The sequence below is a fragment of the Pyrus communis genome, chromosome 14 (genome assembly GCF_041283825.1).
Source record: "Pyrus communis isolate YQ-2024b chromosome 14, ASM4128382v1, whole genome shotgun sequence".
NCBI lineage: Eukaryota > Viridiplantae > Streptophyta > Magnoliopsida > Rosales > Rosaceae > Pyrus > Pyrus communis.
The window spans coordinates 13,464,740-13,608,918 of NC_142578.1; the positions used below are offsets into that span (position 1 = coordinate 13,464,740).

The window sequence follows — 144,179 nt, forward strand, 5'->3', positions numbered from 1 at the left end:
TCTAATATGACATCGATAATTGGATATCTTTTTATTAAGACTAAAAACATAAGTGGATGGAAACACTAAAAGTAATTACTGTAGTGTGTTCTATCATAAATGCAAAATATATCACCCTATAGAAGCTTACAACAATGTTGTTCGAATGGAAAAGTTAATTTATGAACTCTTAATTTGGTTCCAACTAGAAAGTGTCACCAGTGCACACCACTATGACACTAATAGGGTGATAGTTCAAGCCAAGGAATCAAGGTCTCATCAAGAATCGAACACATTTAAGAGACTTAACCACATGATTAATAATCCTATATAATGGTGACATCATTAATCTCAAGGTTGCTTCTGTGGATTACATATAGATATGATAAATGTTCCTGATCATAGGATTGCCAATTAGGCATTGACAATCTGTTAAAATTAGTACATGCTTTGCCTTCTCTCGGAGAAAATAACTAGTCCCAAGTCATCGATGTGATTGACACTAAGACAAGTATTTAGCTGCTCAATAGAGAATGAATCCAATGAATGCAATCAATGAGAAGTTCTCATACTCATGTCACATGAGAACTCATAGTTGGGATAATACAATGTAATGACCCATACCCAGTTATCATGATTTTTATAATTTTAAAACATGAATTTATGAAAATGCCTTTCGAGGCAAAAACGTTGACTTTTATTGACCACCTTTTCATTTCATGTAAGATTTGTTTTCTTAGCATATCCTTATAGTGCTCGTCGCTACGAACATATGGGTGCAAGCAAAATTGGATTTGGAGTTACGATGAACGTTTTACGGAACTACGAAGTCGAGGGGCAAAATAGTCATTCCACAATTCTAGATATTAGGGTTTAGATATTTTATTATTTAATTAATTTCTGTCACATGGGACCCCATACCCCACTTCTCCTTCTACCACGTGTCCCCTCTCCTTAATCTTTTGGAACTCTCTCCCGTGATTCTCCCTCTTTCTCACCGTTCTCTCATTCTCTCCGAACGCCCCACCACCCACCCTCGTCATCCTCTCCAACGAGCACCAAAAAACACCAACCTTATCTCTCTGTTCTCCCCTATCCCTCTTGGACTCTCTCGCATTTCTCGTTCTCCTTCTCCCTCTGCAAATGCAAAGGTCGAGACCACCACCACCATTACACTTTGTCAACAAATCTGGCGAGTTCCACCATCTCCGATTAGGTAAGCCTAGTCACTCTTCTTTGTCTTAATGTGATGTGCAAGTTTGATTACTCAGTGGTTGATTCGTTGTTGTGAAGGATTAACACGAAATCGGCTCGGGAAGAATTTTCCAGTTTTTGGCGAGCCATTCGTGAGCTATAGATGTGTTTCCGACCATTTCCGGCCACTACTTGATCCATTATTGGTATGGCTCAAATCCTTAGTTCCTCAGCTTTAAGTTGGTTTTTATTTGGCGAGTTTTAGTGTAGATTTGACCCCAAATCAGAGCCGGGGAAGTTTCCCGACCAAAATCTCTAAATTTCGGTTTTCTCCTTCATTAGGTTCGGTCACTCGCAAGCCTAATTGGGTCGACCCAACCCATGGCCTAATTAAAAAAGCAAGCCCAATCCAAATCAGGCCCAACCCCAGTTTGGTAACCTAGCCTAAAACCATTGGCCCAATAACTCTAACCCAATCCAACCTAACTGAACTAAGCCCAAGCCCATATCCGAATCAAATCCGACTCGACCCAAGCCTGAAATCCAAATCCCATGGTCAGCGCGTGGACGCACGTGGAGGGCTGTCCAAGCGCTGACCCACGCGTGTGAGCCCACAGCCATCTACGCAATCCTATGCACCGACCATAGGATTTAGGTTTCAGGCTTAGGTCAGGTCAAATCCGATTCGGGAGAGAAAAAAGAGGGAGAAAGTTCCAAAAGATTAGGGAAAGGGGACACATGGCAAAAGGAGAAGTGGGGTGTGGGGGCCCACGTGATAGATATTAATTAAATAATAAAATATCTAACCCCTAATATCATGAATAGTGGAATGACTATTTTGCCCCTAACTTCGTAGTTCCATAAAATGTTCAACGTAACTCGAAATCCAATTCCATTTGCGCCCACATGCTCATAACAACGAGTACTACAAGTATATGCTAAGAAAACTGATCTTATGTGACACGACAAGGCGGTCAGCAAAAGTCAACGTTTTTTCCTCGAAAAGCATTTTCGTAAATTCATGTTTTAAAATTATAAAAACCATGATAACTGGGGACGGGTCATTACAATCTACCCCCCTTTAAGAAAATTTCGTCCCCGAAACTTGAAATAACTTGTTATAAGTAAAATACTCAAAAATAGTGAGAAAATATGTATATATATACAAGGAAGAAATCAAGTTAGAACCGTATACTTTCTTCCTTCCTCAATAATATATTATTGTATAATACTCGTATAAAACTATAAAGTTGAAAATACATATAATTATGTAATAACATAAGGTCATAAGGTCAAAAATATATGTGTCTGATATGATAACATCAAAAATAGATATATATATATAAACGTACAATTCAAATACTTGTACTGAGTTTAAAATCAAAACTGAAAATAACTCACCCAAATTTTGAAATAGGAAAAATACATATATAAATAAAATAATGTAGTTTAAAAAATATTTGCACTAAAAATTAGAACCGAAAATGAAAATGGACCTTGCCCAAACATCAGTCATGTCACGTACTCTTGAGAATTAGGGTGTCTTGAGTCGAGTCCAAATCATAGCTCATTGATAACTCATGCGGTGGACGGGCCGACTTGCCCACTTTCTTAGCAAACCCAACAATCAAGCCATCAATACTATAGTCTGCAGCTTGTAATGTCGATAACTCATCACTGTCTCGGTAAGCAAATGAAGAGTTCCCGAGGGTGCCACAATTACCATTTTGCTCCTCAGTGAGAAGGTGCATGAATCGTCTGATTTACGCCTTAATCGTCGTCCCGCACTACTCCTAAGTGTACCAATCAGAGCTGCTAGAAGTGCTTTGGCATCCACGTACACACGAACCATGAGTCCTGGAGTGAAATAGTCCAAAAATACGTAGAGGCGAACAGATGTCGTAAAGCATTTCTTTCGTGACTCACCACTATCGTCGTTCTCCTAATCAAGGGGTACACAATTCAAAATCTATAATAGATGAACTATCACTCGGACCACATCCTTCGAATAACGGTTGCCACTTCAACCATTCACAGAAACCAGTCATATGATCACCATACTCAGAACCTGCTGTTCTACCTTCACCAATTCTTTACTAAAAGACAGCTCAATCCTCAAGACTACTTAGAATTCTTCCTGTTAAGTCTGATAAGATTGTGAAAAGGTTATGCTCCTAATGTCCCGGTTAGAATTGATATGAAACTGAGTGCACATTTCAACCAAGCCGATCCATCATGAATTCTTTACGGATTAACCGAGAAATCATGTCGAGAAGGCTAAAAGAACACTCAAGAATTTGAGAGTCAAAACAAGTCCATTAAATCTAGAATACAAGATATATGGATTAAATGTGCAACTTTGCTGCTTGAATGCATGCAAATACTTAGCAACCATGTTTGCACTATCAGGGTGGTACGCGATGGTGCAGTCGTAGACATTGATTTACTTTATTAATCACTACCACCAAAGAACTTAGCTCATTTCAAGTGAAAATATAACCAAGAAGTTTGCGAGGTTGAACAATCATTTAGTGAAAACTGATGAACGAAAATTTAGCTTTTTCCATAGCTCAAAAATGCACACAATTCTTTACAATTGTAGCTTTAAGAATATTAAATCACCAATAGTGTAGATTCGCTCAATAGAATGATGAGTGGTCCTCCTAGATAGTCTGTCTACTTCAGAAGTGATACGAAGAGTAATAGGGCAACCTGAGATTAACTAAGATATCTTTTAGTACCAGGAGGTGAAACTGAGATGGGAACAGCTTGATCCTTTCTTGATGCCATTTGTGATTTTTTTTTTTTTTTTTTTTTTTTTTTTTTTGCTGATAGAGATGAGAGGTAGAGATGGTCTCACTGGGCGTGCCAAATTTGTAAACACGGATATTCCTGCGATGAATGAGACAAGAACACGTGTACAAAATAATATTTTGTATTAATTTTGGGGTTACAAACTCTTTTATAGTTTGATCCTCTGATTCTATCTTTGTAAGGTGTAGATTTGTGGATGGGCTATTGATCCAAAAGGTCGTCGAGGCTTGATCTTAGGATGAACAGATCTTCAAGGGCCTTCAGGGCTTGATCTTGATGAATAGTTATGTGGATTTCTTTAAGGGCCGCTGGGCTTGATCTTGATGAACGAGGATGAACAGATCTTCAAGGGCCTTTAGGGCTTGATCTTGATGAACGATGAACGGAAGGGCGATCTTTATGAACGATGAACGGTTCTTCAAGGGCCCTAAATCTTCAAGGGCCTTTGGGGCTTGATCTTGATGAACGATGAACGGAAGGGCGATCTTGATGAACGATGAACGGATCTTCAAGTGCCTTTGGGGCTTGATCTTGATGAATGATGAACGGAGTTTGAAGGGCATTCAAGGTTTGATTTTGATGAATAGTTGTGTGGGTTTCTTCAAGGATTTGACGAAGAATGAAGAAACCTTTCTTGATCCTTCGGGATTCTTGGGAATTTGGGCGATTGGAAATGAATGGAGGTTGTAATTTTAATGCATTGGTCAACATTTATTTTATCGAAACTTCGATGTCTACACCTTTTTGTAGCTTTGCAATTTGTAATTGCAATATGTATTTATGCGTCTAATTTTGGTGTCATATTGACATGGACAGTTTTATTTAGGAGCTATTTTATTCTAACCAGCCCTATGAAGTTAATTGACAAAAATACCCTCTCAAGTGACATGCTTCAATGTCAAGATGGATGGAAAGTAAAGGTAGGTGGTAGATTCCAACAACCAAGAGAGTTCAGGTGGTAAAATACTACAATTAAAAGTTTAGGTGGTATTGGCGCACATGCTTTTAAGTTCAGATGGTACTTGCACAAAATTCCCTAAAGAAAAAGAAATCAAACAAGCAAACTCCTAGTAAATTTTCAGACATTACAATATACCATCAAACTGAAATGACAAAATTGTGCCATGACTCGACATCCTATTGGCATCTCAAAGAGACGCATAGCTTTGTAGTGGCGGACACTATCTAATAGCTTCCATGCCCTTGGAGCTTCAAACACCGAATCGAAAGTGACAAATAGAGCGAGAACCAATGTTGGCTGTGTATTGACCAAAACAGGATTTATTTGGTCCCTTATAAAGAGAGACTTTTACCTATTTTGATTGAATATTTTTTGTGACTTTCTTATTACGTGAAAATACGTGTAAGAAAAAATGTCAAAAGAATATACATTCAGTTACAAGATAAACTTCTTTTTAATAAACCACCGTTAGACTATATTATTTGACAAATTAAAAGATAATATTGGAAATTTGGCAATTGTATTATGTTTTGGTACTATTTATTTAGATTGCCACATTGCCACTATCCTGAAAATCCTCACATAGCGCTAGGCGACTCACCACCGCCCCGATTAATCCCTAGGCATTTGAAAATTACAAAAGGGCGTCTATGACACACCTCGACTCGGAATGTCCACTAGAACTCCGAATCGAGCTGTGCTCCGATTTATATGCTAGCATTGATTGATGAGATATAGATAAGTCGTATAGGTCACTATAGGTGACTCCAACTTATGTGCTAGCATTGGTTGATGAGATATGGGTGCAGTCGTACAGGTCACCATAGGTGATTCCAGCTTGAGTGCTAGTATGGGTTATTAAGCACATGATTATTTATATTGCTAATGAGATGTTGAGTAGTGGTATACTTCTGGATTTACTGTTAGTATACATTTGATTTCATACTCCTATGTAATATGATTTTTTGGAAACTATATAGGTTTTACGGCGAGGGGTTACTACATTTGATAATTGAAATGATTTTGAAAATCTTTGTTTGCCCACTCACACTTTCTATTTGCACCCCTCCAGGTTCTAGTATCAAAGTTCCGTATCGACAAGGACTTGTGGCACTCCCAGTTCAGGTGGCTCCTTATGTTGGTATAATCATTATCTTACCTCACTGTACTTTTCTTATGCTATGTATCACGTGTGAAATGGGTCCATACCCGCTCACCGCGCACTTGTGTCTATAGGCATTTTTAGTTTTAAATTTATTCACATTTTACACATTATCACATTCTACGGCTTCGTCACCTTTCCGGTGTCGGCAGCATAGCTCGATTCGGAGTTCTAGTGGACATTCCGGGTCGGGGTGTGTCAGTCTAAACCCGGCTAACCTGCCTAAGTACTCGCCTAGGTCGCAACTTCCACTTAAACAAAAAACAAATTTTTATCTTTCATTTTATTTTTACAATAAATTGTAAGAGACTTGTTGAATACTTAAATGAACACTCATTATATGTTTGGTACTTATGTTTTCAATATGTTATAATAGTTTATAATTTATATGTCATTTTATTTTACAATTTATATATCTCAATACAATTATATATTCTTTGAAGATAAATAGACACTTATTTATATGTTATATAATAAATTTAATTAAAATTAAAAATCCGCCTAAACTCCTACTAGACTGTCTAAACGCCGCTTAAGCGCTAAACTCCTTCCGTTTCTACTACCACCTAGCACCTTTTAAAAGTTGCACAAGACAAGCATATTCACTAAGCAACTTCAGCGTTGGAGCCCTGCCCCCAGGCTATTCACTATTCAATCCACCTGGTGAACAGTAACTGCCCTTAATGAACGGTAATCGCATTTTGCATCTCCACCATTATACTTCAATAGCCCTGGCAATAGGCAATAAAATATTAGTATTTTTTTTATTTATAAAATAATTTTAATTGTAATTTCGGATAAGATTTTTAATCATTCTCGTTTCACCACGTGTCATTATCCGAAGTATTATTAAATAATACAAAATAATTTTATTTGTAATTTCGGATAATATTTTTAATCGTTCTCGTTGCGCCACTTGTCATAAAATCCAAAAAGACAATTATTGGGGATGGATTTCCGATAAGATTTTTAATCGTACTCGTTGCGCCACGTGTCATTATCCGAAAATACAATTATTAGTGATGAATTTCTGATAAGATTATTAACTAATCACGTCACGTCACGTGTCATAATCTGTTTACAATCTTTGAGGATAGATTTCCATTAGATTTTTAACGAATGACGGCATGCCATATGTCATTATCCGAAAATACAATTATTGGTGATGGATTTCTGATAAGATTAGTAACCAATCACGTCGTGTCACGTGTCATAATCTGTTTACAATCTTTGAGGATAGATTTCCATCAGATTTTTAACGAATGACGGCATGCCACGTGGCATTATCTACAACCTAATCCTTTCTGAATCCTCCATATAATCCACCATCCATCCTCACAAATCTCACACCAATTTTCTCAAGATTTCTATCATTATTCATAGCTTCTGCTACCTTCTTCACAAAAATTTGTATCATTATACATAGTTTTTGCTTTTTTCTTACAATGTCTTCTTCTTCCTCAAGGATGATGTGGGAACTCGATCAGGAAGTGGAAGAATTGTTTAACTAATCAGAAGAAATGTTCAATCTCCAGGTGGCAAAAAATAAGAGGGAAGAGGATGAGTAGCGTAGAAGGAAAGATGACGAAGTAAGAATGGGCAGAGTCTCACATTCCCGTCGAGTCATCCAAGTTGTGGCTTAGATATGCAGGCCCAGCCGTTCCGGAAACCTTGATAGAAGCAGGCAACGACGAAGTATGGAACTCTTGGACGATTATTTTGTCCATAATAGTGCATTCTCTGATATGTACTTTAGACGTCGTTTTAGAATAGAACGACATTTGTTCAACAAAAGCATGATTGCTGTTTGCAACCATGATTCTTACTTTGTGCAAAAGAATGATGCTTTTGGTGCTATGGGTCTCCTTCCTTAGCAAAAAATTACTGCTGCTTTACGGATGCTTGCATATGGAGCATCTGCAGACCAAGTGGATGAGATAACGAGGATGGGGAAATCAACCATTTTTGAGTCCCTGATGAGGTTTTGCAGAGCAATCAAATCTATCTACACCATATAATACCTCCAAAAACCTACAAACATGGACTTGGAACGGCTTCTGAAGAAGGCTAAGATGCATGGTTTTCCTGGGATGATTGGAAGCATTGATTGTATGCACTGGACATGGAAAAACTGTCTAAGTGCATGGCAAGACGCTTATGGGGACAGAAAATGAGCAAAAAGTATCATTTTAGAGGCGGTGGCATCTTTTGATTCATGGATTTGGCACGCCTTTTTCGGGGTTCTGGGAGCTCAAAATGACATCGTCCTTGTCCAATCCCCAGTGTTCAACGATGTCCTGCAAGGAAAGGCACCAAAAGTCACGTATGAGGTCAACGGACGTATGTACGACGGGCTATACTACCTAGCTGACGGCATTTACCAAAGGTGGTCAACATTTGTCAAAACAGTGCCACGTCCGCGAAGTGCAAAGGAAAAACATTTTTCAAGCTATCAAGAGAGGTGCAGGAAGGATGTGGAACGTTGTTTCAGTATCCTCCAAGCTCGCTGGGTGATCGTCAGGGGTGCTGCCAGATTGTTTGATGTAGAGTTGCTTCGATCCATCATGATGACGTGCATCATTCTTCACAACATGATTGTGGAAGATGAGTACGATTATGAAGTCGTTAATAAATATGAGCCAGACAGGATGAACAATTCAAGAACACGTATATATTGTGCCCGTGAAGCCACCAATGAGCCCGTGCAACATGAGCCATTACAAAGGGATGGACGTTACAATGAAAGGCTCATTGAACGATATATTGCATTTCAAATGCCAGACATGCACAATGCCCGGCAAATTGACTTAATAGAGCACCAGTGGGCATTGAAACAAGCTGAAGATAATTAAGTTCATTTAGTGTGTTTTTTTTAATTTGGTATGTTTATGTTATTTTATTTGGTGTGTTTTATTATTTGGTATGGTTATGTAATTTTATTTGGTGTTTTTTATTATTTGGTATGTTTATGTAATTTTTTTAGTTCAGCTTTAGTGAGTTTTTTTATTATTCGGTATGCTTATGTAATTTTATTTGGTGTGTTTTTGTCATTTGAATAAATATTCTCTTAGTATAAATAACTTACCAAATTCATTTGAATAAATATTCAATAAATTGAAAACAACATAAAGTACTATATGATAGGAGCATATTTAGGCGACTTACTTAGCTTGTTTTCGTGCATCTATGTTGTTAATTCATAGTTGTTTTAGTAGTTTAAGCCATTTTCGTGTGTTTTTAGGTTCATATGGCTAAGGAAGCAAAAAGATGCATTTTGGAGCATTTTGGAGCAAAATTGGGCTTGGAATGGATAGCATATGCTTGGAGCCAAAGTGTTGGACGAATTTGAAAGCCTTGTATGCATTTTGGACATAAAAAAAAGGGCCTAGCCCAATCAAACAATCCTTTGAGCCATGCAAAACCTCTAGCCCAATCAACAACCCTTAGCCACATGCATTTCCACCTTCCTACTTCATCATTTCATCATTGCATCACCATTCACACACACATGCACTTACTCTTTCATCATTGCACCACCATTCACACACACATGCACTTACTCTTTCATCATTGCATCACAAATTCAACACATGCATTCACACACCAACAACCTAGCTCTTTTTCCATCATTATTTCATCCACATGCACTCTCAATCATAACAACCACATTCACTCTTAAACAATCACCCACATATTCTCCCATTCCCCCTATAAAAACCCATGCATTCATACACAAAAATCACATCTCATTTTTCATACACAAGACACCACAAACACATCCAATCTTCCCCTTTGCCGCAAGCTCCCATTCCATTTCTACACAATCTCTTCTCGGCTTCATTCCATTCCATACACTCTCCCATTTGCAGAAACCATTCAACCTTAGCCGCTCCACCTTCATTTACAACACACTTGGAGCACCAACACCGAAGGCAACTCTTAAGGGATTTCAACATCAGTTTTGCTTCAAGGGTTCTTTCTTCTTAATCCTATGTTCACTCATGTTATATATTTTTATGTCAAACCTTTTGTAAACATGAAGTGTAACTAATCTCTCTCTAGGGATTCGATGTAGCCTTGCAAGATTGCCATGTAGTTCATTCAGAATTCTCATTTAATTTATCTATTTCTTGTTTCATTCTCCGATTTAATTGTGACTTAGTGTGTTGATTTTAATGCTTGATCATCATTTGAATTAACCACAGGTTGTTTAGCCAAGATTAAAGCACACATCATGCATAATCTTGGTGGATATGTGAATGAATGAAGGGAATGTTTTGCAAACATCCTGCTGAGTGTTCCCTTTGGTTTTGTGAAAGTTTCTTGTGCACTACATATTCTTGATTAGGAACCAAAGTTGCACATCACAATTAGGCTCATGATTAGAGACATTTGATCAAATCCACACATCATATGGTTGATCATATCTAAGTGAAACAAACTCAAGAAATAGGTAGATGACTGAGTATAAACTGATTTAACAAACATGGCCTTGGGTTAGCAATGGTAAAATCGAATCCCTAGCTTCATCTCCATTGGTACTATCTCATTTTATTAGTTGTTGATTCATTTATTTGTGTTTACTTCATTTCCTTATGCTTTCAAGTTACAACAACAAATCTGCCTACATTGATTAGTTTTATTTCTCTAGTAAAAAGTTCTTGCAAAACAAGTGATTATATAGGTCCAATTAGTCCCTGTGGATTCGACACCCTTACTTGTGCCATTATACTAAACATATTCTAGCACGAAGAAGGAAAACCTCAATTAAAATGGCGCCGTTGCCGGGGACTGATTTCAATCCCTTATAATTGCTTGTTTTGATATTAAACCTTGTTCTTTTCATTTTAAGTAGATTTCTGATTTTTATTCAAACTTGTTTTATCTTGTTTCAGGTAGTATATGTCAAATAGACTTGCTGAATTAGGCCAAAGAATTGAACGGTTAAAGGGCAACACTTTGGAAAGCTTTGTGCCAACAAGTTCCTCCATTGTCCGTGAAAAAGAGGAAGGGAAACCGTCTAGTCCAACAAGTGAAGGATCGGAGCACTTTAATTGAGAAAGAGAAGAAGAGATGGCGGGCGACCAAGATGATCTTCGAGCTTTGGAGGATTTTGCTCAACCAATCATACCAAATTCACCTTCATGCATCTTGCTGCCCACAGAAGCTAGAAACTATGATCTTAAATCTTCACATTTCCATATGTTTCCTTCTTTTTATGGCTTACCTAATGAAGATCCTTTAGCTCATATTAAAGAATTTTACAATGTTGTGAGTGGTTTACCTTTACAGGGAGTAAGTGAAGCAAATCTGAGGATGAGAGTGTTCCCTTACACCTTGAAAGATAGGGCCAAGGGTTGGTTAATGACTCTAGTACCTGGTTCACTCACCACATGGGATGCCGTGGCTAAGAAGTTTTTGGAAAAGTTCTTTTCCACTCAAAAGACAGCCACATTAAGGGGACAAATCTTCAACTTCAAACAAGATGATGGAGAACCTTTCAATGAGTGTTGGGAGCGCTTTAAAGGCCTTTTGTTGCAATGTCCACACCATGGGTTACCTCTTCACTTACAAATGCAAATTTTCTATGATGGACTAACCCAAACATGTCAATCAACTGTTGATAATGCAGCAGGTGGAGCTTTGAAGAAAAAGAATGCTCAAGAGTCATATAACATTTATGAGATGTTGGGATCTAATGCTCAACACAAAGATGTAAGGGGTAAGAGAGTTGGAGTATATGAAACAAGCTCTAATCATGATCTTTCTTTGCAGGTAGCTAACCTAGAAAAGAAGCTTGAATCCGTGCTCAACATGGTGCCAAAAGCAAGTGAAGTGTGTGCCATTTGCAACATACCAAGCCACCTTACTCATCAATGTCCATCTAGGGAGGCTTACCCCGAGTATGTCCAAGAGCAAGTGAACCTCATGAATTCTTACAATCAAAGGCCAAGGAATGATGTGTATTCCAATACATATAACCCAAGTTGGAGAGATCATCCCAATCTTTCGTGGAAGAACAACAATCAATTCCAAAACTTCCAACCAAAACCTACTCTTGAGGATACGGTTAAATTGTTAGCCCAAAATACCTTGCAATTCCAACAAACCACCAATAGCACTCTCCAACAACATTCGGCGGCTCTAACCAAAATGGAGACACAATTGGGGCAGATTGCAGATGCCTTGAGCCAAAGAGAGGTTGGAAAGTTTCCAAGCCAACCCGTGATACTCCAAAGGAACCAACAGCAAGCCAAAGCAATCACTACACTTAAAAGTGGTAAGGTTATCAATAATAGAGTTGGCAATGAAGTTACTAATGAATCTGATCATGTGAATGCAGGGGTTACTCAAGGAGAAAATGAGAAACCAAATGAGGAACCAAGCCATGCTACTCCCTCGTTTGAAGCACCAAATCTTCACAAGGCCGAGAAACCTTACACTCCACCAATACCATTCCCTGGAAGACTTGCCAAGAGCAAGCAGGATAAGTCATTTAAAGAGATTTTTGATATTCTAAGTAAGGTGAATGTTAACTTACCTTTGCTTGATGTCATTAGGAACATGCCAGCTTATGGGAAGTTCTTCAAAGAGTTAAACAACTACAAAAGGAAGTATGGACCACATGAGAAGGTAGTGGTGTCCGAGAATGTAAGTGCCGTGTTGCAAAGAAAACTTCCACCAAAGCTCAAGGATCCAGGAAGTTTTTCTATCAACATCACCATAGGAGACAAGAAGGTAGAGAAGGCGATGCTTGACTTAGGTGCTAGCATCAACTTAATGCCTTATTCCGTATACCTTCAACTAGGTTTGGGGGAATTGAAAGCCACCACCATCTCATTACAACTTGCGGACAGATCCGTGAAATATCCAAGAGGTATAGTAGAGGATATTCTAGTTCAAATTGATAAACTAATCTTGCCTGCGGATTTTGTAGTGTTGGACATGGAAGAAGCTCCTATACATGACCGAGAATTGCCTATTTTGCTTGGGAGACCGTTTATGGCCACGGCCAAGACCATCATTGATGTGCAAAATGGACTCCTCACTATGACAGTGCTAGGAGAGACCGTTCAATTCAAAGTGTTTGAGTCTCTTTCACATCCTTCTTCATCTCTTGATTGTTATGCCATTGATGTGCTTGATTCGCTTGTTTTCTCTAAGTTCTTGCAGGCACAATCTAATGAACCATTACAAACTGTTTTGAGTCAATCTCAAGATGAGTTTGATGAAGAAGATGCACTCATGGAAGAGGTAGCTGCCTTGGAAGCATTGGCACCGTATCCTTTGAATATTTTACCTCTTTTAGAGCCTTTAGAACCATCGAGGTCACATTTAACCCCTTCCACTGTTAAGGCACCAAAACTTGAACTTAAACCACTTCCACCACATCTAAAGTATGCATATCTAGCTGAATTTGAAACTCTTCCAGTTATCATAACTTCTGACCTCACCCCAAATGAAGAAGATAAACTAATTAGGGTGTTAAAAGAGTTCAAATCAGTTATTGGTTGGTCTATTGCAGATATCAAAGGAATAAGCCCTACCATGTGCATGCATAGGATTCTTTTGGAAGAAGGAGCAAAGTCAACCCGTGAACCACAAAGGAGGCTCAATCCACACATGAAGGAAGTTGTGAGGAATGAAGTGTTGAAGTTGTTAGATGTGGGGATCATATATCCCATTTCTGATAGCAAATGGGTGAGTGCTATTCAGGTGGTACCTAAGAAGGTGGGAATCACGGTGATGAAGAATGAAAACAAAGAGCTTGTGCCCATAAAACCCACGGCTAGTTGGTGTGTTTGCACCGATTACAGGAAGTTGAATTCTAGCACTAGAAAAGATTACTTTCCTATGCCTTTCATAGATCAAATGCTTGAGAGATTGGCAGGTTACTCACACTATTGTTTTCTTGGTGGTTACTCAGGTTACAATCAAATTGCAATTGCTCCGGAGGATCAAGAGAAAACTACCTTTACTTGCCCGTTTGGCACATTTGCATATAGAAGAATGCCTTCTGGACTTTGCAATGCTCCAGCAACATTCCAAAGATGCATGTTGGCAATCTTTTCTGACATGGTAGAAAGATTCATTGAGGTATTTATGGATGACTTTTCAGTGTTTGGTTCCTCTTTTGATTGAATGTCTTAACCATCTCTCTTTAGTACTTCAAAGATGTCAGGAAACAAATTTGGTTCTTAATTGGGAAAAGTGCCAATTTATGGTGAAACAAGGAATTGTGTTGGGGCATGTAATCTCTAGCCAAGGAATGGAGGTGGACAAAGCCAAAATTGACATCATCACCAATATGGCAGCTCCCACAACCGTGAAGGGAGTAAGAAGTTTTTTGGGACATGCGGGTTTTTATCGTCGTTTCATTAAGAACTTTTCAATGATCACTCGTCCATTATGCAATCTGTTAGCTAAAGATGTTGTATTTCATTTTGATAAAGCTTGTATGGATGCATTCAATACTTTGAAACATGAATTAACCTCGGCCCCTATTATTATGGCACCAGATTGGTCTTTACCTTTTGAACTAATGTGTGATGCCTCTGACTATGCTATTGGTGCAGTTTTAGGGCAAAGGGTGAACAAGCTCCCACACGTGATCTACTATGCAAGCCGGACTCTAAATGATGCTCAACTTAACTATTCCACAACTGAAAAGGAGTTGCTTGCTATTGTTTTTGCCTTAGAGAAGTTTCGGTCAAGTCTTGTTGGATCTAAAGTTATTGTGTTTTCTGATCATGCAGCCCTTAGGTACTTGATGACAAAAAAGGATGCTAAGCCACGCTTAATTAGATGGATACTCTTACTACAAGAGTTTGACTTGGAAATTCGAGATAAGAAGGGAAGTGATAATGTTGTGGCTGACCATTTGTCACGGCTCAATGAAAACCATGGAGTTGGACAACCTTTGCCTCTAAATGAATCATTTCCAGATGAACAACTCCTTGTTATTCAAGAAAAAGAACCATGGTATGCTGATTTTGTTAATTATCTTGTTTGTGGTATAATTAGAAATGACCTTTCTTCTCAGGAAAGAAAGAAGTTCCTTGCCATGGTAAAGCACTACGTTTGGGACGAACCATATTTGTTTAAATATTGCCCTGACCAAATCATTAGGAGGTGTGTCCCAGAGAGTGAGCAACAAAGCATTCTAATGTTCAGCCATACATTGGCATGTGGAGGACATTTTGGTGCCAAAAAGACATCTCTAAAGGTTTTACAATCTGGTTTCTTTTGGCCTACTTTATTCAAAGATGCTTTTGATTTTTGTTCTAAGTGTGATAGGTGCCAGAAAATGGGGAACATTAGCCGAAGAAATGAGATGCCATTGAACAACATTTTGGTGGTGGAGCCCTTTGATGTTTGGGGAATCGATTTCATGGGACCATTTCCATCCTCTTTTGGTTACTTATACATATTAGTGGCAGTAGATTATGTATCCAAATGGGTTGAAGCCATTGCTACAATAACTAATGATCATAAGGTTGTTTTGAATTTTCTTAAAGATGTGATTTTTTGTAGGTTTGGAACCCCAAGAGCTATTATTAGTGATGGTGGCAGCCATTTCTGCAACAAACCCTTTGAATCCTTGATGAAGAAGTACAACATCAACCACAAAGTGGCAACCCCGTACCATCCTCAAACCTCAGGACAAGTGGAGATTAGCAATAGGGAGATCAAGAACATTTTGATGAAGACCGTAAGCCCTACAAGGAAGGATTGGTCACTGAGGTTGAATGATGCACTATGGGCATATAGAACAGCATATAAGACCCTCATTGGCATGAGTCCTTATCGCCTTGTGTTTGGGAAAGCTTGTCATTTGCCAATGGAGCTTGAACACCGTGCATATTGGGCCATCAAGAAGTTCAACTTTGATTACAAGGATGCTGGAATAGCAAGGAAGCTCCAACTTAATGAGTTGGAAGAACTCAGAAATGAAGCATATGAGAATGCCAAAATCTACAAGGAACGGACTAAGCTCTATCATGACAAGGCCATCCTACGGAAGGAGTTTCACCAAGGTATGAAAGTACTGTTGTATGACTCACGTTTGAGACTTTTTCCAGGTAAATTGAAGTCTAGGTGGGTGGGACCATTTAAGGTGCTGCAAACATTTCCCCACGGAGCTGTGGAGATAGAGAACATGAAGAATGGCACCTCTTTTAAAGTCAATGGGCAGCGATTGAAACCATATTTGGAGAAAGTGGAGGAAGAGCAAGTTTATCAAGTTGTAGATTTTCTTGAGTTTACAACACCGTGAACAAGCTACCATGTCTTGCCTAGACATTAAATAAAGCGCTTACTAGGAGGCAACCTAGTGTGGTTTGTGTTCTTTCCTCATTTTGTGTTTATGTTGTCACCATTCCATATTCTTTGCCTACTTGCCTTGTGTTAGTTGTGGTTAAGTGTGTTTTTGCTTACACGAATGTATCTGAGGGCTATGTTTGTAGACAAACTATTGGGTTGCTTTGAAAAAGGGTTTTATGACACGGGACATGTCATAACTTTCGAGGGAGTGTTTATTTGTAAGTTCATGTCGGAGCACAAAGGTAAGCCGCCTCCCCGAATTTCAATTTTCTTTTATACTAATATGTTGTTAATGATTCAGGCATCCACTCTAGAATTTAAACCATTACCAGATCATTTCAAGTATCACCCTCCATTCAAAGATCAATTCCATGCCGTTTGATTTGATTAAAAAAAAAAAAAAAAAAAAAAAAAAAAAGAATAAAAATAAACATGGAGAAAGATGGAGCTTCACAAAGGTTGTTTACGTGAAGCCCCACTACGAGGCGTCGGAGCGGAAGGCATAGAAGCGGGAGGCATAGAAGCGGGAGGCATCGGAGCGGAAGCCATCGGAGCGGAAGGCATCGGAGCTAGAGCATTCCAGGCCTCAATACTTGGCCAAGCGCTGGATGACCCAGGAAAAAGGTGCCTCTGGAGATAAGCCGCAAGCCTTTGATGGTCACTGTGAATTCGACCCTCAGATTCTTGCAGCTCATCAAGCTTCCTTTTCATGCCCGACGAATAGTTATTTGCAAGCACATGCAAACTTCTATTTTCGTACTTAAGCTGCTGGATCTCTTGTTTAAGACTTTCCACCTCTGCCATCAATGATTCCACCTGACGGGAGCGGGCAAGCAGGCGTTGGCCCATGTTGGACACAGAACTCGCACACTGAACACTAAGTGCGAGGGACTCTTGAACGGCCAACTCATCGGACCGTCCTGACAGCAGCCTACTATCTTTTGGAGTGAGGAGGTTCCTAGCTACTATTGTAGCTGTTGTGGCGTCCTGCATCACGGAGTCTTCACCTGTAAGAAGACCGTTAGAAGATAAGAAAGAAGGGCGTCATACGTTACCTTGACGCGGCGCGCCCGTATCACTGCTAAGGCTCAATTCCAAGCTAAGGTTCGATGGGTTTGCCATTTTTCAAAAGTGTTCAAAGAGAAGGGATGGAGTTAAATTTCAAAGGGCCGGAGTCGATTTTCAAGAATGGGAAATCTTCAGTGTGTGTTTGTTGGCGGTGATCGATACCTCTATAAAAAGCCAAGGCGACGCGTCCACCGATTCAAAAAGCCGGAATTTCCGGCGTAATTTTGGCGACGTTTTCTCGGCTTTTCAGAAGACGTGTTCAACTTTGTCAAAAGATTTCTTCTTTTCAGAAAACACGTGGAGGCCATCATCACAACTACACATCTTTAGCCGACAGGCGCAAAGTCCGGCGACGCTTTCTCTGCTTTTCAGAAGACGCGTGCAGCTTTGTCAAAAGGAGCCGCATCTGCACTACCACGTGTCATTCAGAAAGCGAAGGGGCGTCGTTCAGAAATCGAAGGGGCGCCTGCTCAGAAATCGAAGAGGCGCCAATATTTCAAAAAGCCGGATTTGCGGGATCAAAACGTCTGTCGACAAGGGTAAAAGAATGGTACCACCACTTGTTATTATCTCTATATATGTCGACCTTCATCTTTTATGGCAAGGAAAACCTGAAGAAAATGCCCAACTCTCCTTCACCTCTGAGGGCGCACTCCCAGCAAAGCCTTTCGAAATACTCAATTCTTTCTTCTTCCCCAAAGATGATACCGGATGCCTGGAGTACAGATGACCCAGGAGGAAACGGCGGATTGAAGTGTGCTGATTCATTCACCGCTTCTTCAAAAGCAAAGGTATCTCATATCATCAAGGTCAAAAGAAAAAGTATCTCATATCATGCTCTTTCCCTGTCTTTTTCTTTGTCCTTGTTCTTACTCACATAGCAAAGTGAAAGAAGCAATCAGCCAGCACTTGGAGTCAGTCTTCTGTTCTGGAGCCAACTGCCTGGAATCTATTCCTGATTGCTTACCTAGCATTGCTCTCGAGTAGTCATCTTCAACGGTTGATACACTTCCAGAGAAGGGACCACTCCTGCAAAGATTGAACAAAGAAACAGATAAAAGGGGTAAGCTCAGACCTTCGGGGAAGACCAAAAGAATCCTGCTGCCCAGTTCAAGATTATGTAGCACAAAGGAAAATCAACGATGGGCGGAAACCAGTTCAAGAGAAAGCCTGTGGAATCACCAAGATCAATGCCTCAATGTAATCACCAAAGAGAAGAGGGAATTTACACTCCATAACCAGATTTGCGTCCCTAAACTCTTCTCTTTGTTAATTACATTTTGCCATGTTTAGTATGTTTAAGTGCTTTTTGTGTGTTTACTTATGTTTTGTGTGAATCTATGCTTAAAACATTGAGGACAATGTTTGATTTAAGTGTGGGGGGGTAACTAATGTTGTTAATGCAAATTCGTGGGATTTTATCACCCATAACTTCAAATGTTGTTCCTTGCTGTTTTAAGGTGTTTTTAAATTGTTTTAGAGTGTTTTAGTGTGTTTTGTTTTATAACTCCGAAAATCACATAAAAATTTGAAAAAAAATGTTTTGAAAAGCCTAAAAAGAGTGTTTTGAGTCGTTTTTGTGTGTTTGTGTCTTAGGGTACCTTCCAACACAATGATAAGGATTTGGTTTGTAATTGCATGACGGTTAAAAAGAGTTATAAACATGGATGAAAGTTTGATTTACTCTTGGTATATGCTTGGTTATGGTTATAATGTATGACTTCACATGCAATCATAAAAGAAAAATTCGTTTTTGTAACATGCTTGAAGGAAGGAACTCAAACAAACGCTACAACCTTGTGAGACTTGAGCCTAAACATTCTTTGGAGAGTTATTTTCTGTGATTCTTTGTTTTCTAAAGTTGTTGCATGATCTCATTATTCCTTGCTTGGTTGCTACTTAGAATGCAATTGTATCATGCTAGAACTAAATGCTAGAACTTATATCCATTTCATTCAAAGCATTGAATTGCATAACATATATCAAGATAAAGTTGTGTAGTTGCCACCATAGCCAAATAGCCTTACTTCCCATATTTCGTATTTGTTGTAAGTTTTAACCCCTTTGAGCCTTATTTAGCCTATGTTCTTTGTTAACCCATGTTATCCTTACCTAGCCTAGAATAGGACCATCCATGCCTTTGTTCTTAAAGCATAGTAAGCATGACAGAAAATGAATTCCTTTTTGATTAATATGTTGCAGAAAATAAGTATGGGGGAAGGATTATTGATGAGAGTTGTTGTGCCATAGGCACGGCTAAAAAAAAACAAAAAAACAAAAAAAAAAAATGAAAAAAAAAATGAAAAAGAAAAGAAAAATAAGAGTTGTTTGAATTTCCCCTATTAGTCTAAAAGTTGTTTTCCGCGCTCTAAAGGGAATTCTAAGTGCCTAATTCAATACTTTGCTCACTATTGCTTTAAGAATGTTTGTTTATCCTTCACCTTTCATTGTTAACCAATACCCTAGCCCCGTTACACCCCTTTGACTTCTATCTTGATCGTTATGTGTTCAATAATGTGGAGTTTGGATTTGATATGAGCTTATGGAATCACTGGTTCTCATTCTAAGTAGTAGCATTCCATTCATGAGATCATATTCATGTCATTATTGTAAATCCAGAAAATGCTTTCTTTGTTATAACATATGTGAGATACTAGTCTTTCATGTTTACATCAATCTCTCACATATAACTAGTGTAGGGTGTGTAGTCAGAAAATCTGTGTGAAAATAGAGTGCATTCTAGTAAGGAATTGAGTAAATTCTCTAAAGCATGTTACTACATTTGAAATGTGTTTTAATTGCTTAAATGTGAACTAGTATGTGGTGACTATGATTAAGAATGTACTTAAGTGTAAAGATGGCTAAAATCTGTGAGAATAATGATTTTTAACTTGTCATGTGCATTGGAAATCCCTAAGACGGTTGTTGGAAGGTTTAGGTTGTGTTTTACTTGTTTAGTGTCGTTTTGTTTATTTGTTATTATTTTGTTTTGCTCGAGGACTAGCAAAAGCTAAGTATGGGGGAATTTGATAGGAGCATATTTAGGCGACTTACTTAGCTTGTTTTCGTGCATCTATGTTGTTAATTCATAGTTGTTTTAGTAGTTTAAGCCATTTTCATGTGTTTTTAGGTTCATATGGCTAAGGAAGCAAAAAGATGCATTTTGGAGCATTTTGGAGCAAAATTGGGCTTGGAATGGATAGCATATGCTTGGAGCCAAAGTGTTGGACGAATTTGAAAGCCTTGTATGCACTTTGGACATAAAACAAAGGGCCTAGCCCAATCAAACAATCCTTTGAGCCATGCAAAACCTCTAGCCCAATCAACAACCCTTAGCCACATGCATTTCCACCTTCCTACTTCATCATTTCATCATTGCATCACCATTCACACACACATGCACTTACTCTTTCATCATTGCACCACCATTCACACACACATGCACTTACTCTTTCATCATTGCACCACAAATTCAACACATGCATTCACACACCAACAACCTAGCTCTTTTTCCATCATTATTTCATCCACATGCACTCTCAATCATAACAACCACATTCACTCTTAAACAATCACCCACATATTCTCCCATTCCCCCTATAAAAACCCATGCATTCATACACAAAAATCACATCTCATTTTTCATACACAAGACACCACAAACACATCCAATCTTCCCCTTTGCCGCAAGCTCCCATTCCATTTCTACACAATCTCTTCTCGGCTTCATTCCATTCCATACACTCTCCCATTTGCAGAAACCATTCAACCTTAGCCGCTCCACCTTCATTTACAACACACTTAAAGCACCAACACCGAAGGCAACTCCTAAGGGATTTCAACATCAGTTTTGCTTCAAGGGTTCTTTCTTCTTAATCCTATGTTCACTCATGTTATATATTTTTATGTCAAACCTTTTGAAAACATGAAGTGTAACTAATCTCTCTCTAGGGATTCGATGTAGCCTTGCAAGATTGCCATGTAGTTAATTCAGAATTCTCATTTAATTTATCTATTTCTTGTTTCATTCTCCGATTTAATTGTGACTTAGTGTGTTGATTTTAATGCTTAATCATCATTTGAATTAACCACAGGTTGTTTAGCCAAGTGATAGGAGCATATTCATGCGACTTAAATGGCTTGTTCTCGTGCATTTACGTTATGTTTCTCTAGTTATTTTAGTCCTTTATGCTTCTTTTGTGTGTTTTCAGGTTCTAAGGGCAAGGTATGCAAAAGGATGCCTTTTGGAGCCTTTTGGAGCAAATTAGAGATTGGAATGGATATCATATGCTTGGAGCCAAGAGGATGGACGAAATTAAAGACTTGAAGTAGGAAAGTTAAATCCTAAAAGACCTCATGTTTAAGCATCATTGAAGACTCCTACGCATTTTAGAACACAAAAACAACATTCCTTGCAACCTTAGGACATTGTCGTGTGTTTCCTTGTGTCTCCCTTCCTTGCCATGCAAGGAAGGGCTTTGTTCCCTATTTTAAACACTTAAAGCATTCACTTATCATATCATTCACTTATCAAACCAATCACTTATCACTTCCATTCACTTATCACTCACCACATATCATTCATTTATCACTTAACATATCATTCATTTATCACTTATCACAACAACAACCTAAAACACATGCACATGCACCACTAATCCCTTCACTTTCATGCCATCATTTCTCACCCCCCCTTTGCCGTGCAATACACATCCAACACATTCCAGCTTTTCTCCTTTTCTTTGCAGCCACAAGTCACATGCATTCACACATAATCATTCACCCTATCCATCTTATATTCCACAAACAATGTCACATGCAAAACAACAATCATTCACACACAAAACAGCACCATCCCCCCTTGCCGTGGCCTTCACTCACATTTCCAGCTTTCCACCTTGCATTTCCACATGCATTCACTTCATCATTACACACCACTCATTCTCTAATTCCACATGCACATTCAATCATTCACTCAAGCACCCTTGTGCCATGTTTCCCCCTTTGTTCCCACCCATCACATGCATTATCATCAAACAAACAACCCTAACCCGTGGCATTCACTCCCATTTCCAGCATGCATTCACATGCATTTTCAGATTATTCCTTCATCATTCCAGCATTCCACCTAATTCACATGCCTTCATTCATTCTTTATTCCACTGACACTCATCATCACACACCTTGGCAATCAACACATGCAATCACATGCATCACAACCACAAAGAACCATCCCTTAAACACTTTGCCGTGGGCACCATTCCACATTCCAGCTTTCCACCATGTTTTTCCATCATTCCTCCACACAAATGCTTAAACAAACAGCCATATGTTCCCTCCACTACCCCTATAAATACCCTAGCATTCATTCACTCCCCATTGAATGGATATCTCATTTCATACACTTCACACAACACAAACACAACCCTTGTGCCGCAAATCCCCTTCCATTTCTGTGCAGTTTTTCTCCTCCATTGCAGCCACTATCCAACCACTTCCCATCCCTCCAAAACACTTCACATAATCCCCAAAGCTCACTTAGACCTTGTGCTACAACAACGAGGAAGAAAAGAGTGCCTAAAAGTTCATACAATTCAAGTTTGAGTTGTTGGAATTTTTAGGTGTTTCTTTGATTTCAAAGTTTAAATTTAATTCTCTTTGTTTTGTACTTATGAGAATGGAAGAGAAGAGTGCCTAAACGTTCATACAATTCAAGTTTGAGTTGTTGGAATGTTTAGGGGTTTCTTTGATTTCAAAGTTATGAGGAACTAAACCCCCTTTAGCTAGGGGGTGATTCGAAACTATGTTTATATTTGCAATTTGAATTGATTACGTTTGGTTGGAATTTCATAAGTTGTGGATTCAATTCGTTTAACTGTTTGATTGATAACTTATTTATGTATGTTCATTGAGATTGCAAGCTTAATTTTCATGCATAAATATGACGCTAGAATATAAGTGAATTTCACCTAATCGTTATGAACTTATATTCACTAGTAGTGGAGGTTGCTTATAAACAATCGCGTTAAACGAATTCTTGGCATAAGTTTCATGCGTATTCCATAGTAACGAATGCCTCGTCGATGTTTATGATTTCCGTTGAACTTAATGATCTTTGTCGAATGTCTCTATCATGCGTATTCCATAGTTAGGGACTTTGATTAAGAATAATTTGGTTGTAATGCGTATTCCATTCAATCCAACGAATCTAGGGAAATCTGAAAGTTAATTTGCGGACCTAATTAACTTGGAGCATTGAGTTTCATAATTTATCGAAAGACCAACTGAGAATCAATTTTGTATGCAAGTGTAACATGTGTGGAGAAGAACCCCTTAGCTATTCCATCATCCATATTTTCATCACATTCATATTTACGTTTTGCCTTTAATTACAATTTGACCATTTAATTTAATCTCGTCCAACCACAATCACCCCCCTTATTTGGTTAAGTCTTATTCATTTGATTTGTCTTATTTTATGTTTTTTAGTATTTGGAGTCTTTTAAACTTGTTTTGATTCTTTTAGTTTGTCTTAGTGTTTTAAAAGTTAGTTTTTATGTTTTTAAGTCAATTTAGAAGGTTTTAGCAAGCCCTCCTAATCCCCGGTCTAGAACGATCCCTCACTTATCCATTCTACTACAATTGTCAAACGAGGGTTTAATTTGAGTGTCAAGTAAATCTCGCACCAAATTTTGGCGCCGTTGCCGGGGATTAGAAAATTTGCTAATCCCTTGGATTGTTTGTTTCTGTATTGTCTTTTAGATTTAGTTTTTTTTATTTGTGTTTTGTTTGTTAAGAACAAGATGGCACTTGATAATGCTTCTCTTTTGTCACAACTCATGGAAAGGTCCCAAATGCAAAGAGTTGATATATTTAATCTTCAATCAAGGAATAACGTGTTTTCCAATACTTACAATTCGGATTGGAGTGATCATTCAAACTCTATGTGGTGGGAACCTCAAAATGCTCAACAAGGAGGATATTGGCAGCCACCACAACCTCATATTCAATATGCCCAACCAAATTTAAGTTCGTCAATAAATTATAATCAAAAGCTTGATGAATTAATTTGTTTGGTGCAGGGCTTACAAAATCAAGACAATGAGGCTCAACAAGAAGGATATTGGCAGCCGTATGAGGAGTTCTATTCAACGCCTATGCAGCCACCACAACCTGCCCAAAGTAATGTAGGTAATTCAAATGATAATGATACGATTTTTCAATTACTTACTACTCTGGAAAAGCAAATTGGGCAGATAGCGGAGTTCGAAGGACAATTTTGCGACCAAGGCGAACTCCCTAGTTCAACCATTGCAAATCAGAAGGGAGAATTTGAAACCACCAATGCTATCATGTTGAGAAGTGACAAGGAGGTTGGAACAGACCCTCAACCATCAAAATCACCCTCAACCACGGAAAGGGTGGAAACACCTTTACCGGAGGCACCTATTGCTCCTAGGCCATCTTATACAGGTATGGTTGTTCCAAATTTCATTATTTTTAACCCCGTTCCATCAAATATCCCTATTCCTTGCAGATTCATGACTTCCAAGGAAGAAGAAGGTGAAAAAGACATCTTGGAAGCCCTTCCAAAGGTGACAAGTAGGGAATGTCATGAATTCATCAAAGAGGACGTTCTTGAAACCACAAAATCCAAAGAAGTTAAATTTGATGACATTGGACAAGTAATAACCATCACTTGCAATCTAGCCAAGTCCAATATCCCTGAAACTTTCAAAGAAGTGGTATTTGTCATTGAGTTCTTGTCGGACAAAACAAGTAAGTATTTTTTTCCAAATTCCATTAGATTTTATACTAACTTGCTATTTTTTTTGAATCAGGCACCTACACTAGAATTCAAACCAATGCCGGTTCACTTCAAGTATCACCTTCCATTCAAGGACCAATTCCATGCCGTTTGATTTTATTTATGTTAATAAAAAAAAAAAAAAGATACTAAACATGGAGAAAGGTGGAGCTTCACCAAGGTTGTTTACGTGAAGCCCCACTACGAAGCGCAGAAGCGGAAGGCGCAGAAGCGGGAGGCATAGAAGCGGGAGGCATCGGAGCAGAAGGCATCGGAGCGGGAGGCATCGAAGATAGAGCATTCCAGGCCTCAATACTTGGCCAAGCGCTGGATGAGCCAGGAAAAAGGTGCCTCTGGAGGAAAGACGAAAACCTTTGACGGTCACTGTGAATCCGACCTTCAGACTCTTGCAGCTCATCAAGCTTCCTCTTCATGCCCGTCGAATAGTTGTTTGCAAGCACGTGCAAACTTCTATTCTCATACTTCAGCTGCTGGATCTCCTGCTTGAGACTTTCCACCTCTGCCATCAATGATTCCACCTGACGGGAGCGGGCAAGCAGGCGTTGGCCCATGTTGGACACAGAACTCGCACACTGAACACTAAGTGCGAGGGACTCTTGAACGGCCAACTCATCGGACCGTCCTGACAGCAGCCTACTATCTTTCGGAGTGAGGAGGTTCCTAGCTACTATTGTAGCTGTTGTGGCGTCCTGCATCACGGAGTCTTCACCTGTGAGAGGACCGTTAGAAGAAAAGAAAGAAGGGCGCCATACGTTACCTTGACGCGGCGCGCCCGCATCACTGCTAAGGCTCAATTCCAAGCTAAGGTTCGATGAGTTTGCCATTTTTCAAAAGTGTTCAAGGAGAAGGGATGGAGTTAAATTTCAAAGGGCCGGAGTCGATTTTCAAGAATGGGAAATCTTCAGAGTGTGTTTGTTGTGGTGATTGATAGCTCTATAAAAAGCCAAGGCGACGCGTCCCCCGATTCAAAGAGCCAGATTTTCCGGCGTAATTTAGGCGACGTTTTCTCGGCTTTTCAGAAACACGTGGAGACCATCATCGCAACTACACCTCTTTAGCCGACAAGCGCAAAGTTCGGCGACGCTTTCTCTGCTTTTCAGAAAACGCGTGCAGCTTTGTCAAAAGGAGCCGCATCCGCACTACTACGTGTCGTTCAGAAAGCAAAGGGGCATCGTTCAGAAATCGAAGGGGTGCCTGCTTAGAAATCGAAGAGGCGTCGTTCAGATATCGAAGAGACATTTGTCGACAAGGGTAAAAACACAGTACCACCACTTGATATTTTCTCTATATATGTCGACCTTCGTCTTTTATGGCAAGGCAAACCTGAAGAGAATGCCCAACTCTCCCTCACCTCTGAGGGTGCACTCCCAGCAAAGCCTTTCGAAATACTCAATTCTTTCTTCTTCCCCAAAGATGATACCAGATGCCTGGAGTACATATGACCCAGGAGGAAACAGCACAACAAATACATGTGTTGATTCATTCACCGCTTCTTCAAAAGCAAAGGTATCTCATATCATCAAGGTCAAAAGCAAAAGTATCTCATATCATGCTCTTTCCCTGTCTTTTTCTTTGTCCTTGTTCTTACTCGCATGGCAAAGTAAAAGAAGCAATCAGCCGGCACTTGGAGTCAGTCTTCCGATCTGGAGCCAACTGCCTGGGATCTATTCCTGATTGCTTACCTAGCGTTGCTCTCGAGTAGTCATCTTCAACGGTTGATACACTTCCGGAGAAGAGACCACTTCTGCAAAGGGGAGCGAGTAAGGCAAGTGAAAATGATACATTGAAGCATGTGGAGACAAACATAGGCTGAGTTATCCTCCAACCCTTTTCAATACGAATTGGAAAGATTGAACAAAGAAACAGATAAAAGGGATAAGCTCAGACCTTCGGGGGAGACCAAAAGAACCATCCTGCTGCCCAGTTCAAGAAGTAGCACAAAGGAAAATCAACGATGGGTGGAAACCAGTTCGAGAGTAAGCCTGTGGAATCATCAAGATCAAGCCTCAATGCAATCAACAAAGAGAAGAGGGAATTTACACTCCATAACCAGATTTGCGTCCCTAAACTCTTCTCTTTGTTAATTACATTCTGCCATGTTTAGTATGTTTAGTTGTTGTTTGTGTGTTTACTTATGTTTTGTGTGAAGCTATGCTTAAAACATTGAGGACAATGTTTGATTTAAGTGTGGGGGGGGTAACTAATGTTGTTAATGCAAATTCGTGGGATTTTATCACCCATAACTTCAAATGTTGTTCCTTGCTGTTTTAAGGTGTTTTTAAGTTGTTTTAGAGTGTTTTAGTATGTTTTGTTTTTATAACTCCGAAAAGCACATAAAAATTTGAAAAATTGTTTTGAAAAACCTAAAAAGAGTGTTTTGAGTCGTTTTTGTGAGTTTGTGTCTTAGGGTACCTTCCAACACAATGATAAGGATTTGGTTTATAATTGCATGACGGTTAGAAAGAGTTATAACATAGAGAAAAGTTTGATTTACTCTTGGTATATGCTTGGTTATGGTTATAATGTATGACTTCACATGCAATCATAAAAGAAAAAATTTCGTTTTTGTAACATGCTTGAAGGAAGGAACTCAAACAAACGCTACAACCCTGAGAGACTTGAGCCTATAACGTTCTTTGGAGAGTATAATCTGTGATTTCTTGTTTTCTAAAGTCGTTGCATGATCTCATTATTCTTTGCTTGGTTACTACTTAGAAGGCGTTTCATCATATAGTTCCAAATGCTAGAACTCATGCCCATTTCATTCAAAGCATGTTATTGATTTGCATAACACATATTCAAGAAGAAGTTGTGTAGTGACCACCACCATAGCCAAATAGCCTTACTTCCCATACTTCGTATATGTTGTAAGTTTTAACCCCGTTGAGCCTTGTTTAGCCTTTATTCTTTGTTTACCCACATTTTCCTCACCTAGCCTAGTTTAGGACAATCCCCACCCTTGTTCTTAAAAGATAGTGAGCATGACTTAATTGAATTCCTTTTGAGTTACATTATGAAAGAAAATAAGTGTGGGGGAGAGAATGTTTAAGTGTTTATGTTTTGAGATTCAAAAAAAAAAAAAAAAAAAAAAAATGAAAGAATAAGTGATTGAAGAAAGGTTCCAAAACACCAATTCTGGGCGTAAATTGTCTAAATTCTCCCTTTTTGTTCAAAAGTTGAGTTTTCATTCAAAAGTGAATTCTAAGTCGATTCAAATGCTTTGCTCACTATTTCTTTAAGAACCCTTGTTTTCCATATCCCTTCTTTGTTATCCACATACCCCAAGCCCCGTTACAACCCTTGCCTTCTATCTTGAGTGTTTTGTATTTCAATTTGTGGAGTTTGAACTTGGTATGAGCTTATGGTGTCACTGGTTCTCGCATCTAAGTAGTAGCATTCCATTCATGAGATCATATCTAAACATGCTTATTAACTCCAGAAATTGCTTCCTTTGAAATACATATATGTGAGTGTTCGTTTTTATGTTTACATCAATCTTCTCACATATAACTAGTTTAGGGTGTGTAGTCAGAAAATCTGAGTGAAAACCGAGTGCATATCTTGTAAGGATTTGAGCAAATTCTCTATGGCATGTTACTACATTCAAAACATGGTTTTAAATGCTTAATTGTGAACTAGTATATGGTGACTATGATTAAGAATGTACTTAAGTGTGAAGGTGACTAAAATCTGTGGGAATGATGATTTTTAACGTGTCATGTGCATTGGAAATCCCTAAGACGGTTGTTGGAAGGTTTAGGTTGTGTTTTACTTGTTTTGTTTCGTTTTGTTTTGTTTTGTTTTTCTTTCTGTTTTGCTCGAGGACTAGCAAAAGATAAGTGTGGGGGTATTTGATAGGAGCATATTCATGCGACTTAAATGGCTTGTTCTCGTGCATTTACGTTATGTTTCTCTAGTTATTTTAGTCCTTTATGCTTCTTTTTTGTGTTTTCAGGTTCTAAGGGCAAGGTATGCAAAAGGATGCCTTTTGGAGCCTTTTGGAGCAAATTAGAGATTGGAATGGATATCATATGCTTGGAGCCAAGAGGATGGACGAAATTAAAGACTTGAAGTAGGAAAGTTAAATCCTAAAAGACCTCATGTTTAAGCATCATTGAAGACTCCTACGCATTTTAGAACACAAAAACAACATTCCTTGCAACCTTAGGACATTGTCGTGTGTTTCCTTGTGTCTCCCTTCCTTGCCATGCAAGGAAGGGCTTTGTTCCCTATTTTAAACACTTAAAGCATTCACTTATCATATCATTCACTTATCAAACCAATCACTTATCACTTCCATTCACTTATCACTCACCACATATCATTCATTTATCACTTAACATATCATTCATTTATCACTTAACATATCATTCATTTATCACTTATCACAACAACAACCTAAAACACATGCACATGCACCACTAATCCCTTCACTTTCATGCCATCATTTATCACCCCCCCCTTTGCCGTGCAATACACATCCAACACATTCCAGCTTTTCTCCTTCTCTTTGCAGCCACAAGTCACATGCATTCACACATAATCATTCACCCTATCCATCTTACATTCCACAAACAATGTCACATGCAAAACAACAATCATTCACACACAAAACAGCACAATCCCCCCTTGCCGTGGCCTTCACTCACATTTCCAGCTTTCCACCTTGCATTTCCACATGCATTCACTTCATCATTACACACCACTCATTCTCTAATTCCACATGCACATTCAATCATTCACTCAAGCACCCTTGTGCCATGTTTCCCCCTTTGTTCCCACCCATCACATGCATTATCATCAAACAAACAACCCTAACCCGTGGCATTCACTCCCATTTCCAGCATGCATTCACATGCATTTTCAGATTATTCCTTCATCATTCCAGCATTCCACCTAATTCACATGCCTTCATTCATTCTTTATTCCACTCACACTCATCATCACACACCTTAGCAATCAACACATGCAATCACATGCATCACAACCACAAAGAACCATCCCTTAAACACTTTGTCGTGGGCACCATTCCACATTCCAGCTTTCCACCATGTTTTTCCATCATTCCTCCACACAAATGCTTAAACAAACAGCCATATGTTCCCTCCACTACCTCTATAAATACCCTAGCATTCATTCACTCCCCATTGAATGGATATCTCATTTCATACACTTCACACAACACAAACACAACCCTTGTGCCGCAAATCCCCTTCCATTTCTGTGCAGTTTTTCTCCTCCATTGCAGCCACTATCCAACCACTTCCCATCCCTCCAAAACACTTCACATAATCCCCAAAGCTCACTTAGACCTTGTGCTACAACAACGAGGAAGAAAAGAGTGCCTAAAAGTTCATACAATTCAAGTTTGAGTTGTTGGAATTTTTAGGTGTTTCTTTGATTTCAAAGTTTAAATTTAATTCTCTTTGTTTTGTACGTATGAGAATGGAAGAGAAGAGTGCCTAAACGTTCATACAATTCAAGTTTGAGTTGTTGGAATGTTTAGGGGTTTCTTTGATTTCAAAGTTATGAGGAACTAAACCCCCTTTAGCTAGGGGGTGATTCGAAACTATGTTTATATTTGCAATTTGAATTGATTACGTTTGGTTGGAATTTCATAAGTTGTGGATTCAATTCGTTTAACTGTTTGATTGATAACTTATTTATGTATGTTCATTGAGATTGCAAGCTTAATTTTCATGCATAAATATGACGCTAGAATATAAGTGAATTTCACCTAATCGTTATGAACTTATATTCACTAGTAGTGGAGGTTACTTATAAACAATCGCGTTAAACGAATTCTTGGCATAAGTTTCATGCGTATTCCATAGTAACGAATGCCTCGTCGATGTTTATGATTTCCGTTGAACTTAATGATCTTTGTCGAATGTCTCTATCATGCGTATTCCATAGTTAGGGACTTTGATTAAGAATAATTTGGTTGTAATGCGTATTCCATTCAATCCAACGAATCTAGGGAAATCTGAAAGTTAATTTGCGGACCTAATTAACTTGGAGCATTGAGTTTCATAATTTATCAAAAGACCAACTGAGAATCAATTTTGTATGCAAGTGTAACATGTGTGGAGAAGAACCCCTTAGCTATTCCATCATCCATATTTTCATCACATTCATATTTACGTTTTGCCTTTAATTACAATTTGACCATTTAATTTAATCTCGTCCAACCACAATCACCCCCCTTATTTTGTTAAGTCTTATTCATTTGATTTGTCTTATTTTATGTTTTTTAGTATTTGGAGTCTTTTAAACTTGTTTTGATTCTTTTAGTTTGTCTTAGTGTTTTAAAAGTTAGTTTTTATGTTTTTAAGTCAATTTAGAAGGTTTTAGCAAGCCCTCCTAATCCCCGGTCTAGAACGATCCGTCACTTATCCATTCTACTACAATTGTCAAACGAGGGTTTAATTTGAGTGTCAAGTAAATCTCGCACCACCAAGATTAAAGCACACATCATGCATAATCTTGGTGGATAGATATGTGAATGAATGAAGGGAATGTTTTGCAAACATCCTGCTGAGTGTTCCCTTTAGTTTTGTGAAGGTTTCTTGTGCACTACATATTCTTGATTAGGAACCAAAGTTGCACATCACAATTAGGCTCATGATTAGAGACATTTGATCAAATCCACACATCATATGGTTGATCATATCTAAGTGAAACAAACTCAAGAAATAGGTAGATGACTGAGTATAAACTGATTTAACAAACATGGCCTTGGGTTAGCAATGGTAAAATCGAATCCCTAGCTTCATCTCCATTGGTACTATCTCATTTTATTAGTTGTTGATTCATTTATTTGTGTTTACTTCATTTCCTTATGCTTTCAAGTTACAACAACAAATCTGCCTACATTGATTAGTTTTATTTCTCTAGTAAAAAGTTCTTGCAAAACAAGTGATTATATAGGTCCAATTATTCCCTGTGGATTCGACACCCTTACTTGTGCCATTATACTAAACATATTCTAGCACGAAGAAGGAAAACCTCAATTACTATATTCAATAAATAATAAATTACAACCCAAAGTGATTGGAAAATTATGGGCTTCGATTACAAAAACTACTCTATTCATCATCACTTAACCAATTTGTGGTGCTAGGATGATCTTCTCTTATGGTGCTAGGACCATCTTGGCTTGCTCTCGCTTCTCTTGCATGCCTCATTCGCACCACGTCCGCTTTCTCTAACTTCCAAAAAAATTTAGAATTTGGAGACTTCCCTTCTAAAGGCGCGTTCATAATCTCACGATCTCGTTGAGCCTGTCTTTCTTCTCTAACATGTTCCCTTTCTTGCCTAAGTAGCTCTCTTTCTCTCTCGTTAGCCTGAAATTCTCTCTCAATAGCTACAGCTTTTACGTCCTCTCTAGCCTTATCAACCTCATATTTCGCCATTTCCCTCGCCAAAGTCAATTCACCTTCGCGAGTAAGTTCTTCCATGAACTTTGCATAATCATTCTTGGAAGCACTCCTTTTTCTCTTTGAAGCCTTCTTACCTTGAGCCCTAATTGGATAACGGGTCGAACCCGACGCTTGTTCAGGGAGGGGCGTTTCGGGCACTTTTTCTACATCATCTTCATGAACATGCGAGACATGATCGGGTGTAGAGTGTAGAGGGGTGCTGTTCATGAAAACTTCTGGACCGACAGGCACAACTCTAAATTTAGGACAATCTTTGACAATATTCCAACATTCCCACCGGTTGAATGATTTATTTTTGCTTTTGGTTTTGGCACCGTACCAAGCTTGTGCTTGAAGTTCCTACACAATGCGGGAGAAGAAATAATTATAATGAAAATAGGTAACAAATAAATAATACAAACAAATAATTATAATGTAAGTAGGTAACAAATAAATAATACAAACAAATAATTATAATGTAAGTAGGTTACAAATAAATAATACAAACAAATAATTATAATGTAAATTTGGGTATAGTACAAACAAATAAATAATATATTGTTACCTGATCCGAGTAATTTTCCCCATTTCGAATATTACTACTAACTTGTGCCAAGGCGTCTCTCCACGTACTAAACGATTGGCTAAGTAATTTTCAACGACTGGACATCGATTCTTTGGTTCTTTTTCCACCAATTTTCTCAAGATAATTGGTATGAATAAGACTCCACATTTCTCGCAACTGCATCTCATTACCTGTAAGCGAACTATGAGTAACTTCAACCCAGCTAGTACACAACACAACATCTTCAAGAAGCGACCAATTCGTACCTGCATCAGTAGTCATTTTGTTGAAAAAAATGGATTGAAACTTTGAGAGAAAGAAAGGAAAGTGATTGAAAGTAGTTGAGAAAGTATAAAATTGTGGTGTAAAATAGATGATAATAAGAAGGTATTTATAGAAAAGTAAAAACAATTTTCTTTAAAAAAAATTCAGATTTTTTTTCGAATTTTTTACAATTTTTTTAAAATTTTATTCAACTAATTAATTTCTGTCGTTGGATATAAAAAAATTTGAATTCCAACACTCCAGATTGTGCCACGTGTCACAACGGTAACTTTTCTTAATTTTAAAACTATTTTTTCTTTTATTTATTTATTTATAAAGAATATTAATATCGACCGTTGATCTCAGATCGAACAGTGGATATTAAATAAGACTTTTTTTATTTTTTTTACCGTTGAGATCGAACGGTCCAAGTTAAAGAGCCGTTGAGATCGAACGGACCATGGGAAGCCACGTGGCTTCCCAACGGTAACTTTTGAATCTGAAAAGGGAGTAGATTTTTCTGAAACTGTGTCGACAACGCGCCCCCACGCGCGACTAGGGTGTACGCGCCTGACAGAAAAAAAATAAAAAAAGGTCTGATATCACATCCACTCGGGCTCTCGAGCTGGCAATTTTTCAGAAGCCCGAAGCTTGGGCCTCCACCTCCACTCGGGCTCCTTCACATTGGAGCCGGTCCACAGGGTCTCGGGCCCTTTTCTCTGACCTGTCCCCTGAGCATCCACCTACGGTGGAGTTGCTCTAACTAGGATATTAATTTATTGCGACATCAAAATAAAGTAAAATACCAACCGAATGTACGTGGCATGCCCATATCAAATTAACCCATACATAGCACAAACGTAATTCACTCACTCTCTCTATCTCTCTCCGGTCTTTAATAAGATTGATAAAAGAAAAGAAACCTGTGGGTTTTCCATTCCAAAGCAGAGGCAGGCAAAACCATGGGCAGTTTTCTGCTGTCTTCCGCACATACAAAACCTGCCAAACTAAAACCGGCTGCTCCGCTCTCTGTATATAGCTCATACCGCTTCTCCATTGAATATGTCACACAATCTATTCCACCACCACCACCACCACCACCAAACCTCTCTCTCTCCTATCACTTCTCTCTCTACGTTATTTTCTGCTTCTGCCACATATTTCTGCAAAAGCTGACCAATTGCTCTCATTCCCTTCCATCCGTGGATGTGCCCCTGGACATGTTGATGTAACAAGTCGGTTCCAATCTCTCAGATTCTGGTTCTTTTTGGCAGTTTTCTTATCTGGGTTTTGGTCCAAATTTGGTTTCAATAACTGGGTATTTTTCTTTTCTTTTTTTTTTTCTTCTTTTTTTTTGTTCTGGGTTTTGTTCAGCGCATGAGTTTTCTCCTTATAAAATCGATTGGATTGAAAGATATATTTAGTGGGGAAATTAGATTAGAACATTTGTTTCAACTGGGTTCTTGGTTTTCGTCTCAAAGTTTTAAATCTTTTGTGAAATTGGTAGAATAAGAGCAGTTTATTAGATTTTGGAATGGAAGCAAATGGGCTGTTTTCTGGAATGCTTGGCCTAGAAATGCCCTTGCACCAAAATCCCCAAAACCCCCCAAATCCCCAAAACCCTCACAACCCTATGCACCAACCCCAAATGGTTCCCTATGCCCCCCACCATGACCCTGACCCCCACCAAAACCCTCACCAATCTGTGAAACAGGGCTACCCATTTGCCCCCAAATCCAAGCAGATTGCCCTGAGTGACGATGACGAACCCGGTTTCGGTGCTGATGACAAGAGGAAGATATCGCCGTGGCAGAGAATGAAGTGGACCGACACCATGGTGAGGCTTCTGATCATGGCTGTGTTTTACATTGGTGATGAGGCGTCCGATGGCCCTGATCCTACGGGCAAGAAGAAGCCTACTGGTGGATTGCTGCAGAAGAAGGGGAAGTGGAAATCGGTGTCCCGGGCTATGATGGAGAAGGGTTTCTATGTGTCTCCTCAGCAGTGTGAGGATAAGTTCAATGACTTGAACAAGAGGTATAAGAGGGTCAATGATATTCTTGGAAAGGGGACGGCCTGCCGGGTTGTGGAGAATCAGGGCTTGTTGGAAAAGATGGATTTGGCACCGAAGATGAAGGAAGAAGTTCGTAAATTGTTGAATTCGAAGCACCTGTTTTTCAGAGAAATGTGTGCTTATCATAACAGTTGCGGTCATGGAACTGTTGGTGGCGCGTCGAATGGTGCGCATAACTCACCGCCGGAGGCGGCCACAGAGCCGTCTGAGATTCCACCGCAGCAGCAGCAGCAGAGGTGCTTTCATTCATCAGAAAATGCCCAAGCGGTTGCCAATTCAGGAAGGTCAGAGACTGAGGGATCCAAAATGGTAGTAGGAGGAAGTGGCGGCGAGGACGAAGATGAAGACGACGAGGATGATGATTCTGTGGACGAAGATGATGAAGAGGAGGACGAGGTGGTTGGAGGTGGTTGTAGAGGTCAAATTGGGCATGGAAATCACGAAGATGACGATGACAACAATGATGAAAGAGCGCCGCGGAAAATGGCAAGAAAGGAAGGGTGCCGTGCGGGGTCCGCCTCATCAAGCCAATTAATGCAGCAACTGAGCTGCGAGATGAGGGTTGTGATGCAAGATGTGACAAAGACCCCGTGGGAGAAGCAGCAGTGGTTGAAAACGAGGCTGATACAATTGGAGGAACAGCAAGTGAGCTACCAATACCAAGCTTTCGAGCTCGAGAAGCAGAGGCTAAAGTGGATCAAGTACAGTGGGAAGAAGGAAAGGGATATGGAGAGAGCCAAGCTTGAGAACGAGAGAAGGCGGCTGGAGAACGAGAGGATGCTCTTGCTCGTGCGCCGCAAGGAGCTGGAGCTTCATCACCAGCAGCAGCAGCAGCAGAATTCTTCAAACAAGAGAAGCGATCCATCTTCGCTGACGGGATAGTTGTAAGATACATGTATGTAGATTGAGATGAGAAAGATGAGATTCCCACTTGTATTTTCAAGTGTTTCCCGTATGTTTTGGATACAGGGCGATTTACTTGTAGCAAAGGGCATGTGTGCTCTGATACATATATTATATACGCTGACGGCTCAGACAATTTCGATATGTACGAGTAGACAAAAATCTCCCACGGCTCAGACAATTTCGATACGCAGCCAAAGGAAAGGATGCGGCAAAATTTCGTCAAAGCACTGACTACTGCCTTGATTAGTCCATAGACCCCTCCTTCTTAGCTGCTAACGTCTTTTAGAACCTTGACCACTAACCGTGCCAAAGATCAGTCTTACTTTTTTATCCGTGTCATGTTACGGTTGAAACATTCAATTTAAGCAATCTCTCAGCTGAAATTAACGAAATAAATATCACAAACAAAAAACCATCTTTATTGGAGACGTACAAAGTCAAAACCAAAACCGGCAGGATATAAACCTCGCCGGCGATATGGGATTCGTCCATTTCCCGACAAGAAAAGAAAAACGAGGAAATTATGCTTCAAAATGAGGGTTAAACAAGAATTCTAATCTTCAAGCTCTATAATCTTGACCACAGAGGTATCACCAACTTTCTGGCAAACGACTACTCGATCGTGTGACTTCACCACCCCGGATGCCTTTCCATGATCAAGGGCAACCTTCAGAACTGACTCGTTTGTTGCACTGGTAGACTCGGCCTGCAAAATCATAGATGGGACAACATATTCAGTGAAAGACAATCGTTCGAAGCTTACGTGCACCTCAAATTTACATTCGACCTCCACAATTTACTGGAATAAGATACTTACAGGATGTCGAGGATCAGCAAGCATAGGGTAAAGACCCCTGACTAAAAGCGATTGCCTTGCCTGCAAATTGGTATGTTGTTGATAAAAAGAAGTCAGAAAAATACGTCACAGATTAAAACGATAAGAGAACAAACAATACAAGAACAAGTAAAAGCAATATGCATCTTTTAAGATGCAGACTTCTTAACGAGCTTTAAATTGAGCATACCCCGCATTAGGACTAAATCTGATCATGCGCGATATTAATTAGCCATATTACAGCTACAATTTATTGAATTCTTAACAATGGCGTTCCCATAAAGCATAATAGAGTTAATTCACAACGAGATAACTGAAGTCTAGACCTGGATTTTGACATGAAGTTTAAATTCTGTATTAGATCTAAAAGCTTTTTATGACTCAAGTTTAGCAACGTTGTGATTAAACTGGTACACATCCTCATTTTTCTTTAACTTTTGCATAGCATCAAGACATTTCAATCTCACAAGAACGGATAACAATCTTCTATCCATCAAACTTTGCATATGTAAATGCACTTCCAAATAAGTTTAGGAAAAAGAACCAGAAATTAGCATGAATTGTTATAAACTTCACAACAGTTATTGAGCTAGAAGTTAATCAACGACTCGGAGTCAAGGACACACCTCGAAGGCTCCAGTAAAGCTCCACTTCAGCTGATTTGTCTTGAGCCGGGGAATGACAACTGAAAGAACTGGCATTGTGGGTCGATACTTTGCAATCAATCTGCAGAATATGAATGACTTGTAAAAATTGAGGACATTCGCCCGCAAAAAGAAGCATAAATTGATCATCTTATTGATGCCAAATGGGCCCATCACAATAAATTAATTACAAACAGATAACTTTGCATTTCTAAGGATACCAAATACACACCTCGCAGCCCTTCCTGAAGAAGTGAAGCAAATAATAACAGATGCCTTCACCTTAATCGCTGCTCGTACCTGGACAGTGATGACATTGGCAATTCAAGTACCAAACAAAATCGTGCAATAATGTCAACCAGAATGCTAACTACAAATAGGAAGCAACGTAAAATAGCAACATATTAACATCATACCGCGGAGGATGCAATAGATTCCAAGTGTGTCATTGGCTCTCCAACATATTTGACAGTCCTCTTAAAATACAAGTCTTGGTTGAAAACCTTCTCTGCCTGCAGGGATTAAAATTAGGAAAGACTCCTTCTAAAGCAAACGAAACATAAAATGTGGTTTTGATACTTAGAGCATTTGCGATAAGCCAATTTAATGACATGTCCAGCAGGTAATCGCCCTCAATACTAAAATGATAAGCATTGATATAAAAAGTTACTAAACAAAGAATGAATAAAATTACAAGTGAAAGATTACCTCAGCACAAATTCTACCAACAGTGGAGATTGTATCAACAGGGTACAAACCACGAAGAGTCTCGGCACCCAGAAGAATTGCATCACTTCCTGCACCCACAAGACAATTAAGTTGGGAAACAAAGAACAAATTTTTCCAGTCAACAGAACACTTGCAAACAATGGCAAACAGTAACAAACAATACAAGAGAACATCAAGGAAAATAGAAGATGCAACCAGATAATAAGGTAACCCATTCAATGGGCCTTAACAAGTAGTCTCTAAAGCACGCGTTGAGTCAAAAAGGGACGCACCATCCAATACAGCATTTGCAACATCTGTTGCTTCAGCACGGGTTGGCCTCAAGTTGTCAGTCATACTATCCACAACACGAGTAACCACAGCAGGCTTTCCAGCCATGTTACACTTGTAAAGGGCAGCCTTTTGAAATAAAAAGACCTGTGGAAGAAAAAAAAAGTTTATTCACCTCTTCTAAAACAAATAAATAATGTGACATTTTCTAACTTCAAAGTTAAGAAAAACGACCTTCTCTGGTGGGAGATCAATGCCCAGGTTCCCACGGGATAGGATGATGCCATCAGCTTCTTGCAGAATCTCATCAAAATGGGTTAAACCCTAATGCATACAAACAAACAAAAAAGCATAAATATTCATTACTCAGCACCGTCATAGAAAGTTGAGATTCTGAACTGAAAATAGATGAATCTCACCTCCATATTCTCAATCTTAGCAAAAATTTGTGTCTGACCAAGGTCGCCCAACTTATTAAGGAACTTACGAGCCTGCATTACACCATTAACAATACTCAAGTTATTCACACAACCAACTTCAAAAATGACGAAATAATATAAAAGTATTCGGATGTTGAGACTTGATACAAGGACAAGGAACTTAGAATAACACTTACATGGCGGACATCTTCTGCATGCCTCGTATATGACAATGAGAGGAAGTCGATTTTGTTTTGAAGCCCCCAACTACTTATAACCTGAATTAAGCATTGAATTCAAGCACTCAATAAATCGGTAAAGGCATCCAAAATGAACTAAAAGAGACTTGATTCATTCTATATAAAAGTAGTCAGGGTAGCAAGTTCAAATAACTTACCTCAGTATCTTGATCAGAGAGAGTAGGCAAGTCAATGTGAATTTGAGATGCATGCAAAGTGAACAATGAACCTGCCAATGTTGCAGAATTCTTTACGGAACAAACAACATCTTCTCCTTTTATTTCAGAAACCTGATCAATTGAAAATAAAACCTATCAGCCATGCATGACCTCTGAACTTCCCTTCATGATTATGTAAAGTTCTTTTTGTTTTCTCCATATACTAATTTACTCAAAAAATTGGACCATAGTGAAAATTTTCTTCGGTGGAAACTTTCAGTTTAAGGGGTGGAGGAACTTCAGGGAAGTTCTCCAATTATATTTGTTTTACCTCCAACCATACAGAAGTCGTTTCACTTCCCGTGAACAGGTACTGACCAACAAAAATGGTATCTCCCGTCTTCACCGCCTGCAAAAACAATTTAAAGATTGATTTGTGATATTATGGAGATTTTATCTCAGTCTGGACTACTACTAAAACATGAATAAATAACATAAGCTAAAACAAAATAATAACATAAACTTGCAGTATTCAACTCATTAAGACAAAAAGGGCAAAGTTTCTAATATCTTAAAGGGAGACATTTAGAGATAATACACATCAACAGGTCATAAACATAACTGGACAAGTTGCAGCTTCATATCTCTACTGTCACCATGAGCACAAGTAGGTCAGTGGTTCCGTTTTCCACATATGATGAACACGTAATTCAAACTGTGATGGTGCCACTCAAATTACTTTTTGTCGTAGGAGATCCATAATTTCAAGCATTATTGAGCCCATAGAAATCTACTGGGAATGTACAAGAAAGAGAAAACGGTAGTGGGAAATGTTCTCCAAACCATGGGCCATCATTGAGCCCATAATCAAGGTTTAAGTTCATCAATTTTAGTCATTGTTACTACAAGCTCACATTATTGGTGAAACGCAATGTCTAAAGTTATAGATGTCTCCACAGGATTTCAGCATTATAAGTAGTAAACGACCTAAACCTAACATTGACTAGGTTTTCAACCTATCCATCAATTTTGTCTATATATTCAACCAGTCATGCATGCCATGATAAAACGATAGGTGCTGGCAAACCTTTGCCAATCCATCGAAGTTGATGGGCAACAGCTCTGAGGATGGTTCTTGTCCGCGATCTGGCGTCAGAACAACGAGTCCATCTCCGAGGAGTGCAATAGGATTCCCAGTTTTGTTGGCGACTTGCAACTCAGGACCCACAGTGTCCAACATAACCTGAAAAATAGCCAAACATTAGCATGCAGTCACTTCCTTATTTTTCTTTAACTCATGCCACAAAAAGGAGAAAATCATAGTTGTTAAAAATACAGTTAGTAAATATTTTGATGGCAATCTCGGATGTTAAACAACGAAGATTTGTCCCGCTAGCATTTGATATGCAATTTTTCCATTTGTTTCAGAAAATGCTGTCCAAAAAAACATTTTAATGGCAAACTCACACGTTAAACAGCGAAGATTTCTCCCGCTAGCATTTGATATGCAATTTTTCCATTTGTTTCAAAAAATGCTGTCCAAAAAAACATTTTAATGGCAAACTCACACGTTAAACAACGAAGATTTGTCCCGCTAGCATTTCACACGCAATTTTTCCATTTGTTTCAAAAAATGATGTCCAAAATACACTTGAGGAACACTCAAATAGTCCAAAAATCAAAAACTAAACAAGCAAAAGATTACCCGAAATTGGGTTTCGGTGGAAAACAAAGATACATAGACAAAAAATGAATGCCTTGACTCTCAGATTTCATTTATTAAACTGTTTACAACTGAAAATCAAAGGCATGCATGCAGGCCAATTAGCATACAAACAGACAAGCAAAAGAATTCAACAAATCAAAATTCCTTTAAAAATTAGACAAACATACAGCGCAAAGCTTCTTAGTACTCTTAACAGCGGCCTTGAGATTCTCCAGAGTCTCCTGGTGATATTCCCGGTTGCCCCACGAGAAGTCGAATCGGGCCACTGCCAACCCAACCCATTCAAATCCATCAAACAAAACCCAACAAAAAGACAAAAAAATCTATTCAAAAGTTTAGAATCGCGTACCAGACATTCCAGCATTGAGGCAGGAAGCGATAACCTCCACGGATCGCGATTTGGGGCCGAGCGTACCCACAATCTTCGTCATTGCGGGGAAAAAAGTCTGCAAAAAATTACCCAAACTATTACATTAACAAACAAAAAAAAAAAGCGATTCAGAAATCAAATCTGAACCAAAAAGAAAAAAAAAGAGATTAGGGATTTGAGTTTGCATACAGCCTTGGACGGCTCGAGAATCGAAGCCATCCGGATTGGCTCTTCCAGAAGAAGGTGATTCGAATGCATCTTCGCTGCTTCTTGGTGCTGCTTCTGCTGATTGCTCTCTGCTTTTTTGCGTGGAGAAGACGATGAAGAAGAAGCGAAACGAACGAAACGAAACGGGAGGCGCCGAAACTTGACTCTCTGGAAGAATAAGCCTTTTTTCTGAGTGCTTGTTTTCAGGGGTTTACTCAAACTCGGATACGGGAGAATTTTAAGACCATTTTCAATGATCGGCTAAAAGACAGATTTTTTAGCCCAAAAAACTTAGCTTTTAATCTAGAAATAACTTTTCTGCTCTAATCTTTCTAGCCTAAAATTTTAACCCGGGATTATTAAATAATGAACTTAAGCTATTTTTTTTGTTAAATTATTATTTTTTTTAAATATGTAGACTATCGTAAATTAATTTTATGAACATTTTAACCTAAAAAAATTTAAATTCTGATAAATATTGAGTGAAGTTCACTTCGATTTCTGGGCTAAATTTTGGGGGGAATTTGGCATTGGTTTAGCATTTAGCATTTAGCCCAAAATTTCCCCTTAGGTTGGAGTGGGTTTGGGGGGAAATTTTAGAGAGTAATTTGGCTTTTAGCCCACCATTGGAGTTGGTCTAAAAGAATTTAAAATTTTAGTGTAGTAAATTAAGAGATTTTAAAGAATTTATTTAAATTTAGGTGTAGTTAATTAAAATATTTTAAAAGATTTTAGAATCCAATTAGAAGATTTTAAAGGATTTTAAAATCTATTTAAATCTAAATGTATTTAAAAAATTAAGATTTTGGAGTATTTCAATAAGTTGTGGATTTTATGAGATTTAAGAACTATAACCAAACTAAAAAGAATCCAATCTCACCTTTTAGAATTTCAAATCCTTTCACCACAATCTATTTTGTAGGAGTTTTTAATCATCTTAAATTTTATAAAATCTATCATTTTTAAAATCCTCCCCTTAATTCCCAGCGATGACAATGAAATATGGAATCCTTGCTTTCGCACTTCGCTTTGGTATGTTGCCCTATTTAAATACAAAACAAATACAACTATATATTTTTATTTAATAAATTTTATTTGACCCCATATCACGAAGTTTTCGTTAAAACTTCGTAACTTATAAACCATGGGCCTCGCGCCATGTTTTATCTGCTTGTGCTTTTTTTAAATATTTTATGGGGTCGATGGGTCAAATACTAGGGGCTGTCTTCTTATGTGCTGTTGCGTGCGGTCGTCGAAGCTTTTGACTTCCGGCATAGCATTTGGAGGAAAGTAGACCTACCAATTTTTTGTATTTTTATATACAAAAATAACAGATTTTAGGTTAATATCATAACTATTTATCGAGTCATTGGTTAATAAACTTTAAAGAATTTACATGGAAATAATCCATTTCAACCCATTAAAAAAAATTTAGTTTGATCATTTTAAATTACTAAAAACACTTACTGATTACTACAATAGCCATAGTATTAAAAATTTCCAAAGCACATTAAAACTACATAGCAATTTAAAAAACACCAAAGCGTATTTAAAAATTCATAATAATTCATTTATAAGTGTAAAAAATGTGGAAAAATATGTAAACACTTGTGATAGCCATTGTATTAAATATTTCCAAAGCACATTAAAAATACAAAGCAATTTAAAAATACCAAAGCGTATTAAAAAACAATCATTTATAAGTGTAAAAAATGTGAAAAAAAATTATGTAAACTCTCGTGATCGCATCCTCTATGTTGATAATGGTTACCGTCGTTTGAATTTTTAAAACCATACTAACCCTCACAAATAGTGTTTTTAGGGGAGTTCAGAATAAATAAAAATTTATAATAATTAATGAACAAGTTGAAATATGTGAAAGAAAATATAAACGCTTATGATTCATCTTCTACGCTTAGACAATGGTTACATCGTCGTTTACATTTTTAAAACCCTTCAAACTCTCATGAATAGTTTTTTGTTTGATTGCAAAAGTAATACAAATTCATAATAATTAATGTAGAAGTGTTAAAAATGTAAAAAGAATACAATCACTCGTAATGACAAGTTTTACAACTTTCATAAATGGCTCAACTCGGAAATCTGACAACCATAATCCATACACCCCTAGATTTATATTTAACTATCGATTGTCGTTCACCCTCTATTCTTCTCACCAGATTTCATTTTTCAAATTTTCTTTTTTGAAAACATGATCTTTTGGCAGATACAGAAAAATGAATAGTTCGATTAATTGAAATATGAGTCAATGTTATATAGTTTCACTTTCTAAAGACTTTATAAACTCTGAACAATATTTTCACTACAATGAAAATCTAAACGTGATATCAATGATCCGTACCGCTCATCTTTCTGCATACACCAAAGATCATGTTTTCAAAAAAGAAAATTTGAAAAAAAGGAAATTTGATGAGAAGAATGGAGCGTAAACGTAAATGACAATCAATGGTTAAATTTAAATCTATGGTTTATGGGATTACAATGGCGAATTTCATGGTTGATCTCTTCACAAAAGTTGTAGAACTTGTCATTACGAATGTGTATTTTTTTTTATTATATATTTTTCACGCTTCCACATTAATTACAAAACTATGAAAAAAACCTTACTACAATAATAGCCATAGGATCTTTTTTATATATTTTTCAAACTTCTACAATAATTGTCATTACAAGCATTGGTATGTACATACTAATTTAGCATTATGTTTTTCATTTGATTTTGATTGATTTAACATATATTTTCTTTAACAGGTAACGGATCGAGTCATATTACCCGTTAATATTAACATGTCGATTTCAGGTCGGGTCATATTACATGTTTATTTTAATAGGTGTTACACAAAACGACCTGTTAAGATATCAAGTGTGTCATGAAAATGATACGAACATAGAAAACACAACAAGAATGCCATGTCTAGATGAAAGTTCTCCCACAATTTCCTACACCAAGTGACAAATATTTATTAGACGAATACTATATTATAAACTTTTTATAAAAGTGCTATTAAAATAGCTAAAAGCATTTTTAGGACAACAAACTCGCTTTAGAATTTAGATTTTGTTTGGCAAAAAAAAAAAAAAGTGTTTTGAAGTATTTTTTGCAAGAATCACTTAACGTGTGCTTTGTGTAGGAAAATATAATTTGAAAAGTTTTAGAGTTAACACTTGGACTTTTACAGCTAACGAGACTACCCTTATTAAATTAGCGAGGCCCACATTTCAACTTATTTGAAAACTTGAGCTACTGACTATGATCTCTCCAAACTCCACTTCCCATAGCAAGTAGAAAAGTCAAGGGTATTAAAAATAGTGTTGGAATCAAATTCACACACAACTGTTGAGAGTGAAGATGTACAAACTCGTTTACCTATAAAACAATAAACAATCGTAAGCAACCAATGACCAAAGGTATCCGCCAAAGGCACTTTGACGGTCAAGTTAGTAAGAAAATATATGAGACTCAAGTAGTAGGCAAGAGAATAAATGTGCAATAAATGTGTTAACAGAGATGAACCCTAGAATGATATATTTATACTAGCCAAGATAGAGACCTTTTAGGATATAAATCCCTATTAAACCAAGAGAATCCTAGAACATATCTACGACATACGGGGCACACCAATTCCTAGATTGTCGGAACTCCAAGAATATAGGAAACCTGGTTGATTCCTTACTAGATCAGGTTTCCGTATTTTGCGGAACAAGCATGATCAATCTCAACGAAGTCGTTGGACTTCACCTTGTGCTCTAGAACAAGATAACGGTGGCATCGTTGCCCCGTTTGTGCAACTTTGTTGTGGAAGATGTTGGGTATGTGACCGGACTTTTGAGGTATCCATATTCCTATCCAACTTACTCCAGCCTAGAAAAATCATGGTCCCACAATTGCCTTAACTATGCATATGAAATGGATGTTCCCTTTGAGGATGGATAGTTATCAAAGACTGCACCTTTATAAGCATTAGGAATACATACCTTTTTTAGTCTTTCTGACACTTGGCAATCCAACATTGTAACTATATAATAAATGTTGTTATATTTTTGAAATATTTGATTGGTTGCCTTAATCATTGGACTCCACAAAAACATTAAAAATTTATTAAATGACACCATTATTTAACATATTGGGTGGAGCAAAATATTGTACAAAATGTCAAATTGCCACATAAGCTATCAACTATCATTTTGATGTTTAAAATTTGACATCTCCTTTGGAGAGGCTCTTATTATCCAGAAAAAAGTTATGAAAAAATTCATAGTCATTTCAAACCATGAATGAATAAACCTAGTCTTTAATGCATAAAACCAACTTTCTACTTTGTCTTTCAAAGAGACGAGAAAAAATTTTTTAATCTCACGTGATCTAATCAATCAAGTTTAGTATTATAAAAAGTTCTAATAGCATATTCGTATTCCCTAAGATGCATATAAGGATCTCCATTCTCCAAACCATGAAAAATAGGAAGAATATGAACCACTCTATATTTAAATTCATAATTTGGCATAATAGTAGGAAAAACATCTTCTTAAATCTTATTCATATGCCTTGGCCAAATACTCACGTTCTCGTTCCACCATGGAAGGGTAGAGATCCCTTGTTGTACATTCATATGCCTACATGATTAGGTAGCTTAACCCCAACAATGTCATGGACATTCTTAACGGAATGCCTTTAACATAGTCAAAGATCAATAACCTAACCACTATACAACTGTGGTGTCTCAAGTCAAAAGACTACTTTACATGATTACAACTTATTAGTTCTTACATGACATGTATGTTAGAATTCTCTGTTGATCATTGTTTGGTGTACTCAATACCCTTTAGAGAACCTATGTGTGTGTCTTATTGTCTAACACTTAATGACTTGAGACTCGTCATACTCTCATTTGAGTTAACATAACACATACTAACCTTAGAGGATTGTCAATGTCTGATCGATAATCCTTTGGTTGTGAATGTTTTAGGAATGAACATAAGAGAAAGGTCTCGTTGATCTAACTTACTTAGATCAGCCCTCTCTTAGTGTTGAGTACAATCTAAGTGTTATTACTTAAACACATGATACAATAACGAGTGATTAACAATAAGATTTACTTTTCCATCAAACAAATAAGAGTTTAACATAATAAGTATTCCAAAAGCTACTAGAGTGGATTTATGTACATAGTTCCAACAATCTCTCACTTGCACTCAAAGTCACATTCCCATGTATTTAATACCCATATTTTCCATATAGAGGTTAGGCTGGACTTGAGACATTGGATTTGTCAATGGATCTGTTACATTATCTATTGAGGCAACCTTAAGGATGTTACTTTCCCTTGATAACATATATTCTAATGATAGTGAAGCGTTTGTCGAAATGTTTGTTCTTTTGACGAGCTATGAGTTCTCTGGCTTGAGTTATTGCTTCACTGTTATTGTACTACAAAGTTACTAGTGATGTAATGGTTGGTACCATTCCAAGTTCAGTAATGAGCTTTTTCATCCAAAATGTCTTTTTGCCTGTTTTAGTAGCAGCGACTTATTATGCCTCTATCGTGGAATCATCAATTACATCTTGTTTCTTGCTCTTCTAACTAATAGCCCCATCATTCAAAGTGAACACATATCTGGAGTTGGAACTTTGATCGTCAACGTCAGATTGGAAATATGTGTCTATATACCACTTTCAAATATGATAATCCTCCATAAATGAGGAACATGTCCTTAGCTTTTCTTAAGTACTTAAAGATAGTCTTGATAGATGCTTAGTGTTCTTCCTCTAAGTAGCCATTCATAAAGGTTGTCTTCATGTTTATCTGCCATATCTCATAATCATGGTATACAGCTATTGCAAGCAAAATCCGAATAAACTTAATCATGGCTCCAGGATAGAAGGTTTCTTCATGGTCAATCCTTTTTCGTTGTCTATAACCCTTGGCTATTAATCTAGCCTTCCATGTTCCCATCAAAGTCTATCTTCCTCTTAAAGACCTATTTGTTTCCAACAAGTACTATACCTTATTGGGTAGCAATGACATACTGCTCGGTACCACTCATGACTTGTGGATGACAAACTGCTAGGGGTCACTCATGACCTGTAGAAGCTTCGATGGTTAGTAATAACTAAGCTTCATTACAGAGAAAATTGAAAGAAAGTTTCAATTCACAATTAATTAGTAAGAGTTCTAATTAACCACTGGTTTGCTAATTAGAACCTAATAGATCGTACACCATGTAAGGTAGAGATTGAAGAATACAACATAGTTGAGTGTGTACAAGTAAATGGTTTAATTTTTTATGGCTAGGATTAACTAATAAGTTAATTAACCAAACAAATAAGTTCGTATAAGACATTGAGTTAGTTTTGGGCTTCAAGGCTCAATATGCTTTGATATGTTAAGCTCATTAAGTTGAGTTGTATGATAAATTAAAACTTAAAGGGCCCAAAGGCCCAATAACTCTACATGGCCTGCTAGAGAGAGAGAAAGAGAGAGAGAAAGAGAGCCTTAGGATTTTCCTTTTTGTTAGGTCAATACAAGGGAATATAAAGGGAAGTTATAGCTTAGGCTCTTTATAGGGTTTTATGAGGGAAAATGAAAGAAATAGAACTATGTTTGATCTTTCTAAGATACCGGCCACCAAGGAAGGATTCTAGCATCTTCCTCTTCTTTGGTCACTCATCTCCTTTTCACATCTCTCGTTGGTGTCGAGAAATTAGAGGTTCCCTATTTTGAGAACTTGGAGATGCATATTCCATCTTTTAACTATTAATTGCTCAATGTATGTTGCTCAGTTGATCTTAGTTTAGCCAATTTTATCCTTCAGTTAAAAGATGGAGCCAGCTCAAAATCGAGTAGGTCTAGTTTGGATTGATTTTCTCTTAAAATTTTTGTTTTAGAATCAAATTGAACCTACTCGGTTTGGCTCACAATTTTACGAATGAATGGGTCAAACCAAACTGTGCCACACCTAATTTGATACCCTTGTAATTATTGAACCTTTGATCACCTGATTACATAATAACTTACAAAATTGGTCCAATGAAAAATCATCTTATTTCTACCAAACCAAGTAAACACACGATTGGTATTTAAGTTTTAAGTCGGTACTTCACATGTCATAATATAAGTGCAAGATACAAAATAATATTTGTTTTGTTATCCATTAGTGTGAACTGCCAATTTAGTCCCTGAATAAAAATTAGGTCTCTAAAATGTTTTTTTTTTTTTTTTAGAAAAATCAATCATTGAATTATTACATCCCTAATATTATATTCGAAACTACTTTTTCTGTCAATTTAACTTGTGGAGCCAAAAATAATCAAGAGGTGACACGTAGATTTTTAGGTGAAGAGGACAAAATTACTCTTGAGACACACCGGGTTTCCTACACGCAAGCAGTAGAGAATCATCCATTAACCTAGTCAAGAGTGAAGGATTATTTTGGAAGATGACATGTTCATTTAAGCAACATCATTAGCATGCAATTAACAAATTAAAGGCGGAATCATGCTAGCATGCACTTAAAAACAAAACATTACCCATGAATGTTCAAAGCCTAGTAAAATGGTGAACCAATAATCAACTCAAAACAAAGTGAGTTGAAATATATACCTTTGTAGATTCCTCTTTGTATTTAAACAAAGGCTAATCACCCAAAGAGAGGGCCTTCATTCCTTGCATCTTAGATCTATGGATTTGGATGGATGAAAAAAGTTTCTCCAAAGTTCCCAAAATTGAGAACCTCTAATGATTCATCACCAAGGCATAATGAAGAAGAAATGAGTGACCTTGGAGGAGTTTGATTGCTAGATGATCCCTCCAAGGTGGCCGAAATTTTAGAGAGAAATGAGAGCTTGTGTTCTCATCCTTTCCCCAAAAACAACCCTTAATGAATTTTAGTCTATAAAGTCCTTTATATAGTCCCTTCAAATAAGTGACCTAATGGACCAAAAGCCCTATTCTTCTAACATGGCCGGCCTATAGGGTTTATTGGGCTTTCAAGCCCTTTGTTTATTCAAGTTGTCATACAACTTGAGTTAATGGGCTTGACATTCAAATCCCATTGGGCCTTGCGGCCCAAAACTAACCCGAGGTCTTTAATGAACTTATTCGTTTGATTAATTAACATATTAATTAATCCTAGCCTTAGATAAATAATTAAACCATTTAATTATTCTTACTCATCTCCGTTGTTTCTTCAAACTCTACCTTACTCGGTGAACGATCCATTAGGTTCCTTTTAACGAGGCAGTGGGCGATTAAAACTCTTTCTAATCGATTGTGAATTGAAACTTACTTTCAATTCTCCCGTTAGTGATAATACACTTTTAGGGCTTCCACAAACCATGGTTGACGCCTAGCAGCATGTCATGGTTACCCAAGCTAATCAGAAGAGGTGGAGAACCTATTCAGTTTTAGGATTACAAATGCAATACGGTCTTTCTCTAATACAATACTCTTGACCACATTGTTTGGTTTGATAGTTTATTCATGTCTACTATCCAATGTGAGTCTTGTGCTTATATGATTACCTTGAATGTGATTTGGAACACATTCCTAAATCTCATTCATACTTTGGCCAAAGATTCTTAATCATATCATAGAGTATTCTCCCTCAAACAGTTTGAAGGTTAGAGATCCCTTGTTGCGCATTCACTTGCCTCCATGGCTAAGTGGCTTAACCCCAACGATGCCGTGGACACCCTCCTGATGGAGTGACTTTGACATAATCAAAGATTAAGGACCTAACCACAAGACAACTGTGATGCCTCAGGTCAAAAGACTAATTTGCATTATCCCAACCATGAGTTCTCATGTGACATGAATATGAGAACTCTTCGTTGATCGTGTTCAGTGAACTCATTCTCTATTGAGCACCTACGTACTTGTCTTGATGTCACACACACCAATGACTCGAGACTAGTCACTCTCCCTGAGATAAGACATAGCACGTACTGATCTTAACGGACTGTCAATGCCCAATTGACAATCCTATGATCAGGAACGTTTAGGATGTGTCAACGAAAGAATGGTCTCATGAATCTAACTTCTTTAGATCGCATTCTTCCAATCACATATTCCTTGGACTTATCGTTTAAGCATATAACATTTATATGAGACGGCTCAAACAATAATCTTTGCCCTTTACATTTAAACTACATTAGTTTAACTTTGTGAAATGTCCGTAAAGTATCATCATATGATTGGTTTTAGGGCACATTTCCAATAAAGAGTGCCCAAAATAGGTAACAAGTTCAAATTTATCTCATTCATCTTTACTCCATATTCTCTACAACGAAATCATTTCATAACCTTCAAAACCTTTCATATAAATTAAATTAATTAGGCTAATTAATGGATTAATTTCAAATTAATCCATTAATCACCCAATTAATCACCCAATATACCAATTAATCACCCATTACACAAATTATCAACCATTGCACACCAAAAATACCCCAAAGGGCCGGCCACCTTTTCTCCAAAGGGGACCGGCCATGCTCTATATATTGAACCCTATTTTTCTCTAAAAACCTAGTTCCACACTCTTGCAAAACTCTCCAAACACTTTTCTCTCTAAATTCTAACTTTGGCATTAGAGGTTCTTCGGGCAAAGCCCCCCCATTCATCGTGGGCGCATGAGGCTCTTGGCCTTGACCTAAGGTGTTATTTGTTTTGTAGGTGCAATTTTGTCCAAGAACAAGGAGGAAAAAATTTGCATCCACAAATTGGTGCTTTCATTAAGAGTCGAAATTCACACTCGTAGAAGACTCTCGCATAAAAAGGTTTTTTTTCTCTATTTTCTAGTCCACTTGTATTTTTCGTACGTTCTTATTATTAGAATTTTTTATTTGCAAAAATTATTTGATAAAACGAAAAAAAGAAATACGATGGCTAGAAATTTAGAAAACTCCATGAGTGAAAATTCCAATATTCAAGAAATGGGACCGTGGTGATCCACGAGACTAAATGTGATCCTAGAGGGAGCCCACCACCACAATGTTCCACCATGGGAACCACCGCGGTGGCCACTCGCGGCGAGGTCCATGACACCACTACCACGGCCCTAGCCGTGCCACCAAAGCAAGCTCAAGCCATGTCATCCAAGGCTCATGGCACCAAGGCCATGACCCAACCCATGTCACTCTAAGCCCAACGCGAGCCCAAAGCGTTGCCAAGCCGAGCCCTAGCCTCGCAGCCCACTCCCGTGGCCCAACCTGATCTCACCGAGTAACCTGTTCTCGTGGCCCAGCCTGCTTCCATCGAGCAATCTGCTCTCGTGGCCCAGCTTGCTCCCGTGGCCTTCCAAACAGCCCAAATCGGTCCAAGGCCAGTTCAATCGTCCCCGCTCTAAATTTCCGGACCGATGATCAAACCGAGAGCATTTTCACCATATTTTTCTGCGAATTTGACATTTCCCAACTCAAATCTCGCACCCGGAGTCTACCACACTTCCACTGCTCAAGGAGAAACATTTTTTCCGAGCTCTTCTAATCCAAATGGCAAACAACACTTGTCTCGACAAGTCATAGAGTTGACGAGAGTCTTTAGCACAGTAAACGACCTTAGTGAACCAGCTCTTGCAGCGCACCAAGATGCAACGTGTTCCAAACAAGGTGTCCCGAAGAAGGACAAGGGCAAATGAAGAACCTCTCCAGCAGCGTCCTAACAAGCAGCTACTCGACCAGGCATGAACTGAGCGTTTGGGCAGTGTACACTCCCGATTAGGCCCACGAGATAACGTATACTCCCATTTTAGCGCCAGAAGGAGCATGCACTCTCGATTAGGCCAACGGACGAGCATACATTCACGATTGAGGTCACACTTCGATAGTCAACATGAGCAACCTTTCAAGCGAAATGTTCATTCGCTGCTAAGCCTGCAATGAGCATCCTCCACCTCACATCAGAGTAGGCAGCACGATAGATGGAGAGAAGCAGTCACTTAATTCGGCTCAAGTTAAATCGGTAGCCTGCGAAAAACTCGCTCGCTTGCTAGGAACGCACTACACGCATCGCATCTGCTGAATAGACGAGCTAAACACATGGAAGAGCAGCCTAGAACAGAAAGTCACGACTGGGGGGCAGTCGAGAGCTTTGCTACCCCAACAAAGACAAATTCAGGAAGAAGTAGAGAGACTCTTGACCAAGTGATTGTGTGATTTCCAACGCAATGAGGTCACCGACAAGGCATTACGACGAAACATGACCAACATAAGCAAGTCACCCTTCACGGACGAGATCAAGCAGGTAGAGCCTCCATGCTAGTTCAACATGCCACATTTCACATTTTTCAAAGGGGATGAAGACCCGGAGAGACATTTAAAGCACTATCGAAGTGTAATGATCCTCTATTGAAACAACGATGGTCTTATGTGCAAGATATTCGCCACTACTCTATAAGGCGAGGCGCATGATTGGTTCTACACCCTGCCACCACAATCTATCTGAAGTTTCGACGAACTTTCTTTGGTTTTTACCAAATAATATTCATTTTATCGCTCGATCAAAAAGAAGTCCGACCATTTCTTCAACGTTAAGAAGAACCCAAAAGAGTCGCTTCGTGACTATGTGAAGAGGTTCAAAGCAGAGAAGGCAAGGATAGTCGGATGCAAGGACTTGATAGTTGGAGCAACCTTCTAGAAATGACTTCTAACAGACTATCCGCTATTCAAAAAATTGATCATAAAGGAAGATTTAACTCTAGTATACTCTTTCGCTTTGGCTGAGAAGCATGCATTTTGGGATGTGGCACGCCAATGCACATTCGAGGACTTGAAGAAGTACAAGACATCACCTCCATACTATCCAAACAGGAAGCAGAGGAGGACTGATTCACATGTTTGATAGTATCTGAAGCAACAATAAGCTCTACCATCATACGAGAAGAGTTGGGGGCCCGACTACCTGTATTCCACAGTTCAAAAGCTCTCATCGATGCTATCAGAAATTCAAAAGCTAACTTTGGCGATAGTTGTTGCAACTCGAAAGCTTAAGTTTTACCTTCAAACACACGTAGTTATCCTCATGACGCATTATTCCGCCCAATCCAAACTCGCGACGATAAAAGCGTAGACCCTGACGGATGTAAAGTTTTCTGATGAACGCAGCAACTCGACCTAAAAGACAGGCCAAGGGTAGACAAACACTGGAAGGACATACTCGGAAGTAAGTTTTGTCCTCGTCGCCCCAAAAGATTTTACATAGGAGTAACATGTACCGGCAGTTAAGCACTACCTCCTGCTACGCGTTACACGACCTTAGCCGACCCTTGCTCTATAATTTAGTTCTAGAATAGTCTAATACTAGCAGTTGAGCATCTCCTACTACGTGTAACATGGCCCCAGCTCTACGACTCTCTACCATGCACCAAGATGCTAAGAAGTTAGTACAAAAGTGCGACCACTGCCAGCACTACAAGCCAATATCAGCACTGCCTGCCAGCGAGCTACACCCGCATACGAGTCTTTAGCTATTCATGCAGTGGGCAATCGACCTGGTAGGACTTATGCCGTTTGCTACTGGAGGCAAATGCATAATGATCGTGGCAATTGACTACTTCACCAAATGGGTAAAAGCAGAGCCCAAGACATCCACAACTCAAACAGACATAGAACACTTCATATGGAGAAACATCATTTGCCGGTTTGGCATCCTACAGTCCATCGTCACTGACAACGGCCTGCATTTTGTGGGCAAAAGTATGGCGAAGTTCTTCCAAAAGTATGACATCAAGCAGCACATGTCCATACCGAGATATCCTCATGGCAATAAGCGGGGCGAAGCATCCAACAAGATGATCTTCGACTGCCTCAAAAAATCCTTCACCAACAAGAAGGGAAAATGGCCAGACGAACTCCCCGGATGTCTATGAGTATATCGCACCACCAAAAGACGAGCAACCGGTGAGACTCCTTTATTTTTGGCATTTAGCTCAGAAGTAATCATTCATTCCAATGTCATCAAGTCAAGTAATACCGCTCTACAACCGAGCATTGAGCAGAACAACAAGGAGATGACCACAAGCTTAGATTTGGCAGAGGAGAAGCGCGAGTAGACCATCACCCGCATTGCAGCCTACCAGCAGCAGCTCCTTTCCAGCTACAACAAAAGGGCCAAGATCCGGTAATTCCATCTCGAAGATCTAGTCCTAAGAAAAGCTTTCATCATTGCCCACAGAGAAGGCTCCAAAAAGATGGATCCCATCTGGGAAGGTCCGTACAAGATCATCATAGTAGGCGGCAAGAGTAATTACACCCTCGCTACCATGAAATGACAAAAATATTGAAAAGCAGTAGAGCGCCTACAATCTGAGGAAGTACCATATGTGACCTCCTATTACATCAAAGCCCGAAGACTCAAGTAGCTCGACGAGGACCACCTTACAAGCTGAGGACTATCCAGTTGTTATGCAGTTCCTACCTTACAGCTAAGTTCTCGTTCGTTTCACTCATTTTTCAATGAGGAATTCAAAAGTAATCACAACTTGGCTCGATTATGCTTACAACAACTGATCACTTTTGCACTTCAAAAGAAGACCGCGCCCTTCTTAGGGATTTATCACAAGAATTATGCCCCTCAAGGGACCAACTATGCTCTCCAGTACAAAAGGGTAAACCAATTCCCTGACACCCACATGGGTCAGCTCTCCAAGACGGGAGGATCAACTCTACACTCCGAATATCCAGACATGGATGAGCCTGGCTACCCTAGTATAACTAAATGCACGATGGCTTGCGCCGGGATTCCTAGAAGTAGCCATAATGGTCTTTTTCAAGGCTTAGCTAACTGAAAGATTTTGGGTCTCTTGGCCTAATCTGTGGGGAATCGGGCCCTAGAGATGGAGGGGGCACATTACGCAGTACATCCGATGGACGGCTGTCTTAGAACCTTAAAACTGCTATCGAGTGCATTAAGGTAGGCTACGGTTTCTAGAAGACTCCCTACGGCTTGCCCTTCAAGCAGTAAAACCACGCTAGACTTATACAAACGCACATTCTTGTGAAAGGTTAAACAAGTTAGTGTGCACATACGAAGCTTTATCCACTGCCGACATGCTACGTAGTCGATAAGCTTCACCTCTGTCAAGCGTAGAACAACTTACGCCAAGTCCTAAAGTATTGTGATACTTGCTACGCAACCTACGAAATTAGAGAAAGCCAAGGTTAACAGCCTAGTGGTTACGCGAACTTGTCTACTTCTGTAAGTAAGCCATCTGGCTGCCAACCCTATGGCCAACAACTTTGCAAAGTTCTACACCAACACCTACGGATGCATAGGTTACGCGAGCCTGTCTGCTTATAGAAAAGTAGCACGTTTGCCACTGGTTTATAAAGTTTAAAGGTTAAGGCATGAACAAAAGAAGTGAAGATGAAGAAAAGCGAAGGAAACATGTTTATAAACAACTAGCAAAGGCCGAAGAAGTTCAAGAAAAACAAGAGTTACAAGGAAAAATAAAGAAGATCCTAAAGGCTACCTAAAAGACTACACTTTAACAGGTTAGACATCCCACGACTACTCGGTCGCCACACTTTATGTAATCGCGACGCTCTTAGCAGCGGTATCATCCGGCACTTCACCCCAAGCTGCCCTAGCCTAAGCACCAACTTCTTCAACTACTTCACCATTGGAAGCCTCAAAAGTAAAAGTAAGCGAGTCTTCCGAAGAAATAGAGAAGGTTTCGAAACCTCAAGCCCATCATTCTTACCCTTCAATTGCTCATTCTCCTCAAGCAAACCAACATGGATGCACTGCAGCTCATCCACTTCATTCTTCAGACTTTCGTTGATCTTTAGTACACCTTGAAGTTCCAACACTTGGGGTTCAAGCCTATTGACAAATCTTTTGAAGTGGATCACTTGATTATAAGCAGCAATTAACTCTACATCCTTTGCATAAACATCGAAATGAAACTCAGAAACTGCAAACTTAAGATCTTGAATTTGAAGTGTGTAACATCCAATCTCTTTCTTTGCACTTTCATACCGTACTTGGATTGCGTCAAGCCTAGTCTTTAAGCCAACGAGAGAGAAGTGGGGATAGAAATATTAAGACCCCTTTAAAGACGAGCTTAGAATCTAACCTCTTGATCTCCTCAGCCAAGGAATAAGCTTCAGCTGCCATAATCTTCACCACCTCCTTGGCAACCTTGCTACATATGCTTCATAGCAAGCAGAGCAGTCCTTCTATATTAGGTCGTATGCTTCACAAAGGAACTTGGGCAAATAAACCTTTCTAACGCTATCAACAAACTTGGCACAAACGTTCATGTCTTCAAGCAGATTTGGTTTCAAGAGCACACAGATCTCAACAACCTCCCCAAAAGCAGGCTTAGTGGATTTCTCACAGTTGCCCATGCGAGCAGTCTCCTTTTTCCCAGTAGGCGAATCAGTCTCAGCAGTAGAGGGAGTGGGCCTTAGCGCCACTTTAGCAGCAAAGTCCACCTTGTTGCTCTTCATAATAGCAAGCATTTTCGAAGGAGAACCGGACATAGCTCTCGACAGGCAAGATGTAGAAGATTGCTAGAGAAGGGGGAACAAATATCCTCTAAGCTCTCTCTCTCTCTCTCTTGTAGGGTAGAATAAATCGCTCTCCAAATATCCTCTAAGCTCTTAATAACCGATTAAGGTGAACTTAAATAGGCTTTGAGAGAAATTTATTTCCCTTTCCTAGAAGGAAGCAATTCAAAGTTTCCTAAAAGCAAGAAAATCTCTGCACCTGTTACCCTTTTATACGAGCAGCCCAACAAGTGTGGGGGCATTTGTGGAGCCAAAAATAATCAAGAGGCAACACGTGGATTTTTAGGTGAAGGGGACAAAATTACCCTCGAGACACACCTGGTTTCCTACATGCAAGCAGTGGAGAATCATCGATCAACCGAGTCAAGAGTGCCCAAAATAGGTAACAAGTTCAAATTCATCTCATCCATCTTTACTCCATATCCTCTACAAGGAAATCATTCCATAACCTTCAAAACATTCCATATAAATTAAATTAATTAGGCTAATTAATGGATTAATTCCTAATTAATCCATTAATCACCCAATTAATCACCCATTATACCAATTAATCACCCATTACACACCAAAAATACCCCAAAGGGCTAGCCACCTTTTCTCTAAAGGGGACCGGCCATGCTCTAAATATTGAACCCCATTTTTCTCTAAAAACCTAGTTCCACACTCTTGCAAAACTTCCAAAAACTCTCCAAACACTTTTCTCTCTAAATTCTAACTTTGGCATTGGAGGTTCTTCGGCCAAAGCCCCCCCATTCATCGTGGGTGCGTGAGGCTCTTGGCTTTGACTTAAGGTATTATTTGTTTTGTAGGTGCAATTTTGTCCAAGAATAAGGAGGAAGAAATTTGCATCCACATAACTCACGTTGCATGTGATACACATTAGATGGTAAATTGGTAATTTTTCATAAAGAAATAGTGTATCGAGTTAATTTTGGAGGGTAAATTAGATGTTAAATTTACAACCTATATGAAATGTTAAGGGCTTATAGGCGAGAAAATGATGGCATTACACTTTAAAGTGTGTCAAGTGATTTAAGTTGACGAAAAATTAGATAAAATAACTTTAAATATAATAGTATGAGTGAAATTAGCAATTTTTAATGAATTGAGGGACTATTTTACCCAAAAAACAATTCAGGGATCAAATTTTCACTTAGATTATAGTTCATGGACTAAATCGGCACTTTACCATTTTCATTATCTATACTAACATATGGGCACACACAAAGTGTGTGGGAAATTTTTTTATTTTTATTTTTGAAATGGAAGGAGAGGAAGAGAGTGTGAGAATGTGGGACTGGGAAATTTTTTTTATTATTTTTTTAATTTTTTCTTTTTATTTTAATTAGAGATATTACATGTAAGTGAAGCTTTGAAAAAAAAAAGTAAAATTTGGTTGTGTGAAATTACATTTCTGCCTCATATTTCTTATTCATGTTCTGTTTTGATTAGAGGGTTAAATTGGTAATTTCATAGGGTTTTGGTTGACAATGAGTTTTTTATTAATTAGTAGACTAGCATATGGGCACACACAAAGTGTGTGAGAAATTTTTTTTATTTTTGTTTTTGAAATAGAAGGTGAGAGGAAAGGAGTGATAGAGAATGTGAGAGTGGGAAGTTTTATTTTTTATTTTTATAATTAGAGATATGTTAGGATCACATGTAGGTGAGGCTTTGAAAAAAAAAAAACAACAAAATTTGGTTGTATGAAATTACATTTTTGCCCCATATCTCTTATTCATGTTTTATTTTAATTAGAGGGTTAAACTGGTAATTTCATAAGTGAAGCTTTCGGAGATGCCAAAAATGTCCCTTGTTTTTTCACAATCAAAACCCAAAAAATTCAAAAAAGGAGGACAAACTCGTAAAAAAGTATTAACAAAAAAAAAAAAAAGGGTTGGAAAACAAAATAAACTAATAAAGAAAAAGAAAATAAGGAGGCGTGGTGAATTCCTAGTTTGCTACTGATTCTGAAAAAAATGGCTATAAAAAAATCTAGGAGCTTTTTATGTTTGGTAAACATTCAGCTTCAGTTTTTTTTTCACAGTTTTGGGTGAAAAAAGCCAAAAACACAAAGCTGCAAAACCCAGCTTTGAAAAACCAATTTTTTTTCACATATGTTTTATATAAAAGTTTATCAAACACTATAATACTGTTTTTTTTTTTTTCAAAAGCACTTTTACAAAAAAGTTTACCAAACACTCTGTTGTTTTATTTCACAATTGCTTATTCTCACAACACAGTAGAAACAATTTTTTTTTCAAAGCAACTAAACCAGCCCGAAGTTATGCAGAATTGCAGTTATAAAACTTAAGAAAAATTAAAAAAATTAACCTCTTTACACGCACTCACGTAATATTTGTATTAAAATAAGCATTATGCGCATTAACGCGTGCGGAAAGACTGTAGCATAAAAAGTAGCGGCTTCTCAATACTTCCAGCTGACGTTCGTGACCGTCCAAAACCGTGACGAGCCATTTGCGAAACGCAAAAGCAAAAGATGAAACGAACCAATAGCCAATTAGCCATCCACATCAGTCCGGGTCCCACCCACGTTCCAATTCAAATCGACGAACTATTTAGCCCTTATGATTTAACGGGACCGTCACAAAGCCGTCACGGCCCCATCCTACAACTCATCACGGCTCAGCCGTTCCGTTAAGCAACCTTGTGTTTCTCCCTCACTCTGCCCCAACGTCCCACCCCGCCTTCTCTAACGTCGTCGTTCCGCCAACCCCTCTAACCCTAACGTCGCTCCTCTAATGGCCTCCTGTGACGACGACTTCTCTCTCCTCGGTGACGACTCTAACCCTAATCATCACCTCCCTCACGCGCCAACCTCCCACCACATCCACCAGCCCTACGAGCCTCCTCACCGCTTCCCGACGCGAACTCCCCCAGTCCACGCGCCACCATCGCAGCCTACACTCAAGGATAAGGTCAACGACGGAGAAGACCATGCGGACGACGGAGATGACTACGAAAATGCAGCCGCTACCGCGTTCTGCTCGAATCCCTTCGATAGAGGCACTGATCAGACCGACATCGTCACCGGCGCGGGCGAGAAGAGAAAGGACCACTCCGATGAGCACAGAGACGGCGGCGGCGGGGGAGGAGCTCCGTACAGTTACAAGAAATCGAAAGCCTTGGCGTCTGCGAGCGGAGATTACAGGAAGGACCGAGAGGAGTGGAGCGACACGGCGATATTGTGCCTTCTGGACGCCTACCTGGACAAGCTCACGCAGCTGAATCGGGGAAATCTGAGAGGCAGAGATTGGGAGGACGTGGCGGCGATCGTGAGCGAGAAGTGTGAGAGGCAGAGAAAGAGCATCGAGCAGTGCAAGAACAAGGTCGATAACTTGAAGAAGAGGTACAAGCTTGAGAGGCACAGGATGAGCAGCGGCGGCGTTTCGGCGAGTCACTGGCCTTGGTTCCAGAAGATGGAGCTGATCGTCGGCAATTCAGTGGCGGCAAAGGCCACCTCCGATGACGATAAAGGTGTTTCTTCTTCGGGTAACACACCACGGCAATCGAAGAGGTTTGGATTCATTTGCTGCATTTTTGTTAGATTATTGCTGCAATTGGTTGCTCAATTGCTAGTGTTGTGTTGTTTTTGAGCAGATATGGAATGGTGGTGTCGAGTCCTGTAGGTCAGATGAACAAGGTGAAGTCAGCTCCGACTATCAAATGGCGGAGAGTGGTCTTCAAAATCAGTGGTGCTGCTCTTGCTGGTGCTGCTCCAAACAATGTCGACTCAAAGGTTCGGCCATCTATGCAAATCCATTGATTTATATCATTCAATTTCTGATCATCTTAGCCTGTGAATAGTATTTGTCTGAATGTGTTTGCTTCTTGCGAGCAAGTTTCATTGCGTGTTTTGTGGTTGGGCAGCTGGCAATGCTGATTGCGAGGGAGGTTGCGTTGGCTTGTCGCAATGGCGTGGAGGTATGCATTGATATTTATATGGTCGTCTGTTGACTGTAGTAATGTGTTTTTAGCTGTCGGTTTTAGTTTAATCTGCAATGTTTGGTTTTGTTTCTTGCTGGGTGTAAAAGTTGGCAATTGTTGTTGGAGGTCGCAACTTCTTTTGTGGAGATGCATGGGTGACGGCGACAGGGTTAGATAGAAGTACTGCGTACCAGATTGGGTAAATATCATTGCCGATCTTGCTATATAACCTCATCTTTGCATTCCTGAATCATACCGCCTTTTACATAGGATTTGTGGTATCTGCAACAGCTTAAATAGAACTACCAGATACAACTACAAACTGGGTAAATATGCCTTGAATACTGACGTGATCATTGCATTTCCGGTGGAAGCATGTCCAACATAGATTGGCCCTCATCTTATGTTTATTATATTCTGATATTTTTTTTTTTTGTTTGTCGGCCTTGTTCGGGGCTGTAAACTAGATGAACAAAATAGCGATCCTTTGAAACAGTACTAAATTTCCTGAAATTGTTTGATGGGATCTGCTTCCTCGTTTTCTTGTTCATAAAGGACTAGAATAAATCTTTTGATCCATAAGATAAGAAGCAACTGAAAATGCAATATCAAATGACCATTTTTTTGTTTTAGTTTAGAGCCCAATTCATTGTTATAATGAATAAGATGAGTGACCTCTTAGTGAAGACCCATTAATCTCAACTGTATTATGTGAACGGTGAAGCTTGGGCCTCTCTGCTCTATCTCCACTTTCTGATAGTTTTGTTAATTATAAATTGCTGGCTAATCCGATAATGTATTTACAATACTCATACGAGGTGACTGTGATGTTTACCAGAATGATGGCCACTGTAATGAATTCCGTATTGCTCCAGTCAGCATTGGAGAAGATGGGAGTCCAGACGCGTGTTCAAACTGCATTTTCAATGCATGAGGTTGCTGAACCATACAACAGGCAGCGGGCCATCCGGCATCTTGAAAAAGGCAGAGTTGTAATTTTTGCTGGGATTGGTGCTGGCACGGGAAATCCCATCTTTTCCACTGACACAGCTGCAGCATTACAAGCTTTGGAGAGTATGGTTATGGTTCTGTGATAATTCACACTTCCTTTAAACGTTTTACATTCTGTGAAATCACCCAGAACTGTTCTACTTTTGCTCACACACACACACAATACATTCATGGTCTCCACCTGCATCTTTTGGACTTTATACAAAATTTTGTGACACTCGTAAGTTCTCAGTTAATGCAGAGGCAGTACTCAAGGGTACCAATGTAGATGGTGTCTATGATTGCAACTCTCAAGACAATAATTTTACATTTGAGCACATCTCTTTTAGGGAGTTGGTCACAAGAGGCGCCACCTCCATGGACTCGATGGCCCTGAACTTCTGCGAAGAACACAGGTTTCCTGGTAAGTGTATTTTGGTGTTCTTGCATTTCTGTTAGGTTGTGAACAATAGTCGGGAAATTGAGTCATTATATTTTGGTCAACATGTAACAAAACTTGTTCTCGGAATCTGTCTCATCAAATGAATTGGATGGTGCCTTCTATTCTGTACATGGGATTGAACTTTAATAGTAATCAATTTGCATTTTTATGTGCAGTTGTGGTCTTTAATCTGTTAGAGCCTGGAAATATATCGAAAGCGCTATGCGGAGAACAAGTTGGTACCCTGATAGATCAAACTGGAAGGATTAGCTAATATTTACAGAACTCTGAGCTGTTGTATTACTAGGTCTACTTACCTCAGATAACTGTCAAGTTAATTTCAACAGACCCCATTTAGAAAAATCGGTGGCTTTTACAGCTCTGATGGCTGAGACTTGGCTGCATATCCACGCATATATCATTTGCCACCCTGATTCATGAGAAGGTAGAGTAAAGATTATAACTGTCGTGTCTAAGTTATGCATGTTAATGGCGGTGCCAGTGTCTTTTGTGTTGTTTTGTAAATGGTATCATTACTTGGACGAAGATTGTTGATGCAGACGACTGTTAACATTTTTACTGGTTAGTTTTTATTAATAGAGGTGTGAATAGAAAAATATGGTTTGGAGTCACGACAGACTGAAATTGTTGTTGCATTTCTGTCAAAAGTCGTATTGAATCTTTTGAATGCATCTCGGAACTTCCTGCATTTGCTTTATATTGCTAAATAATCACATTCTATCAACTTTTGAATGCATGAAAATCTTAGTTGTGAGATTCTGTGTTCACTTGTAGAGTTAAAATTGAGTAATGCTAGTTAATGTGATCGATCATTCACGTCCCAAGGCACAGGTGCACGTCTACAGATCGAAAGCATTCCCGAGACCATAACTACACAAAAATAAGGGTTGAGAATAAGCAAAGTAGCAGCAGAGATTTGCAGCGAGATAATGCACATGAAAATCGAGGATGATGATGATGCAGAAACAAGGGAACGGTGTTGTCAATCAGACCAGCCCGTCTTCAGTGGTGGCGAGAGAAGGCGAAAGTGAATTGCGGGAATCATCGTAGTCTTCTCCGAGAGGAGATCTCTCGACTCGGATGTCCTCAATCATCTTAGTTACTTCAACCATTGTAGGCCTCTTTTCAGGCTGAGGCACCGCACAAGCCAATCCCACATGGAGCATTGACACAAGCTCCTCCTCAATGTTCTTGTACCTCAGAAGTTCTTGATCAAACACCTCCCCAGTCCACTCCTCCTTCACCACTGACCTCACCCATTTCGGAAGGTCCACCGCCTCCTCCTCCTCTTCCACACGGGGACGGGCGGGAGAAGGGTACTGGGATGGAGCTCTCCCCGTTAGAACCTCCAGCAGCAAGACTCCAAAGCTGTACACGTCCGCCATCTGAGATAGTCTCTTGACCTCCGCCTGCTCGGGAGCTCGGTATCCTCCCAATTTTGCGATGGCGTGAACCGGGTTGAGAAGCAGAGACAGGCCGAAGTCAGAAATGCAAGCGACGCCATTCTTGTCCAGAAGGACGTTGGAAGATTTGACATTGCCATGGGGTACTTTTGCGGAGCTGAACACCTCATGAATCCTGGCAAGCCCACGAGCCGCACCCAACACCAAGCTGATCCTTGTAGTCCAATCCAATGGAATTCTACCCGGACCCCGATTCCCTAAATTACATCCAAAAAAATAAAATCATCAACAATCAAACACAGATGCCCTTTTTTATGACGTCATGTGTATGAAATAATGACATGTGGATAAAAATTTACACACGTCTTTATTTCATTTGACATAGAATGCCATCATGATGACGTATTCGTCTTATGTAAGTCATTCTCAAGTGGAATTTGCGCAGTGGTCGAGAATCAATATTTAGGGATGTAAAGAGGATTTAGTGTGTTTAAATAAAATAAATAAATATGCACAAATAAAACTGGTTGTGAACTTCTAGTAAGACATTAAACTACGGAATATTAAACAAACAATAAGTTATATATACACATACCACGATTTAGTACTCATTTTATTTTCTGTTTAGTTGGCATCAAGTTCTACTATTAGTTGAAAGTTTATGAACGGTTTTAATGTCTGCAAATTATATTCAAAATAGTTTGAGGAATTTGACAATATGATCACTTTTAAAGAAAAATTAGGTTCTTCTCTCTAACTTTTTTATGTTATTGATTGTTCTTTTTCAATTTTTGATCAAAGTTATTTGGGTTTTCCACGTCATTATTTCAATGATAAATATTTACATGTAACATTTTAAAATTATATAATTAAAAATTATTTAACCTTTTTCATTATATCTATTTAGTGTTTAAAACGTTATATTTAGTATATTTAATTATTTTGTACCCATTTTTTCATTTGTAACCATCTTGTTTAATTTGTAACTATATTTGTTAGTCTATACCAATTTCCTTTTTAACTTTTATTTGTATCCATAATTTTTTTAATCTTTTATTTGTACCCATTCATATATTCATAATGTACATTTTTCAAATGTACCACATTGCTATAGGTTAAATGTACCCTTTTTTTGTCTGTAAAATGTACGCCATTTTCTAGTGTAAAATCCATTCACTTTTATTCTCTATAATGTACCTACGGTTTGTAATAAAATGTACTCTTTCTTAATTTACAATACATCCATATTTAAAAATAAGAACAAAACATTTTATTAAAAAATAAAAAATAAAAAATCTGACCAAAGTAGTCAAACTAATAAAGTTTAGTTTTTTTAATAAACGATATTATCTACACTAAGGGGGTGGGGGAGTGGGCTAAGCTTCACAATGGACTAGCAACAATGTGGTTCAAATTCACCTTTGGCAAGAATCAAACCTAAAACATCTCAGTTATAAGTGAAAAGGAATACCACTAGTAGTACTAAGTGGCAAGTTTCGTTAAATTTGAGAAAAAAAAAAATTAAAATCCCTATTTTGTAATACTCTTTGCATGATTTTAAAGAGAAATTATTCATTTTACCATTAAAATTTTTAATTAATACTAAAATTTAACATTTCGTCCTACAATCAAAGTATTCAAATTAATAAAGTTTCAGTAAAAAATTTTTGTCAACCAGGAACCAGAACCAAGGTTTTCCTTTTTTAAATCTCAATTAAGATTATTAGTTTTTAAGTATGATGTTAATATATGATCGCTATGTCATCAATCTAGGATCGTTATGTCGTGGTCGATATTTAATCTTGATTAGTTTATCAATTAATATTTGATTTATGAAAATTGTAGCAATTTCCGAAATAGTCTTTTTTTCAGAATTTTGTACTAAATTAAGCCCTAAAAATGCAACAAAGTATTGAAAATATGAAAAAAGCAATAATAATATTACCATGCAGAAGTGAGTGCAAGCTTCCATTAGGGAGATAATCATAGACCAGAAGCTTCTCCTCCTTGGTATAGTAATAAGCACTCAGCCTCACCACATTGGGATGCTTCACCTTCCCAATCACATCCATGTACTGCTCAAACTCCTTTCTCTCGCACGGGTTCGCGTCCTTGAGCCGCTTCACCGCCATGGTGCTCCCGTCGTCCAGCACTGCCTTGTACACCGTCCCCAGGCTTCCTTTGCCCAACATCTCCGCCGACGCCCGCAGCAAATCCTCCAGCTCAAACTGCTTCCTCGGGTCAAAAAACACCAGTTTGCTTCTGTCGGTCGCGTTTGGCCCGTCGCTGTCCCCGCCGCCCCCACTGTTGGCGTACACCCTCTTCTGATCGGCTCCGTAGCTGCTTCCGCTCCTTCTCTTCCCGCTCTCGCTCCCCGCCATCGAGCTAGAGCCGCAGCGGTCTCTCGCGCAGTAGTGGGCCACAAGGAACGACACAACCACCAGCATCGCCACGCAAATCACGATCACGATCGCGATGATCACGCCGGCGCTCAGCCCCTTCCTCGGTTGCTTTTTGTTCGGCTCGTTTGGGCTCGTCGTCTGAGGCAATTGGCTGGGATTAGACGGCACCGTTTCGGATGAAGCCGCCGAGGGCGGATCGCTAGTGCCGGTGAAAGAACAAGCCGGCAAGGGGCTCAGTCCGCACAGCCCTTCGTTCCCGGAAAAGCTTTTGTCGCCGAACTTCTTCAACAGACCCTCCGGCAGCCGTCCGTACAATTCGTTGTTAGTGAAATTGAGCTCCTTGAGGTCGGCAAGGGAGGCGGAGAGGTCGGGGACTACACCGGAGATGGCGTTGTTCTGGAGCCTGAGCGTGAGGAGCCGGGTGAGGCGGGTGAGATTGTCCGGAAACGGTCCCCGGAGGTTGTTGTCGGCGAGGTCGAGACGGAGGAGTTGCCGGAGGGAGGATATCTCCGATGGAATTTCGCCAGAGAGGTCGTTGCCGGCGAGGTAGAGGAGCTTGAGCTTGGTGCAGTTGACGAGAGGAGAAACGGTGCCGTTGAGGCGGTTGTTGTGGAGGTCGAGGAGGCGGAGCTGGTCAAGGGAAGCGAGGGAATCAAGTGGGCCCCGGAGGTTGAGGGAGGGGAGGGAGAGAGCGACGACGCGGGCTTTGTTGGTGGAGCATCGGACTCCGGTCCAGCAGAGGGTGCATGCATCGAAGCCGGTCCAGTTTGAGCGGAGGTAGGCGTGGGTGTCGGTCTGTAGGCGGAATTGGGTGAGGGCCCAGGTGTCATTAGGTGGCGGAAAAGAGAGTGACGGGTGGCTGGAGGCGAAGAGAAGAAGAGAGAGAGTGAGGAAAGGCAGCGCCTCGTTCTTCTTCATGAGTTTTTGCTTAGGCGGGAAGAGTAGGCAGGCATACAATAAGAAGTTTATTTTGTATTTTTGAAAAAAATAAAGTATGCCTAAAGACTTAAGAGAGTGAGATTGAGACCCTCCACTTTCTATGACTTTTTTTTTTGAACAACCATATTATCTACATTAAGGGAAAGGAGGTGAACTTAATCTCACCATAGGCTAGTAAACAAATTCGTTTTTTACAATGATCGAACTTAAGACTTCTTATTTATAAGTGAAGAAGAATACCACTAGATCATAATATTGAGTGACTCCTCAAATTTGAATAGAGACATGGAGATCTAGAGAGATTAAGTGGGGTGGGGAAAAGATATGAACTTGTTTTCTTTTTTATTTTGTTACTTTGGTTATTTGATAATTGGGAGTGATATGATTAGGGAAAATGGGTTCTTTCTTGAGAGAGAGAGAGAGAGAGAGAGAGAGAGAGAGAGAGATGGGAATAGGAGTAGTATGATTAAAGAGGGCAAAGAGAGAAGGGGCGTGGTTGTACGAATGATTGCTGTTCCCCACTCCTTCCATATGGAATGAGTAAAGGGTTTTGAAAGCAGGGTGGCTTTTTCTTTTTCACTTTTTCTAGACCAAATAGACCAAAGTTGAATGAGGAGGACTCAAAAGCACCGCCATGGGCATGGCATGGCTCGGCAAATCAACCAAATTTATTAGGAGATAATATCTGACATTCATTTAGGTGAATATCAATTTGACAAGTATGGAGAATATTTCTATGCATCCTAAGTTATTTTTTGTACACAAAGAAGCAGGCAACACTCATTTACTACGTGCCATTTATAGATCGTTTACTAATCCGTAATTAAATTGAGAGGAATTGAATTGAAGATGAATTGAATTGAGGAGGAATTGAAATGAGGTGGAATTAAAATCAGATTCCTGTTGAAGTTGTTTACTAAAACTGTCTGGAATCGGAGTAGGAATGATGTTGAGTCCATATAAGTTGTTTACTAATTCACTTCAATCGGAATGAAAACTCGGTTGATTACTATATTGCCCTTACATAAATAAATTATTTTCACACTAATTAATTTAATTAAATTCTTATAATAAAATTCATCTATATAAAAATATATAAATAGGTTTTATTTATTTATTAAAAGATGGCATGAATGATGTTGAATCCATATATATTGTTTACTAATTTACTTCAATCGAAAAACTAGGTTGATTACTAAATTTCCCTTACATAAATAAATTATTTTCATACTAATTAATTGAATTAACCCATCATGGGAGTTCTTGTGTGAGTTCCCAGAAACAAAACTGTGAGGGCGTGGTCGGGGCCCAAAGCAGATAATATCGTGCTACAGTGGAGTCGAGCCTGGGATGCTGGATCCACCTAAAGTGGCCTGTACGATTGAACTCCTAGCTCATAAATCATGCCTGCACACGAGTCGGAACCACCTATAGTGGTCTGTATGACAGGACTGAGTGTAAATAAATACGTTCTAGTGCTACGATCACGTGAAGACTGTACGAATAGTCGCGGGTCACCTACGAGTCGGAACCACCTATAGTGGTCTGTACAACAAGCATGTGCACCTAACTTGGATCCAAGGTAAGCGTATGGTGCGGGAGGTAAACATCACGTGAAGGACTGTGCCCTAACCATGGCAGGAGCACTAACACCGGGGTGCAGGTTTATAAACTCCCAACACATCTCACATAATCATCAATTTACATAAACAATCTACAACTCACCTGGTACATACCTGAGCGTCCATAGCATCAAATCACATTTATGCATACTATATTAATTCAATGATTTACGTATAAATCAATATGCATGACATATTTATGATTAAAGCTTGTTGAGCATGGTTTTGAAATACGAATATATTCTATTTTTTGGGAAATTATATAGGTTTTATGACGAGGGGTTAGAACATTTGAGAAATGAAATGGTTTTGAAAAGCTTTGTTTTTGCCCACTCACACTTTCTGTTTTGCGCCATTCCAGGTTCTAGGTAGGAGTTATCGTTGGTGGCTTATGAGGATTGCCGGAGGTTCTGACATATTTCAAAAATGTAGGATCAGCTTTGGGTATTGTATAATTAGTACTTGTCCTGTCGGACTGCACTTAGGCTACTTATGCTCTGGTTGTGTATTTCACGCTTAATCTCGCACTAGCACCTTTTCTTAGCTAGTATTGCTGGTAACTTGGTTTTTATTTATTCATATTTCTTTATATCAATATTGCTTCCACACTGTGCACATGGTTACGTCACTCTCATGTGACGACCAGCATGCCTCGATCTAGGTCGGGGTGTGTCAGTTTTGGTATTAGAGACCCATCATGGGAGTTCTCGTGTGAGTTCCCAAAAACAAAACCGTGAGGGCGTAGTCGGGGCCTAAAGCGGACAATATCGTGCTACGGTGGAGTCGGGTCCGGGATGTGGTAGGGGCCTGAGCCGGGATGTGACAATGAGTGTCAAATGAAGGGCAATGTTGGGATAATAAAAAACAAGTGAGGGCATAATTGGTAAATAAAATCCATTCCGGATTCCTCAAGTCACAAGGAATTGAAATACCTCCCTTATGTAGGGAGTCCAATTCCTCCAAAATTAGGAGTTGGATTCCTTAATGCGTGTGGACCCCACATGTATTTTGATCCCCAAGATTACGTAAACAAAAGTGTATGCCGTAATTGGAATCCAATTCCGTAAATTGATTCCGATTACGGGTATGTAAACGTGCCATTAAAGTCTTTGAGAGTCTGTTTGGTGGGTTGATTGGAATATGTTGTCATCTATTATTTGTTGTGTCAAAAATGTGAAATGGACAAGGCTAGGCATGATGATAAATTTACAATATAATGAGTTATTTAACCTATTCTAATACATAGGTTTCAAATCTCATTTTACAAATCTCTGTCAATCTCTAAGGCCCAATCATAGGTTTCAAATCTCATTTTACAAATCTCTGTCAATCTCTAAGGCCCAATTCCATTTAGTTCACCAAATGAGCTGCCATTTAGGGGTTGAGCAAGAGACGAATAGTTGCTAGGTGTGTTTTATTTTTATTTATTTATTTTTTCTTTCCTTCCAGTCTTTCCTTCCAGAAGATAGACTCTATTAAATTCTAATTGAAATGTTTACATCTTCAGCCAAAATATTAAAAAGAAATTCTAAGCCAATACAAATATTAAAAAGAAATTCTGGACCAATACAATTCCATGAACTTAACTGATGTTGAATTCTCTGAACTTGTAAATACTGAGAAAATGCATAATTTAGGAATTCTCCTCCAGAATCTGATCTAAGAGCTATAATTCTTGAACTCAACATATTTTCAACAAGATTCTTGAACTTAAAAAATGTTGAAAACACCTCAGACTTGTATTTGAGAGGATAGAACCAAGTGTACTTGGTATAGTCATCAACAAAGATGACATAGTGCCTATAGCCACTTACAGAAGATACTAATGCTGGCCCCCAAACATTAGTATGTAGAAGTTCTACTGGTTTACATGTAGTGCTATGAGACGATATAAAGGAAAGCTTAGAACATTTTCCTAAAGCACAGTTTGAACAAAAACACTTATTTGTACTAGAAGCAACATAATTACAAGACTTAGAGACTATATTATGAACTTTGAATGAAAGATGACCCAGCCTTTGATGCCAAACTTCATGAGAGACTTTATTTGCTGCAGCAAACAGATGACTGCTAGCAGAAGGATAGGCATGAAAGGGATAAAACCCATTCCTTATTGGACCTTTAAAAAGCGTCATTTCCGAAGAAAGATCATTCACAATAAAGTGAAACGGATATAGATGAACAGAACACCAATTATCAAGTATGAATTGATTTGCAGATAGCAAATTTTCTTGAAAATCAGGCACATAAAGAACATTCTTTAGGGAAAAATTATGATTGGGAACAAAAACTCTAGAGGAACCAGAGTGTAGAATTTGCAAACCTTTGCCGTCTCCAATTTAGACTTGTTCAGGTCCATGATATGCTTCTGGATTTTGTAATTGTGCTAGAGAATTTGTCATGTAAGATGTGGGGCCAGAGTCAAGAATCCAAGACTGTGGAGTAGAGGAGGTGTTAGCACATATTGCAGTTGGAGTAGACTTGTTGCCATATGATGGATTCAGACGGTGTGGACAATCCACAACTTCATGATCAAATTGGCGACAGATCTGACAAGAGAGATGACGACCAGAATTGTAACCAAAATTATAGCCAGAGTGTCCTCCTCGATTCAATTGTTGATTATTCTGCCGATTGAAGTTCTGGTGCTGATTATTAGAACGATAATTGGAGTGATTTCGACCCTGTGTGAACCCCTAGAATTTGAGGAAAAACGATCTTGACCGCGACCTTGGGAGGAGTTGAAATTTAAGGAATTCTGAGCAACAAAGGCCTGAGAATTAAGGTTTGTGCCTGAAGTAAGTAGTAAACCAGAAGCAGATGATCCAATTGAGGAATTATAGGCTTGAAATGTTGAAGAGGATGACAACTTCTTCCTGTTAGTCAACTGAAGTTCCTTGCTGAGAAGGAGACCATGAAGCTCATCAATTGTAGTAGATCCAAGGCAAAATTGAATCGTATCCACAAACGATTCATATTTTGGCGGAAGGCCATGAAGTGTGACTAAGATCAATTCAGAATCCTCAATTGGAGCACCAGCACTAGTAAGAACGTCAGCAATTTCTTCAATTTGTTGAAGATAAATAGCAGCAGTGGAGTCACCTTTTGTAATTTAACGGAGATGCGATCGGAGTTCATGAATTTGCAAACCTTTGCCATATCCAATTTAGACTTGTTCAGGTCCATGATATGCTTCTGGATTTTGTAATTGTGCTAGAGAATTGGTCATGTAAGATGTGGCGCCAGAGTCAAGAATCCAAGACTGTGGAGTAGAGGAGGTGTTAACACACATTGCAGTTGGAGTGGACTTGTTGCCATATGATGGATTCAGACGGTGTGGACAATCCACAACTTCATGATCAAATTGGCAATAGATCTGGCAAGAGAGATGATGACCAGAATTGTAGCCAAAATTATAGCCAGATCATCCTCCTCGATTGAATCGTTGATTATTCTGGCGATTAAAGTTCTGGTGCTGATTATTAGAACGATAATTGGAGTGATTTCGACCTTGTGAACCCTTAGAATTTGAGGAAAAACGATCTTGACCGCGACCTTGGGAGGAGTTGAAATTTAAGGAATTCTGAGCAACGAGGCCTGAGAATTAAGGTTTGCACTTGAAGTAGGTAGTAAACCAGAAGCAGATGATCAAATTGATGAATTATAGGCTTGAAATGTTAAAGAGGATGACAACTTCTTCCTGTTAGTCAACTAAAGTTCCTTGCTGAGAAGGAGACCATGAAGCTCATCAATTGTAGTAGATCCAAGGCGAAATTGAATCGTATCCACAAACGATTCATATTTTGGTGGAAGGCCATGACGTGTGACTGAGATCAATTCAGAATCCTCAATTGGAGCACCAGCGCTGGTAAGAACGTCAGCAATTTCTTCAATTTGTTGAAGATAAATAGCAGCAGTGGAGTCACCTTTTGTAATTTAACGGAGACGCGATCGGAGTTCATGAATGTGCGATTGAGATGCCGCTGCAAGGTGCGATTCATGTTTTGACCAAAACTCACGAGAAGAATTTACACTGACGATGTAAGGAATCAAGGAATCAGAGAGAGTAGAATTAATCCAGATCAAAATGTTGAGATCATTCTCAAACCAGGCTACATACTCAGGATTAAGTGTGGCGGTGCGATTTTCAACAGAATCACAGAGAAATTTGGGTGAAGCCACCATGAAGCCATCAACAATTCTAGTGAGATTATATCTTCGAAAAATCAGAGCGAAAAAGCACTCCAGGTGAGATAATTTGTGGTGGTGAGCTTGATAGGAACCATGGATCCGATGTTTTGGATTGTGATCAAAGAGATGGGAGAATGATTTGCAGCTGATGAAGCAGGAGGATCAAGCTGCGAGGAAGAATCTAAGGGAGAATCAGAGGTCACCATGATTAACGAATTAGGGTTTGGGTAAGAAATCACAAAGGAAAGAAGCGAGGATTAGGATGGGTTAAGTCGGTAGACAGACGCAAAGGATACCATAAAAGAGTAGTATTTTCATTAACTCAAATGATAAGATTACAAGAATATTTATATACAAGCTTTGATCACTGCACATGTGTGGACTCCACACTTTAACAAGCTATAACAACCAAAACAGAAAGGACAAAAAATATCTCAACAATTCAACACACTAAGTTTTATCCTTTTCTACTAAATGAGTTTTATTAATACGACCCTCCATTTTCTGAATTAAAATCACAACGAAATGTGCCGCTCGATTGCCTTCATGACAAACAAATTCGAACGAAACAATTCCCACATCCTTAGCAATAGCCAAAGATCATGAACTATACTTTCCAACTTCGCATCCACACTGATCTTCTTTCGTAGCATCCTAATTACCCCGCAAGCGTCGGACTCGATAATGATATTTCGTAGTCCCTCTCGTCCGCACGCCTCCATCGCTTCTCGAATTCTGCCATCATGGCATTAGCTACCTGAAAATCCCCGATCGCCCCCACCCACCCCAACTGCAACCAAAATTGAGAACTACCAAACCTCCAGCCCCCTTCTTCCTCTTCCCACACCACGCGACATCGCAATTTACTTTCAAATAGCTAGTTAGATTGACTAATATATATATATATATATATGTTGCATCAATCTAATTATCATGTCAAACCTTCGACCGAACTCTGTCAGAACTTTTAAGTTAGTTGAGTCTAAACCTTCCGTGGTGCTTTAGGAGCACAGAATATTCCGGACATTCAAATTGTTAAATCGTTCTAACAATTAAAAAACTCAAAAATATCCCATATTCCAGAGCATAAAAAATCTTGGCTTAAGCCATCTATAAATGGAGAATATCTTCTGCCTCAAGTTTTTTTTCTCTCTCAAATGTCTACTTCTCTTTGTGGAGATTTTTTTCTTGTGTTCGTAACATTACTAATACATCACGTGTTATTATATAAGTGGTGAGAAATTTTATTTTTTTATGTTATTAATTTTTTAATACAAAAATCTCATCTCAGTGATGTCAAAGTAGAACTTTAATGGAATGGCTAATGGCCAGGAGATGTACATTCCCTTCTCAGTTTCTATCATTTTCTCTCTCTATAAGTGGGGTGATAGCGAGCGAGAATGGGAGTAGGGCTGGGTTCGGTTTTTTTCGGTTCGGTTTTTTCTCAAAACCGAAACCGAACCGAAATTTCGGTTCGGTTCGGTTCGGTTCAAATTTTTTTCGGTTTTTTTCGGTTCGGTTTTTTTTCGGTTCGGTTTTTTTCGGTTCGGTTTCGGTTTTTTTCGGTTTTTTTTTTTTTTTTTTTTTTTTTTTTTTTTTTTTCTTTCTCCCTCCAAAATTATTAAAAAAAAAAAAGGAAATATAAAAGTTCACATTCATATTAATAGGCTAGGCGGAATGAAAAATAAGGAGGAGGAGGGTTAGGGTTGTTTTGTTAAAAAGATTAAAAAATTAAAAAAAATCTCACAAATCCTGGAGGCATGAGGGTTCGAACCCATGCCTCCATGCTTGTAAAGTTTCACTGAAACCAACTTGGCAACATGTTCTATTTTGTTATGATTGTATGACTAAACTATTTATAAATATTCAAAAAAATTATATATATATATATATCGGTTCGGTTCGGTTTCCGAGCCTCAAAAACCGAAACCGAACCGGTCAGATTCGGTTCGGTTCGGTTTGACAATTTCGGTTCGGTTTTTTTTTCGGTTCGGTTTTTTTCGGTCTCGGTCCGGTTCGGTTTTCGGTTTTTTTCGGTTTTCGGTTTTTTGAACCCACCCCTAAATGGGAGAGGGGATATTACTGACATCACTTTTATATTATAAAATTTTACCCTTTAAATATACAAAATGATTTGTTTAAAAATATTTGATAATTATTTTGTTCTTTGTTTTTTGTTTTATTTTTTGTGCTAGTGATAGAGGTGACTTAGCATGGAAAAAAATATCTATGAAGAAGATAGATGAAGGATGGTGGTGAAGATGGAAGAAATGCACACAAAATGAAAACTAACAATTAATTGCTTATCAAACAGACCCTTTATAAGTAAGCATTAAGCATTTGATATTTGCACTATGTACAACTAATGTTGAGAATGAGTCCCACATTAATGGAAGAAGGGATATGACATGAGCTTAATTATAAGTAAATTGGACTATTCCCCATATTGCCAATTGATTTTATGGTGGAATCTCAACTTTCTTCATGCTCCACGTCATCCTGTTGTGTTGTCCACATATTAGGCATGAAAATTCGTCACACGTGAGGAGGCGTGTTGAAAATGAGTCTCACATTGATGGAATGAGGAATCTTGAATGAGTTTATAAGTAAGTTGTGTTACTCCTCATATTACCAATTAATTTTATATACAATGGAACCTCAACTTTCTTTAACTAATTAACCCATGTTTGGCTCTAAGCAATTATATTGAACACAAAACATTAAACATGCATGCATGATTTATAATCATCTCTTGACCTTGGACTACCTTTTGAGGCTTTTATATAAAGAAGAATGTCCAAACTCAGTTCTGCCTGTTGTTGCTGATAGTCTCATATATAGATGATAGTCTCATGTATTCATTTTTCCATGTCACAAAGCAAAAGCTCAGTACGAGTTTGAGTCTTAAGAAAGCAAAGTTGCTCTACCTACCAAACCCTAAATTTACCATCACAAAAAGCACACCTAAAACACAAACATGACCAGATTGCTGTCATATATATAATCAGGTTATTGAAGTGATCAATCAATTTCTTTGTAGAACCTGCATGCATACAAGTATAGGAGTGCCGAATGCTGAGGGATACTGCATACAATCCGCTAGCAAAATGAGTAACGAGTTTGACATGTATAACACTACCCCAAGAATGAAGTAATTATCAGACATTTCAGCTAACACCGTGGCCTCAAAGTTGGTAAAGAAATTTACGTAAAGTTGTAAAACTAAATAAAATTTTTTCATTCGAGGTTTTATCGAAGAGTAATGTTATTCATACTATGTTTTTGTACCACATTATCATATTATCTTAGGTGGCATTTGATGTGGACAGCCACATCATTTGAATTAATTAGATTTTTAAATTTAGTTTATTATTTAATAAACTAATAATTAAGAAAAACTAGTTAATTAAATGATGATTGTGGTATGAGGAGTCTTTCTCCTCCATTTCCTTAGGTTTTGCAAAATTTTCAAATGATGTGGCTGTCCACATCAGATGCCACCTAAAATGGTATAGAAATGTGGTACAAAACATGGTATAAATAATATTACTCTTTATCAAAACTTTAAGAGTATGGCATGAGTCTCTTTAGGGCGGTGGCGCATGGTTACCCAGTTTCCCAGTTGTCAACAATCATGCATCTTTAGTATAGTGTAATGCTGTCTCAAATGGTGAAGGAAATGCTCACAGGCTATACCATGCACCCTCTGTCTCTCTCTTATTTTTTACTTTTCTTGCTGTTCGTTCTTTTAATTATGAAACATGCATAAAGAGAGAGAGAGAAAAAAAAAAAAAAAAAAAAGGAGATACTGAGGGCGTGATTGGCGTTCCAATTTGCCTCACTCGTTTGTTGTAAAATTTTTCAATATGTCTGAAACACGATATACATGACATATATCATTATATAAATGGATAAACATTAAAACAAACAGACACAAGCTGTACTCAATAAAGGAAAGGGATCCTCTCCAAATCACTTCCTCCTAATCCACAAAATCAAGGAATCCGTGCTATTGAAAATTGATCCAACGACTAAAGTTATTATAACTTTTAAAATAAACCCCTGTTTGTAGCCGTTAGATTCAATTTTAATAGCACGAATTTCTTAATTTGATGGATTAGAAAAAAAGGATTATAAAATATCTACAACAAAAATACATTATTTGCAAGTTGAAAAAAAAGACAAATATTATTCTTTTAATATTGTGTACGTCGTTTGACCAGATTTTCCCTCCTCCTAACAACTCTTGTTCTTTTTGGTACTAGTTTAACTCATTTCCTCTACATCTTCCTCGTTTTATAAATAAGTATATTCTATATACCTAATAGATAGACCTTTACTAAAGGCCGACCCCTAATGCAAAGGAATCTCCATTTAAAAAAAAAAAAATGAGGATTAGGTGCATGGCTCACTCAATATCGAACTTCAATAATCCGAACCGTTTATTTTGTAAGTCTCGATTCATAGATTTGCTCTGCAAAAATTCAATTCAATCCAAAATCATTTGCGTATTTAATTATCAAGATAAAATTTCATTGTTTCTTATATAACAAAGTATTCGTTAATTCTTTTGATCCCAATTAGATGTCTTAAATATTTCCAATTCGGCTAATATTTTGTAAGGATGATCTATGAGATGCAACTTGAAAAATAAACGGTTTAGATAGTTAAAGTTCAATGTGGTGTGGACCCCATAACTAATTCCTATTTTTATATAAATATAAAGATCCCTACCCTTAAGGGCTTCCTTATTAAAGGTACCCTTAACCGGATATTCTTCGCTTCTTCTTTTTCAAGTAAAATTATATATTGTATATTGAAACACCAAATAATGGAACTCAGTCAAATTATTTATGTGCTTGAAAATTCTAACATAAGTAGCTTCTAATTTCAACCGTTAAATGCATGGTCGATCGGCCTTTTTTTATTCTTGTTTTGTAGTTTTTATTTCCGGCTATCTTAGTTAGGATCGATTTACTTAGTTACTGTTTGGGTTAATTGCATAAACATCTTTAAGTTTTACAGTGTTTTTACAAAACTCCTTGAGGTTGGCGTCAGTTGACTCCTCATTATAGTAGGATTTGACACCTTTCTTATCTCCTGTAATCAGGATAGGGGTTATTAGTTTTATTCTTTCCTTGTATCATATATTTACGAAGCATTCCAAAACCCTAAATTAGAACATGCGAACCAAGGTTGTTGCTGGGAATGAGTTGGGGAAAGGGTAGATGGTGATTGTCTGTGGGTCCGCAGTGAAAAAAACTAAGGGAAGTTAGATGTTTGGATTCAAGGGAGGAGAAGATGTGAGATTCTGTCAAAAAAATTAGTTTGTTTTAATGTTTTATTAATTTTTAATTTGATTTCCTTTTCTTTTTATTTATAAAGGTTTTTTATTTTCATTTTGTTTGTAAGTAATTATAAGGGTAGATTTGTCCTACTAAGATGATTTTTTGACCAAAAGGGGTTATGTGAAACTAAATCAAAACTTAAGGGAGTATTAGTGTAGTATTTCAAACGTAAGAAAATTTTATGAAAACACAATAAATCTGCCGAGTGTTACTATAATTAGGAAACACCTATACGTGCATGCATTTTTTTTTTTTTTTTTTTTGTCATTAGACAAGCGTGGGGGTGGGGGGAATCGAACTTGGGTGAGGTGGGAGTTTCTTTGGCTCTAGTGCCACTGCAACTAGGCCCCCATCCTCGTGCATGTGTTAGTGTACAAGCTTAATTTTTATCAAAATTTCTAACGAACAAAAGAAATGCAAAAAATGCAATATTAGGATAATCGACCATATGAAAAAAATGCGATATGGTCAGTGGCTTATTGCGAAAAGAAGTGGTACAAATTAATATTAAATTTTAATCCAAGACGGCAGGACCAGTTCAATTAAGTTGTAATTACAACCAAGTCTTTAGCTGCTTCTAAAATGATCCAAGTCTTTACCTGCTTCTAAAAATTAATCCAAGCCTTTACGTGCTTCAATTGTCTACAGGGAAAATCCAAGACCAGTTCATCATCAGTCTCTCTTGCTAATCTATAAATAGATAAGTGTCCCCATACATAATTTTCATCCTTCTCAAAGCAACTGATCATCTAGTTAAGTACAAGTTCCAAGTCCTTGCTAATCTAGACGATAATCCCCTATAGACTATACATAGCTAGCGATGAAAGGAGTTCATTTCCCTGTAACTGCTGTTGCCCTTTTAGTATTAGCATTCGCCACCCTCCTTGCCTCCGCCTCTGATCCCAGTCCTCTTCAGGACTTTTGCGTAGCAATTAATAACACCGATTCTGCTGGTACGTATAATTTTATGTTTCAATTATGTAAATACAATTCATTAATTAAGATTGTTCTTCTGTTGTATAAATTAATTATAAGTTATTTTGTGTCAAAGTAAAATTTCATTCAGTAAATACAGAGAGTACGTAGGTAATAGCTAGAAGCCTAACTATATGATTTTGCATGGCTGATGGTTCATCATCCATGCATGTACAACGCGGACGTACATAAAAAGATTAATTAATTTGTTTGTGTGTTCCATTGCGAGCAGTGTTCGTGAACGGGAAGTTCTGCAAGAACCCAAAACTTGCATCAGCAAACGATTTCTTCTCTGACAAGCTCCGGTACCCCGGAAACACATCGAATCCGGTCGGTTCAATTGTCACGGCGGCAAACGTGGATGACATACCTGGACTCAACACTCTCGGCATATCCTTTGCTCGCGTAGACTTTGCACCAAATGGCCTCAACCCTCCTCACACTCACCCTCGAGCCACGGAGATCCTCATAGTCTTGGAAGGTTCACTCTACGTCGGATTTGTCACATCCAATGGCGACGGCAATCGGCTGTTCACTAAAGTTTTGTACAAGGGAGATGTGTTTGTATTCCCAATCGGTCTCATTCACTTCCAACTTAATGTCGGAAAAACCAACGCTTTGGCCATCGCCGGTCTCAGCAGCCAGAACCCAGGAGTGATCACCATTGCGAACGCAGTCTTCGGATCCAACCCTCCCATCAACCCTGATGTTTTGGCCAAGGCATTCCAGGTGGACGATAATGTGGTTGCTTATCTTCAGAAACAGTTTTGGTACAATAACAGTTAATCAAAACGACCCACAAATTATGTGAAGTCTAATATTAAATAAATAAGAAGATCATGGTTTGATTTGCTTATGTAATGATGTACCAATCTTCCTATACAGCCAGTCTCCTTCCGACCCCGAGGGATGTTTTGAGCATAATTTTAATACAACAGTGATATGTGTTATTTATCCCTAAATCTCTTACTTGGAAGGTTTTTTTTTCGTGGGTCGAGCTCTCACTTGCAGTTTGAACAATCGAAGAATGAACATAAATAAATATAATTTATCATTCGATTCAACAAAATTATCATAACCACCTTCGATAAGAGGAAAAGGGCAACAAAAGAACGAACCTCACCTTATTGCCATAAGAACACCGTATCAACCAAAAGAGAAGAAAAAATGGGTTCCAGCAGCCTATCCGAGCCGAACCCGACCAACAAGAGTAGCAGCCACAAGTCTTATCGAAAACTAAATCAGTAGATCTGCTCGGCCTAGAAAATGTATGCTTTGTCAAACCACATCTGCTATTCTGCTCTTCCTACCAACCACCAAATACAAAAGAGATTTTAAACTTATTGTAACAACGATATCATGATAAAATCATTCCACACCCCAAAATGATCTGCCCGACTCGTCCAAAACAACAAACAATCTGCTTCTCCAATCCACTTCAAGCAAGCAAATGTGTTCCTCCAAACCACGTCGCCCCAAAATTGATCAGGGCACCTAAATTTCCCTTTGGGTCAGCATACTACCAATACCCACCACCACCACCTTATTAGTATGTCGTCTGAGCCATTCATTTGGGTCTGATCAGAAAATACAAAAAGAAGGACGACGAAGCATGCAGCACTATTAAGAATAAATTGTAGCAAGAACTTTCTTAGTGTTCACTTGTGATTTACTTGGACTTACATGATAAATCTCATCGGCATTGGACACTTATTTGGGCCTATACCCGCTTAGATTTGGGCCAAACTTCTGTCTAGCTATATTTTCTACTACTCCGCTCATTTCATAAAGTATTCTACCACGTTTAACGACAACCATATTCGTTGCCCAATTAATGAAAAATAAGTAACTCCAACTACAAGAATACTACAAGGGAAATTCTCCTTTACACATTGTTTTTCATGAGTAAGCAATTGAGATTTAACCAAATGAGCTTTGCTTTTGTAATGCATTTGCACCACTGCGTGGATTCGAACCCTGTCAGTTTCATAATATTATCTAATCTAACAAATATATCGGTTGACAAAAACACAAAAAAAAAAAAAAAAAAAAAAAAAACTTTGTTTCTACGGTGCAAGTGGAAATTTGACAAGATCAAAATTTGCGGAATGTTTATATATAATTATGTATTGTCAACGAGAGTTCCCTTCCGTTGTCAACATGAATATTAATTAGTGTGTTTGAGAAAACCAATTCCACTCTCCGTAGAGAGAGAGGATTACGTTGGAATGCTTCAATTGGCTTAGCTACCGATACCTATTTCAATACTTGCATTCCTATTTGGAGGAATGAACTCATCTTTTTACTTGCAAATAATGTATCATCGTCGTAAAAAGTTTGTAACCAAAACCGTCTAATATCTTGATCTTTACTTGAAGATAACTATGCAAAAAATCATTCATATTCAAAATCATTTAGTTGTCTTGATGTACCAAATAAGTTCATAGTGTAGGTACTAAGCAGCATATTCGTAATATTAAATCGTCCAACTATTTGATATATTAGGACAACTAAACAATTCGAATTCGAATGTTTTTTTGTAAAGATGATCTTCAAATGAAGATTAAGATATTGGACAGCTCTGATTATGAAATTTCTACAACGAAGATACATTATTTGCAAGTTGGAAAAAATGCAAATAAGAAAAGTAAGAAAAAGGACATTTTCTCTCTCTCTCTAGAAAGCCCAAATCCACAGCCTCATCTCCAGCTTCAAGTTTCAGCCGCCGCCACTTGCTCTTGCTTGGGGTAGGCGACAGCCCGCTACTCCTGCCCTCCTTTGCCTTTTCCATCTTCTTCCTCCTCTCTTACTTCCTATGCCCCATCCCCCTCCCCCTTTTTCCTCTCCCCTTCTCAGGCTCTTTTCGTTTATTCCTGATTCTCCTTGAGTTTATCACAATTTTCCTAAGTCGAGTCTTAACTATCCCCTGAGTTTGTATCCTATCCCCTGAGTTTGTATCAAATATGGGCTTCATGCCCCTTATCTGGTGTGTTTTACCTACTTTTATTGCTTTTTGTCTTTTAATTTTCCTTCCTCCCTCCTCTTAGCTGTGATACTCCATCCCCATTCCACCAGGCACTCGGATAGACGGGCTCTGATCAGAATTGGATGCCAAATCTACTACCCTCCCTCAATTCCCCTCCCCCAATCGGCATCCTAGGCATGTTGGATCTCTATCGAGGCCAAGTATTGGGTATTTTACATACTCCTTAGCCTCACTCTCTACCACATGATACTTTGTTTGTATATATTTGCAAAGCACAATTTTTTCCTTTTTGATCTCTGCGATTTCTGAGGAAGAAGTCAGGAGACTTCTATTGAACACCCAGGGTCAAAAATGCCATTTCGCTGTATAAAACACACAAAAACCTAAATTTATAGAGCAACTCGAGGGCAAAAAAGGCATAACACTGGCGAAGGAATAGTGTTTTAGGCTTTTTTTCTCTTTTAGTATATATATAATTTCCGGCTCTTGAGATCGATTTAATTAGTTACTGAAAACACTACATGCATGCATGTTTTAGTGTAACAAATTTAATTTTCATCAAAATTTCTAACGAACAAAAGAAATGCTATACAAATTTTCAATTTTAAAATAATATTTAAATTACACTAAGAGGATGGAGAGTTCGAACCTAAGTGTAACGCAGATTTTATTATTACGATAATGGATCACCTGCAAAAATGTGGTATATATGGTCAGTGGCTTATTGCGAAAGGAATTGGTACAAATTAATATTAAATTTAATCCAAGACCAATTCAATAAGGAGTAACTACAACCAAGTCGCTAGCTGCTTCTAAAAGTATCCAAGTCTTTACCTGCTTCTACAAATTAATCCAAGTCTTTACCTGCTTCGATTACCCACAGGGAAAATCCAAGACCAGTTCATCATCAGACTCTCTTGCAAATCTATAAATACAGAAGTGTCCCCATGCATAATTTTCATCCATCTCGAACCAACTCATCATCAGATCATCTAGTTAAATACAAGTTCCACGTCCTTGCTAATCCCCTATAGACTATAGCTAGCGATGAAAGGAGTTCATTTCCCTGTAACTGCTGCTGCCCTGTCAGTATTAGCATTCGCCACCCTCCTTGCCTCTGCCTCTGATCCCGATCCTCTTCAGGACTTTTGTGTAGCAATTAATAACACCGATTCTGCTGGTACGTATACTTATATGTTTTAATTATGTAAAAACAATATCCTTAATTAAGATTCCATTCAGTACAGAGAGTACTTAGGAAATAGCAAGGCCTAAACCCTAACTATATGATTTTGCATGGCTGATGGCTCATCATCCATGCATGTACAACACCTACGTACATAAAAAAGATTTAATTTGCTTGTGTGTATCATTGCGAGCAGTGTTTGTGAACGGGAAGTTCTGCAAGGACCCAAAACTTGCATCAGCAAACGATTTCTTCTCTGACAAGCTCCGGTACCCCGGAAACACAATGAATCCGGTCGGTTCAATTGTTACGGCAGCGAACGTGGATAATATACCCGGACTCAACACTCTCGGCATATCCTTTGCTCGCGTAGACTTTGCACCAAATGGCCTCAATCCTCCTCACACTCACCCTCGTGCCACGGAGATCCTCATAGTCGTGGAAGGCTCACTCTACGTCGGATTTGTCACATCCAATGGCGACGGCAATCGGCTGTTCACCAAAGTGTTGTACAAGGGAGATGTGTTTGTATTCCCAATCGGTCTCATTCACTTCCAACTTAATGTCGGAAAAACCAATGCTTTGGCCATAGCCGGTCTCAGCAGCCAGAACCCAGGAGTGATCACCATTGCGAATGCAGTCTTCGGATCCAACCCTCCCATCAACCCTGATGTTTTGGCCAAGGCATTCCAGGTGGACGATAATGTGGTTGATTATCTTCAGAAACAGTTTTGGTACAATAACAGTTAATCAAATCGACTCACAAATTATATGAAATCTAATATTAAATAAATAAAAAGATCATGGTTTGATTTGCTTATGTAATGATGTACCAATCTTCCTATACAGCCAGTCTCCTTCCGACTCTGAGGGATGTTTTGAGCATAATTTTAATACAACAGTGATATGTGTTATTTATCCCTAAATCTCTTACTTGGAAGGTTGTTTTTTTTTGTGGGTCGAGCTCTCACTTGCAGTTTGAACAATCGAAAAATGAACATAAATAAATATAATATATCATTCGATTCAACAAAATTATCATGACCACCTTCGATAAGAGCAAAAAGGCAACAAAAGAGCGAACCTAACCTTATTGCCATAAGAACACCGTATCAACCAAAAGAGAAGAAAAAATTGGTTCCAGCAGCATATCGGAGCCGAACCCGACCACCAAAAGTTGCAGCCACAAGTCTTATCGAAAACTAAATCTGCCGGGCCTAGAAAATTTATGCTCTGTCAAACCACATCTGCTCTTCCTACCAACCATCAAATACAAAAGAGAGTTTAAACTTATTGTAACGCAGAGATCATGATAAAATCATTCGACACCTCAAACAAAATGATCTGCTCGATTCGTCCAAAACAACAAACAATCTGCTTCTTCAACCCACTTCAAACAAGCAAATGCGTTCCTCCAAACTACCTCGCTCCAAAATTGATCAGGGCACCTAAATTTCTCTTTGGGTCAGCATTTATACTACCAATTCCCACCATCACCACCTTATTAGTATGTCGTCTGATCCACTCATTTGGGTCTGATCAGAAAATACAAAAAGGAGGACGACGAAGCATGCAGCACTATTAATGTGGCCGGCTACTAACCATCTCAGCTCAGACCAGAGACACCACCATTGAGACTTGGGGCTCTTATTCTCCAATTTTCCCTTAAAATAATGGACCGGGTCACGCCACTACTCTCCTTGTTCATGCATAGAAGAAGTTTCTCCTAGCTAAGAACAAGTTTTTTCTCTTTAGGTTCAAGTAGAATAGCAGAATAAGTCAAATGTGCCTCCTAGCTAATAACAAAGTCTATTAACCAATTACATGAAATTGAAGCGGACCAAGTAATTTACAAATACACTTGAACTTGGATATTCATACTACCATGTCAACCAAAACGAGGCCATCCATGATGAGGTCGACCTCGATCATTTTTCGAGCTCAAGCTAGGCGAACATTTTAGGTGGTTCAGTTGTAACACATGATGGGATATTTAGGTACTTGTGCAGAGAGGTTAAAATCACACAAAATACTTGCAAGAGAACAAGGTAGTTGTAGTATAAACGGCTCAAGCAATGTCATTTTCTCCAGGGATTATTTAAAACAATTAATGAAAAACCCTAATCCTAGTTAATTATTTGGAAATAAAGATTGGAAAAGGTTGATTTTGAATTTAAAAGTAATAAAAATGAATTGACTTTTTAGCCAAAATGGTCCCTGAGATTTGCATAACTCCTCACTTTGGTCCTTGAGATTTCAAATCAATAGAAGTGGTCCCTGAGATTGTCCACCATCCATCATTTTGGTCCTTTTGTTAAAAACTCCGTTAAGTGTCCCGGAGCTCTTGGCCAGAAGTTTGGGCAATTTTCAAAGCTTTGTAACTCAATCGTTTCTTAACCAAATTCGACCCATAATATATCAAAATGAAGATAGGAAAGTGTAGAATAAGATTATACCTATTTGGAAACCCAATGGTTTCTAGAGATGGTCGGAAAATAGCCTCAAAGTTGACTGCTCCGAGGGAAAACAGGACAACTCACCGGAAACTGGGCAAACTTTAAACGTTCATAACTTCTTCAATACTCAACATAATCAGTGATTCAAAAACGAAAATCATACTTCTTGACGAGACAAAGAGAATGGTATCTTTTTCAATGGCTAACTCTCCTTGGTTTGGCCAAAAAACGGCTCGAAAGTAGTTATCTTGGTCTACTTTCGAGCCGTTTTCTGGCCAAACTACGACGAGTTAGCCCCAGAAAAAGGTACCATTCTCTCCGTCTCGTCTAGAAGTATGATTTTCGTTTTTGAATCACGTAATTTGTTGCGTATTGAAGAAGTTATGAATATTTAAAGTTTGCCCAGTTTCCCGCGAGTTTTCCAGTTTTCCCTCGGACCTGTCAACTTTGAGGCTATTTTCCGAACATCTCCAGCAACCATTGGGCTTCCAAATAGATATAATCTTATTCTACACTTTTCTATCTTCATTTTGATATATTATGGGTCGAAGTTGGTTAAGAAACGATTGAGTTACGAAGCTTTGAAAATTGCCCAAACTTCTGGCCAACGGAGTTTTTAACGGAATGACCAAAGTGGTGGATGGTGGACAATCTCAAGGACCACTTCTATTGATTTGAAATCTTAGGGACCACGGTGAGGAGTTATGCAAATCTCATGCAGGGACTATTTTTGCTAAAAAGCCAAACGAATTTTAATAAAAGTAATTTAGGAAAAACAACTAATAACCAATTAGAAAGGAAACAAAACAAAGAGAAAAGGTTTTGAGAAACAAATTTGGAAAAGCACTAGGGTTTTTCCATCCCCTTACTAATTACATATGAATTATCCATGCAACTTTGAAGGTTAGGTTTTCCTAAAATATATTCTACTTATGGCATTCAAGCTAGAACGTATATCAAACATGCAATTCGTCTGTGGCATTCAGATTAAATATAAAAATGCATGACTCATTATGCTTTGTGAAAGCCCCTTGAAAAACCATGCAACCCCTAAGACGTGGCATTCGCCCTAGGTGAAATTACAAGTATCAATCACAAAAAGCAATACTCAATTCTCCGGTGGCATTCCGATCGAATTGCATCCACTTACTTATCTAAACATCCTAATGGTCGCGAATTTTAAGACACAAAGACAATTTAAAGCACAGTGATTACTAATTCAAAGCATGCATGAATAATATCATAAGCAATTAAATAAAAACTACAAATTTATGCTAAGGCTCAAGGCCTCGCCTTAGCAAAAGAAAATTAGTTACGCATATTCATAATTAAAATCAAAAGAGTTTTATTAAACTAAAAAAATAATGAAAACACCTTGAAAGTATAAGTCTTGAAATCTCTAAGCTTTGCCCAAAGTCTTCTCCCAAAAATTGCATACGTACGAGAGAAACCCTAGGTCTGCCCAAAGGCTTACTTATACTACTCTAATTAAAATCCTCCTAGTAAAAGGTCTTAGAATAAGACTAGGAAACCTAATAAATTGAAATAAAATAGGAAACATAATCCTAAATTGACTTGGTAAATTCATCCAAAATTCTGCACAGCCACGTTTTGGACCCAAATGAGCTCCAAAACTAGCCCAAAATAGCTAGATTTAAAGCTTGGACTATTCTGAACACTTCTCCAGAAGGCCACGAACCTATCCAAGATCTTGGGCTCCAAAAACGCAATTTAAGCCCAGAAACATCCCTTTCCATAAACGTGCACTGCTTATTTAATAAATCATCAGAAAATAACCGCTTGGTAAAAAAATCCCAAATTTTGACACGAACAAACCTAGAGACACACGGATGTCTTCCAATTTGAATCACTCCAAATTTCGTCCGTTTGATTACATTTTGCTCCAGAGGAAGTCGAATGTCCTATATTGAAAGGGAATTGTTATTAGCACTCCAAAAATCTCGTTCTACACTCCAAACTTTCTATATTTGGAAAGAAAAATACACTTGTGAGGAGTGTAGAATGAGATTTTTGGAGTGCCAATAACACTTCCCTATTGAGAATATAAAGCAAAGTATGAAAATTCTACCAAAATAATTACCAAATTATACTAAGAATAGGGCAAAATATATAATATAATATTGACTCGTCAAAATACCCCCAAACTTAGCTTTTTGCTTGTCCTTAAGCAAAACAAAAATAAAAGCTAACAAACTATAAACTTAACTAAAACTAAATGACAAAAAATTTCACCTTCAAAGTTGCAATTCATAAAATACGTTAAAAATCAGAACATCTTTTCAAAAGTTCCAGCTCATCCCACTACAGAGTCTAAGCCATTTATAATCAATTAGAAAAGAATTCACAAACTTCCTTTGGTGTAAAGTGAACCAACACAACTAAGGAGACTCGACTAAAGACCCTTACTCCTCGTCCTTTTATTTCACACATACTACATTTAAATAAGACTTTTTTTTCTTTTTTTCGATTTTTTTTTCATTTTTCAATAATAGTAGTGGTTGTGCAATGTCAGTTTAAATCTCACTGTATGGCTCTCTCTGTGTAGGCAGCTCGGATGGAGTTGATAACCGAGAGAAATGAACACTCAAGCTGCAAATCCAGCGAGTCACAAGGGAAAAATTAACAGTCAAGCTCCTGTAACTGCAACAGGTATAAAACTGATCCCTCCGTTCTTATTTTACTTAGCATGTATGTACACATTTTTCTTGTGATATGCTGTGATAGTACCCAAAACGGATAACGAAGACCGGGTAAATGCTAAGAAAAATAAATAAAACTTGGATTTGGGATGTTGATGAAGAAGATGGACCTTGAACATGACTTGTCCCAATAATAAAAGTTAATGATAACCTGGATCACCCCTGAACATATGTATGGGCCATTTGGACTTGAACCGTACTGAGGACAGAGAAAGAACTACCCCCAAACTTAAGTAATGGCATCCTTGAATGTAAAAGAAATAAATCCCAAAAAAATGGTTGATATACGAACCATTTCCACTGTAACTCATACACCTAATTGTTCTGTTGCAGCAAAATACCCCAGATCATCAAGGGCAGCTTGATGGACAAAACAATTGGCCGCTTAGCAAAATAAAGAGGTATACATTCTATCCCCCAAATCTGGATCAAAGATTGGGTTACAAAAATGTAGATCTGCTACTATGATGGAGTTCAGTGCTGTGATATGTGGATCTGTGAGTTCTCATTATTCTGCATCCACATATCATAGAACTGAATCCCAGAAAACATATGGTCAGATGTACACTTTTGTGGCTAGATACATGATTCTGCAAAAGTTATGTAATTTCGGCATTATGTAGGAATGTGGTTGATGGTAATGTAGACTTGCTACTGGGTGCATGATTCCAACCTAAAATAATCTCTCTGTGCATAAATTCTTGTTTGCTTTGTTTGCTGTATGCAAAAACCCACGTTATGAAATTAAAGATAGAATATAGAAAATACTAACTGTAAACTAAAAATTAAACAAGTAAAAACCTTATTTTTTTATTTTTTTATTTTTTTTATAGTGTATTTGTATTTGTATATATATTTTTTTTAAGATTATTATTGTTGACCCTAAAAGACAGCCTAGGAATTTAAATGCATCTAGACTGAAAATGATGAAATAAAAGAGATAGAAAGTAATGAAAAAGTTAGAAAATTGGGTTGCCTCCTAATAAGCGCTTTATATAACATCTGTAGCTAGACAGAACAGAAGCCCAGTGATTAAGTTGCTAGATCCTTCAAAGTCATCAACTCGCATGCGATATCATAGGGTGATTCCAAATATGGTTTCAACCTATGACCATTAACTTTGAATGTGTTACCACTGTGCTCATTAGTAATGTCAACAGCTCCATAAGGATAGATCTTTGAAACCCGATATGGCTAGTTCCAACGAGACTTAAGTTTTCCTAGAAATAACCATAGCCTGGAATTAAATAATAACATTTTCTGCCCTGGCAGAAACTATTTTTTGAGAATTTGACTATCATGAAATGCTTTGATTTTGTACGTCTTTGTATATGTGTGCATTGTCATAAGCTCCTCAAGCTCATTGAACTGCAGCTTACGTTTTTCCGCTGCTGAATCATAAGCAAAATTCAACTCTTTAATAGCCCAAAATGCCTTATGTTCTAGCTACATAGGTAAATGACAAGCCTTGCCATACACGAGCCGAAACGGGGACATCCCAATCGGTGTTTTAAACTTTGTTCCGTAGGCCCAAAGTGCATCATTTAATTTCAAACTCCAGTCTTTGTGAGTGGAGCCAACTGTTTTCTCCAAAATACGCTTTATTTCCCTATTTGAAACTTCAACCTGCCCTGATGTTTGTGGATGATAAGGAGTGGCAACATGATGAGTTATCCCATATTTTGCAAGCAACGCAGCAAACTGTTTATTAATAAAATGCTTTCCCCCATCACCAAGTATAACTCGAGGGATTCCAAACCGTGGAAAAATAACCCCTTGGAGGAATTTTAGAACCATTGATCCTTGATTTGTTGGCGTTGGAAATTGCCTTGACCCACTTAGAAACATACTCAACAGCCACTAAAATATATTGATTGCCAAGTGATGATGGGAATGGTCCCATAAAATCAATGCCCCAAACATCGAATAATTCAACAACCAAAATACCCTGTTGTGGCATTTCATTCCTCTTAGACTGATTTACCACTCGTTGACACTTATCACAAGCCTTGCACCAATTGTTTGCATCTTTGAAAATTGATGGCCAAAACAACCCACTGTGCAATATTTTTTCTGCGGTCCGTTTGGGTCCAAAGTGTCCAGCATATGCATAGTGATGGGCGAACTTCAACACACTTTCCTACTCACTTTCAGGAATACAACGCCTTATAATCTGATATGGACAATATTTGTATAAATATGGCTCATCCCAAAAATAATGTTTAACATCCGCTAAATACTTCTTTTTCTGCTGAAAAGAAAAATCAAGAAGTAACACTCATTTTGCCAAATAATTCACAAAATCAACAAACTACGAGGTATTGTTGTGGACAGCGTAAAGTTGTTCATTTGGGAAGCTTTCACTCAGTGGGAGAGAATCTTCTTCAGCAGTAGTTGGAAGAATTAATCTGGATAAATGGTCAGCCATCACATTTTCACTACCCTTTTTATCTTTAATCTCCAAATCAAATTCTTGAAGCAAAAGAACCTAACGAATTAATCTTTGCTTAGTATCTTTCTTAGACAACAAATATTTAAGGGCAACATGATCAATATAAACAATGACCTTAGCTTCAACCAAATAAGACCAAAACTTCTCTAAAGCAAATACTACTGCCAGTAATTCCTTCTCTGTGGTTGCACAGTTGAGCTGTGCATCATTTAGAGTACAACTTGCATAATAAATGACATGGGGAAACTTTTCCTTACGCAGCCCTAAAACTGCCCCAATTACATAATCTGAAGCATCACACATCAACTGAAATAGTAAGCTCAAATCCGGGGCTGCAATAATAGGGGCTGAAGTTAGGAGTGTCTTTAACTTGTTAAATGCCTCCAAACAATATGCGTTAAAATTAAAAATTACATCCTTAGCCAATAAATTACACAAAGGTTGGCTAATCTTGGAGAAATCCTTGATGAACCGTCAATAAAAACATGCATGCCCAAGAAATGATCTCACAATCTTCACTGTATAAAACATGATGCAAAGGTTCCTGTATTGAATAAACCACATAATTTGCATGAACAAACCCATCCAACACATAAACACGCATACAGTCAAGCTTTTCTGCTGGCTGTTTGGCTACTTCAAACAAATTAAAAACCACTGATTGATCTTGGACCCTTAGTGTTAAAGTCCCCACTTCCACATCAATTAATGTTCTTATTGTTGCCATAAACGGTTTGCCCAAATTAACAGGCGTTTGTAAATCTTTATCCATGTCCAAAACAACAAAATCTACTGGCAAATAGAGATTGTCAACTTTGATGATCAAATCTTCAATGATACCCCTTGGATATGCAACTGATCGGTTAGCTAATTGTAGGATAATTGAAGTAGGATTTAGCTCTCCTTGACCTAGTTGCTGAAAAACAGAATAGGGCATTAAATTAACACTAGCACCTAAATCAATTAAAGCACGCTTAAAATCAGAATTTCCAATAGTGCAAGAAATAATGAAACTCCCTGGATCTTTCTTTTTAGGGGGCAGTTTGTGCAGTAAAGCAGCACTACATTGTTCAGTGAGAATCACTTTTTCGAAGTCCACGAGCTTTTTCTTGTGTGTGCATAAGTCTTTCAAAAATTTGGCATAAGATGGAATCTTCTTAATAGCATCCAACAATGGTAAATTAATCTGAACATTGGCTAATGTTTGCATGAAATCTCTTAATTGTTGATCTTTGAGCTTTGGTTGTAACCTTTCGGGATAGGGAAGAGGAGGATCATAAACACGTCTGATTTTTGGGCAAAGGCAGATTCTGAGTTGTTTGAAATCTGTCCAGAGACAGTTTCTGCATCTTTTTCTGCAATTTCTGTAGCTTTGTCCCTGTTTTCAAATTTTCCTTTGTCACGATTGTCGTAACTTTTTCCACTGTGTAAAGTTCTCACTGCATGCTGTACCCCTTGGATTAGGCACTGTTTGACTAGGAAACTTCCCTTTTCCCCTTTCTGTAATATTACCTGCTAGCTGCCCAAATTGTCTCTCCAAATTAGTTATGGAAGCTTGCATATTCTACATGTTTTGATTCATTGTCTGCTATATCTTTTGCAGGTTCTGGTTGCTTTGCTCAAAACTGATGCGAGTGGCATCTGCTAACTTGTCAATTGCAATTTCCCACAAAGCTTTGGCTAGTGTGGCAAGTTGTTGAACTAGTGGTGGGAATGGTGGTTTAACTTGCTGCTCACCACCCCATTTTAAATTTGGGTGTTCTCTCCAACCCGAATTATAAAAATTTGAATAAACATCATTTATTTGCCTTGGATAATTGTTGAATGCATTAACTTGCTCTGCCACAAAATCTGGTTATGCATTTTTTTGTGGACAGCCTATAAATCATGTGTGGGTTGGTTGCAAATTGCACAACATGCTGCTGTAGGTTGCTAGATAGCAACCTGTTGAACTGGTGCTGCAATTTTCTATAGGATCATGTTAAATTTTGCATCAAAAATTTCTATTTTTTTCTCAATCTTTTCAATTTGAGCAAATACATGTGGAGACCTATGGACATTTAAAAAATGCCCCTATTTTGTGGTTGTTCCCCTGCCTATTGTTGAGATTCAAATGCCATGTTGTCAAACAATTGATAAGCCTCCTGGGCATATTTAGTTGAATAAGAACCTCCTGAAGAAGCATGAACATGATTCTTGGTGTTTGAATTTAATCCTCTAAAAAATATGCCCATCCGTGTGTCTCCATCAATGCCTGCGTGGGGACACTTTCTGAATAACTCCTTAAAACGCTTCCATGCCTCGTGAAACTCTTCATTAGGCTTTTGTGCAAAAGATAAAATTTGAGTCCTCATATCAAGAGTTTTAGAAGCAAGATAATATTTGTTAAGAAATTTGTCACTCATTTGTGCCCAAGAAGTGATACTAGCAGATGGTAGGGTAAGCAACCATGTTCTTGCCTTGTCCTTCAAAGAATAAAGAAAAAGACGAAGTTTGATTGACTCTTCAGTAAACCCCTTCACTATAATATTTATGCACACCATTAAACTCTGTGATATGCATATTAAGGTCCTTATGAGCTAATCCATGAAAAGTAGGCAAAGTCTCCAACATGTGATGTCTTATTTCGAACACGTCGCCTTCCTCGTCTGGATATACAATGCAACTTTGTAATTCATTAGCACGGGTTGCTAATGTATCCCTCAATGGTCATGCAGCAGTTGGTATGGCGAAAGTCATGGTATCCTTGCTGTCCAAAACCCCAGAAAACAGATTTTTCATAAAAGTTCCCTCCAATGAGGGTTCCCACACTAAAAACTACTCCTTGCACCTTTGTCATAAAGTGCATTCCAGTTCTGGATTGAATTCTACTAGCTGCTGATTTTGAGATCTGTTGCATACCATGTACCAGATCTGCCCAGATTGTGTGATATGTAAAAAACCGAAATTTAAATTAATAAATTTTTAATATATAATTATTTACAATAATAATTAACGAAGAATTATGATTAACACAAATTGTTTAAAAACAATCCTCGGCGACGGCGCCAATTTCTTGATGGGATTTTTAGTTACCTGCGTAAAGAGGTTAAAATCACACGAAATACTTGCAAGAGAACAAGGTAGTTGTAGTATAAACAGCTTAAGTAAGGTCGTTTTTCGCAGAGATTATTTAAAACAATTAATGAAAAACCCTAATCTAAGTTAATTATTTGAAAATAAATATTGGAAAAGGTTGATTTTGAATTTAAAAGTAATAAAAACGAATTTTAATAAAAGTAATTTAGGAAAAAACTACTAATAACCAATTAGAAAGGAAACAAATCAAAGAGAAAAGGTTTTGAGAAACAAATTTGGAAAAGCACTAGGGTTCCACCATCCCCTTAACAATCCTATATAGATTTACTAATTACTTATGAATTATCCATGCAACTTTGAATGTTAGGTTTTTCTAAAATATATTCTACTTGTGGCATTAAAGCTAGAACGTATATCGAACATGCAATCTGTCCGTGACATTAAGATCAAATATAAACATGCATGACTCATTATGCTTTGTGAAAACCCCTTGAAAAACCATGCAACCCCTAAGATGTGGCATACGCCCTAGGTGAAATTATAACTATCAATCACAGGAAACAATACTCAATTCTCCGGTGGCATTCTGACCGAATTGCATCCAATTACTTATCTAAACATCCTAATGGTCGTGAATCATTAAGACACAAAAACAGTTTAAAGTATAGTGATTAATAATTCAAAGCATGCATGAATAATATCATAAGCAATTAAATAAAAACTAAATATTCATGCTAAGACTCAAGGCATCGCCCTAGCAAAAGAAAATTAGTTACGCATATTAATAATTAAAATCAAAAGAGTTTTATTAAACTAGAAAAAGAATGAAAACACCTTGAAAGTATAAGTCTTGAAATCTCTAAGCTTTGCCCAAAGTCTTCTCCCAAAAATTGCATACATACGAGAGAAACCCTAGGTCTGCCCAAAGGCTTATTTATACTACTCTAATTAAAATCTTCCTAGTAAAAGGTCTTAGAATAAGGGTTGGTTTGGAATTGTTGTGCTTTGAAAAAAACTGCTTCTGCAGTGAGAATACGCAGCTGTGAAATAAAGCAGCAGAGTGTTTGGTAAACTTTTTTGTAAAAGTGCTTTTGAAAAAAAAAAAAAAAAAAAAAGCATTATTATAGTATTTGATAAACTTTTATGTAAAACAGATGTGAAAAAAAGCTGGTTTTTCAAAGCTGGGTTTTGCAGCTTTGTGTTTTTGGCTTTTTTTCACCCAAAACTGTGAAAAAAAAGCTAAAGTTGAATGTTTACCAAACATAAAAAAGCTCCCAACTTTTTTTGATAGCCACTTTTTTTCAGAATTACCTCAGTATCAAACTAAGGCTAAGACTAGGAAACCTGATAAATTGAAATAAAATAGGAAACATAATTCTAAATTGACTTGGTAAATTCGTCCAAAATTCTGCACAGCCACGTTTTGGACCCAAATCAGCTACAAAACTAGCTCAAAATAGCTAGATTTTAAGTTTGGACTATTCTGAACACTTCTATAAAAGGCCACGAACCCATCCGAGGTCATTGTGGGCTCCAAAAACGCAGTTTAAGCCTAGAAACGTCACTTTCTAGCAACACGCACTGCTTCCTTAATAAATCGCCAGAAAATAACCTCTTGGTAGAAAAATCCCAAATTTTGATATGAACAAACCCAAAGATACACGAATGTCCCCCAATTTTAATTACTCCAAAATTCATCTGTTTGATCACATTTTGCTCCAGAGGAATTGAAATGTCCTATATTGAAAATATAAAGCAAAGTATTAAAATAATTACCAAATTATACTAAGAATAGGGTAAAATATATAATATAATATTAAATCATCAACAAACCAGCCACTTCACCCTAGGCTTAATCATTTTGCTCCGCCTTATATTTGATAGACATTGTCAAAAATGGCGATGGGAGAGGAGCATGGTTGGTATGCGCCGAGCAGATGTTGGATTCGACAACTGAAACTACCAAGTTATGAGTTTTGTTTTTGGTAGTCGGTTCTCATTATCCCAGCTATATATTCTAGTTTGCAACTTTGGACAGAGCAGAATATAGGAAGGATCTGAGAATCTAAGGGGTTATCAATCGTGATCAAGTCGGCAAGTTGTATAAATTTGTGTTTTCATGGTCAATTTTAATAGAGGTGCCCTGGATTTGTGGGTGTTGTCTTTAGGCGTCAGTCATCATCTCGAGGCACGGATCCTCGAGTCTGGTGGTTGCTCGGATCTTCTGCTCGGCTGAGGGCTTTTCTCCAACACTCTCTCTTTCTACCCCCCAACCTCTTGTAGAAAGGCGTATGTATATATGTACATACTCAAATATAATACAAATCTATAGCCCAATTATAGGTGAACCGCTCAAATATATAAGCATCATGAAATGAAAGGTTACATCAAAGAATCGTTGTATTAGTAATTGCATCCAATCTTCAAACTCAGCACTACTTACAGATTAATGCTACGAGGAAAATTATATACACACATTTGCGTAACCTGAAACAAAAAAACAGAGAGGAAAGCTATATATACACAATACATATTTATGGGGGGTCAAACCAGTGTAAGCAAAAAACACAAGGTCAAGAAAAGGTTGGTAAGGTAACTCTTTCTCCCTATCTAATGTTAAATATGCTTAATTTGGAAAACTACTCAACAAGTTGTACCAGTTGTTAAAATGAATTAGTTAAGACTTTACAAAGTCCTCCAACATCGTCGAGAGAGGAAGAACTCATAGTCCGGATGCCTGTTTACATATGTTCCTTTGCTCACAACAGCTCTTGCCATAAGTGATGCTGTCTCCTCAAGTGTCCTTAAACGCTCCTCTAGTACTTCATAAGCGTTTAAGCCTCGTGGTATTACTGTTGTCTGCCTCTGTGCTGAGGGCCTTAACTTGAACTAGCATTCAGCCTGTGCACTCGCGACACAATATATATTAATTAATAAGTGCAACAACTTTTACAATATGCCTTAACTATATGCCACAGCTGTGTAATAATTGTGCATCTATACACTATTAGCCATGACTACTTGAGCATTGTAGCTTTGCAGACCCACAACTGGAGATACAATACAAGTATCCAAGTTATGAGACTCAAATTTGGTACTTCTATGGACTACATGACTGAGTGAATGGTAAGTCAGAAATGCTGCACGTAAGTCACCATCAGGTATCTGGTAAATTGGATACCATGCCACTGAGTACTTGAAAATTCAGATGGCACTTGAAAGTTATGTGCCAGTTAGAATTCGCTTGGCATCAGTTGTATTACTAATAATTTTGCTTCGTTTGATGAAACTAACAATGGTCGATTACAAACACATAGTTTACATTTTAAAGAGATTGAAGCCAATTTTATTACTAACTAGGATCTGGGATGCAGAACATTTAGATTTATAGAGTTTTTTGTTGGATCTCCATAGGCTTTAGAATGTGACAGTCCATCACCTCGTACCATCTCTTTTATCCTGAAATGAAGGGCAACAGATATAAGATCTTCAACAAATACATAAAGTTCCTTAGGATCTTTGACGACCTACAAAGTAAATACTACATCGTTTTAAATGACAACTTCAGTAAAAAATATAAAAGGATACTTACTTGTCATATAAATGTTGTTTAACTTGAGGTTGTTCTGATTCATAATATTCAAACAGTAGCTCTAAATCACCAGACCCTGCTGTGTTAGTTAATCGAATAAATATATCTCTGGCAGAAGCAAAAGATTGTTTTGAAATACACAGTTGATTTATAAGCGATGGAGTGACCGTATCTTCCTTTTGATCAGGCTGAGGAAGAAGTAATGAAAATAGTGGAAGACTACCAATGCTAGAGGAATTTTTGGATGTGTCACTATCCAGCCTTGCGCTTGGCGCATCCGATTGTGTGCCCATCTAATACGCATATCAATATGCTCATCTTCTCCAAAGCTCTTCATTGACCTCGTCATAAGCTGCTTTACTCCAAATTTTTCCAATTTGTTGTCCAATTTGCGCTGGGGGGAGGGGTAATTAATCTAAAATCATCTCAATAGTTATCACATGTATTATAAGAATGTAATTTTTTAATTGTATTAGTTTAGAATTCCTACTTAAATAGGGATTGGTACAACCCTAAATATATTGTAATATTTTCACACATCAGTGTAAGGAGTCAGAGGCCCTTATCTAGAGGGATCCCCATTTTTAGGGACTAGTTGTGGGGCCTACCTGACATCGAAATTCAATGATCTGAACCGTCTATTTTTCAAGTTGCACTTCGTAGATCATCCTTGCAAAATATTAGCCAAATAAAAAATGTTTGAGGCATCTAATTGAGTTCAAAGAAATTGACAAACACTTTGTTCTAAGAAACATTGAAATTTCATTATTCCAACAAAATGAGTAAATGGTTTCTTTTGAATTTATTTTTTTATTTTTGCAAAGATGATCTATGAATGAAGACTTAAAAATAATAATAAATGGTTTGGATTGTTGAAGTTCGATGTATAATGAGCCTTATGAAACCATGATTTTTGAGGGTCGGAATAAGACTGATCCGGTCATGGACTCACCAGCTCAGAATAAGATTGATCCGAACTCCAAGACTTAAAGATCTGATTGTGTTCATATCTAAATCAGATCATGTAGCGGGTGCCACTATTACCCTATTCTGGGGCAATAATTGGAGTCCTAACGACTTCATTGGATAACCATGCTTGTTCTGTAACACACATGATCTGATCTAGGAATTGGCATGTGCTGCAGGCAATCATAACTCCTTAGAAAATGCAATATCTACTTCTAGATACCTTTTAGGATTCTCCTGGCTTAGAATGAGGATTCTATCCTAAAAAGGTCTCTTCTAGAGTATAAATACACCTGTCTAGGGTTCATCTCTGGTAACATAATCTAAACACTTGGATTCTCTTGCCCACCGCTTGAGCCTAAATTATTCACTAATTTGATTGTCGAAAACCCTTTAGCTAGCTTAATCCCCTTCCCGGGGTTCTAGGTTTGCTTACAGTTGTTTATTATTTTGTAGGTAGTCAAGTTTGAGCACTTCCACCACATAAGACAGTGAGTTTTGGTTTCGAAAATTGGTGCTTTTATTGAGAGTGAACTTTTATTCCTCTCGGCCAAACCATTATACCAACTAGCATGTCTGAAAGCTCGGTTAACGACGACAGCTTCATCACCCTCTAAGATGACACAAACTAAAGATATGACGGGACCACCGTCATTGATGAGATATAGGAAGACGTCATGGAAATCTGTCTATCTCTAAAAAGTGTCCAACAAAGCCCGTTGGTCAAATAACTTGCAAGACTTGCCGACATGAAAGAAGTCGTTTCTCACTTCGAAGAATTGGCAATCTAAATGATAGAAGTAATCGATTTGACCTTCGAAGAATTGCCTCAATGCCTTACCCCTGAAAAGTATCATAGGAAGTCCAGAAGACTTCAGAGTCTTTACCCTGTCCAATGCTTAGGAAAAGAAGCATTCTACAAGAGTGAACTACATATATGGTGAGCAAATATATCTGGGGAACACCTAAAAAGAAAGAAGTAGGGCTTGCAAGAAACCAAGAATGGTGGCCTCTATCAATAAACTACTAACCATCGATTCCAACATCCTTATATTCTCCAATTGAGATCTAGAAGATGTTCACTCGCCCCACGATGATGCCCTTGTTGTCAAAGTGAAACTCTTTAACTCTCTAGTAAGCTAGATTTTGGTCGACAACGAATGAGGAGTTAGCGTTCTCTTCAAGGATGTTGATGAAAAGATGGGGATTCTTGATAACATTAATTAGGGAAATACGACCCTTCATACCTTCAACGGGGCATCGATCAAATCCTTAGGAATAGTAAAATAGGCAGTCCAGGCAGAACCTTACAACTACTTGGTTACCTTCCAAGTGATAAATTGCCCAACTCTTCACAACGCCATCCTGCACTATAATCAGTTACTTAGGATGAAAGATGTCTTATCCAGCTACATCAGCTACTCTGTTACCCCACTCCGAGTGGGGTAAAAGAAATAAAAGGAGATTAATCGGCAACATGCTGCTGTGCCTTCGAAAGCATAAATATGATCTGAAAAGGGAAGTGAAGTTCTAGCACCTTTATGGGAGAACCAACATATCAATCAAAGTCAGGGGGTCAACAAACGAGCTACAAGGAATTCGACCTAGATCTTAATCCCCAAGACGACAGTACCCTAGACTCGAAGGTGGATGAAGATGCTGTATACATCAGTCTTAACCTCGATAGACCAGAGCGAAAAACTAGGATAAGATCAAAGTTAACTGATCATGAGAAAGAGTTGTTTACTAACTTTTTGCAGGCTAATAAAGATATATCCCCTTGGTGATTTGCCATCGGCTCTATATGGACTTAACTGCCAGACCAGTTATCTAATGTAAGCGAAATCACGAAACAGAGCGGAGTAAGATCATATAAGCAAAGATCGACAAACTCAAGGATTCCATGTTCATCATTGAAGTGGACCACCCAGACTAGCTAACAAACGTGGTACTGGTACAAAAAAAACAATGGTAAGTGGAGAATGTGCGTGGATTTCATGGACTTAAACAAAGCTTGCCCAAATGATTTGTATCCATTTCCACGGATCGACTTGTTGGTGGACTCAACCACTGGGCATAAACTGCTAAGTACCATGGATGCTTTACTTCGAATACAACCGTATAAAAATGTATGAGCCATATATGGGAGTGACATCATTCGTCATTGATCAAGGCATGTACTATTACAAAGTCATGCCTTTTGAACTTAAGAATGTAGGGGCAACATATCAAAGGCTTATCAATCGAACCTTCAACGAAAAGATCGGAGACACTATAAAAGTCTATGTATATGAATGGTTGTCAAGAGTAGAGAAAAGAAGGATTACATAGTCACTTCCAAGAGTCATTCAATTTACTCTGAAAATATAACATGGAGTTGAATCTGGAAAAATGTACTTTCGGAGTAGCATCAAGCAAATTCTTGGGGTACCCGGTCACCAAGCGAGGAATCGAGGCCAATCCCAATCAAATTAAGGTAATCATAGAAATGAAGTCGACCAGAACAATGAAAGAAATACAGAGCTTAACAGGAAGAGCATTGGCCATCAGCAGGTTTATTTCGTGGTCCACTAACAAGTGTAACCATTTTTCACTGCGATAAAGAAAAGTAAAGGCTTGCTCTGGATTGACAAATGCGAAGCTCAAAGAATACATCTCTAAACCCCCGTTGCTATCCAAGCCAATCGACGGAGAAGATCTATATATGTACCTAGAAGTGTCGAACTACACGTTGAGTGCAGCTCTGATTCGAGAAGACTCAGATGAGCAGAAATGCAAGTATTGAAATCCTTGATCTAAAATTGGGGCAACGTAAAAAGTTGTTATTGATTTGTTTCTTGCTGGTTGTTCGAGATATGGTTTGTAATTCTTAAGTCCGATAGATGCATAGATAAGCACGGAGCGAAAGATTCTTGATTGGTTTAATGTTGAATTCCTCGTACTAGAGTAAGGTGGTGTACTAGATATTGTGATGAGAATACTTTATGGATGCTAAGTTTGGGAGGTAAGGTTTCTCTGAATCAACGTTACCGATGAGGCTTTTGAGCTCTGTCTCAGGCCAAGAAACTTACTCGTATCCTGCTCCATTGCTTATTTTATTTCTACAAGTTCGTTTAATTTGGAAGGATTCATCGGACTTAGGAAAAAAGATGCAAGACAAAGTAATAAGTTCACACAAGCACATGTTTATTATCAAAGTCCCAGTAAAAGGTGTCAAATAGGTACAATAGTTTGGGAGAGACAAGCCATCACGCCTGAAAAAAGGAAAATTTTGAAAGCTACTTGGTAAGAATCCTTGGTGCTGATAGAGATATTATTATAGGAGTGATTGCGTACAATGCCCATCTTGCTATGTTCGGAGCAAGATACTACATCGATGGCGAGTATCTTGATGGAGATTCGTCACTTCCGTTATCCACAAGCGAAGGATGAGTAAGAAAGTGATGACAAAGAACCCTCTAAATAATCTTAACACTCTGCTGAGATTCCACCTATATGCAAGGATTGCGTGAAGGTGTTGTAAGGGGATGAATGTTATGGAACAAATCACAAAAAGCAATGGATATTAGCATGGAATTATGGCTAAATTGAGAATTACTTAGCTTTGTTTGGCAGAGATTATTGAGGAAAAAAAAAGATATTTTTGGTTTAAGGATTCCAAACATCGAAAGATCACAGACGAAACTGGGTGTGGAAAGAAAGCTTTTGTTGGAACGCAGAGGTTCCAAGATGTGAAAGTGACAATGGCCATAGAAATCTCAAAGTGGGAACAACTATTTAAAGGCAAGTCACTAGAGGATCTTGCCGTTGAAAGTGAAAAGGTTTCTATCGTGATATTGACGCGTACAAGGATCAAAGCCACTTGAAGAAACATACAATTAATTTTTGTGAAGCATGCACACGAAATGGAGGCATCTGTAATCAATTATGGTTGATTTCGCATGATGTTAGAGGTTGATGACAGAAATCGAAGCGACTCAACTGTCCTATGTTAATGCCAAGAATTGGATCAACACACAGAGATAGAAGACTAAAAGGTACGTATTCCAGCTTACTCTGAAATGAATTGTCTTTGGATAACTATCCATCCTCAAGGGGAACGGGTTGCCTCTCAGATGCATAGTTAGGGGGTAATTATGGGACAATGATTTTCTAGGGTCGGAGTAAGGTTGATCTGAATATAGTTACCTTAGAAATCCATTCATGAACTCACTAGCTCTGGGCGGAGCTGAATCAGATGAAGTACCGCTGCCACCATCATCATATTCTGAGGTAATTGGTGGAGTCCTACTGACTCTGCTGGATGACCTTTCTTGTTCGCAAGACATGTGATTTGACCTAGATATAGACACATCCTTTAAGTCTTGGAATTCCTACAATCTAGGATTCTCTCAGCTTAAAACGAGGATTCTATCCTAAAAAGGTCTATCTCCCCACTGTATAAATACACCCGTCCAGGGTTCATCTTTGGTAACACAATTTAAACACTTGAATTCTTTTATCCACTTCTTGAGTCTAATTCACTAACTTGACCGTCGGAGAGCCTTTGGCCGGCACACACACCACCCCCCCTCCCCCCCGGGGGGATCCTAGGCTTGCTCACGATTGTTTACTGTTTTACAGGCAGTTTAGTTCAAGCACTTCATCCTCACATGTCGGTGCACAAATTTGGGTCCAACAAGCCCCACAACTAGTCCTCCATTAGATAAAGCCTCTAAGACCATCTCCAACCGATATGCCAATCCTATGTGGATTGACATATCTATTGTGTGTTGCCAATTTTAAAATATGAAAAAAAATCTGATGTCCTATTATTTTTTCAGTGTTTTGTTGTGTGGGTCCTAATAATGCACCAATCATAAATCATTAAAATTAGTTTTTATTTATTTGTTTTGAAGAGTGCGCTCTACAAATATTAATTGAATAAGAAAAAACATATGGGTTGAAGTAAAAAAAAATTTGACATTGCCACATCAGCTCTAAGGAGTCATATTTCTAAACAATTCAATAAAAATCCACACTTGAAATTATTGCGCGATGGAGACGCCTTCTGTCCTATTTGAAATCTAATTAATGATGCCACTTAATCTTATGATCTACTGATATTTTTCTTCACTTGTAAGTGAGAGGTCTTAGGTTTGATTCTCGCCAAAGCTAAATTTGAACCACATTATTACTAGTATATTTTGAGGCTTAACCCAGTCCCTCACCGTTTTAGTATAGATAATATTGTTTATTAAAAAAAAAAAATTCTAATTAAAGCTTGTGCGTGAGCAGGTAGGGAAAGATAAATATATATTAATACACTTCTTATTCTATACTTTATCATAAACCTCAAAGTCATGTTTTCCTCTCAGGCGTGTGCCGTGTGGATGTGAAAGTAAGGATGATGACACAGTAATATAGATAAAGCCTAAAACTCATGTTTTCTCCTCACGCGTATATCGTGTGGATGTGAAAGTAAGGATGATTATAGTTTTTCTAATAGTGCTTTTTTTTTTCTCTTTTTTTTTTTTTTTTTTTTTTTTTTTTTTTTTTTTTTTTTTTTTTTTTTGAACAAACGATTTTCGTTACACTAAAAGGTGATGGACTTAGTCTCACAATGAGCTAGCAATAATGTGGTTTAAATTTTTCTTGGTGAGAACGAACCTAAGACCTCTTACTTACATGTGAAGAGAAATACTACTAGACCATAATACTAAGTACATTGTTATGGAGACTTTTATGAAAGGAAAAATATTATCATCGTCCGTGACTTAAGTATGATTAAGACATCCGTAATATTTAAGGACAAAGTACTGAAATATTTTTATATAAAAAAAGTACTGAAATGGATTTATGGGGAACAATTAGTGTAAAATAATGCACCCTGGTGTGGGTTTAATCCTCTCTCATTCTCCTTTTTTCTTAACAACTAATAATTTAACCCAATAATCCAATAATGCTATTCTCTATGCTGGACTATGTAATATGATACATAAGAAATGAAGTAAGCATATGGTTGAAGATTAATGGAAAAAAACAAAAGGTTCATTACACACGCCAAGGTTAGGTGAATTAAGTTTAGCAAAAAAGAAAAGATTAGGTGAATTAAGGGAGGGGACCAGCTGAGCTGTGAAGGCCGTTTCCTTCATGGCTTTGTCAAATTCATATCTAAAAGAAAAAAAAATATTGGCAAAGCAAAAGAAGAGGGACACAAGCATAAGATCAATTCATTTATACTAAGCAAAAGAATGAGATATTTTTTTGACAAACGATATTATCTGCACTTAGGAAAAACAGTGAATTTAACCTCATAATGCGTTAGCATTAATGTGATTCAAATTCGTCTTTGGCAATAATCAAACTTAATATCCCTCACTTACAAATAAAGATGAATACTACTAGACCGTAATATTAAGTGACAAAAAAAGAAAAAAAAAACGATCTTAAATCAAATAGTTATTTTTATTTACAAACTAAGACGATGCACTCTTTTTCAATATTGGCAAAATGAAAAGGCTTTATTGTATATAGCATAGTACATTAATTGTCCAGTGGTCCCAAACCCCACTCGCAATTTGTTTGACTTATGCTAGTTACGTAACACAATTACCATATAATCACTATTTAATGACAACAATCTTTATTAACGTTGAATTTTTTTTATGTGTGAATTGTCTCAATGGTTAAAGTTATTCATTGTGTCACAAGTTTAAACCCTTTTCCTTTCCTTAGTGTACATTAGTACATGTCCACACACAAAGCATGTGTGAAATATTTTACATTTTTTTTTTAACAAACGATATTTACACTAATAGGTGGGAATTGGCTAAAAAAAATAAATAGAGTGAGAGAGAAGTGGGAGTGGGGAGAGAGGGGCAAACGTTTATTTTTTATTTTTTAAAATTAGACAGGATATAATCACATGTAAGTGAGGTTTAAAAAAAATACAACAAAATTTTATTTTGTAAAATTACATTATTATCCTTACCTTTTTTGTTATGGTAGAAGACAAAAAAATCTTTTCTTCCTCTTTTAATAGACAAAAAGAGTTTCATTAATATATAGTTTAGATTATGAAAATAATATCGCTTGTATTAACAAAGAAATCTATCATTTTAATTTCTATTGACATTGATGTGCTGTGATACAATCATAAATTCATAATGATTTGCATTAAGAGTTTTAAGTTCAAGTGTAAAAATGATGTATCATTATATCCGAGTTCTTGTGTTTGATTATTCCATCCCTAATATCGTTTGTTAAAAGATCATAATGTTACTTTGTAATTGAAAATTAGTGTATACGCATAATCTATATGTATATATAAACATGCATAGTCAATACCATTTTATAGAAGTACATGCAATGGCGAAGCCACAGAGGGGCAAGGAAGGGTGACTGCCCTCCGCTCGCGGAGATCATTCCTACAACTTAGGTTTTTGCCCCTCTCCTCTAGTCTTGTTGCTTTGGTGTTGCATTGGCTTTCTGCAGCGACACTACTGCGTTTTTTTTATTTTTTAAGCCCAAGCCAAACGACATTGTTTAGATGGGGAAAAAGGAAAATTTAAATGAAACAGGTAAACGGAGTTGTTTTATTTCAAAGAGAATAAATTAAAAAGCTAAATAGCAGGGGAAGACTCATCCCCCAGTATACACACAACTAGACGAATTGAATCCACCCCCTTGATTAAGGAGATATCGAATGGGGAATGGAATGCCATGGGAGGACCAACTTCTGCAAATTTTGTTTATGCGACTCTCATTTTATAATTTAACAGTTAAAATCCCTTTTTATTGTAGAATTTCTAAAAAAGAAAAAAATTAAAATGAGATGGTCAAGAAAGATAAAGCATCTAGGTAATAAGTGAGGCTATGAATGGTAGTTTAAGAGGAAATTGTAGCAATAATCCCTCAACTTTAACCCAATTGAAGTAATGGTCTCTCAACTAAAAATCTATGACCATTGGTCCCTCCCTCAACATAACTCATTTTGATGGAAATAGAGTTAACGAAAAGGACCATATCTACACGTTTTGATGAGTTAATGGACCATTGGTCATGAAATTTTAGTTGATGGACCATTGCTAAAATTTTCTCATGGTTTAAAGGTTATTTCTTTGGCTTCTGGGTTCTTTCAACTTTTGGTAGCGGAGAGGATGAGGGAGGGAGACACATAAAAATAGTTAATATATTTTATAGTTTTTGTGGGCCCAAAACTACAATGTTAATTAAGAATCAAGGAACACAAGTGCCAAGTGAGTAGTTAGGACTCTCTAGCTTTTTGAGCGAGTTGATCTCCTTAACATTCTTTTTCATAAATTTTTTGTTTTAACTCTAAATTATGTTTTGCTTGCACTCATACATTTGTGGTGATGAATACTATAAGATTTTGGCAAGAAAGGAGACCAAATATGAAGTGAGCTCAAATGTCTACGTAGGATTCCACTTAGTCCAATAGAGGCATTTCGCACCCAAAAATTCAAAATGTAAAGCTCCAAGACTCACAAACTTACGCCCCTCCACCCGACAAGTCTTGACTTTGCCACTGAGTACAAGAACACACATGCATCTTTCTTGTTCATTATTCTGATGTTAATCAACTTCTTAATTAGCTGTGTAGTTTCTGCCAAAAGATATTAGGTTACAACAAAAATCTAACAAATGTAATATTCTAATGAAGAAATTTGTTGGTGCTCGCAGTAAAATGCTTATATGATTAACCGGTTTAGCTTTAATTGGATGAATTTTGAACAACTTGTTCAGTGAAATGGAGATATTACTTCAAGATACGTACAGTATTATATATTATCCAATTACATTAGGTTTTATAGAAAATTATTTAAGATTCTTCTCATGAAAAAGGACAAGTTTTCTCATATGCTAGTAGGTTGCTTGGATTTGTCACGTAACCAAAGCAGAAACTACATAACAGAAACACTGTCTCACTGGGATAACGTGCAAGGAAAAGAAAAGAAAACAAAAAAATTGAAATATAAATTCTCCCACTGACCAACACACAATTGAAAAAGATAAACAAAAAGATGGAGCACATCGAGGTGGTGGGTTTAACCACATGGGTGGTTTTGATATGGGTTACAACTGCAATATTATTATTGGTAAACCAGATCCGACGGTGGCGTTCAGAGGATGTTGCCGGACAGCTTCCACCTGGGCCGAGACGGTGGCCTGTGGTGGGCAACATATTTCAACTGGGTCTGGGTCCACCCCACGAGTCATTAGCTGTGTTGGCTCGCAACCACGGCCCTATTATGACACTCTGGCTAGGATCCATGAGCACTGTGGTGATCTCATCGAGCCAAGTGGCCCGTGAAATGTTCAAGAACCACGATGTGGCCCTAGCCGGTCGAAAAATTTACGAGGCAATGAAGGGCGACTATGGCAACGAGGGTTCACTGATCACGGCCCAGTATGGCCCGCACTGGCGCATGTTGAGGCGCTTGTGCACGACAGAGTTTTTCGTGACAAGTCGTCTCGATGCCATGCGCGGTGTTCGTAAAAAGTGTATCGATGGAATGCTCCAATTCATAATGGACGCCTCTAGTAGGACGTCGTCAGAAATTAGTGCCAGTACTCATGGCATTGATCTGGGCAGGTTCATATTCTTGATGGCCTTTAATCTGATCGGGAACCTCATCTTTTCCAAAGATCTATTGGACCCAAAGTCGGAGAGAGGGGCTATGTTTTTTTACCATGCAGGTAAAGTTATGGAGTTGGCTGGGAAACCTAATATGGCAGATTTCTTTCCAATTTTGCGGTGGCTTGACCCGCAAGGCATTAGGAGAAACACCCAATTCCACGTGGAAAAGGCCTTTGAAATTGCAGGTGAGTTTATCAAAGAAAGAATGGAGAGCACGGAGAATGGTGGATGTGATGGCATAGAGAAAGCGAAGGACTTTTTGGATGTGCTTTTGGAGTACCGTGGTGATGGAGTTGATGAGGCCTCTGGGTTCACTTCTCCAAGAACCATCAACGTCATTGTCTTTGTAAGTCCCTTTCTATGTGTGTATTGCAATTTGGAAGGTGTGGATAACCATGGCTTGCTACTAGTTATCTTTTTTTTTAATAAAAAAAATAAAATAAGAGTACATTACGTTGTTCATGCATGTTACGTGTATGAAATAAATTAGTTATGTACATTGCGTGACGGTGTTTCGGCACTATAATTTGTCCTACACAGGTATGTGCTCATGTGCCTTAACAATAGTTGTTTTAATTAATGAGGAAGGATGATTCCAATTCTGAATCTCTTATTTTGAGGCTCAATTTCAGTGAAAATAATTTGATATTATTTCAGGAGATGTTCACTGCTGGAACTGACACAACTACAAGCACCTTAGAGTGGGCAATGGCTGAGCTTCTAACCAGCCCCAAAGCCCTAAAGAAAGCTCAAGCCGAGCTAAGAAGCACCATATCTCCAGGCAACAAGCTTCAAGAGAAAGACATTGAAAATCTCCCATACCTCAAAGCAGTCATCAAAGAAACCCTAAGACTCCACCCACCTCTCCCTTTCTTAGTTCCACACATGGCCATGGAGTCCTGCAAAATGCTAGGGCACCACATTCCGAAAGACACTCAAATTCTAGTGAATGCTTGGGCCATTGGACGTGACCCAAAGACATGGGAAGACCCTTTGCTTTACAAGCCGGAGAGGTTCTTGAAGCCCGACATGGTCGATTATAAAGGACACAATTTTGAGTTCATACCGTTTGGTTCTGGTCGTCGGATATGCCCTGCCGTGCCACTAGTCTCTAGGGTACTCCCTTTGGCTCTAGGGTCGCTCTTACACTCGTTTGATTGGGTTTTGCCGAGCGGGCTTAAACCAGAGAACATTGATATGACTGAAAGGATGGGAATAACACTGAGAAAATCTGTCCCCTTGAAGGTTATACCTATACCTTACAATGGGCATGTGGGATTCTAATGCACTTTTCATTTAGAAAGCCAAATAGGTCATTTGGAATAAGTTTGTTTGTTAAATAAGTTTATTATTACATGAGCATTATAATTAATGCAATAAGTAGGTGTGTATCAAATGTAATGCGATGATGTCGATCTATTTGGTAGTGTGACAAAAATGTATGCAGTGCTTGTATATAATGTGATGGCGATTTTTCTTTCTAAGTTGTTACTTAGTCTGAATGATCACAAATGATAAAGCGTTTGTGGATTTTCATGCATATTCCAACACATCTCATCTCAGCCTTTGATTTTCCAACTCTGTACGCTCATTTGATACGGCCGCTGCCTAACAAAGGACCCAAAAATACCTATCGGTTTATTCCGTACCCCAAAACCAGAATGTCAAAAACAGAAATTTACACCGCACCTTATTGCTCCTGCATTAGCGATAACGATCTCTTAGTTGCTGCCAAAGAGTCAGTCTTCCAAATTACTAAGAGAGCTTTAATGAAAAAGGCTTAAACTAACTTTCATTTAACAAAAAACCACCAGAAACTTCTATTTAGTAAAAGGGATTAAGTTTTAATCATAAGGACACATTATCAATATGTTGGACCCTACAAAACCTAAAAACACGGGGTTCAATAAAAAGCCCAACACGCATAAAAATTGTTATTCCAAAATTGCCCTAACAAAGCTAACCCAAGCCCGTTAGCCAGAATGACAATTACAAAATTCAATTAGCCGCTCCACCGCCATTAATGATAGAACACCAACCATTTTCTACAAGCAGCAAGTAGAAAATTCGAATTCCAAAACCACAAATCCATTCCGCCAAACCTAATCTAACTAAATCCAATTTCAACTTCGATTCAAATTTTCAAACAAGAATCTACGCACAATGGCAGAAGAATCTGCAATCAAAATCTTAGAAAAATAACAAATTCTAGACGAACAACAGGTACTAAACTCACATCCTTGTTAAATTCTCACTTTGAAAATACAGTAATTGCATGTTCGTGATTCCATAAACCTTTCAATTCTTCCTTGGAAAACACTACAAAACGATAAATTTTCTTTTTACTACAGTTTGATAACTAATTTTTTTTCGAAACTGAAATTCTGTATGTTTCCTACTTTTCTTAAGTTTCATTTATAACTTTGGGATCGTTCAAGCAATATTGTGTTTTATTTTTGGTTCAAATCCACAATTAGTGTCGGTTACATTGTTCTAGATCGATAAGTGTTTATTTTGTTGCATCTCATAAACATTGGGGGTTATTTTTTTATTTTTTTATTTTTATCAATTTCACAAAATAGTGCGAGTTATTATGCTTTATTCCATAAATATTGTTCGATTTTTCTCCCTTTCCATATAAATAGTGTGGGATATTTCATGAATAGTGTGGTTTATATTGTTCTAGATCTAGAAACAGTCTTTATTTTGTTAGCTATAAAAAATATTAGGTGTTATTTTTCACAAAATAGTACGGGTTATCATGTTGTAATTCTAGAAATATAGGTTTTATGTTCTAGATCGAGAAATAGTGTGCTTTATGTTAATTCATGTTCATTAAAAGCGTGGAATATTTTGTTATTGTTCATGGACTAATGTTGAGTTAGCTCCCTTTTATAAACAATGTGGGTTGTTTTGGTTCAGTTTTACTCCCTTTCCATATAAGTAGTGTGGGATATTTCATAATAAGTGTGGGTTATATTGTTCTAGATATAGAAACAATGTTTATTTTGTTATGTATCATAAATATTAGGATGTTGTTTTTTATAAAGTTCACAAAATAATACGGGTTATTATGCTGTAATTCCATAAATACTATTGGTTTTTTGTTCTAGCTCGAGAAATAGTGGGCATTATGTTAATTCATGATCATAAAAAGTGTGGGATATTTTGTTGTAGTTCACAGACTAATGTTGATTTTGCTCCCCTTCATAAACAATGTGGGTTGTTTTGGTTTGGTTTTGCTCCCTTTCCTTATAAATAGTGTTGGATATTTCATAAACAGTGTGGGTTAAATATTGAGAATTGTTATTAGCACTTCAAAAATCTCATTCTACACTCCAAACTTTCTATATTAGGAAAGAAAAATACACTTTTGAGGAGTGTAGAATGAGATTTTTGGAGTGCCAATAACACTTCCCTAAATATTTTGCTCCCTTTCATAAATACTGTGAGTTTTTTTGTAGTCGTTACTAAAATAGTGTGAGTGACTTTGTTTCACTTTCAGAAAAATATTGTTGGTTAGTTTGATATAATTCGACAAATAGAGTTTATTTTCTTACATTCCAGGCACATTGTGGGTTATTTTGGTTCATTTCATAAATAGTGTGAGTTTATTTAGCGTAGTTCCAGAAATAACATGTGTTATTTTGTTACAGTTCAAGAAATAGTGTCCTAACAAATTTTCATTGTTGTAGATGGAAAAAACAAAAACACTTAGAAGAGTACAACTAAGAAAAAAGAAGTTAAAAAGAAGAAGGAATACCTCTAGTATAGATGCAACATGATCGGGTTTGCAGGTGCAATGTAAGTTGAAATTGGTACTAGGTGGAATACCCTCTTAAAAAAAAAAAAAAAAAAACTTAAAACCAACTGTATTGACTAGTCAACCATACTAGTCAACTGAGTATAAATTGTTAGAAGCCCACAAGTATATAAACCAAACAAACTTAAAAGGTTAAAACTTAACGACGTGAACTTCAGATAAGTTTTAGTCTTAGTACTTGAGTTAAATTCACTTGGTTAAAAAAGTGACAATAATAGAAAACCCTAAAATATTTAACTCCAACAAAGGTGATAAAGGGAGCTTTGTAAAGTATTGAACATAAGGAAGTTTTTTGCTGGAAAAACCCACATTTGGGTTAAAAAACCAGGGACTCCCATTTAGTCCAATCCCTGAGTGTAAACAAAGGTTCATACAAAGACCACACAAGCTCAATTCCTAGATCCCTATCAATGGAGCAGCTTTACCTTTGTGCAACCTTGCCTTACACAAGATGGATTCATTCGTTCTTCACAAAGTGGCAACTCCTCCTGAGCTCGTCACCTTGTGACACCGAGATCAACATGATCAGTAATATGATGTTATGATATGCTTATGAGATCTGGATTCATATGACTAGTCAAGTACTCCAGTCAAATGGTTGAAGAAGAACCTAACATGAATCCGAGAGGATTGGTCTATGAAGGATATGAAACTAAAGGTTTAGACCAAGAACTTAATACAAAACCATGAATACAATGCAACACTAATATGCAGTGATTGGGTAGCTCTAAACTAAATGCACTTTTTTTTTCTGAAATGTGAATAACCTAGCCAAGAACAAATGAATCCTTGAAAACCCTTTTAATGGGAGAGATGGATGTTTCAAACAAGGGGAACAAGGAGACACATGTCACAAGCAAAGAGACCTTTCCAAATCAAGGGTGAGAGATCCACGCACGAGAAAAGGATTCAATTGGCCTATATGGGCTGTCTTGATTTGTTTGCCTACACAACTAGACAACATAAGGAATTTCTAACTAGACAACTACACTAAACAAAAGGAATCTGGAAAAATAAGCTTAACATGTATATGCAAATGTATAATTCAAACCTTTTGTAGTGAAGATGGCTGATTCTTTGACAAGTTCAATCCCAGTAGTAATTCTAGATCAGCATTGTACCTTAACTCTAAATTATGAGCATGTGTGGTAGCATTTACAAATTTTGACAAGGGAAGCCAAACAATAAACCTAGTACTTAATAGAAGTATACAAGCCTATGCTACAAAAACGTCAAGATGTTGGTGACGAACTAGCAAAGACACCATTTTGGAGTGGACTGACGACGTACATGGACATGACCTTGATTACGTCAGAAAGGAAGAAGAAGTCTGACATGGACTTGGTCAAAATCATTTAATGCTAAAACCCCAAAAACCCAAAGTTCAAATTTGGACATCATGAACAAGGGGGATTTCCAGCGATGATGTTGTTCAAATCTTCAGATCGAACAACGAAGAAGTTGATTTGCCGAATATTGACAAATCCACCAAATTTGGCAAGGACAACCACCCCATCACCAAATACTTCAAAGATACAAAGATCGTAATAAAGAAACATCTTACGGAGGCCTACGAGAAATCACTCCAAGACCGAACACCTAAGGGTGCAAAAGATACCACTGCACTTATATGCGCACACTGTATTCAGTCACTCCTATTTACAAACTCTGGAACTGACATCACATGGAGTTTTTTGAAAATCTGTGGGAACATGGAGGAGATAAATAATTACAACTTGGCAAAAGGAGTAAGAGACTATCTATTCAAGCTGCTTGACAAAGCACAAACAAAAAAAGAAGAAGGGAGGAGAAGAACCGACAATAAGTGGCTGGACTTCTGTTTTGGTAAGTAATCAAAATAGTAGTATGAAAGAACATGAATTGTTTCTTACAAACTTCACAAAACTAACTTCACTTCCTTAATTCATACTGTACTGGATATGACTTCGCCCAAATCTAGTGAAGATAATAGAAGGACGAGAAAACATGATTCTAGCAATCACAAGCTGAAACACGAGGATGATATATAAAGCAATCAAGGATGTCCAAGTGAAAAAAAAAATTAAGGTAATCACCAATAATCAATATATTTCACTCTACATTGCACAATAATTAGACTTTACAGTTTTAGAAGTATTATCGTACTGGAAATCCAGAAATAGTTTCAAATTGCAGTTCTAGAAGTAGTCCATATTTATCAAACTTTGAACCTATTTTCCAACACAAAAATAATGACATTTAGCATATGAAATGCCAACTATCTAATATGACTGTGTCCATATTAAAGATGTTATTCCTTCTGATCAACCGCATCTAGAGCCTTTGAAGAACCAATGACAAAAAAATAAAGCCAATAAAAGGAAGCAAGCAGATACTGAAGATGATGAATCAAACAAGGAAGATGAACCAAACAAAGAACACATACCACAAGAGGTACCAAACAATTTCCAAACAAAAAACTATCACATATGACCAATAACATCTATAAACAGTTAACTAATTCTATAAAAAAAAATTGTTCATTAATTGTGTGTTGTGTTCACTTTCATAAAATGTTGGGGCTTATTGTGTTTCAGTTTCAAAAATAGTTTAAGTAATTTTGTTGTAGTTTCAGAAATAGTGTGGCTATTTCATAAATAGTGTTGGTTAATGTCATAAATTGTGTGGCTATTTCAGAAATAGTTTAAGTAATTTTGGTTCAGTCTCATAAATAGTGTTGGTTAATTTCATCTAGTTTCATAAAAAGTGTGCATTATTTTGATCCATTTTCAGAAATAGAGTGGGTTATATTAATGTAGTTCCAGAAACAATGTGGCTTAATTTAGTTAAGTTTCATAAATAGTGTGGTCAACTTTCAGAAAAAGTGTTGGACATTTTTATGCAAATTGACAATGTCTAATGTTACTATGTGCAGATTGGTTCTGAAGTTCCTTATGCTCAGCAACAAGAACAATCATCAAAGGGAAGATGGCAAAAAAAAAAAAATGCAAACAAAAAGAAGAAAACTAACACTAAAACTGATAAATTGGAAGATGATTTTGAAGAGCAACATGAACAAAACAGAGGAGACACAACAGAAATTGATCAAAATGTGAATAATAATGGGCAACCAAATAATGCTGAAACTGATAAGTGGAGGATTATTTCGAAAAGCAAGACGAACCAAACTAAGAAGACACAACAGAGGTTGAACGAAATCTGAACAAGAACGGGCAGCAAATTGATGAACTTTAGAATCAACATAAATGAAGCCCAAACAGGATTTGACCAACTGTTCAGTGAGGAAATGATCAAGCTGGATGCCACCATCCAAAAACACATAATCAGCATGGATACAATTATAAGTGAAGAGCTATTTGATGAGTTCAAGAATGCTAGGAGCATTGCTAAGAAGAGGTACCTAACCTTCAGTGAGATGATAACACATTAAACAGAGAGTGCTTGATATTTGGTCAAACAAATAAAATGCTTAACAATGAAATTGAAAAGCTTCTACAAAAAGTAGAGATTCAGTGGAAGGATAACAATGCACAGAATGTTGAAATGTTAAAGATGCAAACAAAGAACAGCGTAAATTCTCTAAAAACCAATGATTATCTGAATGATTTAGAATAAAGTCATTCAAATGTGGCTAAAATGGAACCCTCACCAATTTCATATTTGAATGCTTTTGGCAATAACTTCCAAAAGACTTGAATGATAGGAAAGAACCCTCATCAATTCCAAATGTGGTTGAAATGAAAGTTAAGATGAAGACAGCAACTGCGGAGGATGATAAAAAGGATGACAATAAAGGAAAACAATATGTCATTGAGGAAAAGGTACCGACGAGAACAATCATTTGAAATGTACATGCAAGGGATGACTGGAAACAGATGCTTGATCCAGGATTCGACTATGGCCTACTAAAAAAAAGAAAATAAAATACAAGTTTGTAGTGAGTGATAGTGAAAGTCCTTCGATCATGCCATCATAAGAAACAACTTTGGACCCCGTCATTGAAAAAGAAAAGGAGAAGCCTAAAGGTGAATCACCTATGAATGCTATTATTACAGAAACAAAAGTTGAAGCCACACAAGCTGAATTACTTGCCAAGACTGAGGTGGAATCCCATTTGAAGAATATAGTTGCAGAAACAAAAGTACTTATATCTTGGAGCGCAACCATGGTTTGGACCAAGATCGTTCACCCGTCGGATGGGCCTTCAATACAAGCTAGTGGTGGAGGAGGACAAGTGTGGAGTTGTCACACAATGCTTTGCTGGTGATCTTTGGTTTTAGCTCATCAGAGCGGACTTGATCATGACTGTTTGCATCCTGAACTTGTTGAAACCCTTAGGTTAACTGTTGACTTGATCATGACTGTTTGCATCCTGAAGTCCCTGGTCATTGCGGCATGTTGTATGTCATTTTATATGAGTTCATGGGAAGAACTTCAAAATTCAAAGAAAAGTCAAGCCTGTGCTATGAGTGGTAAAACGGGAATAATGTCTTCCACATAATACAAGATTTAGTTTCACAAAATTCTTCAAAAAGCTAACTTCCGTATCTTTGCCATGATGTATGGCACGAAACCCAGTTTGCTCCGAACAAGTACATATTAATCTGGGAAGTTGCTTGTGCTGCTGAGACACATTGCTTGTGCTAGCTTTCTATTCAGCTTTTTGTGTGCTAGATTTGAGATCATTCTTTCTTCTGGAAAAATTTGAGAAAAATAAGAACATTGTAGCTCCGCTTCCTATACTTCCAGGAATATATGACATGTGACTTGGAAAAATTGGTAAGGCCTTGAAATCTTCATTTTCCCATAGCTGCTCAGTTCTGACGGGAATGAAGCTTCGAGTATCTTCGTACGCAAAAATGAAAATATTGGATTTGCAAAAATTTTGGTACAGTGATCTTAGGCATCTTAGCTTTCATATCTAACTTAACTTGTATCAAAATTCATCTAATAAGTCAATTTTTCGTTGAAAATCATTTAAGTGTGCAAATTGGGCTTTAGGCACGATTACATTGCGTCTAGAGTTTTGCGTGATGACTTGCCCCAGTATGAGTGCTGATGGACTCGAACTGAGTTACATGTAGACTTTAGATGAGAAGATTATGAGTCAAACTTATGAAGAGGTGTTGGTCCGCACGAAACCAAACCTGCCTTTACTTCCTGATGCGCATGGAACAAAACCTGCCTTTGCTTTCGTGTTGGTTCGCTTGAAATATGCCATCTTGACCTTCAAAATATCCAAAACGTAAAAAAACGTCAATCTAGGAAAGTTGCGGGCTGTGCCTTCTTTTGAAAATCAAACCACGGGTGTAGTTCTAAGAAAGAATGGTATGAACCATCCTTGACGAATAGCCTATGATGGGGCGTTAGGGAGATGAGTTCTCTATGGATGTGTCTACGCATTGATGGTGGTGTAAGGGCCTTTGTTAAGCACAAAGAGAATATGTGTCTTGTAGAGAATAATAGACTTAGAGATAAGTCAGAAAAAAGGAAAGAGATAGATTGATTGGCCCTAGAGATAGAGATGGATGTCGATGTCCTCCTAATAAATACTCAGGCTAGTATATTTATAGGGATCTTGAGAGTTCTTGTAGGAAAAGTGATCTTTATCAAATTGGGAGACTATCTAGGAGGAAATCTAGGATAAGATACCCAATCTTCCTAGAATTATGATTACATTGTCTAATCTCAAAGATATCCTAATTTGACTTTAATTAGGGTTTTCTTACTTGGAAGACAAATAATATCTTTAGTAGGCCTAAGCTTATCCCACGAGACTACATTCCATGGGCTTCGGGCATTCCGATCATTCTTTCCCCGTGCACAGGCCTAGAAAATCATGTTCCCACAATATCAAACTAGCCCTAAAATTGGTAGCCAAACCTTCACTCTTCGAGTATCCAATAGTGAATGGTGTTTGGATATTAGAATAGTGAGTGTAGTTCGCTAGAGATGGAAGGTTGGGCAATGAGGGAGAGGAAGGGTGTTTGGATATATATTAGAGTAGTGAATCTTTGACAACTAGTTTAAGTTAAGTTGTTTGTGAGTTAAAAGGACACATGTCATTTTATAATTGTTCCACATAACAAAGTTAGTATATTGGGTACTCCTTGGTGATTACCAAGTATTGTCCCTTTAAAATTTGTCATTTCAATCCACTCTTCAACCAACTCTTCAAATTTCATCTTTTATGTTAAAATATTACTTTATCTTATTCCAAATGACCTATTGATGGAAAACTAGAGAAGTCAAGCTTCCATGTCCCAATTGATGGAAAACTAGAGGGAACAAAGAAAAGACATTACTCTCTGTAAGTTTGCATAATGACCATATTCCTTTCTATTTGGTACAAATAAGGACAAGGATTTATATGGCAATGATATACCGTCACAATAGCGTCCCATGCTAATAATACAATGTTATGTATTAATTTTTCTTCATGTATTCTTGTATCATTGACACAAGACGCGACCATGACGATGTACCTGTAGCATACAAGTTGCTCTTCCAAAATACAGAATGTGTTCTTTGTCAACTGTCTCAGGGTTGGTAGGGACATTATCAGTTTAATTGTTGCTTGCTTGTTTATTTCCCTTAGTTTTGAAGCATTAAGAGTTTGGACCAAACCAACAAATTAAATTTAGACTAACCTGGATATGGTAATCAAAAAGCAGATTAGATAAAGGTACTAAATTAAGGACTAATCTGTAATTCTTTCAGGTTCTTCTTGATGAAAAGCTGCCTACAAGTTGTTGATCCATGAAATCAAGTACTCATTATATTACAAGTGGCCATTTACCACAGTGGTAAATAGGAGTTGAGCCCTTGCATGACGGTATGGATTGAACCCTATCAGTGGCTAATCTAATATCTAATCTGACAAAATCTATCATTTGATAAAAAATAAATTAGTACTTATTATATCCACCTTTTAACTTTCCAAACTATTTATGCTTTGCACATGTTTGGATCTCTAATGGAAGGAAAAGAAATTTGTTAAGACTTTCCTGCCAAGTAGTAAGTTGAGTATGAGAACCGTTGTTCAGTTAAAACATATCATGTACGACAATCTTTTAGTTATAACTAGAATTTTGTATGCAACACAAATTTTTAAATGAATGTTACTTATCTCTCAACCTGTCACGTAACATGGAAGCAAAAAAAATAATTGTTCAAGAGCATCAAATTTAGGCCACCTTCAGTTCCTAGAATTGATTGGATAACATGCCAAATTCAAAGTATGTTGAAGTAAGAAATGAAGGCCTACTCTAAATTTGTCCAAATTGAAGGGAGACTATGTATTAGTTATAAGATGGTGATACAGTGATTAATCCATCTAGCTTCTTTAACTAGACATAATGTAGAAGTTGACTTTCATTTCTTATTTCCAACATATTTTGAATCTAGTGAGCTATTAAATCCAATCCTAAACACCAACGTTGCCGTTATGGTGTGTTTGAACGCGGGACTTTAAAATCCATGGAACTTAGCCCAACTTTATTCGGAATGCACCACAGAAATTAGATAGAGAATTCGAAAATAACTAACTGTGACACATTTGAGTGCAATGTGTCATTTAAAAGTACTTGTTTAGTGTTTTGTAGTGCATTTATAGTGTTTTAGTAATAACATTGTAGGGTTTGAATAGTTCACTGGTATTGTTCACCTAATGCATTTTTAACAATTGAGTTTAAAGTTTCTTGAGACCTTGAAAGTTCCTCGTCCAAACATAGGGTTTAGAGAATATCCCCTTTGCTAGTTTGTTTCTTTTTTTTTTTTTTTTTTTTTTTTTTTTTTTTTTTTTTTTTTTTTTTTTTTTTTTTTTTTTGAAACTAGTGTCTCCGGATCTTTGACCCGACTAATCACTAGGCCCCCTGCCTGACCCCACAACATTTAGGGAGCTAGAAACTCTAGCAATTGCTAGGTGGGTACCTTGAGAGGTGTCGAACCCCAGACCTCTTGGTAGCAAACCAAGGGCCTGACCATTAGACTAAACACTCTTAGGTTTTGCTAGTTTGTTTCTAAATAACCATAACAAAGCCTAAATAACCTAGAGCAAACAGCATGAATTCATGAAAGGAAAATATGTAACTCTTTAAATTCTTTACAACTTGTCATACATTGTTCTACTATAAAACACCGGCACCCAAACCCCCGGGTTGCCACCCCAAAAGAGGACATGTCACATACGCAAAAGCATGAAAAATTTGACAATACAACAGAGACTCCTACATACGTATGTGGTATGAAGAATATGTCCGCCCACCAATGCATGTGATGCGTGCATGGGAATAGGAGAGGAGAGAATCCTCCTCTGTGAGAGCCCATGAAAATAAGATCATGGTCCCAAGGACTCCCCAACCGACACATGCTAGCCAGAATTCTGTCCTATCTTAAGGATTCAATTTCATCCAAATGCAGAGATCCCTTGCATTTCAAGTTCTTTACAATTGAGTCACCAAAAAAAGGTAAAGAAGTACTACAATTCTGCCAACTTCTTGCCATATTAGCAAAAAGTGTTATGGACAAAGAAGTTAGGATGTGATAACGTCAATCATATCAAGTTATTAGGGTTTCACTTTTATCCCAGTAAAAAACTAAGCAAAGGTGGTAATGCAGGAAATCTAACAACAGAAAACCCAAATCACTCGACATGTTTCACTCGATATTATCTTTATATCATGCAATTAGCAGTTATAAGATACTTTACCTTATTGTGTTTTCCCTTAGGCCTTTGCACGGTAAATGAATAAATTGTTGAAGCGAAAACCGGGGAGCCCCAAGAATAAATACCCATGTCCACCTTGAACAACCCTTATCAAGAATGTCTGAGTTGTCACTTCACAATGATATGGGTCCTCCCATGTAGCAATATTCTAGACAAGGCATGATCTGCAACATTGGAAGCTGAAAAAGAATGGTTGCATGTGAAGCTGAGGCTTGCCGGAGTTGGTGAAAAGAAGCCACCCTGGGATGCCCCTCCTGGTCACTTGGCTGTAGTAGTAGGGGAAGCTAGATGAAGGTTTGTCGAAAGAGTAGATTTCCTGAATCACCCGGTTCTACAGCAGCTGCTAGACCAAGAATACGAAGAGTACGGTCATGGTAGCTTGGCCCTTCAGCTATGCCATGTGACGAGTTTCTGTTTGAAAATAAACTTCACTCTCTTGGAGTTGGAACGAGCAGCCATCAATTCTCTTGCCCCCTTCATGGCTTTCTGAGAAGTTCATCACGCTGCATAGAGATTATTGTAGCAGTGGTGGAAGCAGCAGCAACAGTTATCTGCGATTGCTATTATTTCTATTTTCCTAGAAATACCATTATGTCAAGCTAGCAGTAGACACAAAGGTGCTGAATCAAAGAAGTACATTAAGCATTTTAAAAGACTCTTGCTGAAAATATATACATTATACTGGTGTTTTCATTTATTTACAGGTGAAGATGCAATCTCTTGTGTATAGGGAATAAGCAGTATGAGGTTTAACATTTATCCTTGCAAAGTATCTGTATCTTGTACAGAAATTAGACATCAAGGCACATCATAGGATTTAATAAAAGAAAACATATTGTTGCCAAAGCGCTTTTTCACCTTTCTCGAAGGGTAAAAGTTATTTTAACTACTATACCCGATGATAGTAATTACAAACAACACGACGCTCAAAATCAGCTGTCATTTGGAAGAATACATTTTACAAACAACAGGACGCTCAAACCCAGGTTAACTAAATTACTAATCTAGGACATGCTAATTGACTATAAGCATAAAATACTCTGATGCTAAGGGGAGTGGTAACTTTACCCTACATTTCTGTTGTTGTATGATGATCTTTTACTTTTTAGCTCAAAGCTCGTTGGAGAATCTGAATATCTAATAGATTCCAAACGTTTTGAACCACACCACTTGATAGGGTATGATACACTTGTTTTGCTGCAGCACAATGTGCTTCTAGAACTTTGACATCACCAAACAGCTTTCTAAGAGCTTCTTCAAGTTCTAATTTTCCCCCAACCTGCAAGACCATTAACATAAAAAGCTGCAGAAATTACACAGATTTTTATTTTTTATTTTCTTATAAGCAGACAGAACAAATATTAATGAAATCACAGGTTCAGGTAGTTATTCCTAAGTAGAAATTATCCACAATCCAGACAGCCAGTACTACCGTGCAAAGGCCGTCTTCCCACCCAAAAGCAGGCTCGGTGCAGATGTTATGACTTATTTACAGAGACTAAAAGTAGCAACTAAAGCAACAAATGAAGCTAACACGTGTACATATGATTAAACTGAACGAAGCCCATTCTACCCACGCAGTACAAGATCACCTATTCGACATGTCTGCCTAAAAGCTTCGCCCAAACAGCTGAACAGAGAGTACAGGTTACACGTAACATTTAATGAATTTCCTATCTAGATCCGATATTTCAATTCAAGTCTACTGAATAAAAAAGTAGATTTCTGATGTAAAAGAAAATTAAAACCAGAAAAGGATAAATAAAGAGTAATGCTATTCACAAATCACACACCCCTTTTTACTTCTCACATCTTGTTAATTTTGGTCCATTGATCTTCTTTAGTTCATTCGATCCAACGGCCGGAAATTGAGGAGGGGTGTGTGAGAGGTAAGAATAGGTGTGTGGATAGCACCACCCTATATAAATCACTATATATTGAGTCAAATTTCTGAAAAACCAACATAATTTGGAGGTATGAAGAGTCTCAACATGTGATACTTTGAAGGACATGGGATAGAGGTTCTTCACACCTGCAGAACTGACAGAGGATTTAACCGTTGCATTTCCAGTACCATGATTGAAAAATGCCCGATGTAAGGACCTGAGAAATGAAAATAAAAAAGCAGCTATCAATGGTATGTTAAGAACCAATAAACTCTGATCTGGTAGCAGCTACTCACCAGTCAAAGTTGCACAGCCTGCTGCAGCAGCTTCTGATATGTTATGGCCAGAAAGGCTAGGAAAGAAGGAACCTCCAATTACAGCTACAGGGGATAACTTATAAAGGTGTTTCAATTCACCTATAAATCAAGCAAAGAGAAAAAACATATAATGAAGTTAGGGAGAATGCTTTTGTGGAGCCACTGTACAAGGGGTAAACTATGAGAGTATGATTTCTGCGCAAGATTTGTCTAAGAATCATGTAGGGAAAAGATTTCAAAATATGCTAACCTAATGTGTCCACCACATATATACTTGTGTCTCCTAAGAGTTTATCACGTTGAGACCTCAACCCTACACCATGCCCTTCTTTCCACAATTTCTGCACTATTTAAGGCAATGTCATGAAATGAAACTAATAAATGTAATGTTCAATCATTCTCTTTTTTCAGGTAGTAAATCTCAATATAGTTTTGTGCCTTTAGAAAAATCAATCATATAGATACCATTTTTTTCTGTTAAACAACAATAAAATTGAATGCATGGCATACTTGAGCAATCTCTTTTCCATGATGTGGATGTCGAGGCACAATAATAGTTAACAAGTCAGGGTACTCTTGTCGCAGCACTTTGTGAATGCCAAGTATTACTGCATATAGTATTTGTGAGCTTTTCAACAGACAGAAATAATCTAGCAAAAGAATATTCTGATAAATGAATGCAAAAACATTTTTGACAATTCTTTAGATGAATGTCGCTACTTTAAGAAAAAATAATGGGTTAAGAAATGGAGGGTGAAATGAACAAAGCAAAACAAAAAGAAAATAAAAAAACACTAGTTTCTGGTTGAAAATGACATTGCAAGCCAAAGAAGCACCAAACTAGGATGAAACACCAGTATAGCACTAGCATTCACGTAATAAAATCATCGAGCACTTGTATGAAACTTTCAGAAACCAACGACTGCCAGTAATGAGGCAGCATGACATTGTATGATTCAGGTCAGGTCTCTAATGAAACTCTACATGTACATGACACAATATATGCAGTCCAGAACTTAAGGATAAGTAAGTAGCAAGAAGTAACCTTCTTCTTCCCCCTTATGTATGGAAGAAGCCATCCAAACCTTCCTGTGGGCACAGTGTACTTTTAAATCTTCCATGCTTTTGATCTCTCCCTCAGAAATGTCAAATTCTCCAACCACTGAACATTACAAGAAAAAATAAATAAATTCTAGGATTACGATAGATTATCACCTTCTTCAAGAGTTTCTATAATTTATAGTTATGAAACGATACCAGATTCAAAACACAACATTTAGACTTTCCAATTGACTTCCAAAAGGATATATACAAGTTTTCATTGTGAGACATACCATACTTCAAGTCACCAGAAAAGTTGATCACAAAAGGCGGGGCATGCAGCAGCTGAAAGTGGATGGCCTGCATATTGCTCTATGGCGTGCAAGAAAAAGAGTGAGAAGACAATTGAAGACACAGATTACTCAATGCAATCTGTAGCGGCACTTACCAATGGGGAGATCAATGAAAACTTTGATAGCATCAATGAAATAAGAGGAAGAAGCGCTGGTCCTGACCAACGTTTAAAGGATTTAGTAGATACTCGAGCATTTAACAATGCCAGCATGATCTGAAAAAATATGAATCATATAAATGATCAAAAACCAACTGCACTTTACGTATTCAAGTTATAGGTAGCCAAGCTAAGCAATAATTTGGATGCAAATAAAATTAAACGATGGAAAATATTTTCTCATTTAGAGTAAACCTAAAAAAATAACTGAGCTACACTTCTAAGTACTAATTGGGTGTTATTACCATCATTATCATTCAAAAAATACACTCACATAATTTAGTGTATTCACAACAGGATAAGATAACTTACACCCTTTTCTGAAGCAGCCATAATTAAATTTGGCCATAGTTCACTCTCCATAAGCACGATCGCATTTGGCTTCCAGTAACCAAGGAATGAGTCCACAGCAGAAGGTGTATCGACCGGCGCAAACTTGATCAATTGAAAGTTGAGTGTGTCACAATCAGAAATATGCTATCGGTACTTTCAGTTAAGACATAGAGAACAATAGTAATATTCATCGTCACCATAAGGACACCGATAGATGAAACCAAGCATTGTTTCCAAATTCCCATCTATTACATAAGCTAGTAACATATCTATCTCTATACAACATATAAATGTATTCAATTTGTTAACAATTCCAGCTGCATTGTATTAAAATTGTAGGTAGAAATTAGGCATTATGACCCCGAATATAGCGTTACATCTAATGATTGAATTGATCAGAAAAATCTATCGAATTTTTGAATGCTGCGAAAGTCACGAATTTCGCAAAATACAAACATATATTTATTAAAAGAGTACCTGATGTAAGACACCAATTGGAAGACGTTTCTCTATTACTCCACTGAAAATGTAGCGAAATGAAAAATTATAAATAAATTCAGAATTACACGTTAAATGGGGAGATGAGTTTTGTTCTTACAACGCAGATGACGTCGTAGTGGTCATCAGAATAGTTAAATCAGGCCTCCGCTGAATGCATTGCTTGATCACCGGAATCGCAGCCATTCCTTCACCTGGGTCCAGTTTTTAATTACGCCACAATAATTAATCACAATTAAAGATTGATTAAGCTCAATATCTCTATATTATTTTCCCTCCACTTTCCCGGTAACCAAACAGGGGGAACGGAGATGAAATTAGCTGAAGGAATGACATAGATTGGATTGGATAGGATGGGAGGAAACCTAATGAGACGGCGTGGAACCAGATGAGTGGGCCTTCGGGGCGAGGGAGGGAAGGTCGGCCCAGACGCTCACGCCATCGGAGTGGGTGCTCGAGGCCTCGGAGTTTCCGCCAGTGGAGGTGAAGGTACAGCAATGGTGATAGACCACGGGTCAGCGCTCTATAAACATTGTAGACTGCCTTGCTCTTCGTTGCCGCCATTTCTCTTCTGTAATTTTCTTTCACTGAGCAGAATTGCAGAGTACATACGGACTTGGTTCGTGGGCCAGACCCAGAAGTTTTTCGTTTTGGGGCAGCACTTTGTGATTGGGCCCGTATAAAATCTTCTGCACAAAGCTAGCCTTACACCACTACATTGTTAAGAACGCGATTTCTGCGGACAGTGCGTGCGGATAGAATGTGGACTGTACGATTAAATTTGAACGGTTGAAAATGAATCCATCAGAAAGGGCTTAGTGTAAAACCGAGTTAAAAAAGATATGTGAGTTAATGAAAACGGTATCTGCAAGAATTCAAAAAATTAGGGAACTAAACTCTCCCCCTCCCTCCCCACGACAACAACAGTTGAAACCAGAAGCAACAGTTGAAACCTTAAAATTTTCTTCTCCTTGCAAAAATCTCCTTCTCATCCCAACATCGTGCTCATTCAAAACCTTGGTAGTGTTCGAAAAGTTCGTTGTCGTTTGAAACCCAGTTGGAGTATTGTTGTGATTCTTGTCTCCAGGCTCAATGCACTTCGACATTCAAACATCTTTGGTTTAAGGGTTAGCAGTTGCTCACATGGAAAAAATTTCGGTGGTTCCTTGATTGGAGTGGGTTTAGAGTCATTGTTTCCGCAAAAGTCGATGACAAACTTGATTCCGGAAACTAAATTTGAAATTTGGAACCCTAGAAAATAATTTCATTATATATGTAAAATTATGTACTTTTTTTAGTGTTTATGGTTAATTATGCAAGTGGGTTGATGAAATTAGTTGATGTGGAAGTATATATTTGGTGAGATGTAGGTTTATGAACTGTGGTTGACAGGTTGTGTACACGATATATGTGCTTCAATTTGTTTTGTTGAATTTATATTGTTGAGTTGTGAATGATTTTTGTCGATGAATCTTTGTTAATTTTATGAATTGATTTGGTATTTCTTAACTCATGAAAGTATGTTCATAGTAGATGTATAGCTATGAGAACTTGTTGTGTCAATGATAAACATTGTCGTATTTGGTTGTTCTCAGGGTATATGTTGTTCAATTTGGTTGTCATGAATGCTTGTATTATTATGTGTACAGGAGATGGCAAATCAGGTGGTTGAACTCGCAACAAAAGAGAAATAATCTTATAGGGGAAGGGTTAACAACCTTTCTTAAGCTAGTCATGTCCTAGGAGTCTTGTGTCACAAGTTTAATGATGCACATCTTGCTGATTTTAGGTCTTTATACTTTGGACACTTGGAGAGTGTCGATAGATTAACCTTTAGTGGGTAGCTGGTGCATGAATTGTGGATCCGTAGAGTGGCAAATTAGGGGGTGAAAGACCTAGAGGGACTCACATATTTAATAGGCTATGAGGTCACCCGGTTCACAAAGAAGGACTTTTGCCTCATTACAGGGCTCCATTGTGACGAACCTTATAGGTTAAGCCTTCCAACATTAGGCTGTTGCCTAAGTATTTTCCTCAAAAGTTTGGTTTTGTTGGAGATAGTAGCAAGGGTAAGGGTAAGGGTGTGAAGGGCAAAGGTGAAGTGAAAACTGCCCCCAAGAAAGCTACCAAAAAGGTTTTAGTGACATGTGCCAAGCTTGAAATGGTGTTTAAAGAATGAGGATGATGTGTTGAAGATGAGGCTGGTTTGCTTCACCTAAGGTGTCTTGAGAGGGATGAAGAGTAATGTGGGTGTGAACCTAGAGTACTTGGACCTCGTGAAGGACATAGATAGGTTCAACACTTATACATGGGGTGAGGTATCATTCGAATAACTACATGACAGCCTCTGTTTTGCTGCTGTTAGGAGAGGGAGATGAAGATGGGATGGTGATGTTGAATGAGATGAGGAGGATGAAGAGGAACAACCGAGGGGAAGTAAAAGGAGGCAAAGATTCAAATGGTGCTACTAAGAGTTTAGTTATTCCTTTTAGGTACAATTTGTTGGTTTGATTGAGTACTAATAAGGGTCAAGTTGTTGTGATTGTGATAAGCACTAATTCAGTGTACGTGCAAATGTAGGCATACAAAATAATTGCGCAACTGGAGAAGCCACTTCGTTATTGCAAGATGACTGATCCTGCAGCCATCCCAAGAATTCCTCGGTGGTCAACAAAGAATAAGTAGCTGATTAATGAACAGGTCTAGATGTACATAACTAAGAGTTGAGAGGTATGGCCTTATTTCAAAAGTTATGAACTTTTATGAAGGATTGTGAAAATATTTGAATATCTATGTGAATTTTGGAGAATGTTTTTGAATGTTTATGAATGCTTGTTTTGAGAAATGTAATTGTGATGACTGGCGATAAATGACAAGCGGTGGGGAAGAAGAAGAAGAAGAAGAAGGTGGTTGTGGGGTGTTTGGCCCATGAAAGGATATTTTTCAGAGGAATGTGTTGAAGAAGGTGGAAGATTTGATGGAGGAAGAAAAAGAAGTTGAAGATGGTTGTGGGGCATTTGGCCCACGAAAGGATATTTTTCAGAGGAATGTGTTGAAGAAGGTGGAAGAGTTGATGGAGGAGGTGAAAGCATTGATGAGGGAAGTTTAGGAGGAATAGGAAGTAGTAGAAGAAGAAGAAGAAGAAGAAGAAGAGGGGAAAAAAGTAGGTAAAAAATAGGAAAAAGAAGAAGAAAATGGTGGTGAAAGTTGCGGCAGTGCATGAAATGGTCTCCAGGAAACCAAAGAAGAATTAAAGGGTGGTCAAAACGGGGGTGAAAAAGGCAAATAGGAGGAAACCGAGGGATCAAGAGGGAAGGAAATGTGTGGAGGAAGTAGGTTTCCAGGAACTTGTAAGGATTGCTCATTTGGAAAGTCTCGCAGATGTGTGCCATATGGTGCTTGCACTGGTCGGAGAAAGGATAACGCACAAGCACGCAAAAGTTTAGAGTTTCGATGATGATGTTGTTATTTACACACTTGAGGGTGAGCACATTGGAACGAAGAGGAAAGTTCACTACACTGGGGCGGCGGCAAAGATTGGGTCACCAAAGGAGGAGCCAAGAAGAAGACCAAAGTGGTGCATTACACAACATTGATATTTGACGTGACAAAGTGCAAAAAAAATCCAAGACGGTGAGTTGAGGGAACATGTTTTGCAAAGGGGAGCGGCATTTAAAGCAATAGACTCAGGCTATGTGGTTGAGGCACTTTAGTATTTCTATCAATTCCATAGTTTGAAGAATGCTGGGAACAAGTAAGTGATCATTGTGTTCTGCTTTTGGTGCATTAGAATTTATATTCAGTAAACGACTATAATGATGACGATCAATGTTTTTTTGTTACATTGTTACTCTGATTGCCCGTTTGAGAATATGACGGTAGGAGACAAACTTTTGGAGACTGCTCATTGACAAGGAACGGTGGTTGTCAATCGATGTAAGTCCATAAACCCTGTTCTTGATGGTGTGTTTCCATACTGTTGGGATTGTGTTGGTGTGAAAGTTTAAGTAAAAATTGTGCATTTTAGCTCAATCATTTTCAATTGTATCTTCTCCAGAAGCATGGCGAAGAGGTTCGGAGGGTAGGGACAATGTTGAGCACCAACACAAACGATTGGTTTCTAGTAAACTATCCAAGATAATCTATGCTAATTATGTAAATATGTGCAATTATGATGTTGAGTATGATTTTGGGCAGTAAAAGTGTTGTACATGTCTTTTACTTTATACTTTGACTGTTTACAGATATACTGTTAGCGCGAATCGTGCACTCCATTCTTACTTGTCATTTTGAAAACTGTGAAGGGGGATGAGAAGCTATTATCTACATCTTTGTTGGTCGAATCATGTCATGCCCCTCAACATTGATAACCATGGTTGCTATCAAGATGAACTTGAAAGCTTTAAGAATCATTGTGCATGACTTCTTGAGATCAACAACGCACTCCGAGAAAGCGACGATGAAATTGGCTCCAATTTCTTATGTGTTACCTGATGTCCTTCGAAGCGTGTCGATGGAGGTGAAGGAGGGACTTTGGCCCTATTGTTATAAGTCGAAGAGGTCCACAACAAAACAATGAGTCAGTTAAAAATTTATTGAATTGTTAGTTAAGTTAAATGATTGAATTGTGTGTAAATTATTTCTGAAACTTGTTGATGGCATGGGGAGACTGTGGGATTTTCACTTTAAAAGTGATAGAGTTCTTGTTTACTGGTCTTCCTCTCGATGTTATTAAACCGCAAAATGTCCCTGCATTCCGATTGAGGAAGGCAGTTACATGTTGCATGAGGTGCATAATGTCTAGGTGGTGCTGGATGACTCAATGGTTGTCGATGTAATCTTGTAGCCAATAAAACAAGTATTATATTGTGAATATGTGGTGATGTATATATTTTTATTTTGTTAAGACAAGTTCCATTAGTTGGGATGAATATTAATTGAGGTGCAAGTCTTTCATTGTGGATGATGTTACATTATTTGTCCATTTATTTACTTGGTGTGGATGAATTTAATGGGTTTGGGGATGCTTTGATTATCTCATTCTAGATTATTTGTTGTTATGGGTCAGTTAAGTGGAATGAATTTGAAAGTCACTTTTTCAAACCATCCCTTATGTGTTGTGAAAGTGTGTGACAATTTATCAAACCTTCATTATGCGATATGAATATTTGTGAACCATAATGTGTACCTAGAGCAAGTTGGTGTACCATGAAAGGGTCTTCCTCAAATAAGTTAGACAGTGAAACAGATTCAGACAAAGTAAATTTGAAATAAATTTCAATTATTTGTCCAATTTTGTACTTGGTGTGGAAGAATGTAATTGGTATGGTGATGCTTTCATTATATCCTTCCAGATGATTTGTTGTTATGGATAAGTCAAGTTGAATGAATTTGAAAGACAATTTTTAAAACCACTATTTATGTGTTATGAAACTAGGTGACAGTCGATGAAACTATCCTTATCTGTTATGAATTTTTGTGATGGAGTAGTAGGAAATGGTCATGCACAAATAATACGAGACAATGAAACTGAAACTGTCAAAATAAATTGTGAAGTACACAGCGATGGAAACATCCCACATAACACACTAAAACTAACCTTCTTAAACATAAACATTACAAACCTAAAACCAACCTGCTTAAACAAAAACATAAATTAAAACATGCTAAAATGAAATTTAATCGTTTGACATAACACAATAATACATAAAAAAACGTTCAATATAACACACTAAAACTAAAACATTAATTAAAATATGGTAAAATTAAATCTAAACTACTTAAACCTACTTGACCACTTGATCACTTCATCCAGCGTCATCAATTATTTGTACCCATGCCATCACCACCACATGCACTTGGACCTGCAGCCTCACCTTTACTCTCACTTTCATCTTCACCGTCACCTTCATTCTCCTTTTTTTTTTTTTTTTTTTTTTTTTTTTTGTTCCTTGAAGGCAGCATGTTTGGCTCGTCTCCAAACACCTTGTTAACCATAAATCAACTGGCATCCAACACATTAACTTCACAATCGCATTTGAGTACTGTTCTCATCCATAGTATGAGCAAACCTCAAACAAACCTCATAACTGTGGAAAGTTGGCAAGTCTTTGTCCTCGTTCACCACCACGACCCACTTGAAAGGGAGATGAACAACCACTTTCATTAACACCCTTATGGCCATTCAATTCAGGGAATTAATACAAGGGTCATTAAGCCTAATAAGGTCCCCGATGAGTTTAGTGATAGTCTTTAAGATATTCAGCTCCCTATATTGCATTTAAGGGATTTTAACTTATACCCTCAAGTAAGATATAGAGTCTGATTCCCTAAAGTCTTATGTCCACCTTTTTAAGTGGAAGATTTGGCCCCTCACAAACCATGGACATCCCTCCACCATGTTTTCCAGTTCATCCTCGTCGATGAACTCTAACTCAAACCAACCATTGCCAAAATTGTCGACAAAGAAGTGGTTTTTAACAGCTTCACTAAACAACAGAGTTAGTTCAGACTGTATGACCTCGGGCATTCTCGGGATTCCTAAACACCTATTGAAGTTCATGGGACTGTGATGAGTACATGTTTTTTTGGAACATAAATGTTTGTACAATGTCTTCATAATTAGATGTAGGAATGGGATGAGTACATGTTTTTTGGAACACAAATGTTTGTAGAATGTCTTCCAAATTGGATGTGGGAGTGGGAGTGGGATGATTACACGTTTTTTGGAACACAAATGTTTGTAGTATGTCTTCAATAATGGATGTGGGAGTGGGATGAGTACATGTTTTTTTGGAACATAAATGTTTGTACACTTTCTTGAACATTGGATGTGGGAGTGGTTACATATTTCTGTGTAGTACTAATTTTTTGTCTCATTTATGTGTTTGAAAAGTTATTTTTTGCTACTTGAAGGACCAAAGTGACAAGACTGCGTGAGGGTAGACAATGGTCTTCATAAGTGCTCATAAACACACAAGTATACAAAACTGTCAATTTTTTTGCCCTATTAAATGTGAAAGTATACGAACTAAACATTTTGTTGCCATTACGACACATTCTTAATGTTGTTACAGTAAAATGTTTGGGATTTGGAAGGATTTTTTATGAACAAGAAGTTGGAAACTTAGTTCTTGATAGCTGAACACCACTGCTCACAAGCCATCATATACCTACAATAGGCAGTCATGAATCAATCAATTTCATCCAATATTTGTTGGTCTCACATTCAATGACATCTAAATTGATCATCTATAAATGGAAAGCAAGAACAAGTCATTAGACAACACTTGGTTTGTCCACGATACATTCTTAATGTAGTTATACAAAAAATAAAGGTAAGCAATTGGAAGGAGTATTGCAGACAAACTAGTTGTAAACAGACAATCTGTTTCCATCCCTTTATGGCCTGCTATGCCATTTAATGACATCTAAATCGATTATCTATAAATGCAAGTAAGAACAATTTTGTAGCCATGGTTTAGGCACACATGTCATGGCTCTTTTGGGGAGTGACGGTGATTCCGATGATCCGACCAATCAAATTGCTTAATCAAAGACGAAATTTTCTGCCAACTCATGCTTTATTAATGTGTGGCATCAAAAGTGTCTCAGAAAGGAGTCCACATTGGTTGCATTACAACAATAGCTGAACGAGGTGTTGTGCAAATCAGCAAAGCACAAATACCTAATACATAGCCGAAAGCGTAAGTATGAAGCACTAGTTGAAAAAGAAAAGGAAATTTTACTTTGTCGGTCAAGTTAATTAACTAACCCATCAAATACCCAACAATCATATCCTTTACAATTAATTTATTTATTTATAAAATAAAAAGTTTTTTTTTCTTTATTGATTAATTAATCTATTTCACTACAATATTATGTCTACTAATACAGCAAAGTTACGGTGTATCTTCACACATGATTACACATATTATGAAAACCATGTTTTCATAATCTTATTCAAACACAAATACATGAATTATAAGGTCAGTAATTCTAGAATAATGGCCCATTGTTAGGTATATATACAAATCCATGTTAGTTATACATACAAAACCATGTTATCATAATCATAGTCCAACACAAATACATCAATTATATGTACATGATATGCACATTATATGCATACTATATGCACATGATATGCACACTATATGCACATGATATGTAAAAGCCTCCTTGGCTAGGGAGCTGCTTATGGGATTTCTAAGACACATTAGTATGGTCAATTTTACTGAAATAGGAGAGATGGAGCTTTAAAGTATATATGAAATTAAAGTCATGACTCAAAACTTATTTACTAGCTCTAACAAAAAAAATTATTGTATTAAATAAATATAAAAAAAATTAAAATCATGACTCAAAACTATATAACTATGACATTTTCTTTGAACACAGTTAGATCTACGGATCCATTACATCTTCCTCTAAATTGTATAGAACCAAAAAGGAATTGAAATTTATATGGTAAAACATAAGGTTGGGTTTAGGAAAAGACAAAAAAGATGTAAAAACCATCAAGTTTTGAATCCTTGCCTTGTTGAAACTACAAAAATATACTCACCAACTAACATGACACTTACTATTGTTTATAATTGCACACAATTAATATATATTACAAAAATTGTAGGATGGACCGACCAACCCTACCATCGAAGTGGCTTTGCCACTGGTCAATTTCCCTAACCTATATTATTACATTAATGGTGTGTTTACCAAACCAGAATGGAGGTAGAAGAAAGGGAATTGAATTCCTATCCAAGCGATTCCGGCGTTTACCAAATTTTGGGAATGAAAAAATTAGTGGGCTCCACCCAAAATCAGTAATCGGATTCCTGATATTCCCAGAATCCAGATACTGACTTGAAGGTGGTAATTGAATTCCGGAAGAAAGCCAGCATCTGGAATCAAACTTCTCTACCAAAATTGCCCTCCCCTTCCATCTGCCTCCCACGATTCAACCACCCAAAGCACACACCTATCCCACCCTTAACCAACGCAGACTACCGCACTACCTCCCAGACTACCAAGACCTATCACCCACTGGCGAAGCTACAGAGGAACAAGGAGCAGCAGCCGCCCCTCAGATCTTTCGAATTGCAGGAAGCTGGGTATGCTTCTGGGTATGCTGCTGTGTTTATGGAAGGTTTGCTGCTTAGATGGAGAATGAGAAATAGCTAGAGAGATTGAGAGAGAGAGAGCTAAAGAGAACGGATAGAGAGAATGAAGCGAAAAGGGACTAAAAAAAAAATGATGATGTACTCCGATGGTGTGCCAACCAATATATTCCAATATTTTCCAACGAGAATGGTTAATATTTTAATAAAACTATACATATATATATATATATATATATGTGTGTGTGTGTGTGTGTGTGTGTGAGTGTGAAATTGTATTAAAAACTTATGAATTTTTCTATTATTTAGATTAAGGGTATTTTAGTAATCATATTAATTTTCATTCCGATTCAGGTGAACTAGTAAACAACTTATATGAATTTTGTTTCATTTTTACTCTAATTCCAGAACATTTAAGTAAACAGCTTTAACAGGAATTCGATTCTAACTCCTCCTCAATTCAATTCTTCCTCAATCCAATTCCTCTAGTTTGATTACAGTTACGTAAACGCGCCATAAATGTTGAAAATGAAGTAGTAGGAGTTAATAGCTATATGTTGGAAATGAAGGAGGGGGTGTGAGATTTGACAAAACACTAACCCATATGTTGAAATCAAGTAGTAGAAGGGACAAAAAAGGAGTGCTGGGATTCCTATAACTTTTGTAGGTCACGTGCAACAAATCCTCACCACACTAACACTTTCAACACAATCCCTTTTTTACCCAATCGGTTTTCTTCCACATCAATGATACACTTGTATAAATAGGCTTCTCACACTTGTTTTCCATAACCATTATCTCTATACCAAAAAAGCCATTACAATTCTCAGATAGCTAAAACAATTCACAACACCAATATGTCCAAGTTCAGACATGAAACTAAGGGTTTTAACCACTGAGTTCCATGGGTGGTACAACATGGAACCTCCTTATTTTCGGGGTCACCCAAGGCAAATCCTACGTCATTGTTTAGCTCTGTTGACTCGAAGAAGTCGTCGAAAAATATAGATCTATGTATCCTTGTTATCTTCAAAACCTATTATGTCCTAAACTATGTTAATGTGAAGAGTATCAAATATGTAAATAAGCATCATATACACGATATGCACACATAATACACATCATATATTCATTTCATGCACATGGTATGCACATAACCGGTGATCGAGCAATGGCCAATTTTTTGCATTAATAAGAAACTTTAACGGCAACCTATTGGTATAGTGATACAACTAAAATATAACTATTACGTACATAAGGTTACAGTGACAATTTTTAAAGTCTTGTTACGTATATCAACTACTGCTTAACCGTGCACGTGGAAAACATAATACTCGTTGTCGTTAATAACCATGCACACCATATGCACACCACATGCAAATTACTAAAAAAATTTCAGAATTTTTTGCAATTCAACACTTGAACCATAAGGTGTTCCATCCCAGTTTTGTAGCATGTCAAAAAGTAAAGTTCATTCCACAACCCATAGGCCCCAAATTGAAACACAAACCCTAGCTTATAAGTATTGATTCGCATTACAAACAACCCATTTTTTCCATAAATCATTGATGTAGAAACTTGGAACTAAACACCCTAACTTAATATGCCTACAGAAGCTTCAGTCGCAGGAAAAAATGAAACTTTCCAGCCAAAACAGAAAATATGGTACAAACCTCCTATCTTTAAGGATGGAACAATTTGTTGTGTTTGGTTATGGAAGAATAACACACATAGCTCACAAATATGAGCTTAAACCCCAAAAACCCAACCTCACTCTTCTCACCTTTCTCTTGACATCCTTGTGTTCAAAACCAGAGGTATGGGTTCAACCCAGCACCCAGCTCACTCTTTTAACCTCTCTATGCACTTCCCTCTCTTCGAAATCAAGGTTCACACATTTGAGCTCAACCAAAAAACCTATAGTTCAGACCTTTCTCTCGACATCCTTCTTTTCCAACCCAAAAAAATGACGTCGTCACTGTGAGTTTTTACAATTTATATGTGGGTATTTTCGTCATTTTAGTTTTGTGCATGGTGTGCATGGCTTGTTCATGGCTTGTGCATATCTAGTGGGTAATCATACAACACATAGACATCTATGGCCATAGGACATAGTTGAGGATATTTATGACATACTCCCAGCTTCATTGGTGAAACTAGTGTCGGACAGCTTCACTAGCCACGGCTAGTGTCGGTGTGTTATGTGTGTGTGTGTGTGTGTGTGTGTTCCTTATCTGGTGTAACCCAGAGTCATACAGCTTCACCTTCAGGTGGTAGGACCTACCATATTTCTTCACTAGCGTAACCCAATGTCGTACAGCTTCGCCTTCGGGTGATGGTTATGCCTTTGGGCGACTATGATACCCCTAGTTGAGTACATCGTCGTGTTAATTTTTGAGACTTATTGGCTTTGCCTTCGAGCGTTTCATTATCACTTTTAGAGATGATTTTATCGTATGAAAGTTTTTATAGCATGTAGAATTTTTAGAAAAACCTATTATATAGTATTATATACGTTTTCAAAACAGAGGGTTAGTATGTTCAGAAAGAAATTGGTTTTATTATTATTAGTATTAGTATAAATTCTGGTCCACTCACCTTTTGTTTTTGCGCCCCCTCAGGACCTAGTGACGAGGATTATGACTTAAGCTTCGAGGCTTTTCCTTACAAGTGATCTTGCGTTCTTCCACTTGCGTATGGCTTCTTTATGAATAATTGTAACTTAATGTCTTACCTTTCACTACTACTTCCATTTAGTGGTATGCTCTGGACATATTCTTACATCTTTTATTTCGAATTTGTGGCCATTGGACCTTCTGTTTTGTTCATGTTTAATTTGGATTATTATTATTGCCTCTTAGTGTTTGTATATTCCTTGTGATTATTGTTTGTTGCATGACTTTTGGATTACTTGTCCCCTCATGTCTTCGCAAATTGGTATATTCATAGCTTTCGTCACTCTTGAGTGTCGGCCAGCATGTGCCATCCATGTATCATTTAGATATCTAGGTTAGGGTGCGGCAATCCACGTAGTTACCTAGGCGCTAGGCCCTAGCCCACCGCTCGACTAAGGCCTAGCGTCTTTTAGGACCTTGATTGCAATAGTTGCAATGGTGGGTTTCAAAATTATAACTAGCTAAATAGTCTTAAACAAGCCACTAACCCAAACTTTATATTATAATTAAGGGTCTGGAGCAATTAAATCAATAAAACTTGCAACCTCAACTCGCATACAAAAACTGATAGGTTATTCAAAATATTTAGTGTCAATAATGGCATCCTTATCTGGCCTATCCAGAGGATTAACATGTTCAACAAAAACGTTAACTTTAAAGTCATCACTTGAAGTATCATACTCGAGACTAAATTGAACACTGGTGTTATTTGCGGTGTGTCGTTGTCGGGTCGGGGGAGAGGGACAATCTTATATCTTTGAATAAAGGGTTCCATAATGCAAGTCAACTTTTCTACCACAAAGGTAGTTTGTGGTACAAGCAAATGTCGCCATTGTAACACCTGACACGCCTGGTAATATATCCAAAATCATCTCAGTAGTTATCATATGTATTATAGGAATGTAATTTTTAATTGTATTAGTTTAGAATTCCTACTTAAATAGGGATTGGTACAACCCTAAATATATTGTACTATTTTCACACATCAGTGTAAGGAGTTAGAAGCCCTTTATCTAGAGAGATCCCCATTTTTAGGGATTAGTTGTGGGGCCCACCCGACATCAAACTTCAATGATCTCAACCATCTATTATTCAAGTTGCATTTCATAGATCATCGTTCCAAAATATTAGCCAAATAAAAAATGTTTGAGGCATCTAGTTGAGTTCAAAGAAATTGACAAACACTATGTTCTAAGAAACATTGAAATTTCATTATTACAACAAAATGAGTAAATGGTTTCTTTTGAATTCATTTTTTTGCAAAGATGATCTATGAATGAAGACTTAAAAAAAATAAATGGTTCGAATTGTAGAAGTTCGATGTATAATGAGCCTTATGAGACCATGATTTTTGAGGGTCAGAATAAGATTGATCCGGTCATGGACTCACCAGCTTGGAATAAGATTGATCCAAACTCCAAGACTTAAAGATCTGATTGTGTTCATATCTAAATCAGATCATGTAGCGGGTGCCACCATTACTCTATTCCGAGGCAATAAATGGAGTCCTAACGACTCCATTGGATAACCATGCTTGTTCTGTAACACACATAATCTGATCTAGGAATTGGCGTGTGCTGCAAGTAATCATAACTCCTTAAAGGATGCAATATCTACTTCTAGATACCTTTTAGGATTCTCCTGGCTTAGAACGAGGATTCTATCCCAAAAAGGTCTCTCTCCTAGAGTATAAATACACCTGTCTAGGGTTCATCTCTAGTAATGCAATCTAAACACTTGGATTCTCTTGCCCACCGCTTGAGTCTATATTATTCATTTATTTGACGGTCGAAAAGCCTTTACCTGGTTCAATCCCCCTCCCGGGGTTCTAGGCTTGCTCACGATTGTTTATTATTTTGTAGGTAGTTGAGTTCGAGCACTTCCACCACAGATGACAGTGAGTGGATTTGGTTCCAAAAATTGGTGCTTTCATTGAGAGTGAACTTTTATTCCTCTCGGCCAAACCATTATACCAACTCACATGTCTGAAAACTCGGTTAACGACGACAGCTTCATCACCCTCCAAGATGACACAAACTAAAGATATGACGAGACCACCGTCATTGATGAGATTTAGGAAGACGTCATGGAAATCTGTCTATCTCTAAAAAGTGTCCAGCAAAGCCCGTTGGTCAGATAACTTGGAAGACTTGCCGACATGAAAGAAGTCGTTTCCTGCTTCGGAGAATTGGCAATCTAAATGATAAAAATAATCGATTTGACCTCTGAATAATTGCCTCAGCGCCCTACCCTTGAGAAGCATCATATGAAGTCCAGAAGACTTCAAAGTCTCTACCCTGCCCAATGCTTAGGAAAAGAAGCATTTTACAAGAGTGAACTACATATATGGTGAGCAAAATATCCGGGGAACACCTAAAAAGAAAGAAATGGGGCTTGCAAGAAACCAAGAATGGTGGCCTCTATCAATAAACTACTAACCATCGATTCCAACATCCTTGCCCCATGATGATGCCCTTGTTGTCAAAGTGAAAATCTCTAACTCTCTAATAAGCTGGGTTCTGGTCGACAACGAGTGAGGAGTTAGCATTTTCTTCAAGGATGTTGATGAAAAGGTGGGGATTCTTGATAACATTAATTAGGGAAATACGACCATCCATACCTTCAATGGGGCATTGATCAAATCCTTGGGAATAGTAAAATAGGCAATCCAGGCAGAGCCGAGCCCTACAATTACTTCGTTACCTTCCACGTGATAAAATGCCCAACTTCTAACAACACCATCCTCCACCATAATCAGTTACATAGGATGAAAGATGTCTTATCCAGCTACATCAGCTACTCTGTTACCCTACTCCGAGTGGGGTAAAAGAAATAAAAGGAGATTAATCGGCAACATGCTACTATGCCATCAAAAGCATAAATATGATTTGAAAAGGGAAGCGAAGTTCTAACACCTCCATGGGAGAACCATCATATCAATCAAAGTCAGGGGGTCAACAAATGAGCTACAAGGAATTTGACCTAGATCTTAACCCCCAAGACAACAGTACCCCAGACTCGAAGGTGGATGAAGACACCGTATACATCAGTCTCAATCACGACAGACCATAGCAAAAAACCAGGATCAGATCAAAGCTAACTGATCACGAGAAAAAGTTGTTTACTAACTTCTTGCAGGCCAACAAAGATATATTCCCTTGGTCGGCTGAAGGCATGCCAGGGATTGACCCCTCGGTGATTTGCCACCAGCTCCATATGGACTTAACTACCAGACCAGTTATCTAATGTAAGCGAAATCATGAAATAGAGGGAAGTAAGATGATATAAGCAGAGATCGACAAACTTAAGGATTCCATGTTCATCATCGAAGTGGACCACCCAGACTGGCTAACGAACGTGGTACTGGTACAGAAAAAGAATGGTAAGTGGAGAATGTGCGTGGATGTCATAGACTTAAACAAAGCTTGCCCAAATGATCTGTATCCATTTCCACGGATCAACTTGTTGGTGGACTCAACCACGGGGCATGAACTGCTAAGCACCATGGATGCTTCCTTCAGATACAACCATATAAAAATAGATAAACCATATATGGAAGCGACATCATTCGTCGTTGATCAAGGCATGTACTATTACAAAGGCATGCCTTTCGAACTTAAGAATTCATGGGCAACATATCAAAGGCTTGTCAATCGAACCTTCAACGAAAAGATCGGAGACACTATAGAAGTCTATGTAGATGAATGGCTGTCAAGAGCAGAGAAAAGAAGGGTCACATAGTCACTTCCAAGTGTCATTCGATTTACTCTGAAAATATAACATGAAGTTGAATATGGAAAAATGTACTTTCGGAGTAGTATCAGGCAAATTCTTAGGGTACCTGGTCACCAAGCGAGGAATCGAGGCCAATTCCAATCAAATTAAGGCAATCATGGAAACGAAGTCGACCAGAACCATGAAAGAAATACAGAGCTTAACAGGAAGAGCATCGACCCTCAACAGGTTTCTTTCGTGGTACACTAACAAGTGTAACCATTTTTCACTGCGATAAAGAAAAGTAAAGGCTTGCTCTGAACTGACAAATGCGAAGCTCAAAGAATACATCTCTAAACCCCCGTTGCTATCTAAGCCAATCAACGGAGAAGATCTATGTCTGTACCTAGAAGTATCGAACTACACGTTGAGTGCAACTCTGATTCGAGAAGACTCGGATGAGCAGAAATGCAAGTATTGAAATCCTTGATCTAAAACTGGGGCAAGGTAAAAAGTTGTTATTGATTTGTTTCTTGCAGGTTGTTCTAGATATGGTTTGTAATTCTTAAGTTCGATATATGCATAGATAAGCACGGAGTGAAAGATTCTTCATCAGTTTAATGTTGAATTCCTCGTACTAGAGTAAGGTGGTGTACTAGATATTGTGATGAGAATACTTTATGGATGCTAAGTTTGGGAGGTAATGTTTCTCTGAATCAACGTTACCGAGGAAGCTTTTGAGCTCTGTCTCATGATAGGAGCATATTTAGGCGACTTACTTAGCTTGTTTTCGTGCATTTATATTGTTAATTCCTAGTTGTTTTAGTAGTTTAAGCCATTTTCGTGTGTTTTTAGGTTCATATGGCTAAGGAAGCAAAAAGATGCATTTTGGAGCATTTTGGAGCAAAATTAGGCTTGGAATGGATAGCATATGCTTGGAGCCAAAGTGTTGGACGAATTTGAAGGCCTTGTATGCACTTTGGGCATAAAACAAAGGGCCTAGCCCAATCAAACAATCCTTTGAGCCATGCAAAACCTCTAGCCCAATCAAACAATCCATCAAAGCCATGCAAAACCACCATCCATACACACTTCACACAAACCACAACCCTTAACCGTACCTTCCCATTGCATTTCCAGCATTCCACTTCATCATTACACCACATTCTCCCTCTTTAATCCACATGCATTCATCATCATTCACTCTAGTTTTAATTCACATGCAAACACATTCATTCTCCAACATTGCACATGCACTTTGCCTTTCTTCATTGCACCACAAATCAACCACATTCACACATCACCCATTCACCGTTTGTCGTGCATCACTCCCATTCTTTAATCCAATTCAGCCATTTAATCATTCAACCATGCTTTCCCATTTCATTACTCATTGCACATGCATTCACACCCCTTTAATCCACATGCTTTCACAACCTAATTCACATGCACATTCAATCAAACACCATCAATGCCGTGAGTTCCCCCCCTAACATTTCCAGCTTTTCTTCATCTTTGCAGCCACACTTCCACATGCATTCCCTATTTTCCTAGTTGTTTTTCCATCATTATTTCATCCACATGCAATCTCAATCACAACAGCCACATTCACTCTTAAACAATCATCCACATATTCTCCCATTCCCCCTATAAAAACCCATGCATTCATACACAAAAACACACTATTCCATTCACCACAGAAATTCCATTCACAACACAACACACAACACAAACACTTCCCCTTTTGCCGCAAATCCCCTTCCATTTCTACACAACTTCTTCTCGGCTTCATTCCATACACTCTCCCATTCGCAGAAACCATTCAACCTTAGCCGCTCCACCTTCATTTACAACACACTTGGAGCACCACACCGAAGGCAACTCTTGAGGGATTTCGACATCAGTTTTGCTTCAAGGGTTCTTTCTCCTTAATTCTATGTTCATTCATGTTGTATATTTTTATATCAAACATTCTGTAAACATGAAGTGTCACTAATCTCTTTCTAGGGATTCGATGTAGCCTTGCAAGATTGCCATGTAGTTATTTTAGAATGCTCAGTTGATCCATCTATTTCTTGTTTCATTCTCTGATTTAATTGTGACTTTGTGTGTTGATTTTAATGTTTGATCACCATTTGATTTAACCACAGGTTGTTTAGCCAAGAGTAAAGCACACATCATGCATACTCTTGGTGGAAATGTGAATGAATGAAGGGAATGCTTTGCAAACAACCTGCCGAGTGTTTCCTTTGGTTTTATGAAAGTTTCTTGTGCGTGTCATGTTCTTGATTAGGGACCAAAGTTGCACATCACACTTAGGTTCATAATTAGGAACATTTGATCAAATCCACACATCATATGGTTGATCATATCTAAGTGAAACAAACCCAAGAAATAGGTAGATGGATGAGTATAATCTGACTTAACAAGCATGGACTTGGCTTAGCAATGGTGAAACCGAATCCCTAGCTTCATCTCCATTTGTGCTA

At 37.8% G+C, this 144,179-nt stretch overlaps 8 protein-coding genes, 2 non-coding genes and 1 pseudogene across 23 annotated transcripts; 6 read left to right on the forward strand and 5 right to left on the reverse strand.

Annotated features, from left to right (window-relative positions):
• Nucleotides 1-11,557: 11,557 nt before the first annotated feature.
• Nucleotides 11,558-11,668, reverse strand: LOC148691266 (small nucleolar RNA R71). The gene has a single exon (XR_015956073.1). It is a non-coding gene; the product is annotated as a small nucleolar RNA R71 (small nucleolar RNA).
• Nucleotides 11,669-34,434: 22,766 nt separating this feature from the next.
• On the forward strand, nt 34,435-36,698 carry LOC137712478 (sequence-specific DNA binding transcription factor). The gene has a single exon (XM_088684661.1). It carries the CDS (start codon nt 35,114-35,116, stop codon nt 36,533-36,535), a length of 1,422 nt encoding a protein of 473 aa, XP_088540787.1. The 5' UTR covers nt 34,435-35,113; the 3' UTR covers nt 36,536-36,698.
• Nucleotides 36,699-36,955: 257 nt separating this feature from the next.
• Nucleotides 36,956-42,483, reverse strand: LOC137712477 (pyruvate kinase 1, cytosolic). The gene is made up of 16 exons (XM_068451547.2): nt 42,139-42,483; nt 41,929-42,025; nt 41,747-41,844; nt 40,941-41,096; nt 40,185-40,262; nt 39,854-39,985; nt 39,654-39,734; nt 39,457-39,528; nt 39,272-39,361; nt 39,040-39,184; nt 38,747-38,835; nt 38,455-38,550; nt 38,271-38,338; nt 38,021-38,120; nt 37,377-37,436; nt 36,956-37,265 (listed from the first exon to the last, which is right to left on the reverse strand). Exons 1-16 carry the CDS (start codon nt 42,205-42,207, stop codon nt 37,113-37,115), a joined length of 1,584 nt encoding a protein of 527 aa, XP_068307648.2. The 5' UTR covers nt 42,208-42,483; the 3' UTR covers nt 36,956-37,112.
• Nucleotides 42,484-60,128: 17,645 nt separating this feature from the next.
• Nucleotides 60,129-64,966, forward strand: LOC137712895 (uncharacterized). Of its 5 annotated transcripts, none has more exons than XR_015955704.1 (8): nt 60,197-61,223; nt 61,307-61,445; nt 61,577-61,630; nt 61,741-61,832; nt 62,472-62,707; nt 62,877-63,047; nt 63,242-63,510; nt 63,861-64,966. XR_015955704.1 is itself a non-coding variant. In XM_068452081.2 (7 exons), the coding sequence occupies exons 1-7, from the start codon at nt 60,448-60,450 to the stop codon at nt 63,337-63,339; spliced, it is 1,566 nt and encodes a 521-aa protein (XP_068308182.2). In that variant the 5' UTR covers nt 60,197-60,447; the 3' UTR covers nt 63,340-63,697. The 5 variants fall into 5 exon arrangements, 1 of the variants encoding a protein (XP_068308182.2); XR_011065250.2 differs by having other exon boundaries at nt 63,912-64,966; XR_011065251.2 differs by having other exon boundaries at nt 63,918-64,966.
• On the reverse strand, nt 63,703-67,866 carry LOC137712894 (leucine-rich repeat receptor-like protein kinase PXC1). Of its 2 annotated transcripts, XR_015955703.1 has the most exons (3): nt 66,435-67,866; nt 63,930-64,746; nt 63,703-63,769 (listed from the first exon to the last, which is right to left on the reverse strand). XR_015955703.1 is itself a non-coding variant. In XM_068452079.2 (2 exons), exons 1-2 carry the CDS (start codon nt 67,807-67,809, stop codon nt 64,073-64,075), a joined length of 2,049 nt encoding a protein of 682 aa, XP_068308180.2. In that variant the 5' UTR covers nt 67,810-67,861; the 3' UTR covers nt 63,703-64,072. The 2 variants fall into 2 exon arrangements, 1 of the variants encoding a protein (XP_068308180.2); XM_068452079.2 differs by having other exon boundaries at nt 63,703-64,746; nt 66,435-67,861.
• Nucleotides 67,867-79,705: 11,839 nt separating this feature from the next.
• On the forward strand, nt 79,706-80,928 carry LOC137713818 (germin-like protein subfamily 1 member 17). Its single transcript, XM_068453173.2, has 2 exons — nt 79,706-79,944; nt 80,199-80,928. Exons 1-2 carry the CDS (start codon nt 79,812-79,814, stop codon nt 80,750-80,752), a joined length of 687 nt encoding a protein of 228 aa, XP_068309274.2. The 5' UTR covers nt 79,706-79,811; the 3' UTR covers nt 80,753-80,928.
• Nucleotides 80,929-83,915: 2,987 nt separating this feature from the next.
• Nucleotides 83,916-85,064, forward strand: LOC137713833 (germin-like protein subfamily 1 member 13). The gene is made up of 2 exons (XM_068453189.2): nt 83,916-84,132; nt 84,335-85,064. The coding sequence occupies exons 1-2, from the start codon at nt 84,000-84,002 to the stop codon at nt 84,886-84,888; spliced, it is 687 nt and encodes a 228-aa protein (XP_068309290.2). The 5' UTR covers nt 83,916-83,999; the 3' UTR covers nt 84,889-85,064.
• Nucleotides 85,065-90,346: 5,282 nt separating this feature from the next.
• On the reverse strand, nt 90,347-91,274 carry LOC148691267 (uncharacterized; annotated as a pseudogene).
• Nucleotides 91,275-94,015: 2,741 nt separating this feature from the next.
• Nucleotides 94,016-94,123, forward strand: LOC137714039 (small nucleolar RNA R71). Its single transcript, XR_011065380.2, has one exon. It is a non-coding gene; the product is annotated as a small nucleolar RNA R71 (small nucleolar RNA).
• A 14,220-nt stretch (nt 94,124-108,343) lies between these two features.
• LOC137713939 (cytochrome P450 76A1) lies at nt 108,344-110,529 on the forward strand. The gene is made up of 2 exons (XM_068453300.2): nt 108,344-109,391; nt 109,703-110,529. Exons 1-2 carry the CDS (start codon nt 108,429-108,431, stop codon nt 110,327-110,329), a joined length of 1,590 nt encoding a protein of 529 aa, XP_068309401.2. The 5' UTR covers nt 108,344-108,428; the 3' UTR covers nt 110,330-110,529.
• A 311-nt stretch (nt 110,530-110,840) lies between these two features.
• On the reverse strand, nt 110,841-126,872 carry KDTA (KDO transferase A). 9 transcript variants are annotated; one of them, XR_015955787.1, is made up of 14 exons: nt 126,548-126,872; nt 126,283-126,376; nt 126,162-126,204; nt 125,664-125,786; nt 125,289-125,408; nt 125,134-125,212; nt 124,845-124,961; nt 124,310-124,407; nt 124,050-124,140; nt 123,779-123,898; nt 123,629-123,699; nt 122,665-122,875; nt 121,579-122,082; nt 110,841-112,882 (listed from the first exon to the last, which is right to left on the reverse strand). XR_015955787.1 is itself a non-coding variant. In XM_088684453.1 (13 exons), the coding sequence occupies exons 1-12, from the start codon at nt 126,744-126,746 to the stop codon at nt 122,702-122,704; spliced, it is 1,329 nt and encodes a 442-aa protein (XP_088540579.1). In that variant the 5' UTR covers nt 126,747-126,872; the 3' UTR covers nt 120,628-122,099; nt 122,670-122,701. The 9 variants fall into 9 exon arrangements, 8 of the variants coding, with proteins under 8 accessions (XP_088540579.1, XP_088540578.1, XP_088540581.1 ...); XM_088684453.1 differs by lacking the exon at nt 110,841-112,882 and having other exon boundaries at nt 120,628-122,099; nt 122,670-122,875; XM_088684452.1 differs by lacking the exon at nt 110,841-112,882 and having other exon boundaries at nt 120,628-122,195; nt 122,670-122,875.
• Between the last annotated feature and the right edge of the window lie 17,307 nt (nt 126,873-144,179).

Coding starts and splice junctions, on each gene's coding strand:
- LOC137713939 (XM_068453300.2), top strand. CDS start 108,429: ATGGAGCACATCGAGGTGGTGGGTTTAACCACATGGGTGGTTTTGATA. Junction 109,392..109,702: donor CCATCAACGTCATTGTCTTT/GTAAGTCCCTTT, acceptor ATATTATTTCAG/GAGATGTTCACTGCTGGAAC.
- LOC137713818 (XM_068453173.2), top strand. CDS start 79,812: ATGAAAGGAGTTCATTTCCCTGTAACTGCTGTTGCCCTTTTAGTATTA. Junction 79,945..80,198: donor TAATAACACCGATTCTGCTG/GTACGTATAATT, acceptor CATTGCGAGCAG/TGTTCGTGAACGGGAAGTTC.
- LOC137712895 (XM_068452081.2), top strand. CDS start 60,448: ATGGCCTCCTGTGACGACGACTTCTCTCTCCTCGGTGACGACTCTAAC. Junction 62,708..62,876: donor AGCATTACAAGCTTTGGAGA/GTATGGTTATGG, acceptor GTAAGTTCTCAG/TTAATGCAGAGGCAGTACTC. Junction 63,048..63,241: donor CGAAGAACACAGGTTTCCTG/GTAAGTGTATTT, acceptor TTTTATGTGCAG/TTGTGGTCTTTAATCTGTTA.
- LOC137712894 (XM_068452079.2), bottom strand. CDS start 67,809: ATGAAGAAGAACGAGGCGCTGCCTTTCCTCACTCTCTCTCTTCTTCTC. Junction 64,747..66,434: donor CTTGCACTCACTTCTGCATG/GTAATATTATTA, acceptor GATGTAATTTAG/GGAATCGGGGTCCGGGTAGA.
- LOC137713833 (XM_068453189.2), top strand. CDS start 84,000: ATGAAAGGAGTTCATTTCCCTGTAACTGCTGCTGCCCTGTCAGTATTA. Junction 84,133..84,334: donor TAATAACACCGATTCTGCTG/GTACGTATACTT, acceptor CATTGCGAGCAG/TGTTTGTGAACGGGAAGTTC.
- KDTA (XM_088684453.1), bottom strand. CDS start 126,746: ATGGCGGCAACGAAGAGCAAGGCAGTCTACAATGTTTATAGAGCGCTG. Junction 125,787..126,161: donor CAATTGGTGTCTTACATCAG/GTACTCTTTTAA, acceptor CAATTGATCAAG/TTTGCGCCGGTCGATACACC. Junction 124,962..125,133: donor TTCTGGTGACTTGAAGTATG/GTATGTCTCACA, acceptor TGTAATGTTCAG/TGGTTGGAGAATTTGACATT.
- LOC137712477 (XM_068451547.2), bottom strand. CDS start 42,207: ATGCATTCGAATCACCTTCTTCTGGAAGAGCCAATCCGGATGGCTTCG. Junction 39,185..39,271: donor TTGATCTCCCACCAGAGAAG/GTCGTTTTTCTT, acceptor TTTCTTCCACAG/GTCTTTTTATTTCAAAAGGC. Junction 38,121..38,270: donor TCTTCAGGAAGGGCTGCGAG/GTGTGTATTTGG, acceptor CATATTCTGCAG/ATTGATTGCAAAGTATCGAC.
- LOC137712478 (XM_088684661.1), top strand. CDS start 35,114: ATGGAAGCAAATGGGCTGTTTTCTGGAATGCTTGGCCTAGAAATGCCC.